This window comes from Xiphias gladius, chromosome 18 (genome assembly GCF_016859285.1).
Source record: "Xiphias gladius isolate SHS-SW01 ecotype Sanya breed wild chromosome 18, ASM1685928v1, whole genome shotgun sequence".
NCBI lineage: Eukaryota > Metazoa > Chordata > Actinopteri > Istiophoriformes > Xiphiidae > Xiphias > Xiphias gladius.
Genome location: NC_053417.1, coordinates 17844681 through 17988859, shown reverse-complemented (window position 1 = coordinate 17988859; position 144179 = coordinate 17844681). Strand labels below are relative to the sequence as shown.

At 39.1% G+C, this 144179-nt stretch overlaps 3 protein-coding genes and 1 long non-coding RNA gene across 5 annotated transcripts; 2 read left to right on the top strand and 2 right to left on the bottom strand.

The window, feature by feature from the left end:
- Positions 1 to 37626: 37626 nt before the first annotated feature.
- LOC120804203 lies at positions 37627 to 93779 on the bottom strand. Of its 2 annotated transcripts, none has more exons than XR_005709422.1 (4): positions 93718 to 93779; positions 54705 to 54911; positions 50923 to 51036; positions 37627 to 37697 (listed from the first exon to the last, which is right to left on the bottom strand). It is a non-coding gene; the product is annotated as an uncharacterized LOC120804203 (long non-coding RNA). The 2 variants fall into 2 exon arrangements; XR_005709421.1 differs by lacking the exon at positions 37627 to 37697 and adding an exon at positions 44886 to 45075.
- Positions 55757 to 68305, top strand: opn7b (opsin 7, group member b). The gene is made up of 5 exons (XM_040153482.1): positions 55757 to 55844; positions 55944 to 56106; positions 57665 to 57792; positions 67360 to 67694; positions 67805 to 68305. The coding sequence occupies exons 1-5, from the start codon at positions 55757 to 55759 to the stop codon at positions 68303 to 68305; spliced, it is 1215 nt and encodes a 404-aa protein (XP_040009416.1).
- A 15009-nt stretch (positions 93780 to 108788) lies between the features above and the next one.
- spata2 (spermatogenesis associated 2) lies at positions 108789 to 113581 on the bottom strand. The gene is made up of 3 exons (XM_040151705.1): positions 113503 to 113581; positions 111621 to 112446; positions 108789 to 110633 (listed from the first exon to the last, which is right to left on the bottom strand). The coding sequence occupies exons 2-3, from the start codon at positions 111969 to 111971 to the stop codon at positions 109278 to 109280; spliced, it is 1707 nt and encodes a 568-aa protein (XP_040007639.1). The 5' UTR covers positions 111972 to 112446; positions 113503 to 113581; the 3' UTR covers positions 108789 to 109277.
- A 2382-nt stretch (positions 113582 to 115963) lies between these two features.
- On the top strand, positions 115964 to 121375 carry rnf114 (ring finger protein 114). Its single transcript, XM_040153621.1, has 6 exons — positions 115964 to 116111; positions 117068 to 117218; positions 117500 to 117606; positions 118989 to 119103; positions 119222 to 119329; positions 119439 to 121375. Exons 1-6 carry the CDS (start codon positions 115975 to 115977, stop codon positions 119502 to 119504), a joined length of 684 nt encoding a protein of 227 aa, XP_040009555.1. The 5' UTR covers positions 115964 to 115974; the 3' UTR covers positions 119505 to 121375.
- The last annotated feature ends 22804 nt before the right edge of the window (positions 121376 to 144179 follow it).

Here is a 144179-nt window from a genome sequence, read left to right as displayed (position 1 = left end):
AAATTCTTCACCTTTTTACCTCAATGGCAGACTAGCAGAGTGGGTATCTAAACTTCATTTTTTATCATTTTGTTTCTGTAAAACTTGCCAACATCCTCCTAACTGCACGGAAGGACTGCAGCAGAGCAAAGCCTGTCACAATAACCCAATTTAAGCAGGACATTCCATTTTATTGCTATCTGAAAATATACTTACAGTCCATTATTTTGTCATTTGTAGCTAAATCTATGCATTGACCAGTAAACATATTGACCTTCATCACGACATGCTGCTCTATAATCCGGGACATTTGACTTGCAAGCTGGATCACTCTATAAAGAGCTCAGTATGTGCTGTTCTTTTGCAGTGCTAGTGCTGTACCTGCAGTTGCATTTACTGCTAAAGTTTCACTTCCGCTGGACCTTGCCAACCTACAGTACTGACAGAACTTTTAAGATGCTAAGGTGGACAAATATATGGTTACTGGAATGTATCAATTGTGCTGCAGGCTAAAAAAATTTGAATTCTATCATCTGTAAATTTCCCTCTTTGAAAATTGCTGTGGGGACTCATTGATAAACAGACGTATGGATACACGTTGCTTGTTGGAATAAAACTAAAGTTAGTAACTCTTTCCAGAGTAATTCAGAGGAACTGTGTTCCAAGGTAGCAGTTTATATGTTGGCCCATATCAAACAATGCCTGATATTGCTATAAAATTCCAGCTGGCAGCAGTGTGTGTATTCCCCCTACCTGAGTTTTATCTGCTCCTATTATTAAATCAGTAAATGATCATCAAAATTAAAACATGACATACAACTCTTCTCCAGTACTCCATGTTTAATTCACCTCACCAAACGTTTTTGGCTATCTTGCTTTCATCAGGGTGCCTTCAGCAAGTAACCCCTGTTTAATTTTTCTTTGTCACTCACCTTCTCTCATGTCTGTTTCGTTCTACACAATCAACTAGTGTAAATGTAAAAAAAAAAAAAAAAAGTAAAATATAATTTGGCAGCATTCGAAGAGGCTGCACTCTAGTCAATGTTTTCCTTTCTCTTTTTTTAATTAATGTTTTTAAAATTATTTTTAAGTTGTATATCATGTTTTGCAAATATGTCTGATAGTGGGCATTCTGCCTAATTCAGCCGACCAGCTTGTGCATTTTGAGGCCCTTCAGTGAGTCATGTTGTTTTTTTCTGCAAACCATCCATTTTCCTTGGAAAACCATGCCATTTTTGATTTCCTTAGATATTTATTGTACATACATCGGCTGATCGGTATACACAAAAGATTATGGAAGCTCCTGTATTTCACCATATGGATTAAGACAAGCTATGATGGAACTGGTAAAGCAATATCTAAACACTCTGGCACTCATTTAACAGCTATAACAGGCACAGGGTGTTAAGAATTTGCAATGGCAGGTCATTTTTAAAAAGTAAGGATTGAATGTTTGAGTGAACATAAGCATAAACTAAAGCAAGACCCAGGTTCTATGAACAAGTGACATGAGATGCTGCCATGAAAGGATGAGATCAGAGGCGTAAATTGTAGAGCAAGCGAGCAGCGGAGGACATAATGCAGTTTTCTCAGTCTGAAGGGCAATACAGGGCATGAAAAAATGTTCACATGTGCAGCAGGTGTGAAAAATGAAACATAGTCAATACAACATGAGAGAGGGTCAAATGAAATGTAATAAAAAACAATAAGAGAAGATTAAAGTTGGCTGTGATTTATCACCAACCAGGTTGCCTTCTGCCACACAGCCTGATACATAAACACAGTCGGAGCATGCACACATACAGTTATTAGTTCAAGATACACACACTTTCACAGAACATGTTTTGCACAAAACCAAAACATAAAACGTGAATCTCTTTATTATTCCATAGTCTGACTTTACCTTAGTTTGTTGTCTCTCTCTTCTGTTTTTATCCTGTTGTTTTGTAAAATTTCTGCTGTTGCGCTATTAAAGAAAATTGTTCATAAAGGCCTGAATAAGATTAAAAATAAATGCTTCTGGCTCACCCCTCCACAGGTTTTAAGGCCTCAGAGCTCAGACTTCACTCACTGTATAGGTAACACTTTGGCATATAGCAGGAAGACAAACCGCAACCATGTCATCAGAAGGTGATTTACAATACCCAAGCTTAAGACAACAGTAATTTATAGAAGTAATATGAAAAAAACAAAACTAAAGCAATAGATATAGAGTGCAGCTTAAACCTTTGTCAGTGTTGAAAGCTGTCAGACAATACAGCGAATATGCTTGATGTGTACAAACACATTAGGGCTCTGTGGCTTCCACGGTTGATGAAATTTATGTGTAAAGAGACAGCATTGCAAATTATTGGATTGTCTATCAGAGTAGTCAGTACAGTCAGTGGTTAAAGTGGGCTAGAACGATCCAGAATGGCGTTCAGGTTTATATGTGTATATGCGTATATATGTGTGTATACTTGTATATGCGTATATGTGTGTATGTATGTATACATGTATTTATATGTGTGTATGTGTATATTTGTTTGTGTTATATATGTGTATATATACATAGATATAGATCAATAGATAGATATAGATATAGATATAGATATATATAGATATGTGTCTGTGTTTTATATGTGTGTGTGTGTGTGTGTGTGTTTTAAAAAAAAAAAGTGAGCTAAACAGGAAGAGAACTGCTCGGTGGTAGTTGTGGTTCAGTTTCACGTATGTTCTTCCATGAATTAGCTTGTTAGTGAGTATACAAAATAATAGATAAATACAGAAGGCTTTTCTGTTACTGTACTGCTTGGTTAGAGCGGCTCAAAGTCACTTTATCGCTCTGTCAAGTTGCAAAACTCAATAGTCATTAATCACTCTGTTTCAGTTGGCTGAGCAGATAAGCTGCTTCTGTGGGATTTGACTCAAACTCAAACTCAAACTCATCAACTCAATGGCTCAAGTGTTTGGCAAATGGAAGGAATCAAGTCTTGATAGTGAGATGATGTGAAAGAACAAGAGCGTTATCATTACAGTAAATTCGAGTTTTCACAACCAGTTTGTAACATAATCTTTATTTCCTTTATGTCAATAGGGTTTGCTGCTTGTACTTTTAGCCTGTTACCTTCATGGAATCTGTTTGCTTGATGCCAACCTTTGTCTGCCTATTTCCTGCCTTCCTGCCTCAACTCCTCGGATCTGTTTTTTCCGGCCCATTGTGGATTGTAAGTCAGGTTTTAGGCGTGGAGGATGGATCTGTCTGTGGCAATGTCTGCAAGTCGTGTTTAGTCTTTTAGTCCATTAGTCCAGATCAACAACTCTCAACAACTCATGAAATGAGTTTTTTGTATTTTTGTTGAGACATCTAATATATAAACACCTAAAAAAAAAAAAAAATGAAAAAAAAAAAAAAAAAAATATGTACAAAATATGTACAAGTAAAAAAATAAAAACAAAAAAATTTATTTATGTTCAGTATACTGAATTCTTATTATACTGAATGACAAACACTTTTTCTATGTTAATTTAAAGCTTTTCTTTAATGTCAAGTATATTCAGTCGCCCAAAACCAAACCCAAGATGACTGATTTTTATTTAAAATTTTTTTATTTTTTATATATTCAGTTATCATCTCTTAAAGCTCTAAAATTTTTTTTTTTTTTTTAAGTAGTGTTGTTTGTTTTGTTAAATCAAACCTGTTCTGTTCTAGTAAATCTCTCACTATTGATTTATAAAGCCTCTGAATAATTTGTATATCCATTGTACTGTTATTTAAATAAATGCATTTTTTACAACCTTCCACCTAGTCTCTTAGAGCATTTTCTACTGTAAACTTTTCAAAACAAATAAGGTATAATGAAAAACACATTTCTTTTAACAACATACTGTAACTGTATTTTGTCAAAGAATAAATGAATATTAACACTGGACTACAAACCCCCCCTTCTATTGTACACTATGCCACGAAAAAAAAGAAAATGAAAATAAAAAAGAAAATGGCGTCACAGCCAAAAATCACCTGTCAACGTAACGAATGTATGTATGTATACACACACACGCATACAGTAAACATGAATTTTAGATTCATTCTATTTTATCAACTGCTTTGGTGAAGCTTTACGGGTACTGTTTTTTTTCCTGATCATGTAAACCTCAGATAGCACATGCAAGTGTTAATTCAAACATAGAAAATTTTGTTAATAGTTAAATAAAATGAATAAGGTTAAGGCATATGAATTATACTCACCACTACTATGGAGCCATCTATACAGTAACAAAATTTAACGTTATTTTGAGAAAAAAAAAACGTAATTAAAAAAAAAAGGTTGGCCTTTTTCCAATTGTTGAAATTGACTCAAACACAGTCTACATAACTACAATATTGGTTAATTAAGTGTATTTATTACTGTATTCAGATAAATGCAGCCAGTCCCTGTAATCTGTCAAGGTGATGCAGACAGACAGGCAGAATAGCTCTCTAAACAGAGTAACTCATCTTGTCTACATGGACTTACTGGAAATTAAGATAGGAATACATTTGAGGAATATCTATCTACTGTAAATAACCAGCACCATTTGACTTTCCTCTGCCAGTAATCAAAAATTCTGTTGCATAGCATCCCATTTAACTGAATGAGAAGTTTGCCGCTCACTATCTAAATTTAGAAAAACAGAGTTCACTTTCTAGACTTTGTAAAATGCTGCTCTAATTAAGAAGCTCGGGGCAAACGTACGATGTGATTGATCACTCACTGTCAGCGGCTGAGCTGAATCAGGCAGATCCTGAAGATCCTTATCTCATTATTAATTCAGTTATCAAGGCAGTCTAAACAGTTGTCTCACTCATTGAATATATGGCCTTGGCTGTGCAATACAGCGCTGCTTTTCTTTTCTCCTGAAAGTTGATTTTATATTTCATCATGACATCATAATTTTTTTTTTCCTGAGGATAATTTGGACAGCCTTCAGGCCGAGCTGGGCACCTCTGCTGTAATAAAGCTGCAGTGAACTTGAGTAGTAGCTTAACATAACCTAATTTAGTATTGGTCTTGGGTATTGGTTGATTACCAGCCAGGAGAGCTTGGCTGGTATTGTTTTCACCTTGTGAGTCTTTGTGTGTGTGTGTGTGTGTGTGTGTGTGTGTGTGTGTGTGTGTGTGTGTGTGTGTGTGTATCTGTGTGTGTGTGTGTGTGTGTGTGTGTGTGTGTTAGTGTGTGTGATCATGGCAACTACCACAGTGGCAGTTTTGAGTACTTTGGCAGATGTTTGTCTGTCTATCTGTCTATCTTTGAACAGATTTAGAGTCACAACCGTGCAAGATACAGTCAGGAAAGGTACAGGTGTGTATTTGAGATCTAAACGAAGGCCAAGTGTGAAGCTGTGCATGGTCCGACTAATGAGTACTCATGTAATAATGTAGTATCACTACTGACTGCTCAGGTCAGAACATCAACAGGTGATGGGCATTGCGGCTGTTGAGATCCCATCGCAAGATGGTCTCTAGTTTGAGTTTATTTTAGACAATTAATGTTAAATTTCAAGAAAGATGCTTACCTAAAGGCAACCTTGGGCAACCTTGAGTTTCCACATTCTGTGGCAGAAGACATGCCTCAGCAAGCCAATGTGGCAGTGTGGACTTACGTTCTAAAAATTTTCACACTATGAAAACACATGCTGTGAACACATTTCAAGAAATATTAACACACATAAAAGATATTCGCGGGCATTGGCATAGCTAACACTAGTGATTCTTCCAACAGGAGTGAAAAGATGGCAGCCCTGCTGAGGTTTTCCTTCCTGGAGCGTGTTCCCAGGAGATGAAGTTTTCAGACAAAACATAACTACATAACTACTACCTTCTTTATTAACATGACTGAGCTCATAGATTTTACACGCCTCAAGATTAAAATCATTTTGCAAGACTGACATTTATTCGGAAGAGAAACATTAATTAATTGTGTCTTATATACAAACTGCATATTTGTAAATTGAACAATCCCCCTTCTCCCCTTTTTTTCAGTGTAGTGATTTTGGTGATCTCCTGACTTTTGCTGTAGCACCACCAGCAGTTATCCAGTGAAATATCTCAACATGTATTTGATGGATTGACAATTTTCTACAGATTGTACCCAAACAATGTATCCTCACGATTTCGATAATCCTGTAACTTTTCCTATAGTGCCAAATGAGGTTGACATTTATGGCTTTGAGCGAAATGGCTCAACAACTATTGGATGGATATGCCGCCATGAGGATTAATTGATAATTCCTGAGGCTGTCTTTCCGTAAAAAAACAAGCCCACAGGTTGTCTGATGCAAGCAGCTAATTATGACCCATAGTTACGTATTATTGTTGGGCTACCTCTACCAATCAGAGTAATTATGCCAGGGAGCAATGGAGGTAGTCAGATGATGTAGTATATAGAGCGACAAAGTCCATGTCAGGAGGAGACTTGGGTGGATGAATGGGTCTACACTTTGACTTTGAGGACTTTGATACAGGAGACTGCTGTTCGTCCCCTGTGTGAAACCGATTAACCCTCAATGTTGTTTCTTTTGTCCATGACCCTTCCACAACCATAACCGTGTGTTTATTATTGTAACCATGACAATGAAGGTCCATTACCCTTAACATACCTTCAAAACTAGTGACATTCCCATTAGCTTCAGCTATAGTCAGTGTTTAGTGCTAATTAGCAAATGCTAGCATTCTAACACACAAAACTAAGATGGTGAATGTGGTAAACATACCTGTTAGCCATCCGCATGTTAGCATTGTCATTATGAGCATGTTAGTATTCTGACGTTAGCATTTAGCTGTAGACTCTGACTAAAACTGCCTGTTAAAGTTGCTTTAGAGCCCAGTCTCTTCTCGGTTGTGCAGTCAGTTAACACTCCTGATTAGAGGCAGTTTTCTGGAGAGGTTTACCCAAACGCTCATTCTGCCTTTGTCTCTTGGAGTTTTATGGTATTCTGCTTTTCTGCTTTTACCCATTAGCTTGTTACTTGCCTGAAATATGCCAACATGCATATAACCCTCTGCCTACATCTTCTTTCCTGCGTTGGGCCTTTGAATTTGCTTCTTTGGCTCTTGTCAGCTTTTCCTGTTTTTGTAACCATTGTTACAGTTGCTGCTGTCCGTCAGGGATGTAAGAGTGAATCAAAACATACTGCAGTGACTCCTACTGTATTCAGGTGCTACGAAAACACTAAAAGAATATAGTGAACCAGTTCATTGTGTAGCTTACACACGCCACTGAAAAAATTATTAAATCTTAGAAGAAAATACAAAAATACAAAAGTGCAATAACTTGAAAAGGAAGCAGTATCACTTTAGAATGACAGAAATGCAGTGCAGACTGCCATGAATAAAGTCTGTGTTGCATATCTTCTACTGTTTCTTCTTCAAGGTATTATACCTGATACACTGCCGAAATGTGGAAACAATGAGCCTTTTGAAAGTGATGTTCCTAAGTATATTCAGTTAATCACTTTACAGTCATGAAACAGTTCACTTGAAGTTGGACAAAAAACGTGGGCCAGCGCTAGCATTCCCTGCTCTAAGGACACAGCGGCTATAGCATGCCATATTTGGACAACAGAGAAGGGGAATCTACTGTATGTTTTAGCCCTGTGACTGGAGAACTAGAGCTAGCTGCAGTGTTCACGTTTACCTTTTCAGCTTGTTAAATCTTAAATAGCAACATCATTTATGTCAAATAGTCAGGGAGTGAGTGGTAACGGCATAAAATGAAATCAAAGAGCAAACACTTATCCACACCATACAAAAAAATCTGTGCTGGTTATTTGAATCATCCAGTATATACATGCATGACATTTTAACAAATAGCCACATTGGACGTTAATTTAAACAAGCTTTGATCTATCAAAATGTTCGCATATGCATTCAGTCTTGGTGTTCCCACATCCATCACTGGAATCTATCACCTTCTTGTGTCCCATTGAATCACTGCCGGACCAGCTTGATTGATTGATTAGTTACAGTACAGCGTGTACTGACATGTGATTTTAATCCTCGCTTTTCACCCAACAAAACAATTTTCACTCCCTCTATTCCTATTAGTCCTTTCTTTGTTTCCTCTTGAATTTCATAAAATAAAAACACAAAGTCCTGACTCACATATCAAAAGCCCTGCTTTTACTAACTCAAGAATAAGACAAAGAGAGAAAGAGAGTTAGGGAAAGATAGGGAGACAAAGAGAGAGACAAAGAATGAGGAATGTGATACATCCAGGAATGAGATGAAGAAGATGATGATGATGGTGGCGGTTGTGTATTGTAACTATAGATCTATGAATACCGACAGAGCTCTCTAATGGTACCCTGTAGGCTTTGGGGTTGACTTTGCCCCTTCATACACAAACATACAAGTCCTGGGCATAGTTATACTGTATATTATAGACTTAAAAAGCTCATGACATTATACAAACTGAAATAGTCAACTGTGTCATTCAGAACCTCGCAGTGTGAAGCCATTTGGCTGCCATATTGGTATAATATTGATACCCCCAGTGTAGAATAAGTGAGTCTCTATGGAACTAAACAAAGTAAATAAAATCATTAGATATGCTGTAAAGTGCAGAGTGTGGTGGTTTTGTGGACAGCAGCATTCATTTCAAAGAGCAACACTTAGGTTGGCATTAATTATGGGTGGGAAAATGATGTAGAAACTGGATTTAAAAAAAACAAACAATAAAGCCCCTTTCGGACATGCACCCCTTTACGTTAATGTGAAGTTTTGACAAATTTAAAATACTTTAAAAATCAGTGTTGCTAAAGAAAGAGATGCATTAAGCCCATTTGTTGGAGCTCCAGGATACACACAGTACATTTTGGTGCTCAACACTGAATGTACACATAACCGGTTTGTTTATGGGAAAACTACAAAGGGCCCCAATAATATGTTGGTATAATGTCTGAATCTTACTAGGTTGGACCTACCCACCTTACCCACAAGTCTGAATTGAATACTGTGGAATTAAAGGTGCAGCAGTATAAAGTTAGACATACAAAGAGAAACGGATTAAAGCTGTGTCTTGTAAAGGTACCGCCATCTAGGATTATGTAGTATACAAATTTTCTCAATCTTTACCTCTTATGCACAAATAAAACAAAATCGGTTTAATAAACAATGAAACACCGTGAAAGCTGGGGCAAAACAAAACAAAATGAAATAACCAAAACACCGTACAACCACAGTAATAATCTGGCCAACAGTCTCTCCTTATATTTTAAATTTTCATTCATACCAACTGCATGGTGGAATCAATAAATATCCAGCAAAACGCTTTACCTGAGCAAACTGTTGTTTTTGTTCACTGACAGACTTTATAAAACAGGAAGTAGAATTCGCTATCTAATAACATTACATTTTCATCAATTTCATAATTTATTAGCGGATTTACTATAAGAATAAGGGGCAAGGGTTCCTCAATCTCACCATGATGGTCATTAATTGAGGCTTCAACGGCAAAAGAAGTTTTAAAATCCATCAGTGATGGAGTCAGACATGTCATTCAGAAAAAGGTGCACATATGTCTGAATGACAAAAAGTCATTACTTTAACAGACAGATGAAGCCAGCAGTAATATGTATTCCTTGTCTGAAAAGGGCTGTATAAATACGGATCTGAATGTTAATTCTGACACTGATGAGGTCAAAAATACATATTTATAAGCATATGACCTGCCATAGTCTTATAATTTTGAGCCTGCTAAGTGTTGAAGGGATTGGGAGAAGGCAGCAAGAAATTGAGTAGTGTTGTACAAAACACCAATTAAGTTTCTTCACCTTCACCTTTCTTCACCTGCATAAAACTTCAGCTGCCTAAGTGTAAATTTATGGAGTCGTAGGAGTGCCATAAAAAAGAATAAATCTTAAATGTAGAAATATAAAGAGGAATAAATAAAAGAATGAATAACTAAAATCAAAAATGTGGAAATATAAAAGAGAAATAAAAGAATAAATAAATGTGAAAATATATAAAAACAAATAGCCAAATATAAAAGATGGGGTCATGACCCCTTAAAATAAAGACTACGTCAAATCCTTCTGTTGGCAGACAACGGAACAAGTATGAAATAATGACTGTGGAGGGAAAGCCCGACCTTGAGCTCACAGGGCTATACTGGTTACTCTCTTCTACTGAAAGTAGCTGAGATTGCTAGATTTGTTGCTAGGGGATTTTGTGAAGACAAGTCAGTAAAGATGTGTGAAAAGTCGGTAAATCTGGTGACAAAGGCTCCAAGTTGTCAACACTGCCTGTAGACACCGCCCTGTTGATGCAATAGAAACTGTTTTATTCCAATTCATTTTGAAAGACGGCGGCCAATGGAGAAACATCAATTCAGTCATCTGGCATTGGATGACCAATGGCATAACTTATCTCTAAGTCAGTCAGTCACAGATATTCGCATTTATAGGCCTGACCTTGCTGCTGCCAAAAAGCTAGAGACTTGCAACCTTTTCTTGGTCAACTTTGGGTTTCTGAAGAACATGTGGCATGAGTTTGGTTTTATTGTGTGTATTCCAAGACCCCCCACAATGGGGAACAAAGGTCAAAAGGTTGCCCTATTGTCACTGGTGTACATTTGGGAATCATTCTGGGGTCATAACCACTTCCAATAAGACTAAATGGCAAATGGACTACACTCACATAGCGTTTTTCTAGTCATATCGACCACTCAAAGTGCTTTACACTACATGTCACATTCATCCACTCACACACACATTCATACAGCACTTTTCTATACAAAGGGTGCTTTCTGTACACACACACATTCACATATCTATGATATATCGGGGGCCATTTGGGGTTCAGTATCTTGCCCACGGACACTTTGACATGCGGACTGGAAGATCCCACCTACCTTCTCGTTAGTGGACGATCCGCTCTACCTCCTGAACCACAGCTGCCCTATAGTTCCACATTTATTTATTCTTTTATATATTCCTCTTTATTTTTCCACATTTACTTTCTTTTTCTATTCTTTTACAGATCTATTTTTTTTTATGGCACTCCTATGAGTCCATATTAATTCAATAAGACACAGCCTAGAAGTTACTCTATATTATTTTCCAAAGTTTATTTCTCCTACTCATGCAATCCCCATCACTTTATCATACAAGTATGAAAGGTGGCTAGTCCATGATCTGAGTTTATGTTTCTGACATTTAGCATGTTTCCTGGGCCATCGTTCCTTCCACACAAAATCTACCCAGCGGTGCTAGAGCACTTTCCTGACAACCAGGAAAGATAAGGAATGTATACGGCATTCAGAATGCTGTACATGATCAACCCATGGTTCTGGTATTAAGATTAGAACCACAGATGGGATTGTTTTTTAATGTTTTTGTCATTTAAATAATACTTACAGAGGGATCAAAATATTTGGGTAACCCTGGTCATATTTCTGTTACTGTGAATAGTTAAGTGAGTAGAAGATGAACTGATCTCTAAAAGGCATAAAGTTAAAGATGAAATATTATTTTCAACATGCGCACGATTAGTGTTTTATTTTTGTTTTGTAGAAGTTTAGAGTGAAAAAAAGGAAAGGAGCACCATACAAAAGTTGGGCACCCCAAGAGATTTGAGCTCTCAGATAAGTTTTGCCAAGGTCTCAGACTTTAATTAGCTTTTTAGGGCTATGGCTTATTCACAGTCATTGTTAGGAAAGCAATGGGCTCCAGCCATGGGCTCCTCGAAGCAGCTACCTAGCATTATGGAATTTAAAATAGTTGATGCCCAAAAAGCAGGAGAAGGCTTTAAGAAGATAGCAAACCCCCAATTGAAACCCCTGTTTGACTGCAAAAGACCCTCAGGAAGATTTAGCAGACTCTGGAGTTGTGGTTCATCGTTCTACTGTGCAGCAACATTTGCACAAATATGACCTTCATGGAAGACTCGTGGGAAGAAAACCTTTCCTGCGTCCTTAACACAAAATTCAGCATTAGAAATTTGCAAAGTCAAAGTCATCACCAAGTCATCTCTAACTTTATGCCTTTCAGAAATCAGTTTATATTTTACTCGCTTAGCTGTTCACGCCGTCAGAAATTTTGACAGGGGATGATCAAACTATTTCATGCCACTGTATGTAATTCAGATATAAGTCAAAATAAAATAATGAGAAAATGAAACTGAGTGGTCAAAAGACAAAACAGGAAGTGAAAGTAATTTAAAAAAAAACAACAACTTTATTTTGTAGTCGTTTTAAAGGGATTAATGAATAGAGACTTTAATGAATTGTAGACTGTGACCTACAATTTGGGGCTGCATGAACGCAGTGTACTGGAGAGGAGTTCTCAGTTTATTTAGACAGAATTGCATGTTATTGCTCACCCTGGAATGCACAGCACTGTGTGTGCTTTGAAAGAGCAGCTACTAAATCAGTATATTAGACAATAGAGGTATTGCAAGCCAGTCCTGGGGTATTTTAAAGAGTTGAGAATTATGAGGGGCCGCTGGTTCTGGAAGTGTTTTTCCACATTCTGTGTTCCCATTGATGATGTAATGATCATAAAGATTTCTTTTATGGCCACCATGTTTAATTACTTCAACTTTTTTTCTGAGAAATCATATTTTCTCGGTAATTTTGGCATGGGAGACGGATCTAAATACTACAATACCCATTAGCCTCAGCCGCTGTTGCCGCGGATAAGAGGCCAGTCAGAGGCGCAAATCAGAGACATAGTGAATTCAAAAGCTTTGTCATTGCACGTAACAGAATTTTAAGTTTGATGATTGGGTGTTTCTTGACAAAATACACCTTTGGAGTACTTAACGTCTACCTTGAAGCATGTATACCGGCTTGTACCTCAGACGTTTTAGAAGAGAACCAGATATTTTCTTCTCAGGACTTTTAATGCTGAGGCCTTAGAAGTGCTCCGACTGTGAGTCAAGCAACATTTTCTATTGAAAAATGAAAGGCACATTTACTTCCATAACCAGGGGAGCCCAAAATAGCTCCTCCGACTTCCCAATTCTATTGATTATATCTTCTGAAATAAGGCCAACCAAAATGTGATCCTTTCTTTGCTGTACTGTACTGTGTTTCGTCTGCCTCAGCCTACTAATGTTGCAGCGGTGCTCTCCTTTAAGACAGAATGCTTCCACAGTGAAGCACTTTGCTCATATATCAGAATGTGATAAAAAAGGTGTGCTAAATTCAGTGGGTTACAGCTGTTATTTCATTGTCTCAGATATTAAATCCGCAGTATTGGATTGGACTCAGAATCGGATTGGGAAGATACCCTATGTTTAAGGACTTGTATAGGGATTGGGGCCAGAAAAACTTGATCAGGGCATCCATATTAAACAAATTAGCTGGCCCAAATCCATCTTTGTACATTCTACTAATAATACATGGCAAGAGTGTCTCTGATCACTTCATACACCTAAATCTATTGCCAATACATCATCTCATTAGTCTTTACACCTTTACATCTTTATGAAAGTTAAGGAAAGATAGAATTGCATATTGTTCTTTGATCACATCCTTTTTTTCTTGTTGAGTTGTCTTGTGCATACTTTTGTGTGAGATGCTGGAGCCAGGTGCTGGGCAGCTATCTGTCCATTCAGCAGGGTGGTTTACGTTACTGCGGTCCATGTTTTCTGCTGATTGAGGTAAACATTGACGTATCCTGCCCAAGACTGAGAAGATTGTACTGTGGAACAGAAAGAAGGAACACAAAGGCAGTGCAGAAAGAAAGAGAATGAGATCGTGAGCTTTACAAAATTCCTCCATAAACTTATTCTCCTTTGTCCATTGCATCAGTCACAATGCTGATTTATTTTTTATAAGTGTAACAGAATATGACAATATAGACTTTCCTAGTACATAATATTACTAAAATTTGTAAAAATGTAAAACAACCCATGCTGTACCTATTATCTGTATGAATATAGCTTTTCATGGTATTGATTTCATAGGCATCAAAGTGTGATCAAGATCAAACAGGATTATTTGAATGCTGATTGGCTGCTGCTTTGCTCCTACCCCCATTTATTCCGCTTACGTTGCTCTGCAATGAATGAAGGTATATTTCTGCTTTCAAATTTATACATGAATGGATGCAGTAGTACTACCATTTTCATAATACAACATATATGAATTGCATTCTTTAAGGTTACACATTCATCCATTTCCTTAGTCTGCAACCAAGTAATCAAAACTGATGCAAAGTCTTTTGTTTCTGTTCTCTTTATGAATAATGCTCCCAGTGGATCCTCTAGTGCATTGTGAAATTGCATTCGAACAGACTAGGGAGCAAGGATACACACACCAGCATCCCTTTGCTGGTGGCAACAAACTGCACTCACTAGCAAAGATTAACCATGACATTTTGCTTTCACTTGCACTTCAAAGCCAAACCCGTGCCCGAGTCTCAACCCCACCCTGCAGAACTCTGCACATTCAGATATCCATTTTGTGTCATTTCATTATCCCTTTGCCTCTTCAGTCTGTTATCTTTCTGTCTTGGTCTTTCCCTCTTTAGTTCCTCTATCTTTCTCCTGTATATTACACTGTATATACTCCAACATTTAAAATTAATGTTAGGGACCTACTGAGGATTGTACAGCGTGGTAAAATACTGTCAAGAGAGTGCATGAGTCGATGTCCAGGGGTTGAGGTGTAAATGTGAGAATAAAAGGACTCTGGTTTGTTAAACGAGCAATTGAAAGGTAAGTGTACTAATAAAAAAAAAAAAAAAAAACAGATTTAGATATTAAAACCCTTTGAAAGACATTCTGCACGTGGGAATTCCAACGATAGCATACTGTGTTTAGGATAATTATGTGTAACACATAAGGCTGAGACTGACAGAGGTGTCTGCATGTGTGTGTGAGAGAAGTGGGGGGGGGGTGCAGTGTGGAGAATGCATGTGTACAAGAAGGAGAGTGAGTAGAGAGGGAGAGCAGAGCGATAGAGAAGTGACTGGGGGAGAGAGTGGGAGCTGCACACTGAAAGAGAGGGAGAGGAGGAGAGAGCAGAGACCAGCAGCACAAAGCAGCAGCACGCCTGTGTCTATCTGTCCCCTCTTGGATCTCCCTGAGCTCAGCTGCTGGGCTGCTTCTGACTGCAAGTGGATCCTCTCGCTCAGTGACTGTGTGAGGGAGTGCCTGAGTGCGTAGTACACACTAGGGTTTCCCAGTGGCTACACACGAGTCTGTGTTCAACTGGTCTGTTTATAGTACTGCCACACATGGGTGAAGGTTTGACCATCTTTGCTCTGGACTTCACTCATGATCCTCAGCCAAATCTGGCATATCCTCTCAATAAGGTAAGCAGAAAGAGGTTTTTTTTTGACTGTATTCTGTGTTTTAGTGGGAGTTATAGTGTATATTTATCTTCTGTTTGTAGAAGATTATTTTAAAAATAAATCCAAAACCCAATGAGACTTTTATTACATAAGCATTAAATTTAGAAAAACAACATGAAACTGAATGTACAGCACAGTAGAACAAATTGCATTCGTCCCAGGCTCTAGTTTCACTGTTTATTTTGTCTGGTCTGCCCTGCTTTGTGCGTACAAACATCCTGATGGACTTGCCTATATCCAGAGATGACCCCTATGCTATCTCTTCCCGGCTCTTGTGTCCATGTAATTATTGCACATAACTTTATTACCCATTCTGTCTTTGCCAGCAGAAGGCAGTTGCTTGATTGTTTTCATACGGCTTTAACAGATTCTGATGATGAGTTTTCATTATTCTCTAAGCCTCGGCATTTGTTAAGCACACATGCCCTGAAGGTTAACTGAGTCAGGCCAGATTCTGTATGTCGTACAATACAGTTTATTGATTGAAAGTTACTTGGAATTTGTCATGTGAATTGCATTAGCTCTGACATAACAGTCCTCTCATGACGATATACACTAAAATACTAAATTTGAGTAGTTCATTGTACAGTAAGTTGTATATATGTTTAATACTACAGTGCAAACTATATAGATGTAGTGTGAATCATCATAGAAAGTGGATTACAAGCTATATAAACTTTGAAAAGTTAATTAACAGGCAACAAAGGGATTCCTGCCCCATGTGTGACTTGCTTTTGCCTGTTGCTCCTCCAGTAAGAAGAGGGGGGGCGTTGCAATGAATGCTGTGTTTGTAATTGAGACTCTCACAAAACACAAATAGGGATGAACCAAATTTCCCCCTTAGCAGCTTCCCTAAATATTTACGAATCCCTTTGAAATGTGAACCGTAATTATCCAAAGCGCTCTCTGCTATCGCATCTCTTAACTTCACATTCAGAAACATTATACTGTATGTGTCCTCTGACTGGATCTGCTTTTACGTGGTAGTTATTATGGACTGAAGTTACTACTTAAACAAGGATGCTTCACATAAGCATAGTGCTACGTCAGGAATATCTGCATGCTATTCAAAATGGAATTTAACTCAACAAGCTAATACGTGTTTAGCAGCTTTTGAGCAATTGAGTATATTTAGTATAATTATTATATTTTAGAAATCTATATAATTGATGGGCTAACTTGTTTGATGCCTGAACTGAACGGATGTTAGTTTGATTTGTGTAATTGATTCTGCTTAGAGTTAAATCTTCTAACTTGAACTGTTGCATAGCACAAAAGCATTTTTCCTCATTGCACAAATCACTGTTTCAAATTTTATTGCCTGTAACACTTTTTCTTCTCTAATCAACGCGGGAATAAATCTTTATACAGGGTACTTAGTGCTCAAGCTTTTATAAAAACAAATAAGTTCAGTTGTGTTATTGTAATTTTTAATAGGTGCAACATGAATGACAGGACTAGAGTTCCCTGACACCGCGCACACGAGGCCATGTGATTATTTGGAGAGGACATACCTATTAGGTATGATTTCTGGTTCTCAACCCTATTAGGCTGAGGACCAGACATCCAAACAGCTTAGCTGCTGATATTCTACACTGGCCCTGCCAGCCATAATAATAATTAAGCAGCCCACATCCAATATCCAGCATGGGAGACCATGTTTTGTCAAGCTCTGCTGCCAGCATTGCTAGAGGAAATCTATAATGCCCACGGCTCTCTGCCAAAATTATTCTTGATTCACATGATGTTCAGGACCACAAAAGTCTCAGTGAGAGCAAAGACTGCACTGAGCAAAGTGATACATCAGAGCAAAGGACAAGGTTGTGTATGAAAAATAAGGTACTGTACTGTAAATGCTTTGTGCGTGTCTTTTTTTACATATACTTTTTTCTGTATTCTGCCTTTATTAGATTGTAGAGAACATCAGGAAACATGAGAAAATAGATAGGGGATGACATGTAACACAGGTCCCTGCAGCTGCTTAACTGGTGATGTTACAGTCGTGTGATTTCTTACATTTCCAGCCCAGGATGTCCCATCACTGGGTTATACAGATATACATATTTTTAATAAGGTTAAACTAATGAATCAGTTAGTTGATGGACAAAAAGTTAATCACAAAACAATTTTTGATTACCTTTATCATGAAGTAAAAGTGCAAAGCATTTACTGGTACCAGCTTCTCAGGACTTCCTAGGGTTTTTTTTTTTTTTTTCTGTTTTAAATCATTGTAAATTGGCATGTTTGGGTTTTTAATCAGCAACTAATTTGATAATCAAATAGTTGTTTAAGTCATTTTACAAGCAGAAATGTCAAATGTCTTCTGATTCCATCTCCTCCGATGTGAAAATTGGTAACTTTACTCAGTTTTACATCATTGTAAATTAAATATCTTTGGGTTACGGACTTTTGATTTGACACAACAAGACATCTAAAGGCGTTACCTGTAACTCTGGGAAACTGCAATGGGTATTTTTTTTTTCTATTTTATGACATTTAATAGATCAAACAATTAATTGCTTTCTTGAAAAAATAATTGTCAGATTAATCGATAATGAAAATAATCATTGCTTGTAGCCATACATATTATGCAAGTATGTATCCATCTGTGCTGTGTATATGGTGAATGTGTAGGAATGCGTTTATGTGTCATTTGACTTTCGGTGTGTGATACAACCTAGTTAGTGCTACTGTGTGACAGTATGGAGGTGTTACTGTAAGCAGCAGTTTTCACACCAGTGTGGGAGGGGAGGCGTTTTGCAGTGATGTGCCGGTGGGGGGGGGGGGAGTTCAAAATTAATCAGGTTTATGGAGCAGATGAAGGAGAGCTGCTGTGAGGCTTTGAGTCAGGAAGGTGATGTTTTATAAGACCACTGTCCACTGGCTGTCTGTGTTCTTGCCCTGTGGTGGTTACATCTTGTTTGTGCGTTCCAGATAATACCCCTAATCTCCTCTCTTTGTTCCCGGCTAGTGTTTGTTGTCATGTGTACTTGTGTCATGTGTAGAACAATGGTAAAGGGTACATCATCGGTCATGGATAAGGAATGCTTGCATTCTTAAGCAAACACATGAACTCAAATGCCCATAAACACAAAACGCTTCTTTATCCTAATCTTTGTACCCAGATATGAATGGAAGAGGTCACATAGTGCGTAGGCGGGCTTAATGAATGATCATTCATTATAATTTCAGTGTGGGTAAGCACACATGCACTTGTTACCTCCGCAAACAACTTCTTTTATAACACCACACAGAGACGTCATTCATCTGTTAACTTATGAAACTAACCATCCCCCATAACCATGAGTGTGGATCTGGTTCAGTTTACTCTGATTCTTTGATTCTCACTGACATAATGTCCATCACCCGAGCTCCATCTTTTCTAACTCAGGACCCAAATAAATAAATTTGTCAGTCTGATGTTGTTAAGAGCTGGAAGAAGCAATAGGGGTAAGGAAAGAAATATAATGCAGATATAATCAGGCATTTATTTAATGTTTCAAAGACGGTGATTAGGTTTCACAGGTTTAGATATCAATTACAAAATAACACAATTAGAAAACTGAGGCAGGAAAACAAAGGCAAACGGCATGTACCTAGAGCCAAATCAATTAAACAAATATAACACCAAGTTGAATTCTCTTTAACTCAGGATCACAGCTACCTTGCTGGCAAAACTGAAACAAAACTGAAACTGCCTATTCTAAGCTAACCTGTTAAAACATAACACAGAAGAGGCAACCATCCCCGTGTTTGGTGTACTATATAAACAGTTCAAATTGTAATGGTCAAATGAATGTATAAAAGAAAATAATCTAAAAACCCTGCCCAGACCCAGAGCCACTAAACGAGTGTCTTAATGAGTTAAAAACGTTTGAAAACATTCATCCACATTTCCACATGGGCGTCTTCACTTTACCTCATGGACTGCAATTTAAATGCAAATTGAATAAACACTTATAGTTTGGCAGAAACCGAACTGAACTGAAGTGTTTAAATTGTTTTGTATGTCGCCTTGTGTTGTGCATGGGTGTGTGTGTGTGTGTGTGTGTGTGCTTCTGCATACATGTACTGTAATATTAGCTGCAAAGTTCAAGATTGTGTTGCACAGGTTAAAGGGCTGTTAGGGGTTCATCATTGGATATGATGAAACTGATCCTTTGAAGAGAGAAACACTGTTCTCCTTAAGTGAGACAGAACATTAAGTAAAGTCCTCTTTCAAGGACTGGGGTACTGGAACTCGTTGTCTTTATTCTGCCAAGTTGGATCCAAATACGCCCTGTCCCTCACAAAAACTCTGAGCTATAAAAGTATAATAAAATGCCAAATGGAATGTGATAACTAGTCCAGAATTGTAGAAATGTTTGGTTTCTTGACTGTTTCCTCCAGATACAGAAGATTTAGATCTACCAATGAACTGCTCCCTGAGGTACATCTGGATATAACATATCGTTTGGCTTTTATGCATACAGTAGATAATAGATTATATAGAATTTTCTGCACTACATGTGGTGTTTCGATCATGCACCTTGAGGAAAGTGTGCAAACACCATGCTACAGTTACTGAAGTAGGTCCAGTAAAGTGTTTGTTGTTGTTGTTTATTTTGAGGTGTGCTCGCTTGTAGGGGGATTTGAACCTTTAAATTCAATGTCAGGATTTGGCACTTGCATGAACATCTTTGCGGCAAAGCACCAGTTACCCAAGAGCTTGCAAAAACCTTGTTACCAATCCAATGTGTTTTTCCACTGTTTGGACTTTATGGGTATAATTTTTTTGCTCCTCGAGTTGTTGAACAGTTAGGTTGCTTTATGCAAGCCAAAATGTCTCAGAGTCACATGCAGTAAACACAGCCAAACACAACCACAACCATAAGGAGGTGAATTGTTTGGTGGTGAATAAAAGGAGGGTTTGAATCCCAGTGGTAACTGTAGAGAGGAGAAGGGGTTTGTTGGCTTGAGAATATGGGACTGATGGTTAGCACTGTCATTGGAACCACTGAATCTAGCAGTAACCCGGTTTGTATACAGGCTTCTGCTCCCACAGGGGTGTTTGGTCCTCGAGAGATCTGGTTTTACTAGCTCACTTCGTACTCTTCGTGAGATTGTTTCCTTTGACTTCTGAAATCATAAGTTAGGACTGATGAAGCCAGACATGTGCAGCAAGGTGATGCATATTTAGAATCAAGTCAAGTTAATAACAGACATTTACAATATGTTTTACTAAATAAGGTTACAGATCTCAGCTTGAAAGTAGGTGTTAGGAGTTTCAGAGCAAGTGTAAACCAAATAATTTCCCACAAAGAGGTTTTTTAGCTGAATTTTGATTTTGTATCTTGTAAAAAGCACAAGAACTTTGTCATTGAATTGGAGACAGTAAGTGCTCACACAATTAAACAGAGCAGTTAATGTGATTTCCTCTTTATCTGAAACATTTGTCTTTGACAGATGATGAGCAGGTTGGTACCTAAAATCTTCTCCCTCTTCTTCTTATTTACAGCTGAACAATAATATGTACCCTTCCATCCTTGGTTGTTTCTTTGAACAAAATACATCTACACTTAACAAGAGTTCTATACACAAAAAAAGCCTATAACAAAGAGCCTTTGAGCACCCCAACTGAGATACAGCACTGAATCTGCGTTTGACAAAGGAGTCTTTTCATTTGAAAACCAATTTTTCCCTCCATATGGAGAGGAAAAAGAACAATCCTTGTCATTCCTAATCTTCAGGTATGCCTTTTACGTACTACTGTCAAAACTCTCCTTGTATTTTGCTCTTGTGAAAGGGTAGTTTAGGGACATGAGGACAAACACACAAAGCAACCATCAAAGAATTGTTTTCCTGATCAATCATCAATCTGCTGTTGAAAAAGAATCAGGTGGTTGTTTTTCCCACCTTTCTTTTGTAATTTAACAAATCTTATTCTGTGACTTCAGGGTTTATATCCTCGGCTGTCGTCTTTTGGCTGTTTACGTAATGTTTACCCTTCTGCAGATACAGCACAAGACAATTTTTATTTCACCTTGTCTTTTCTGTAAATAACTTATTGACTTTGTAACAAGTGTAATGCAAAGCTGTGAATCTATATTGGAGTTCATGTTTGGAAATCACCTTTAACTAGGTTCGCAATAATGAATTGTCAATAAAGAGGCCATATATCCATGCCAAATTGCTTTTCTTAGTCTAGAAAACTTAAATAACGTATTTTTCTTTCAGATAATCATTTTGTTATCTTAACATGATTAAAGCAATTTCTTTATCTCTCACCTCTTCTGAAACATTTGCTTTTAGCCCTACCTTTATTTATTTATTTTTTTTAAATCCTAAATTATCAATTTGATGTTTTGCATAAGTATTGTTGTCATGTCTAGGTGTAGATTTTTTGACAAGATGTAAGCTGTGTGTGTTTTGTTTAAACATCAAATGAAAATCCTCGTATGAGTTGTCCTAGACGTTACTCCATAGATTTTAAGCCTATTTTTTTAATCAATTTTTTTGGAGATATTGTTTATGTATCATAAGGAGCTGACAAATCCTCTCTGCCGCTGTTGCATTAAGATGTAATGTTGGAAAACTAAATGCACTAAATGGAGTGATGTCTGGTTTTGCTCGCAGATTATTAAAAAATAATTGACGTAACCATCTTCTAGAATTAAAAATGTAGAATTTTTTAAATGTTTTTTTTCTGTTTGACTAAATGTTTGTATGCACAACTGTGATGTCTCCTGATTTTGCTTGCTCTCTCTCACTCTCTGTGTTGTGGCCGTGTGGGGTGTAATCCCAGCCAGCTGACACAGAGCTGAGATCACAATATCAACGGCTGTGACCATAGCCGTGGCCAGTACTAAATGGTCTATGAAAGAGGACAAAAAAGGAACGTTACATTATTTTCAGTTGGCTGGTTTCTCAACTGTAACTTTGGAGTGAAATGAACTACTTACTACGTAGTCCATTCATTTCAGCATAGCAACTCATAGCAGTAATTTGCATGCTTCCTAAATTTCCCACGTGTCACATGGTGATTGTGAGGATGCCATGGGCATAGGGACAAAAGATACCAACTTATTTGAATTATGACAATTGTAAATGACCATAATCACCCACTGCCTCTCGTACCCCAGTCTGAGCTTTTGTGGATGTGTGAGGCAGGAGTTGCTCAGTGAAATCCCCAGCCCAGCGAAAAATGGAGAGAAACAAAGAATCGCAAGTCACCTATGCTACAGAGGGCTCTTTTGAGGTGGAGGACTTTTCCCCTCCAGAATCTCCAGAAGTGGACATTAGTGTGGTGGAGGACCGTGGTGGTCCCAAGCCAAATCAAGCCATTGGCTCCAGCCACAGTAATGCTCAAAGCTGGAGGCTCGAGCATTACTGGAGTCTCTGAGTGTTGACAAAATGTTAGTTAGAAGGCTAATGTTAGTGAACGTTCAACTACGTTTTAAAGTTATATGGACTCTAGGTCAAGTCGAAACAGAATCAACATCTTTGCCAGTACAGTTTGAACCCAAACAAAACTCTCCCCACAACCCCCTCCCCACCCCTCTGGCAGCTCTCAAACCAAATATACACTCCTGTTGAGCGTGGTTACATAATTAAGACAAAGGCCTAGATGACTATACAAGCGAAGCATAAGGGAATCCACGAGAGATTAAACAACGTAAGTGACAGTTTTTATTAAACCCTATTAACGCTTTCTTGTGACAATTTACATAATTCACCTCGTTTGGTCTCCTCTCACTGAAGTGACACAAACAACCAGTTTAAAAATAAAAGTGTGATTCCAACAGTAAGCCCTGGCTGAGCAGCTGCTTTTTCCATGACTCTGTGGTAGTTTTATGTGAGCGTCTATACTATACCGTGTAAGTCTCTGCATATGAATGTCGTCATGCTACTCAGTATTCTACCTAATTTTAGTCAATACACTACTGTACTCAATCCATTTATATTCCAATATCCATGCCTGCCTCACTGAAGTATCATACCCAGATTAATTGGGAGATGCTTGACTTTAAATTAAAGAATTTAGCTGCATATAATAAATCTGTGAAACCTCTCTAAACCCATACTGCATATACAGTGTAAAGTGAATTGTCTAATATGTTACAGAATGGGAAGCTGAACAATTGTTTAATGATGTTACACAGAGATTGGGGGATTCGCCTCAAAGCTGAGTGGAGCCACAGCCTTTGACTCTGACAGGGACATCTGCCATTTACAGCACCCTGAAGAGAAATACGCTTTGGCGTTTGCACAGTGTGTGTGTGTGTGTGTGTGTGTGTGTATAAATACCCGCGTGTGATTATCTGCGAGCACGGTCATTCCCCTGGGTCAGATATATCCTGAATGACAAGCAACCAAATGTCAGCTATCCTTATCCTCCTGTACCCGAATGCATTATGTATAAGGCTGTCACTCTCATCTTAGACTGTAAGAACAACATGAACATGCTCTTACACACAGACACCACACAAGCTACTAAATGCATGAAAACACACAGACAAACATTAACACACTAAATTCCATTGACAAGGGTATGGCCACCAAATTAATAGGTTTTGTTCGCTGTTACCAAATGTCTACCTCCCTTCCTCTTTGAATAGTGGCTTCTTTGCCTCGGCAAAGGTCTCATGTTAAGGCTTTACAAACTGCCATGGAATGAGAATATTATTGTAAAAAGTGTCATGTAGCTGTAAATATGATTCCATATTAACGCTAAAATGTGCCTACACTCTCCACAGGTGCAACAAGTCAGTCACATAATAGTTTACAGATGGGTTGGATAAAACACTGCTGGATTTGGTACTGATAATCCCCAATTATCACATCTTAAACAGCCTGGACTGGTAGAGTCTTGTATGTGTGTACATTTTCTTGAACCTGTGAACTTGTGTTGTTATTAATTTCTCTTGTTCTCTCCTTTCTTGTGTACTTTCTGTCTGAGCTGTGTGTGAAACACTTTTGGTCAATAACACACATGCATACATTAATACACAACATTTTCTACAAGAAAGATATAATAAAAGTGCATCCCAAGTGGAGGTACTACATAGAGGTACACGGGTCATGCGTGTGATGGCGTGATTGGAAAAGAAAAAAATTAAAAAAGAGGAAGAGCTAGAGAAGAAGAGGAAAAGAATGGAAGAAACAACAGAAGAGACAACTAATATTAATATATGTGTGTGTTTATGTGTGTGTGTGTGAATGAATGTGTGTATATGGGCATAACCACCCTGACCCTTAGGAGGGGGCTGGTCTAGTGCAGGCCACACCTAACCCTTTCGCTATCAGACCATCATGGAGGAAGCCTGTCCACTGTGAATAATAGTATTTATGATATTACGTTACCATCCTTAGTCTGGCTGTGATGTCGCGCACCTGCAGTAAATTGGCAACTATTCTGATAAACATTAAGAGCACTTGTGATGTCATTTATCACTTTTTTCTGAATTTTTACAAACCAATCAAACAATCGATTGAGAAAATAATCAGCAGATTATTCCATAATGAAAATAATCATTAGTTGAGGTTGGATACAAAATAGTTCAAAAGAGTTCCAAGCCAAATAACTACAACAGTAAAATGCTGCTTTTACATAAATGCACGGGAATAATAATCTAATGGTATAATATATAATAGTATAAAAGTCACGGGGCCCATTTTTCTGCATTAAGTACATTGACTTTTGATACTTTAACGAGGTACTGCACACTTAAACATGTTTTTTGAGCTGTAAACTAAATGATCAGTGCTGGTGTTGATATTGACATATCTTTCCAAATGTTTAAAAATCTGCATTTCATGGGTTTAAAATGGCTCAAGACACTATCTACTCTTTTAAACCTTGCAAGGCCAATGCTGACTCAACCGCTTGGGACTTATTTGCGTCATGAAATGTATATATGAAAATTTAAAAAAATCAGAGGGGGGCGGCCCACCTCCCCCAGCACCCGTCCTTGAGTGGGAGTCTCTGAAACTGTGCTCATTTTCAAATATACAGTGTACTGATTGAGACTCATCATTCACCTTTACACTATTTTTTGCTAACCCTCTACTCAGTACTTTTCAGTTTTAGGGCAAGGGTTTGGACTTGCACCAAAGTGCTTTTGACAGCTGTAGAAGTGCCAGACTTTCTTTCCCTTCAGACCCTCATATGGCTGGGTAGTGGTTGCAGATGGCAGCAGATCCCTCGATAGCAAGCACACTGCTATGTACATTTGCAATCGGCCTCCATGCTGGAGAGAGCTCCAGCATCGTCCTCCACCACACGAATGTCTGCTTCAAGGGATTCTCGAGGGGAAAGATCTCCACTTCAAAAGAGCCCTCTAGCATAGATGCCTTGCAGTCACTGAGCAACTCCTGCCTCACACATCCCCCCTCTTCCCTTAAGGGTCATTGTAAATAATAATAATAATAATAATATTACAGCTGAAACCGCTTATAGTGATCACGGTTACTGTGATCATTCACTGATATGGATCAAAAAGTTTGGGACAGAATCATTCCTAAACTAATGCTGTTTAAATTATTTGCTTATAGTAATCAAGTAGTTCATTTACAGAGTTTATTTGGGGTTTTTCATCCATGACAAGATATAGAAAAAGAATTTAAAACTGTTTTAGCCTACTACTGCAAGCTGTCATATGCTTAGGCTTTCTTACTTATATGAGGTTTTTGGACTGCCACAGTGTATAATGACCCGCCTGCTCTCCCAACATAAGTTCACTGTGTGTGTGTATATGTGCGTGTGTGTGTGTGTGTGTGTGTGTGAATGTGGACTAGTGTGAGTGGAGTATGATGCTTTCACCCCGACCATGAAGAGTAAGCTTGAAGCAAGAGAGCGCAATGGCGCAGTTTATGTTATTCTAGCTTTAAATCAGTGAATAGCTAAGCTTTCAGCTTCATTACTTTATATTCATGTAACAAGTATACAGATATTATTAGATGGATATCTGCGTGAGATATAAAGGAAAAGAAAAGAATTTGATTATAATAATCATCTGCTTATAGTGCTCAATTTGACCTAAACAGACATGAGCACAATAAGCGGTTTACACTGTAATTGTGAAATACTGAATACTGTGAAACCGTGATGTTATCAGACTGTGATAATCTCATACTGTTGCAACCCTAGTCCACACTGGTCCCTACTCACAGCTGCAATAATCTGTAATAATACATTTTTAGTGAGGGATTAAATATGTGTGTCTAATGTGAAAGGTGTGTCACTTGTGTCCACACAAATCCACAGATAATTATCACCTGACTCTTCCCCTTAGTTCCTCGCAGGCCTACTGAGCTTTTTAGCATCTTTCAGGTCATTTTCATGTTATGGTCAGTAACTTTACTTTTCTGGTTGACTCTCACTACTCTCATCAACTTTGACTTCAAATGGAGCAGGCAGCTGTTTTCTGCAAAAAAAGCAGTTAAACCCATTTACACTACTTGCACAGCAGCAAACAGCAGACAGAAAGTTAGAGACCATTTCATGAACATAGTTAGGCGGAGGCCAAAACGGAGCTAAAAGGAGTGTGAATATTGATTTACATTTGTTTGGTGGCCAGTAACATGTGTCCAAATGAATGGTAATGTTTCTTGGTGTCTGCTGTATACGTGAATAGAAAACTGTTTGGCAAATTATAAGGAGATAATGTGTCAAATGTTTAGAGCTTGTCCCTTTGCCTCCAAGTGGACAACACAGCTATAAATGCATTTTAATGTATTTTGACCATCCATTGTTCAAAGCAATTTTTTACATATGAATTTTTATTTTGCTTACTTCCGCTTTCCTAGTTTGTTCTGTGTGATTGCTGCAGTCTTATGCTGCTGTGATGATTGTGTAACTGCGTCCCCATCAGCATTATGTCAGATACTTGGCCATCATCAAGGTACAGTAACTCTAATTCAAATCAGTCATTAAAGATGACAAAGTTGCTTCCATGGCAACAAAGCCATATATTTACCATCCGTTCTCCTTCACAATCCTCCTCCAATACATTCAAACATCACAGAGGACTACCTTTAATTGAAATCCATTTGCGAGATCAAATATACACAATCACGAATACCTTCACACATTCATACACCTTTAAATAAAGACTGCAGACTGCTTACTCCCACACCTGTCATTATGCACAAAAGGCCTCTGATCTCATTAACTCCAAAATGACCATTTAAGCATCTCTATGGATTTTGGTTTGAAATTAGAAAAGAAGACTACATCTCTTGCTGTCTCTTCTTCTCATCTCTTACACGACTTTCTTTGTCTTTTGAAAAGATTAAATCACAGCCTCCCTCTCTGTGTCACTCTCCCTCTGGCCCTCTCGCCTCGCAAGTCTGTCTTACACAGATCCTAAGCTACAGTACGGAGTATGGAGGACAGAAAAGAAGGAAGGAAGGAAAAACGGAAAAACAGAGGAAGAAGTGAAGGGGAAAAGGTGTTGTAGTTTTACAGAAGACTAAAAGGCTCATATATAATTGAAGACGAGTAAAGAGCCTAAATGGCATACTGTAGGGGTAAGATACAAGAGTGCTACTGGTACCAGCAGTACGGGGATGTCATTCATCATCAAGCAAGTTTTATGGTGTCTTGACAGTTCATTTGTGTGGTCAGGAAAAATTAATTTATAATACTGACGAAAATGTAGGTAATGTCATTACTGTAAAAGTTTATAAACTTAGAAGTTGCAGAAGTTTATAGAAACGAACACGAAAACCTGCATGGAGAGGTCGCATTCTCCCCTCAGCAAAATCCGTGTTCACCTCAACTCCAAATTTTAAAAGAGGAAAGAAATAGAGTGTTAATAAAGTATGTTGCAAGGCTATGCCGAAATAAACACAATATTATTGGGGGCAGCGTGATTGTTTACACAGTCTCTTTACCTTTGACTCCACTTGTGATTATTCGGGAAGATCTCTGTGACTGGATGGTTCATTCAGTACTACTGTGCTGCTCTGAATTAGCTGTTTATGAAAACTCGAAATATCAGATAGCCTGGGCCGCTTTCATTTCCATTCTTAAACACCACAGTCATGAAGAAAATGTACTGTTGAGGACTAGTAACGTCTTCACCAGTAGAATATAGGAAAAGTAGTAACAAAGTAATGGAATACTGATTTATTTTAGCCATGCTAATTTTTTTTAGCAATGCTGGACAATGGACTGACATGCAATTCAAACAACTTTGATAATCCCCTGACCTTTTACCTTGTGCCATCATCAATTTCATTTGACCAATATTTAGGTTTATGGCTAAATTCTTGCAAAAGTAACAATATTCCCATCAGCCTAAGCTGTCTGTCGTATTTATTGCTAATACATTAAACTAAGATGGTGGAAATTGTCAACATTGTGTGTGCTTAAAATTGACATGTAAGCTTTGTCATTTTGAGCCTGTTAGCATGTTGACATTATCACTTAGCTCAAATTGCCTTAGGGTCGACAGCCTTACAGAACTGCAAACACGGCTTTAGACACTTAGTCTTTTTTCAGTGTGTGTACAAACTGTATGTTTGGATAAAATGCTTTTTCCATTTTCTTCTCAATGCACTGTGTTTTTTGCATTGTTGTTCTTGTTGTTGGAAGTGTCCAAATAAATTAACAAAGATGGAAGGATATACAGGGCAATAAAATAAATTTTATAGGATACCTGTAAGTGAAGTTTATAATGGTATTATACATGATTATGAAAAATAATAATAGTGCTAACATTGATTTAAAAAAAGAAAAAGACTGTCAAAGGTGGAGGTGAAAGTTGCCGGGGCAGATATAGGAGGCCTCTGTTGATTAGCTGCAGATGATGAATGAAGCACTGAAGAGGTGCAGAGAGGGTTGACAGCACAATAATCAAAGTAGAGACAAAGGACAGAGCGTCCTTCAGCAAATTGCCTAGTGACTTAAGTGCCACAACCTCAATGAGTGACAGAAAACGCATTGGAACTGTGTAGATGAGAATGCAGACTGTTTCAGTTATGAAACATAATTACGTAAGCAACAGACTGAAGTAAAAAGTTGTGCTTAATAGGGTATAGCGTGATTATGTGAAGTAGGAAGTGGGTGTTAATGTACTGAATGGAATAATTGGGTTTCTTTCACTGAAAGGGTGTAGATAGTGCTCATTTACTTTCGGAGGAGGAGGAAAAACTGTTTCATAAAAAAGGAGGAGGGGGAGGGACTCAAATGTCATATCTCACATACACTGGTTTGTCAGTTATCATGTGAAAAGCTTGTAACTCCAGAGGCCGGTTTCATAAAGATATTTTAGACTGGCCTGCAGCGTTTAGCCAGTCTTAATTTTGCTAGTGTTGCAAAAGACAGGCAATGTCCACGTTAAGTATTTACGTCGGCTTCCAGCTCCGTCGCGGCTTTCCAGCTGGCGTGTGCCTGTCCCCTGGGTCCGTTAGCTGTGCGTCTCATGCCCGGCTCATTTTCCCCCTCTGCTATCTTTATGCACCAGGTCTATTTTTGATAGACCAGCTCTGTCTGAAGCATGAAATTCGCTTGTGAATGTACACTACACAAATAGCAGGATTCCATAACAATTGACTCAAAAGGAATTTTTAATGCTCCATTTAATTTGTTACTGACTTTGTCTTAACACATATACATATATTTATACTTTACATATATTTTTACATATATATACAAATATATTTTTTTTTCTTGTTTGTAATTAGTGAGGGAGAGACAGATAGAGAAGAAAAAACTGAGCGAGAGGCATCATTCATGCTTGCCCCGCTCTCTATGATCATCTATACTGCGTTTCCATGCAGCCTAATTCACGATATACTTGTTCTCCGTTACATGTTTTAGTATTTCTGTTGGTAGATGTCGGAACTAGTGTGAAAATACAATCATGGCTCATTAATAGGTAACCATGTTGACCAGCAGTCAATATCAAGGTGGTGTGCTGCAGAAAAAATAATTATATTACTATCATTACATACCATAGTTTCACAGATTGAACAAAAATGCCAGTTAATGACAGCAGCTGTGCTGTGAGTTTGGCTATACTGACATTTAAAATGAGCGATGACAGAGAAAATTAGAGGCACAAAGAGTTTTCATACTAAGTTACAGCCACCAAGCATCTAAAGAAGCTGAAAATGTGTATTTAGCGTTCCGTAAAACACGAAAAATATAAATACAACAACCCTGAATCATATTAGAAGTGTGGCTGCTGAAGAACAGACTCTATCGCCCCACGCCCAGGCTAACTCACAACTAAAACCCATGTTTCCATGGTAACAATCATTGACACCTGCTGACCAGTGGCAATGATAAATGACATAAAGGAGGAAAATACTGCTCATGGTTTGTGGTTAGCTGACAATGTGGAGGGAGTAATGAGAAAGGAAAGAGTTTGTAAAAAGCACAGTAATCCATTCATGACTTTGGCTTCTAAAATTCTCTTAAAAACCAGCTCTAATGCACAAAAAATCAATTATTACTTCGGCCCTTACACTTTGTTTAAGTTCTTTTTAGGTTTAAGTTTGTTTTTAATGACCTGCACGTAATGCATTTTGAATGTTTCTTGAATGGTTTTTAAAAACCATAGCTACTGGAGTGTAATAGAAGTTTGTTGAAGGTGTTTTATGATGGTAGACAGAAAAATCCCTTCCTGCACTCCTCTGACGTGGAAGCGCTTTGAAACTCTCCCTCAATAGGAAATAACAACCAGCACGCACATGAATGCCAAACAAGGTGAACAAATCAACTAAATGTCGTTTTTGTCCAACACTGAACTTGCTGGGGGATCTAATCTGTTTGCTGTGATCTAGTTCTGCAGGCTGGTATATGGGCTGCATGAGACAATTGTTAGATGATTGGAAAGACTGTGTCCTAATGTGATTATTCCTCAAAGACTGGGCCAACACTGCACAGTCTTGTTGTGTGAAATCTGAGCTAAGTATGTCTGCATGTGTAAGAAGGATGGGAGTTTGATCATCGTAGGTCATAAGACAGAAGGTTGTGGCGCTCCATTAAGCTTAAAGTTGCTACTGTATATGGAAGTTTTCTCTGCCACTGAATGTGGTTTATTGCCAGGAGTGGGTGGTAGTGGTGGTGGTGATAATGGTCACTTGCCAAGAGCTTCAGCCATTGTGCGTTTACAAGACAAGAGGTTAGAAAATGCCCTCTGGGCAGTGCTACTTCTTCATCCTCCCAACTTGGAGCTGTACATAACACAACAACCCTAGCCGGACCTGAAAGTCAGACTTTGTATAATAGTTGTATAATGGCTCAGGTCAGAGAGCAGAATTGTATGACAGTTTAAACTTCTTTGGGGGTTCTATAGGATTGTAAGCACTACCCTGGCAGCAATATTTTTTCTGATGCCTGGATACTTGCACAGTAAATAATGATAGAAGTTACATGTTACAACGTATTCTCCTGTACATTTACTTTGCTGCAGTGCCTTTGCCTGAATAGGCCTTAACATTGTGTTTGCTGCACCTTCTTGCCTAATCCGTCCAAGAAATAATTATATCATATTCTCTCTTCTAATCTCCTCCTCCCACCTTTTAAAAATGACTCCATTGCCTGTTTTCAGTTTCTTACACGATGTTGGTCCAGGATCTATCTGTCTGTCAGCCCCATTCTCAGTAAGGTCCAGCACAGAAAACAGTCTCCTTTTGACTCTCAGGCTGACATCTTGAATGTAGCCTGACTTGCAGAGTGATTGACACTGTAATTGTTGAGTAAAAACATTCTTTCCTCATCTGGACCAGCCTTCAGCTACACACAGCTACTGCAATCTGGAAAACAAAAGACCATAAATGGCTTGAAACTAAAGTAGGAGTGAGACATCTATGAAACATTTTGTTAGAGTTGTTTGACCTTGACTCTGCTTGGATGTAAATTAAGTTAGTGGACAAGCTTTATGAGTGACGGAGCACTGGCATCTTGCCAGCGCTTTGTGGAACCTCTCCTGGAGGCTTGTAGCATGCACATGTTTTTCCATCACTGTAGCACAATCCAACAGGCATCACAAATAACTGGGGTGTAGCCCCCTTGTGGAAATGTCTTTGCAACACAAGGATGATGTGACTCTCTCATTTCATTTTACTCCAGACCCGCCCTAGAATTGCACTGGCAAAACGATGATCTGCGCCGCTGTGAAAATGCATTCCAGTGGACAAACACAGTGTTGGTATTGGATGACCCTGCAAATTTGGGATTATGTTTAGTGACTACATTTTTGAATGTTCATGGCCAATGTTTTTCGGTTGATCTTTCCTGTAATATACATATACTTTAGCAGATACAGTATGGATTAGGTACAGTACGGTTAAGTTAAGACAATAAGGTAAACGTATCCCAATAGGGAATTTTGAATCCTCAGCTTAGGATATCTGCCAACAACACTTATTAATTCAATACCAAGCTGTCTTCTTTCCAAATTTAAAATCCGTATGCCACATTGAGTAGCATTCATTGGGAAGGTAACATCAGGCTAAATACTGCTATGAGACAACCAAACTAAGTTTACAGCCATATCTCTGTTTTCTGTCACTCAGTACAAAGCTGTTAACACAGAGTTTGTGTGTGAGAACGGACTGTATCACAGTGGAGTTGTTTTTCAGGTTTTTAGGGCTTGTTTCAATTCCAAGAGGAACTCCATGCTCTGCTTAACATATATCTCTGTTTTCCCTAGTCTCTTCTCTCTATATGTAGAGAGGAATGTAGGAATTTCTAGTAGGTGTCAGATCTGAAAACACTGCACATTTACAGGTGCAGAATCAGGATCAAGTAGGCTAATTACAAAATCTGAAATAAATCTTTAATAGGCACCAACAAGGCAGTATAATAGACATACCCGGGGCTTATGTTGCTCTAAATGTCCTCCATCATACTACAGCAAGTCAAAACTAAAACTAACCAAATGCAGGGTGTGTAAAGAGACAAAAAAACAATGGTATTGTAAGTAACAATATAGATTATTATCTGGTTGGCAATGCTTTTTTTGGGGTTTTTTTTTTTCCAGTCCAGGAAGTGCTACATTCTTGTACTGCACAAAAATCCTCCACTTTGGCAGGGTTAGATGGACAGTGGGTGCACAAAGTGCCAGATTTTGACAGTGGAGATCATGGTTGATGTCCTAGGTGTAAGCTACAAAAACACTTTGGTTAAGGTTGGGGTTAGGGAAAGGTTGTGGTTAAATAGTGATAACACAGGTAAACATTTAGTTAACACTTAGCCAAGACAAAAATCTTTCTCTAACCTTAATCAAGTGTTTTAAATTGACTGACAATTAACATAAAAAAGTTGTATATACTTTAGTTACCACAAGTGTGTTTCATAGGTTAAACAAATCAAATATGTTATCAGTGGACAATTTGGTGAATATTTTCCAGCTTTCCAGAAATGTTCATTTATAATATTTCATTATTGCGTTATCTTAAATGACGTAGGTGATTAACTGTTCAGTATATGAATGCAATTAGTAGGAGATGAGGCTGAATGGACCACTGTGTTTTTTAATACTTTAGTAAAACAGCATAAATAAGTTAACTTAAATTGTGTAGACAAAACTAGGCATTGTACCTAGTATCAATGTAAGACCTCTCATTACTTTTTTCTCTCAATGATTCTTTATACTATAACTTATTTGACATCGGGTAACACAAAGTCAATCCCTTAAAGGAATAGTTCAACATTTTTTTCAACATAAAACCACAACTTGTGATTTTACACTTTGGTTTCAAACTATTCCTTTTGTGAATCAATGAAATGTTTCACTGCAGTTTCTTGCTGCATCTAAGCCTTAGTAAGGTCTTATGTAACTGTTTAAAGCTTTACTAACAACATTGCAAGATTCAGTGTCAGTGTTTTATACTTCTACCGAAGTTTTAGAGCTTTATTAACTGTGAGTGAAACAATTTATTTATTATGGTCAGACAAAAGTCTTACACAAGGCACTGTGTACAGTGGGGACCAAAGGTCTGAGACTACATTGAAAATATTTTCACGTAAATGCAAAAATAATTACAAAGTTTGAGGATTAAGAAATATTTAAAAACACGAGGTTGTCTCATGTAGAAAGAAGAAGGAATCATTAAGATTCTGCACCATTTCTGGCACAACAATCAAAATTAAGCAAATTCCAGTTATTGACCAATTTAACTCCTTTGTAAAAAAATGGTTAGATCTCCTTGAGATGTATCCCTTCCATTGAGCATTTATTCAGATGACTCTCGGGTGGATTTGATCTACTCATCAGAGGCTCTTCAAGTAACTCAACTTGCAGCCAGTGTTCACCTGTTATAAATAAGGGTGTGCCTCAAGATTCCAGCAGGTCATTGCTTACTAAGAAGCATGTGATGCTGGGAAAAATGGCATTAAAAAAAAGTCTGATTGCTATTCTAAGCAAAGAGGTGCTTACTCAGCATCAAACATGGCTAGACTCAAGGCTTCTTAACGCTTTGCAGAAACGGGATCAGTTGTATCCAAAGTACAACCAGGCAGGCCAAAAGTGACTACACCATCGAAAGATCAATAAATCAAGCGTAGTTCCCTGAGAGATAAAAAAAGCAACTTCATCACAGATACAGAATTTTCCAAGTACTGTCAAAAGAAGGCTGTCTTGTAGATCTCGGAGGCCGCGTAGCATTTTCTAACTCACTTCTCAGGAGGGGTAACAAGGCAGAACACTTGGGGTAGGCTAAAAAACATCAGCATTTCACAGTCAACGACTGGGAAAAAATGTCACGATGAATCCACGTTGAGATTCATGGCAGTAACAGGAGGGTGTATGTAAGGAGATGAACAGGAGAGGAAATTTTATCACAGTGTATCAAACTGACAGTGAAACATTGTGGTGGGAATATTAGAGTCTGGGCATGTTTTGCCTAATCTGGAGTTGGACACCTGCACCGAATTGACTGACCTAGGAGAAGTACCGCTCCATTCTTCTGAGTGGAGAAGGATTAATATTGTAGCAGGATAATGACCCCAGACACAATTTTTAAGCTTTGCAAGAACTATTTAAAGACCAAAGAAGACTGAAAGGTCCTGATTGTCATGCACTTTCCTCCACAGTCACATGACCTCAACCCCATTGAACAATGGGAGCCCTTGAAGACTGAGAAAGCTAAGCATTCTGTGACACCACAAGGATCTTTGAAACATGATCAAATCATGCAGGGAAACCATGGGGAGTCCCTGCCAGCTCGACTGCACGCTGTTATTAAAGCAAAAGGGGGACAAACCAAATACTAATACATTTTTCAAAGATTAATCCTTCAACTAGAATTGTTCAACTGAAATCATCATTTGTAACGAAAAAATAGTATTATATTTGAAACAAATTCAAATAGAAGTATCTTGACAAGTGGTCTCAGACTTTTGTACCCCACTGTGTGTATAAAAGCATTTATTAGTTTTCTCATAGTTCAGCAGTTCACAGTTAAACAAGGAACAAAAGCTCCACTTTATAAAGTGTTTTTATTCCCTCTCTATGACATCCTTGTAAATAGTGGCAGACCAAATGCTTAATTCCTTGTGCACTCCACAAGATTAGAAGAATGCACTGATTTCTATCATCTAACCAGATGACAAGACCCCTGGCCCTGCCTGAGGTAGCAGTGAATTGTTTATGTTCTTTGTAAGATTAATTTAGTGTGTTGGCTTTTCCATTTTTGTTAATTTTCTGTTCATTCCTTTTAAACCAAAAATATCAAACTCAGTCACAGTCAGCGACATAGAGAAAATCAAGTCCACGGTTTCAATCTTTCAACACAATATGACTTAACAGTGGTATATATTATCCTAAATTGAACTGACATACAAATACTCCCGTTTTTATCATGCATAATAGAGCATAGTATAGATGGTAATAAGGAAATAGTTTGCCACGAGTTATGCTCCCCTGTTATATGTATTAAGTCATTTGCTTGACATACTGAAAAGTGCATAAGTACAAATTTCTTCTTACATTTGGCTCGCTTTGTAACTGTTCTTTTGGGAAGGCTTTGAGTAAATCATGTGTGACTGTGATCCTTTTCCTTATTTCTGTAGTTTCGCAAGTCATACAGAAAAGTGAGCGTAGAAAGCTATCTCTGATCCTCAGAGTGAAGGTGACGTTGTTTCCTCATTGCATTGGGAGAAAACTTGGCTGAGGCAGTACGTCTGCCACATGAAGAGACATACAGAAATTTGGTTACACCCTTGAAACTGTATACTTTCATCCTCAAGTCTCCCTATTTTCCTAATATCTCTCCATTTCACCAAACATCACACTTTCTGTATTTTTTACTTACTTTGACACTGGAAAGCAGAAGAAGGGGCATACAATTTGATAACCTGGAGCAAAAGCTCTGGAAGAATAAGGTTAGGTCCTTGACTATCGGTGGCATATGAAGACAACAACCTAGGTGTGATTGAATGGGTAAGAGAGGCATCAGCAGAGTGTGAGTAACAGTCCTCTCAGTGTGCCTCCTGGGGCTCATATCCTCTTTAATGCCAAGTTACTGATTGATGGACAGTTCATTGTTGTATGAAAGCAAGCTCAGAATTAGGCCGTTTATAGACTCCGGTCACATGCCTTGACTTTAATGAATGTGTTAGAATGTTCAGTATCCTGCTTCTTCGCAGGTCACTTTCCTTATCTGAAGTGTACTGATTAGGTGATATAAAGTGCTTTTATTTTTGTTAGTGTGATTTGAGGTCAAGAAATGCTGCTCTTTGTCTACTCATTGACAGGACTCAAAAGGATTTTTTGAATACAATGGTGTGCTCCTCTCATAGAGATATGTTCAGATGGATGGATTTTCCTCTGAGGCAGTGACCATAATAGCCTAAAGGTCTTGTAGCAAGGTGGTCATGCGTACCATGCATCAGCTGCACTGCAGAGAGTACATTTACCAGAAGCGAGCCAAACTTTTAATTTTAGGCACTACAGAAATAATGTTAGCTAGAGTCTGATCTGCCACCAGTGATGTCTGCCATTATAACCAGCAACAGTTTTCTAAAAATGAGAAGCTGCTACCTATGTTTTCCATTGCCTTCTTCTAATAAAAAGGGTGCGAAGAGAGAAAAGATTTGATAGGAAATTTGTCAGCCTTGGCAGCTTAACAAATCTGGGTATTCTGATGATCATGGACCAGCTATTGGAACCCATACCTAGGAATCATCCATCAGCAATTTATTCAACAGTATATTGAGTCATGAGGTTTTGAATTGATGGTGACCAGGAAGAATCTGTTCTCTGTGCTGACAGCAGGTGACAGACACGGGCACAAACACATATGCAGCCCAGAAAACCTGACCATCATGCATGGTTACAATGACATCTTGAACCCCTCTGTTATCCAATTTTATTTACAATTTCTTACCTTATTTCCTTTTCATTTATTAATCCTTCAAAACCATAATATTACGGCACAGACTGCAGGCTTTTTCCGGTCTGTATGGGAAGAAAAGAAGTAAAGGGAAAAACACAGGTAAGTTAAGCAAACCAACATTTGTTTTTCGCAGCATTAATGGTGAATATCCATTGCTTCACTCTTAAGGGCTATATCTAATCAACATATGACCTCAAAAGTATTCAAATGGCTTAAAGTGGAGCAAAAGCAAAATACAGCTTTTTTGTTCATGCTGCCTTGTCTTGATCCATCTTCCGCTTCCCACCACCAATGTGCTTACGCATGCACACACACAACTCCCACTCTTCTTCTCCCTCTGCTGCTCTCATGTTTCTTTGTGGTATGTTGTGCAAAAGAGTACTAGATTTGTAGTAATACAAGTGAATTAACTGAACAAGTTTTGACAGCAAGGACAAAAGTGCGGTTGTAATACAGTAGATGCTTTGAGTCTGCAAGGATTGTGTCATTTGAGCAACCAACTTTCCATTCCCACACTGTTCAGAACTACAAGGTCTCAATTTTTTGTAGTTTTTATCCCCTGTATACAAACTTCAAGTGAGGGCAAAGATGAATGGAAATTTGGATTAAACCTGAAATTGAATGATGAAATTCAGTTCCTTTGGGTGAAATTGGTTAAACAAACACTCTGTATGAGTATTCAAAGACAGTCTTTGGTTTATTCAGCCTCAGGTTTTAGAGCCTAGTGTAACTGGTGGTAGTCCTGAAAATGTAGACTGTAAGTGACAGGGCAGGGCTTTAATGTCTCACTTATGACATAATGAGTTATGACAGATGGCATTGAAGGAGCTGTGTCTTCGCAGTGGCTTCAAAACCTGCATGTGATTTTAAACACGTGCATCGGTGTTTTGGGATTTTAGCTGTGCTAGTGGCATGGCTCTAGCTATGGCAACGTTGGTCTTTCAGACGGTCCAACACTTTTGACCAGAGAGAAATATCTCAACAACACTTGAGTGAATTGCCGTGATTTTTGTGCAGACATTAATAGTCCCCAGAAGATGAATCATAATCTGATTGGTTAGAAAGGTGAGGCATGCCCAGAAACTTCAGAAGGGATTATCTCTGTACTGCTATCAGGCTGTTCAATGAGTCTGGGTCACATAAGCCTTTGCCAGCACCTCTCCACGTTAAGATACTGTCTGTTTTGGGGCATATTTCAAGAAAAAAATATTGGACAGAATTTACATAGTGTAGCTTCAAGATGTTAGCATGGTTACATCTGCTAATTAACAATGAACACAGAGTAAAACTGAGGCAGATGAGAATGTTATTAGTTTTGCAGGTATTTGTTCATAAACCAAAGTATTGAACAAAATCTGAATTTGACCTGATGATGGCGCTAGAGTAAAAGTGACGGGAATCACCAAATTTATTACAATTAATCTGCCATGCATTAGTTGTGGAGGTATTTCACTCTGAACTACAAATGTGAACCTCAGTGTGGCACTAGATGAAAAGTCAGGGGATTCCAAGATTCATCCTCTGGGCACCACTACTGTCTGTACCAAATTTCATGCCAATTCATCCATTAGTTTCGGTCCGGACCAAAATGGTGACTGACCAATGGACTGATACTATCATCCTTAGAGCCATGTCGCAAGGATGACTAAAAAAAAAGTTCAAAGTGGAATGTTTTTTTTTATTTTAATTTTTTCCCATGTGTGTCCCAAAAAGTGGAAGCATACACATATTTTTCTGGGATGTGTTGTTTCAGTTATCAAGATTGATTACAAGATATAATTAATTCATTGATTTCCTTCAGCAAAAACACTTTGTGTGACTGTTGTAAAAGATTATATACATAGGGCGAGGAACATAATCTTGGAATTAATGTTAAGTGAATGTAGTGCTTACAGTGGGTGTAATTAGAAACAGAGTAGCTGCAAGCGGAAAACAAAATTAACAGTGTTGTTGTAACATGGTATGCTGTAAATTACACAATCAAATTAAATTTGAAGTCTGAGTTTACTGTTAAGTGATATCAGCTACGCCTCCTGCTTCATCTTAGGTTGCCTCCACCAAGGAGGTTATGTAATCACCCTTGTCTGTGATTACGTGAATCACTTTGTGCTGAACTTGGTGGAGGGATGGGATTTTTTACTCTGAAGTCTGGTCTATGTTCTTTGACATCAGCCTTGGCAGAGGTTTGCACTTTACTGAGCACATTTTCTTTCACATTTTTAACTGTCAATGTCACAGAGTCACAGAGATATGACCCTTTTAAAATGTTAGTGTAGTGGATACGAGACATAAAGCACTTAAACAAATTGAGAGAGAAAGACTCTAAGAAGTATGTTTTACACAAAGAGATGAAATAGTCCCGTGTTACAATGTCAGCAGAGTGAAAGATCATTGTTTTATTATGGTTGTGATGGTCAGCCAAGTCTTTCGAGAGATTGTCAATGAATGACATGACATGACATTTAAGTCTATTGTTCCACCTTGAAAAAGTCCTCTCATCAGGTCCAATACAGCTTCAGTGCCTGGTTAATTAATGCATTTGTGTCTGTACCAGCGTGGGACTGTGTGTATTTATGGTTATATGCTCAAATATTGTTATGGCCACTTCCTAAAATTAAAAGTCAGAATTTCAAATATAATCTAGCACAGATTCAGTTTCACAAAGTCTACATCAAACCAACATAGACATATTCTTGTTACTTTTTTGTGACAAGAAATTGAGGATCAAGGTCAGGTCCATTGTCATTATACTATACAGCACTGCGTAATGAAATGCTGCTGTAGACCCCTACTAAATGCTACATATTATACACAACACAAAAAATAAGAGCGAGAAATGTGTATAACAGCAACAATAAGTAAATGGTATAAAAAAAATCTATAACAAATAATCAAACATAAATGTATTTGTTTCTACTGCCTGCAAGCTTCACAGTTGCCTTATGGGAAATAGTAGACCTGGAGTTCTCTATGCGAAGGTGTCAGCTGTATGACCTAGGGATTTTTATTGTCTTTCTCTTATGTAGGTGATGGAGCTACAGTATTTGGAACAAGCCATTAATCCCACTCTGACAAGGTGGATGTCATGGTCCCACAAGGATCAGGATAATAATCTTTAGAAGATTAATGAAATTTAATATACTTTCAGTATATATTTCATATTCATGTTAGTATAGTTTTCCATAGCTAATTTACCAGCAGCATATGGACGGTTCCAAGGAACCTGAACGTACCTTTGTGAAAGAAAGCAAGAAAACATGCATAATATGAAGCAACTGAGATATAAAATGGCTTGCTGTGGCTACTATATCATAGCAGCATATGAGCAAACAAGAACAGAAATCATCCAAGAACTGAAACTGAAAAAGTGTGTGGGGTCAGTCCCCACAAGGCCCTTCACCTGTCTCTCCTGGCTTGGCTCACTCTTGTTTAACTGTTGAACTTGCCAAGCTAATCTTGCCTTGGCAGGCCACTGCCAGGGAAGATTACTAGCCCATCCTGTCAGTAGTGGAACCCAGTTCCAGAAAACTATGTTTTCACTGCGATCTGAGCAAGCCAGCTAAGAGATAAGAGTCCTGGCTAGACTCCCATCGGCCACTTGCCAGAAAAAGGTGCACAGACAAGCTATCTTAACCCTCTTGTCTTTCTTACTGTCCCTCTTATCCTCTCTATGTGGGGCTGCTAAGAAGATCACCAATATCGACCTCAGTCATAGTTTTCACATGAGCTGCAGACATGCCTCATTTGAAATTCTCCACACCCACTCTATTTGGCGATTATCACTGCTCAAACAGCTGCTATTTGCTGGGTTTGTGGATACTGGTACATGTGTTTGTATGTTGTGGCCGTGTGCCGATGTAATTCGATTCTGACAAGTGAGGGATTAGTGAAGATAAAACAGTGAAACCCCAAACAAAGACTCAGGTTTGGCTTTGTGCCATTCCAGGTTGGTGTCTGGCACAAGGACCGTGCCAGTGATGCAGCCTTAAAGTCCATCAGAGATTTTGTGACTTTATTTCAGCTGTAAGAATGGTAGAATTGATCTGAAACCAGAGACTACATCAGAAAACAGCCAGTTTCACTGAGACAGTGGAGGCTCCTTTATTTCAGAATCAAATTGCCGCAGTCTCTACTCCCTTTTTCACATCAATTGCAGTGTCTTCATGAAAAAATTTGTGAGAGCAGTAACAAGTTTTTATTTGTTTAATAATTAACATATTTTTCAGACATAAACACACAAACAGATTTCTCAGTTTAGCAGAGTCTTTCTTTTTCTGAGACAGATTAATTTGTTTCTCATCTGTGTTCTCTGGGTGCACTTCTTTCAGTGTTTAATAAGATTCAGGTTTGAGGTTTGCTATTTATCAAAAACCTGCTTGTTGTTTGGGACACGCGCTGCTGTGGCGGCTGGTTGGATAATTGCCCATCAAAGTGAAATGTTTTCCTTCCTCCATATACCATGCAATTACCATATTTAAGTTACCATATTTAAATGTTTGTTTGTTTGTTGTCCTTTAGCCCCAAACTCTTTAGCAAACATGACAGAACTTGCAAGTCCTGAATGATGTTGCTTGAACCCCGGTTTTCAAAGTAAAAAATAAAAAAACTTTTTTCTGATTCCTTTGACGAATGAAGCCCAAGTACAACCGGTTTGTCTTGAAACTCACATAACTGCATCAGTCTGTTTGTCACAGACAAATCCCACTCTGAGATTCAGGAATGTCCGTGGCTTGAGTTTGCAGCAGGCAGCATCATGACTTGAGGTTAACAGATGGGAAAGTGAGGGATGAGTGATTGGAGTTGCTTGTGATATTAAAGACAAACTAAGAGCAACAAGACAGAATGTCAATGTTTGAGCATTGTGCTGCTTGAGAGGCGTTTGTTAGAGGCGAGGAGGTGAACAGATGGATGTATGTATGATGGAGAGACAAGAGATGCAAGAGACGACTACAACACATGTAATTGGCATGAATTTGGGTAAAAGTTTGGATTAAAAGGGGATGTTGGCTGAATGGAAGGATGACTGGAGGATGGAGAGCTGTGTATGGAGGACAGATAAATGAAAGGAAGATAGAAGGGAAGAGGAAGAGAAAACACAACCTTCCATCTGGCTGGTAGAAACTAAAAGTTGCATACAGTCAAATAGGGTTACATGCATAACTGTGCTGCCAAATGTCATTTGCTGGCATGCAATGCACCTTTGGGGCGGTAACGGTCACTTTATATGGCATGGGATACTTCTTCTCATGCCACCAAATTAGAGAGAGAGACAGACAATTTTTATTTTGAAAAAAATAGGATAAATTATGTTGCTGCAGATTAATTTAGAACTTCAAATGAAATGCACTTCAAGAAACTTTGCAAGCATTTCATGGCTCTGAAGATATATGCACAGCTTCCAGGATGTTATATAATCACTATCATCTCCCTTTACGTCGACTGAGAGGGAGCCGCAGTGACACCCTGCTTATGTCTTGAATAATTTAAGACACATTTTGTCTTGTAATTTTCTACCTGTTCAGCCTCCAAGGCAAGGCCTTGATTTTTTTCTACATTGGTATTCATGAAATTGACAGGCAGAATATAATATATATATATATATATATATATATATATATATATATATATATATATATATATATATATATATATATTTTCCACCATATATATATTTATATTTTCTTGAGGTGAATTACAGAAGGTGTGTCAATTGTAGCGACTGTTAAATGACCAAAAGAACTGGCGATTGTCAGGTCATCTTCCAGGGCTCATATGAGCGTTTAAGTCATTCTGAGAAAAGCTGATAGGTTGCAACTTGGGAAAAAGAAAACTTGGTCGTTCAAGAATTGATTCCTGTTTAATGTAGTTGAATATGCAAGAAAAAAAAGCTGTCATATACATATTACACTGACCCTGCAAAATTCTTCTTTGTTCAGAACTACTGAATTTCTACTATTGTTCACTTCAAAACTATGAACTTTTATTTTTTCTTCACCATAGTAAGCAATTCTAAATGTTATATGCTATATGGAAGATAAATAAAACTGCTCAATTTTCTCATTTCTAATATGTATTGCATATAGTTAAATGTGTTGCTGTTTAAAGTGTGTTGTTTAAGAAAGGTGAACACTTGGTTTTTCATTTGGGGTCTGTACCTAAATCAAAAAATACATATAGAGGCATTGACTGCCCAGAACAATATACAGACATTTTGTGACATTTGGAGATTATATCTGGGTAACATTTCTAGAAAAATAATTTTATAAAAAGGTTTTATTCAATAGAGTTGGCGTCATTCAGGGGAGAGAGATGATTTGTACAGAACTCTTCATGCACACACATACAGTAAAGTCAATCTGTGTACTAGACCAGTGAGATGAGGAGGGAGAAAAGCAAAGTTTGTAGAAAAAACAAGATTAAAATGTGTGTTTGTGTGTTTGAGTGTGTGTGTGTGTGTGTGTGTGTGTGTGTGTGTGTGTGTGTGTGTGTGTGTGTGTGTGTGTGTGTGTGTAGATGAACGAATACCCTAAGGGGGAACATGAGGATGAAAGATGAAGACATGAGACAGTGGAAGGAAAGAAGAGGGAAGAGGATGGACCTAAAAGCATATTCATTTTTCCTCCTTTCAGTCCCTCGCTCACCAAGCAGCGACTCGCAGGGAATGACAGGAGGAGCGGAGTTGAGGAATGAAGGGAGTGAGCCATAATGGAGGCCATTTGGGGCAGTTTATATTCCACTTTATCATTAAAAATGGACACGTTATTGATGAAGTGGGTCTGTCAGAAGTGATGTGGACCAAGGCCGAAAGCTGAATCGCAGCCAACGCTGAAAATACAAGTGTTTACGGTAACTGGCAACGTTACAAGTTAGAAACTGGCACTAACTGTGTTATTTGTTATTCTCACAGTTTTGAGTTCCTGGCTACCCTGCTGTGTTTTTCAAGTTTTTCCAGTGGTGTGCTGTCCAGAGTAAGCTCAAGTCACCTCTCAAAATTGTAATGAATTCCTGTGAAGGGTGAAGCTGTGTGTCCTACTGCAAAAGAGTCCTGAGAAGTGGCTACTCTTGCTGTCTATTCTACAAGTCAGCCAAAAACCTGCGTCAGCCTTTTCTTTTTATTGTTTATTGTCTTTGGAGTAAAAGGGTGAGTGAGCTTTGATCATAGAAGGCTAAGAGACACAACAGGAAGAGAAAAATGGAAAAGGGTAAGAGAGATCGTAGTAGAGGGGAGAAAGGATTCTTAAACTTCCATATCTTTCTCATCAGTAATATCTGGTGGAAACAAGATAATCACTCATGTCCTGTTTACATAATCACGCTTGTTTATTATAATTGGCTCCCACTGATTAATTTCTTTGAGGCCAGACTCTGCGCAGCTCTTGAAGATGCATCCCTCGCTGACTGTTTCCAGTTAGTTTTATGCTCGTCTTTCTTCCTAGCATTCTGAAAGAAAATTATTTGCCTAATTTCCACTCCCTCCTGTCACAGCGTACACAAGCTTACTGTATATAACACAGAAAAAGTCAGACTCAGTTGCACCTTTGAAAAGCTGTGGACTGGATGATTTAGAGGGTAATGTGTGGTCACCCCTCCAGAGGGCTGGATCCTATTTCATGCCCAGTGTCAGTCAGTGTAGACTCATTATTCAAGAGTCTAACTAGACTTGTTATTGTTCAGTAAGTGCCCAGCTCTGAGCAAATATAGCAACTCGCTCTCACACAGCTACATTTAAGCGCATGTGTGTGCACTTGTGTTTACAGTACAAAATTCTAGTTAATTGTCAACTGAGAAGTGTGCAGTCTTTTCTACCTCTTGTCAACCTTGAAAAGTGAATCAATGCCCTTATTTCATCGCAGGTGGAATTATTTAACACCTGTACTCAGGACTCAGTCAGGAAAGCATTCACCACCTCCTGACACTGATACAATATCCAGCTGCTGGGCCTTATCAAAATCCAATAATCATGATGATATTACTACTCACCTTGCCTTTGACACTTGGAATTGATTTGAAGATTTCACCCATAATCAGAGTCTCAGGGGTCAGGTTACAGTTTGGATTTGTTAGTTATTAATGAGCTTAGACAGCTTGTGGTTGCAGTAGTTGTTCCAAAAACACACATCATTAGCAAGGATAAACTTGGGTCTTGCAGCTCTGTTCTCCATATGTACCTCGTGATTTTGGGCTCAAAAAATGAATTACATCTTTTAAATAATTTCTTAAAATGACTAATGTTATATACAGTATGTTTGTGTTTTATATATTTTTTTTATCTCTACTTGTGGTACTTCTTGTTATTATTTTAGTGTACATATGTAGTAGATACTTATATACATCATGCTACAATAGAATATCTCGCTTTTCTTTCTGCCAACTCTACATAGGTCAAAACATACTATGTACTTATTGAGTGTTCTGTATGTTTCCAAGAACTCTGTTTCTTGAAGCTTCTTGACATCCTTATATAACCTTCGCTGGTTTCAGATGACACGTTTAGATGGCAGTAGAGATTTTATTCTAAAGATGTATGAGTAGTTAAAAGATAAGAGCAAACACTATTGGACACATAGGTGGACAGGATACTGTCTTTAAAGTTTGCCCCCCATACAATTCCATGTTAGAATGGAAACTTGATTTTTTGTTCCTCCTGACTGCACTCAGTCATTTGTTATTCATCTGGTAACTTTATTCTGCGTTCTCCCCACTGCATACTGAAGATAGTGCTTCTAATGAGTGACAGTAACGTATGAAAGGAAAGAGAAGCATGCAGTGATCAATTATGGGTTTGGACTGGAGAAGATATATGCCAGACGGGTGAGTGATGCCTTGTGGAAATGAATGTGATTATCAGCAATACAATATTTAATCACATACTCACAGTATCTTGGCATACAACACTAAAGAATAGTGCGGATGGATGAGAGGAAATAAATTAATTAAATGAGATTCTTTATCAGATTCATGCCAGTATGATGAAACGCCAGTTCTCTGATCGCTGTGGTTTTAAACCTGAAGTTGTTTAATTTAGGCCAATCAAGAGCAGGCTGTGTTCTGAACTCGGGTCGGCTCTATAGTTGGTTGGCATATAAATACATATGAGTAATGTTTTATTTTGAGCATGTCTGCAAACTCTTTACAGTCAACTGCACTGAAATTTTGAAAATAAACATTTTAAAAACAACAAATTTCGTTTGTTTCCCCTTCGATAAGTCCTCAAATCTGAAGCATTTTTAGGCATCTCAGAGCACTTGGTTGATATAAGGGAAAGAGTGTGGCCTTCAATAAATACTGAAAAGGTCTATGTTGACTTAAAGCGCAAGGCGGGATGTGTTGCCCTCTTCCATGTTTACCCTATAACCAGGTGTTTCTGTAGCTTAAACCCAGCGCATGGAATGCAAGTCAGAAAGCCTAGTCGCTAGCATTAAACCCTTGGGCTTTGTACTCAAGTTGGACAAAATGGGAAACTACTTACGTTGTTAGCAAACGTAATCCAGGCAGAATTTTTCCCCCAAAACATATTCAACAACCACATTAGTAGTACTGTATATAAATTTATTTTATTGTATTTAGCTTCAAACAGTGTTCAGGTATGTGATGCTAGAGATTGCATATACCAGAGGGATAGACTGAAAAAAAAGAAAAAACTCAGACAATGATCTGAGCTCTCGGGTTTGTGTTTGGATTCTACTTCGTTCAGGGCAGCTATGCTGGGCAGCTAATGCTAGCTAGTCAGCTGACTGCAGATATCAGGGCTGATGTCTACACAAACAGTGCAGATAAATTAGTGAGCAGACTCTCAGTTTCTGCAGCCCTCTGTAATCAAAGTGATCATTAAAGTTGATGTCTGTACTTAGTTGAAGCATCTGCTACTGACAGTCCACGCGTAGCTGCATGGGATTGCATTTATTTTTTAAAATATACATAATGATGACACCTTTGTAATTGGGGCATCATCATTATTTTTAGGTTTTTATTATTCTTGCTCAACTATTTTGCACATGCCAGCCTAAAAAATATAGAGGTATCATGCTTTAATGGTTTTGATCAGTGAAATTGGTGTCTAGTTGGAATCTGTAAGGGAAACACATCTACTGTAGTATTGAAGACTCAAGGGGTCACTGTATGAGTAAATATAACTACTGTTAAAATCTGTTTAACAAATGTATATAGTAGAAATATAACTCTCAGTTTTCTCCCACTCATTTAATCATTTTGAATTCCACAAGGGTATTCCACAAGATGTGTGTGTGTGCATGGTGGAGGTTTTCAGTATCACTGAATTTTTACATTGTCCCTTTGTCCCATTGGTGTTATGGTTAGTTTCCATCATTCTGCTTTCAATCCCGTGATTCTGACCGTTCCAGTTACAGGATTTCTCTTATCCCTCACTTGTCCTCATTTATTAGTTCCACCCATTCTTCTACAACAGCCTCAAACTCCCACACAATCCTTGACAATTTTGCCCTCTCTCTTTTTGTTTGTATTCTGTGCGTGTGTAGACTGTTATTTCCATGCTGTATGACAGCAAGGCTTAAGTTTTCACAAGCGTTTTCAACAATTATCAGCTCCAATTCCACCATTCAGCTACAGGCTGACAGTCATCTTATGACTTTTCCTCACTCCTTATCACACTTTTTTCCACCCTCTCAAACTGATGGGGGTGTACAAGGGTTCCTTGCTGTTACCCTGCTCCCCTCCTTCCTCCTGCCTCCTCTCAGACAGACTGTTAATCCAGACTTGCCCCTTGCACTCCTGACATTAATGAAAGTAGAGCAGACAGTAGAAAGGGGAATGGGCATAAATGTAAATAATCAGAAAGGCAGACAGACACAGAATCATCTAAAGGTGCTAAATGTTTCTGTTTTTGAAAGATGTTCCTCCTCAAAATGCTGTCATAGAGGAGGAATTCAAGAAACTTGCAGCAATATCTGCATGGAGATATATTTCCACATATTTGTGTCCAAAGACACAGTAGATTGGCATTGACTCATTTGTCAAAGTTTATAAAAAAACTTGCGGATAGTCCAACTGCTATGTGAAGTCTGTATAAAAATATTTAGTGATTAAGGTGTATAAAACCTTGATGGAATTTCAGCTTTGTTCCCAACTACATTCCACTTGCTCCAACACGCTGAACTGCACGTAAAGTCAAGTCTAAATGTCTGATTACACCACCAAGAGCATTATCAAACCAACAACATTTTCAATCTTTGTATATTTAGGAATTTGAATTTTGCTTTCAGGAACAGAAAAGGAAAAAATGAAAATATTTTAGCTTCGTTTTAAAATATATCAAATATCCCTGTGGTGCTACTGAGAAACATGACAAGGCAACAAACTTGTGTTAAGGTGAGTAAGAGGAGAAAGATAAGCAGAAGACATCAGCATCCCATGGTGTATCATAGGGAATGTGATTGTGTGATTAGGGATGGGGTTTGACAGCATTTTATCAATTCTGAAACCACTTCCAAAACTGCCTCTCAAATCTGAATTCTTTCGAATCCCTTTTTGAAATTTTTAAACAGTTTGTTCAACCCTTCTGCTATGCTGAAGGGTTGTAGGGCTTTCACCTCAGATTTTAGTACTGCTCTCTGACATTTATTAAACCCTGTTTTCACTTTTTTTTTTCTTTTACTGCATTTGCTCCTCACTGTGGGGCTGCTGCAGCTGCAGAAGCTGTAGAAGCTAATGATAAAGCAGATTACTAATTCTGCTTTATTTTCATTCATCATTCAGTGAGTATTAAATAAATCGCTGACTTTTCTGCATGCACAATGCAAATAATTTTTCCTGAGAGCAATATCATTGTTCAGTGCACTGTTACAGGTTAAAATATCGGACACCGGCAGGCTGAGCACGCATCTTTCACAAGTTATCAAAAAATCCAACAGACTTCTCACTAAATTTTGTACTTTAACATGTTGGACGGTAGCTAAATAGTTAAACAAAGGACTTGTCATTCCGCCTGCATCTTTAGGTTCTTTTGGTGACTTCGGAACAGTCAATCTGTGTTTGCTGTTAACAACACTATTAGTAAGTTATAACGCATTTGTATACGTCGTCAGTCTTTTTTCTTCTTTGCTGATGCCTGCAGTGTGAGAGAGAGAGAGGCCAAAGAGACTAACTAAGCAGAGAAAACGAATGAAAGATTATATAAGGGATTCGTTGGCCATGGAGTTTAATGAATCTGAGTATTTTACCAACTTGGAACCAAGATGGAACCAGTTATTGGAACTCATCCCAGTGTCTCTAAGTATAAGGAAAACTATGTTACTGTCATTTATGTCATGGAGTTGATCATTTATCGTAGTTTGTGTATTGTTCATTCTTAAAATATTAGTTATTATCTTAGCTTGACATTTATTGCAAACTTATGTAGATCAATTTAATTGGTGTATGTGTTTACATTTTTTTTTTTTTTTTTTTTTTTTTTTACACATGTGGCTGCCATCAGGAGGTCTAGCTGATTACAGCCAATGATTACAACTGAGTTTTCAGCCAATTTACATGTTATAAAAAAACAATACTCTACCTTGTGTATTCACCATTGTGGTAGTTGTTTCTATGATGTCAAGCAGTAAGAATATCATGAATTTCTTAGCATCCTCACAATAAATAGAACTTCATTGATGTGTCTCACTCCCTATCTAAATGAACTGTACTTAGTATAGCAATCCAGGACTAGGGAGTATAAAGTCCTGGAGATGTATTATATATGCTGTATACACACACACACACACACACATTGCCTATATTAATGTGTGTGTTTGTGTGTGTGTATATATACATATATATAAATGTTATTAAATCTCTCATCTGTATTTACTAATCTTATTTAATTAACTGGTAAACTAGTGTATTCTGTGTTATTTTTGTACATGATGTCTGCTTTCTTCATAATACTGATACTTTCATTTCTAGTTATACGTGTATAAACTATGTATTCTTTGTATAAAACAAGTGCATCCTTGATTCATTTGTAGAATTTATCTGTGCACTCATCTGCTGGTGTGACATCTGAAGCTCCCCTCAGGGCTTAATAAACTACCCTCATATCCCATCCGTTCTCTCTACAGTCACCAGACCTCAACCCCAAAGAAAGTCTGTGGTAACATCTGAAAGGGCAAAAGGCTAAACATATTGTAACATCATGACACAAGACACTGTCTGGGACATGCAAATGTATTAATGAGTGTAATGCTGTTTGACATCATTTGAGTAAAAATTAGCCGGGGCTGCATAAAAATTCTAAAAGAAAATCACAGAATAACATTAAAATAACTTCCTCACCTCTGGTTCTCTTTGAAGATAATCATCTGAGTGCTTGGTAATAGAGATTTATCCACAAGCAGCTCCACTCTTAACGCCAGTTGATTTAATGTGTCCATCTCCTTTGTTGGCTCCCTATAATTTGTAAGAAAAGTTGAGTCATTGAGTAAAAATACAGGGGCTATGAACACATTTTCATGTTTTCTCTACCTATAAATTTCTTTAAAGAGATTGCCTCAGCAACTCGTCTTGGCCACAGTGGATACTCTGTTGTTAGCACATCATTCTGTGAATGACAATAACCTGCCAGGTTTCCTAGATGAGACTGATTGTGAAGTTGAGGATGGTACAGAATTTGTTCATGAAACAGCCTCTTTCCTTATCTGCACTTGGATGAGACTGTAGTAGGTTCTAACTTATAATGACAGTAAATGTCCTGCATGGTTTGTTATGTCACCACTTACAGTAAATTGGGGAAAGGGCTAATCAGCAGGGTTCCCACATCATCATCAAAATCAATGACCTTTCAAATACTTTCCAGGCATAATTACCTCAAATTCGAGGGCCCAACACAACATAGTTTGATACATGGATCAGGGTTAATTACTGTTACAACACAAATAATTTTTAATATGAGAATTAGCAGGCCTTACAGAAGCTCACAGACAACAATTAAAAAGAGCGAGGCTTGAATGGGTGAACACTTCGTAATTTTGATGCTGTTACAGTGATAGCAGACTATGTGGCCTCTTGCCTTTTCTAAAACAGCACAGCAAAAAAAATATATTGTGTCAGTTGAATGATAGAGACAGATACTTATTTAAGAGTTGAAGAGCTAAGTAGCTCCTCCTTTATCATGTAAGGGTGCATATGTAGGCCAAGTGTGTATGCGTTTTCGTGTGAGAGTGCCTGCGAGTTTTGTATGTACAGTTTTATATTCTTCTCACTCTTATGTATTCCTTGTATATTTGTGCTCTGCTCAGGCAGTGTGCCTGAATTTCGTTTTATACACCAGTACGATAACAATAAAGAAATTCAATTCAATTCAATTCAATTCAATTCAATTACTGTATTAGTACCAGCTTAACAACACAAAACATGTCACAGAGCAAAAACATGACGTTTTTTTCATCAACATGACCACGGCCAAATGAATAGATATATAAACAAGAACACATGACCATAAATAAAATGTTTTGCGACAATAAAAGATTAGATGAAAATGAATTTAATCTAAATAAATAAACCATCTCCCCAACCATTGTGTTCTGGGTTTGTTGGCCTTTTTGGTTCATTTACTTTTTTTGTTTTTGTTTTTTTTGTTAAAATCACTTACACAATGAATAGTGTTTTGCCCTTTCTCAAACTTAAAACAGTACAATACTCTTGTTTTTTGTTGCTATGTCCCTTCATTTGCTTATCAGTTCATTCACTTTTTTGTTGAATAGGCTTTCATTTTCAGCTATTTGTCCTGTTTTATCTTTAGCACCCTTTCTCAGGCTACCGGACTTGGCAATAAGTGTGAGCTTGCCTGTAGAGTGCAAAATTGTCTGCTGCGGTCTCAAGAGCATTTATGTCATCTGTCCTTCTTCTTTTCTTCCCTTTAAGCTCATCTATCTTATCTATAAGGTCTTTACTCTTTTTTTTTTCTTTTTCTCATCCATTTTTCTCTGTTCATCTTGATGTGTCACATACTTCAGCCTTGCAGATGCCACTAACATCAGCAGCGGTCTGACAATGCTCACATTATGTATGCCACCCACAGCTCTTATGTGGTCAGCTATACATCACTGTGTTATGTATGAATCTGCCTTCAAGTTCTCAACTTCAATCTGCCGATTGATGGAGGATCCGCACTCTGCTGAGATTTGCCCGTGTGACACTAAGAGGAGTTGGCGGCAAAGTCTCCATGGATTACTGAGCTCTTTGTCCTTTCCCATATACTCATGTGAAAATGTGTCCATGCAGTCTTGGAAAGGATCAAAGTTTACAAACTCCAAGTGTTGGGCCTGCACAGCGGCATCAATAAAATATGAGTATTGTTGAAAAATGTCATCACAATCTTCTTTCTTCACCCAATGACTATTTACAAGGTCAGGGACTTCTTCAGTTTAGCTCTACACAGCATCTTTCCATTTGTGCCTGCCATTTCCCTTGGATCCAAGAGAAAAAGATACTAAACCAGAGACCACTCCAAGGGAGATCTCTCAATGAGCTTAACAGTTGTGAGCATTAACTTTTTTTTGAAGATTAAACATCAATTTATAGAGACTCTTTAGAGTATAAGCACAGTAGATTTTATATTTCTTATATATAGCAAAATTCATCATAGCATTAGTGATAATAACAACAACAGCAAACAACAGTAAAAGTAATAGTGTGTGTGTTTAGGGGATAAGTATCAGGAGTGTAGGGGAGTGATGTGTTGTGTATGTCATTCAGAAAGTAATGCACTGAGGACTGGCTCCCATGCTTTCTGGAAGTAATGTATTTTGTAGTTAATAGATGCAGTCAGTTTTTCCATTGTTATGCGATATATAAAAGGCATTCACTTCTTGCAAGCGATTTTGAAGTCCATCAATGTTTTCTGTCCTGTTTTCTTCCCTACGGACGAATCTCTCACAATTCTTTGAGTAACAAAGCCCAAGTCGACCTGTGAGGATTCGATGTGATTGGATGACTGGCTCACCTTGACGTCAATAAGTTTTTGACGGGTCTACGCTTCTCTCATGAGGTTGGGCTTAATGAATCTGCTCGTCAAGCTCTTAAGCATTTCTGAACGAGTCTGTAGAGAGAAATGGCACCATGGGCTCATCAGTCTGTTAGTGTGTGTGGAATGGTGTCACCTCTTTGCTCACTGACAAGATGAAATTCAGTTTTGCTGTTAGGAGAGGGTCCTTAACAGCCTCCTGAATCACCTCTGGATTTTGACATCTTTTCTCGTCAGCAGCCTTCACATACATTGCCATGTGGGGGAAAACCTCTAAAAATCTTTCCAGCAGGGGCACATGTCCAAACCACTGTCTCTTGCAAAACTTAAGTGGCACTGGGGGATCTGAGGATCCAGTGATATTAAAGTAGTCCTCCGTGCGAGCGGGAGAATTGGTATCATGCAGTACACTGTCGACGTTCCACACTGTTTCTTCCAGTCCCTCCTGAAATGCTGTATGTACATGGGGACTACAACTGCCAGTGCCAAATCTAGGAGGGACTACTCAACCTTTGAGTAAAATGACACATTTTCATTTGGTACATCCATGGAGATCTGAACTATGTTTTTCTTTGGTAGTGGTGCTCTTATCATAGACCGCTTTATGGTCCAATGCATTCACATGTCCCATTAATTTGGAATCGTACAATCTTGTCCCAATTTTGTCCCCATCCCATAAATAGACATGAAAGTCACACTGCTTTGACTTTTTTCTTTTTGTTAAGGCTCTCATCAGAGAGAAGTATATACTCCTCCTCCCCAGCAGACAGCTTTTTTAGATAAGAAGTGTTTGAGATGAGGAGCCAAGTCGTGTGTGTACACATGGCTGGACTTTGTTGCCCCTCGAACAAATTCTTGGCTACTGCACTGTCTGGGAGGTTGTCTGAGTACAGCTCATCTAAGAGTAAAAAAAAAAAAAAGACTGAAATCAAACACTTATTTCTGTATGTAGCATGTACATGTGTTTGTGTTTGTTTGCGCATGTGTGGGCGCGTGTGTCACAGAGAGACTATGATATATGAAGACAAATATAACGTGCTCCTAAAATGCAATTTCATGTAACAAGTGAGAGTTTATAAACCATGCCACTCACCTCTGCATTCACTAGCGTGGAAAGAGTTGTGAGATTAAATCAAATCCAGACACCACAATCTCTCAGCCCGCAGTGTGTCATGTTAGGGAACGCCAGTTATGAAGGACTGTCTTGAGGAAGTGGGGAATGTTGTAGAAGTTTTAGAAGATTGTCTAGGAGATGATGTAGAAAATGATGACTTTTCCACATAGTTCAATAGAGTGGGAGCTGTAAGAAAATAAGTGTCATAGTTACGCAATAAGGTAAGAGAAGCCATACTGTCAGCTACATAAAACACAGCCAGGGAGCGAGGACTTGAATGTATATAAATACTAGCCTGGAACACCCTCGGAGCCAATGAAAGTGCAGAACCCTCCAAACCCATTTTATGATACAATAACATAACAGCCGACAAAAAGACAGCCACTATGGGGGCAAGCTAAAACTGTCATAGTATGGGGTCGGAATAGGGTTCCCAGGTCTGCGGTTTTCCCGTGGAATTGGGCTATTTTTGCACTGTTGCTGCAGGTGGAATTTTCTGTCTGTTGGATGGGTAGACGTATTTTACATGCAAATTCCATGAATGATATCTATAAATAAAATCCATATTTTAAATGAAATAATTTATCTATACCCAAATCCCACCAATCTGACTACAGATCAGCACATACAAACACACCACCCACATACACAAACACACACACACACACACACAGGTCAATGCCACAGAGCTATATTTTTTAATGATAATATACTGTATCTAGTTACACAAGGCCAAATTAGGACCTAGGAGAAAGAACTTTTTAGGGAAAACTGCTTTTAATGTTGGCAAACTAAACATTTATGGTGTTACTTTGTACATATTACAATACATTTGGCAATGATAGCAATGCTGTTGGACTTATATATGGTTTTTGGGCTGGTTTTGATTGGCCATTGTTCTGGTTTTGTCACACAGACCTGGCAACCCTGGGTTGGAAGCCGAAAACATGACTGTACCAGATCCAAATAGAGATTTTTCTCACCTTCTCTTTCCCCTGCCTAGTTGTCTGTTTTTCCTTTTTTTTTTCTAGATGGGAAATGCCTCAGAAACATTTCTGCTCGTGTCCACATTATCGAAAGACAATGACTTCCTCATGGGAACTCTCTACACCATTTTTGGTGAGTTTTTTTTTTTTTTTCCCTTAGGTAAGCACCTTTTAACTGTATGAATGTGCCCTCACATCTTTATACTGTATATTCTGTCACTGTGTCTCACAGGTGTGCTGTCAGTGCTGGGGAATGGGATCCTGCTGTTCGTCGCCTATAGAAAGAAGTCCTCCCTGAAGCCAGCGGAGTTCTTTGTGGTTAACCTGGCCATCAGTGACCTGAGCATGACCATGACCCTGTTCCCACTGGCTATCCCCTCAGCCTACACTCACATGTGAGTGACCATTCAGGTTTCCACCATTCTGTCTCTTTTCATCTATTTTGTCGCTATGTCATCTTTGCACTCAGTTTATTACTGAAGGAAAGGAATAGAAGGCAAAGAGAGTAACTACAATTATAATTACACACAAGAGTGAAATTAACACTGGGGGATAGTCTGACAAATCCCCCTCATTTTCAAAATCAAACAGCTGCCTGCTATGGCCGAAAATGACACTATGACAGGGCTGAGAATGAACCAAAACAGTGAAACAGCTAAACAATGAACTGAAACTCACTATAAAGCTCTGTAAAACTAAGGGGAGCTGCATATTCAGGTGATAATTCTCTGTAGGTTCATCACTACTCTGACCCTGTCACATTGTCATTTGATTCATTGCTATCAGAAGAATAGCAGTTATAGCTGCTTTAAGCTTCACAAGCAGCTGCAAGTGGTTTTTGGACTTTCTAGGGCTCTCAACAAATATTATAAATTCAATTATATAATAGAATTGTAAAAAAACAAAAACAAAAAAAAACCCCATACTTTCAGTAGTTAAAATTAATATTCAATTTAGGGGGGTAAAAAAAAAGGCAGTACTTCTACAGTCGTCTGTCTCCCAAGTTCTCACATGGGCCTGGGCTGCTGCACTGAATGCACTGCATGACCGACAGGAGTCACACGATGTCACTTTCATCGATTGAAAATGAAATGCAGGTTAAGCTGAAACGAGTGATTAATTCAACAACCGCATGGATATGATGGCAGAGAGTTCACAACCCAACTTAGCCAAAGATTGCGATTTCCACAGTCTAAGAAGCCCGTTTGGAAAATATTCATTCCATTTTATTTTTTTTATTATACTACCGTTATTAATGGAAGGACAAAAACCACTCATCATTTTTTATTTGCTTGCTTGATATAAATGTTTATAATCTGAGGAAAAAGCATTAACTTTGCTTTTTTGGAAGAACCTTTGACTTCAGAGTTCATTCCTCTTTTGACACCAAACCTACACCCTTGATTACTGAATGATTTTTTTTTTTCTTTAATTGCGAGAAAATAAAAATCTGAAACTTTTTCACAAACTTTTAGTGGTGCATAGCCCAGAAATTCCTTTGAAGTAGTGCTGATGTGTTTGGAAATAAGGACCAACATTTCAGTGTTTCTAAAATCCTGGCTATGGGCCTTAGAGAAGCTTAACGTCTCAGTCGCATATAAAAAAAATGCAGACAAAAAATAGCATTAAATATGATTAATAAAATGTTGCAATTCATGGCACTTTTCCCCTTATATGTCTCCTGCTTCATCCCCTGGCTTTCCCTGCTTGCTTCTCTGAACTGCTGAGCATGTGCGGCCGATAACTGTCATATGTGCCGTAACTGGGTCAAAATACATCACTGCTTGTTGCAGTGAGCGATGACCCAAGCGAAGCCCAGAAAATGTAGTACCTGTTTCATCGACTGGGTACAAATTGTGTAATTCACCAGAAGGATTTTGCAGAGAAATCTAGGCATTATATCAGGAAGACAATCACTAACAAATGTTCTCTCCCGCTTCTCTCTCTGTTCAGGTGGCTGTTTAATAAGACAACCTGCACTGTCTACGCCTTCTGTGGCGTTTTGTTTGGTCTGTGCAGCCTGACCAACCTCACGGTGCTCTCCTGCGTCTGCTGGCTCAAGGTCTGCTGCCCAAACTATGGTAAGACAAACGGTTTGTACACTTTACTTCAGTATATATAAAACTGCCATCATCACAGTAATACAGCACATTATTCTAAGCAAAAGAATTTACTGAAAGTGTTGCAAATATTCATTTATTGATACTGATTACCTAGAAGGTGGGTTTACCTGTACTGATCACCATATTTTTGAGATTTTCATTCTTGCCCTCCAAGCCAAAAACCTTGAATTTGAAGAGAGAAACATTAAAGCAGAGGCCAACAACTCAAGGGTTTGTACAAAGTAAAGTTGACCATGCTGCAATAATGTTAAATGCGATGTTTACAAGGCCTTTTAATGTACTCTACCTTTTTTTAATGTATTCCTCTGCAGGGTCTTAGTTTGAAAAGCTCACAAACCATCCAATTATTGGAAATGCACGATTCCCTGGGTGCATGTTCTGGCTCCATCCATACTATCGGGGTTTAGTAATGAATTTCAATTTGTGTTGTTCATTTTACAGAAGGCCAGAGTGAAAGAGCATTGAATACATAAAACAGTCAGTTTCTTTAAGCCACTTTCATGAGAACCATGAATAACCCCATATTTAGCATCTATAAGCAGCATTCAAACATTCAATAAATGGTTTATAACACACTATAATGCGGTTTTAAGCACATATAATAATATATGTGTTTATTGATGTAAAGTACTGTCAACTATTATATCTTCTATGAAGACAATTTATTTTATTACAACCGTCTTTTACCATGTTTTCATTAATTATCTGTTTGTACGCCACCCTCCACTTATGGTTGTCCACAGGAAGAGCTATAATTGTTGATAAATACAATAATAAAAACTTAAATCTCCAAACAACTACATTATAGTGGCTTATAAACTATTTATTGAATGTTCAAGTGAATGTGGTTGACATTCCTTTTAACGACAGTCTGTGTGAATTTAACAGGACTGACAGATGTATTTAGATGGTGCTTACAACATGTATCATTTTTCCTTACATGCTAAATCAAATGAAGTCATTGACAACCTGCAAAGATAATGATGTGGATTGACTCAAGGTTTACAGTTGACATTCAGATGTCAAGTACAATTGAGGTAACCTTACAATTCAAAATCTTTTTCAAAGCATTAAATAGCAGCTGTTTGCATAGGTTACAGTGATGTCAAGGTGAAAGAGTTCTGTTTTCATTATAACCCAGTGGATCTTAAGGTAAGGTCTTGCCAGTTTACAAATCCATCATCAGAGCTCAGGAGAAGAATAAAGGACATAAGTATATGTCAAAGTTTGCTCTGACCCCATTTACACTTGTCATTTCAATTGTCTCGTAGCCAGATCAAATTTATTTAAGATTTAATACACTTTCATTTACACTTTTTACTCCATATTCATCTTTACTGGTCAGCTCAAAAGTGTAATTGCAATATGTCTTGGTTTTCTTGGGCTACATGCAAATCAGGGTCAGACCCACTCAAGTCCAGAGGGTGGGGAAAATGCAGCAGAAGCTGCCAAAAAACACCAGAGGAATAATAACTTGCGCACTCAAGCAGTTAATTACAATAATTACATCATCCCTAGCAAACTAACAGCTACCCATAAACTGACACAAACCAAATGTTTTATCATCTTCTCCTCTCTCATTAATGCCACTTTCTCACCCTCACAGATCATTGGGTGATTGAACTGATCAGGGATCAGATAAATGCTACAACAGCTCAAAGCATCTTTTGTACGACTGTTGCGGCTGAACTCACTGGGACCTTGTCACTTTAATAAGGCAAGGAGAACAACCGCTATTATCTCTGCCTTTATCATAGAGGACAGACCCTTCCACAGACTGCTTACTAGCATAGTAAAACACGGGCGGAGTAGAGTTTTAGTATGTTTCTTGGAGAGAGAGAGATGCAGTCTCAACATCTGTCTAAAAAAGCAATTAGAGCAATCCGATTTCAGTCCATCTGAAATGCTTTTTGGATGCATTTACATTTGATTAAAAATGATAAAAGGTTGTAGGACAAAACAATCCCAATCACTGTCCATGTTCTAGTCTGCTTACTAGTTTTTTCCTGAGCTTTCAACTGTCACAGGGTCTGGTCTTTTGACATGCAAGGCCAGACTGATTGTGCTTTATTTATAAGCCAACATGACAACTGAGCAACCTCCATCCACTGATGAAAACCATGTAATACAGATTAAAGCCCTCGAAAAAAGCTAATAAGTGGACGCTGAGTTAGCATTGTCTCAAAGTTAGGTTAATTTGTTTGTCTCCAATCAGGCCAATCAAATGTGCCCCATGCAAATGGACTTGTTCAAAAAAATGGAGAGAAACAGGAACAGTCTCAAAAACCAACAAATTATTTCCAACACATACAAACAGCCACAACAAAGACAAACAGAGGTCACAAATTGAAACTAACCAACAGGGATTGTGTTATCTAGTCTAGATAACATATCTAGTTATGTTATCTACAAACATCAACACCAACCCTGTAGATATTAATGGTTTTGTGGACTTTGTGGTTAAGTTTTGTTATGCAAATGCCTTCTGATGTTGTTCATGGGCATTAATAGGGTCAGCTAATTATTGAGTTTGGATTACTCTCTGTTTTAGATTAAATTAACGTAATGCTCTCTTTCATCCTGGGATTTAGCTCTCTCTCTCTCTCTCTCTCTACAAATATTACTCCCAGAAAATTCCAAACTGATGGTATTCCTGCCTCTTGAAAACATGGTAACAAAGTGTTTTATTGGACAGCACAAGGAGCTAGGACATATCCATCCTAAGATCAGAAACAGTTATGCATATAAGTAAGTTTATGACCACACCGTAACTGCAGTGGAAGTCTGTGACACCTCAGTTATCAGGCAGTTTCACTTACAATTTTGATGCTTGTGCTTGTCAGCTCCTTTCACTTTGCTATTACTGCAAACTGTTCAAGCAGCAAATTTCTAATCAGCATAATTAATCTTTTTGTCACTGAGGATTTATTTACATTACATTAGATTGTATTGATCTGATGAACAACGAACATCGCTTGCATGTACATGTCACGATTGAACTTATTCAGGCTTTGTCTATATCCAGCTTTGAAAAATTAGTGCACCAGCTAGCAACTTCTGAATAGAATTATAAGCCTATTCCAGACTCCAGCAGGTTCAACGATTGCTTCTAACAGGCACACTCAAACTGAAGTCAAGGCTGTGTTTGAAAAGGCTTTTCTGTTTTCCAGGGGAACACAGTCTATAATGCAGAGTGTAAAACCCCAGAGATTACAAGCCTCACAAATAAAAATGTTTGAAATGCAAATGAGCAGAGATAATTATGCCTTTATGAGACTTCCCTGCAAGGAACCTTGTACAAATAGTAAGACAAAATCTTACTGACACACTATTAAACCAAGCTGCCCTCTAACAGTTAACTCCCCCGCTCTACCACACAGACACAAAAATCGAAATCAGACCCAAGAAATAATTGCAGACCTGCACAACCAGCAGTTTCAGATCAGCTTGCTCTACCTACTGGTGTGAAATTAACACCATCAGCATTATGTTACGGCTTGTCGACACTGGAGGTGTTTCAGCCACGTGTTTCTGTTGTCCACCACTTCTGACAGAACAGATCATTTCTGTTTTAATCAATATGCTGCATAAAGGGTCACTTTTACGCGCTTTACTTGTGTGTCTGTGACCTTAAGCAAAATTTTAGGCTTCAAGTCCATCCGCTTCCATTTTACACACTACAGTGATTGTGTGTTGGACTCTGATGTCCAAACACCGGTGACCGACGCATCCTGTGTAGACACTGATGGAAACCTGAAGCTCCTGAAACTACTGAGCTGCTGCTTTCTACTTTTTTCTGCGAGGCTTGTTCGTACGAGTGTTACAAATCAGATTCACCAAACTCTCTTTAAATGCACAAACTTGTTTCTACTGGTTCATTTCAGGCTGACGAGTACCACCTGCTCACGAGGAGGTGTGCGTTCGTGAGTTTTGATCATTAGCGTGAACAGTGCCCCTAAAATTGGTGGGTAACGCTTCTTGTTCTTCTTCATTTGTGGCATTCATGGTTTCATTCAAAATGTCATACGAGAGTAAAATTTCACACTGTGGAGCTTCAAGTTTACTGTCTGCAAAAAAAAACATTAAAAAATTTAGCAGAGTCAGTCCACATATTAGAGGACGCAGAAGAATTAGAAAATAATGATGGTATACCTTGCACTGACATGTCATCAGAGCAGCGCTGTACTGTGACAGAAAAAATAAGGTAATAGTTAAGGGCTACATAAAAACAAAAACAGAATATTAATTTTGCATTAAGTAATTTATATATATATTTTGTAATTTAATCAATTTTGGTATCATATTTAAACTCGAATTTCATTTAGATTAAGCCACTATAATTCAAACGAGTGGGTTTTGCCCCTGTGAAGAAAAAGGCAGTATGTCTGTTCATGACTCGTCGACAGGTCTGGACCATGAATTTTGTTCGTACCTTCCGAGAAAATTCAAATTACAAGAAAATTGGTGAATGCCACAGATTCTATTAAGTCGTTCAGACATGCCACTTAAGAATGAAATGACTTGTTTTTGCATGGGGCCCACTGTGTTAGATCTGATGCAGACATGCTTATGTGTGTCATCTACAGGTAAGGAAAGTAACAGCCTGTGCAAGTTTGACACTTGTGAGTTTTGTCAACCGGAGCAAATTTCTTGCTGGATATTGGAACTCTAATCTGGTTTGACTGTCACTGTGTGTCCTCTGTCATCCAACACTGCTTTCCTGGGTACTCTAGACAGGTAAGGAGGGGTACTTAAAAAAAGTGGAGTGGGATACAGAGGCCAAAACAAAAACAACTCTTCAAGGTAGTGTGTGCACTTCAGTGTTAAAACTGCAGCAGCTATTCCTTTCTTTGCCTGTAGAGGGGAACATCAAAACGTCCCACACCGGAGGCCAAATTGGTACTGCTGCTACTACTTTACTTTTTCTGTAAGGGGAGTTCATTGTCATGTGAATAAGAAGACTGGCAATGACCAAACGATTTCCCCATTAGAAGAATCTACAGTCTGCCAAATGTGAATGAGTGGAATGGGTTTATGAAGAAGTTACAAGCCATTAAACAAGCAATGAACCTGTGTTTATGGAATAACGGCAAAAATGTCAGAGGATTGGGTTTCTGGGGTATATACAGAGAAAAGTGATAACACTTATGGGCTGAGTCTACACGAATGTCTTAATAGAACTGATGAAACAGCAAATAATTTCTACAAAGATTTGTATTCCAAGTTAATAAACTGCATTGCCTTCTCCCAGGATTTGTCCATGCGATTGAGTCTGAATATTAAAACTATAAAACGAGAACAGAAAAGCAAGGTCTGTTTTAAATCTACCAGACTGATTTCCTTGCTGATGAGCAGTCTGAGGTTTTAGTTTATGGTTCAGGGACAGGTGTGTCTGTACAGGTAAAAATGCTTCTCTCTGTACACTCAAACATGTTGACAGTAAACGCATGCAGATTTAAAAACCATTCCTACAGACTTTGTGAAAAACATTCCTAAACCATTTTGTAGAGGATGTCAGTGTGGGCTCATTGTTACTACTCATGTAAATTAAACTATGTCATGTTCTTGTTGAAATGTCCATGAATGAGGCACTAAAGAACATGCTCCTAGGCCCAACTGATGAAACACACTGGTAACAGAAGAGATGGAGCATTAGGCAGATGGGTGACCATGATGTGGAGTGCTTCTTCCTTTCTTTCTTTTATTAGCTTTTTGTCATAGCTGGGGTAGCTCACAAGGAGCTATTGCTATTCTTAATAGACCCCTGCTGGCAAATTATCCCGTACTTGGTGATCAAACAGCAGTGCATGGATGTTGGCTTAATATACAGCCACCCAGGAGCGCTGATGAACCCGTGAACGCGGGATCAAAGTCCATCAAACACAAGACCGAGGGTGGATGAGTCAGGCGCATTCTCGATAAGAGGACTCATCCCACCCTCTGTGGTTCACTAAATAAGAGGGTCTAATGACAAGAGGGAGGTGGGGCATGAATAGCAGAGAATGAAAAGGGGAGCTGGGGAATTGCTTTACAGTTAAAGAGGAATGACATATAGTTAACTGACGACAGAATCAATGTGGGATATCTGTCCTGATGTCAAGTGGTATTGGCTGTGATAATTGAGGCCTTTCAGGCACAAGTGAGCTTAAATAGGTTTCAGTCCCAGTCACAGCCAACATCACTAAATAATATATGGCAGTCTATGAAATGGTATATACAGTGAGCTGTTATCAGCATTTCCATTCAGTATAAGTTCATGTACTGACTCATCTCTCTCTGCACAGTCGGAACCAAATTTATCACTAGATACTCAATACAGCCTAGACCATGTGCAGTCAACTCCTGAGGGAAATATCTGGCTTTTTTAGGTGCAAAACACTCCACTGTGTTCACCAGCTAGTCACCAGCTAGTCGCTAACCGTGTCTGTCTGCTTTTTGGTGTTGAGCAGATATTGTGCATCGGGTTTTTGGTTTTTCCACTGAAAACAATACTGTGACAGTGAACTAAAACAGTTAAGTTGCAGGCTGGACAGCTGAACAATAAGATGAAAGATGTCACAAAGCACCGTAAAGCCAAGGAGAGCTGCAGATTTGGGGGCTAATTCTCTGCAGATATGATCGTTGACTATGAATGATCCACCTTTTCATGTCACATTGTCATTTGATACATTTTTATTATAAAACTATGCATTATAGCCACTTTAAGAATTCAGTCCTTATGGATTTGGTGATATCCAAGGTCTCCGTGGTAGCAGGAAGTGTGGTTTAATGCTACAGCAAGCACTTGTTGAGCAGCTGCTGCGTCAGAAATATAACGGAAGAGCAGCTGGTGTATCATTTCACAGTGCAGCCAAACAAGCTCACGTTGTTTTAATAAACAAGTTGGTCAGAAGTGATATCAAAAGTGATCAGATTTCATGCTGTGCAGGGAGCAGGCAGTTTTCCACCCATTAAAGTTGAAGATGTGCAGCATGTTGTCTGCAGCTCTTCATCTAACAGCTAACTGTGGCTACTTCTTCCTGTTCCATTACTGCCTTGCAAAAGTAAAAAACTATCTGCTGACAAAAAACGATTGCTGTCTTGGACAAACGTTGGATGAAGTACTGTGGTCAGCGTGAGCCACAATGATCAATAGATTGCATTTCTTGTGGCTTCTTCACATTAAAAGCCACCCTATGTTCTGCCAGATGAACGCTTTTAATGTGCAGCAGTAGGATGTTCTGTCTGCATTAGCAGTAACTTAATACAGCTCTGATATGAGGTAAAGAGAGCCAATAGTAAACACTAAAACTGATATCAGTGAGATAAAATGGCACTGGATTACATGCATGCATCCTTTCCTGCGAACCCTTTGCGCATGTGCAAGCAATCTGAACCCAGCACAGGAATGGTGGACCCTTAGAAATGAAAACTGCTAAACAGAGATGTAATTACTGTGTGTAAATACATTGAATGAATATTGCAGTACAAAACGTCCACTATAAGTATTATCATATATAGGGTTTGTTTTCATGAAAAGGTTAAGGATTATTATCTAAGCAGATTGTGTATTAGCCAAGATTTGAAAGATCTGTAGTAATTAGTTCCTTTGTCAATGTCACTTTCAAAATTGAATAATTTCCAATATCAGCTACATTTATTCTATCCGGGTGAGCCCTGGACTGAGTTTTTTCATGCCACAGCAATCCCTCATGTTACCTCACATGAAAATTATTCTGGAGTGTCCTCATGGCCGAATGGTCAAGGAGCATACCACATAACCGCAGCCACCACGGTTCAACTCTTGGCCGGAGAGCCCCTGTTGCATGTCACACCCCTTTCTCTCTCTCTCTCTCCCCACATTTCCTGTCGCTTTCTGCACTGAATGTCCAAGTAAAGGCAAAATGCCAAAAAATGATCTTTCCAGAAAGAAAAAAAAATTCCAATGAGCTCCATTCGCTGCAGTAAACAGATTTTAAATTTTGGAGGGAAAAAAAAGAGCTGGTAACAGATGAGTAGTCAATATTGGCAGATACCATGAGTTGAGGTATCTGAATCAGCATCAAAAGAAAAAAGTTTAGTGCATCCCAATTTAAAATTTAACAGCACATGTTTGAGGGCTTTCGTTAGAAATTGAGTTCAGCTCTCCGTCATGTGCCACTCAGATAGCTGGAGAGTTTGATCGGTGAAGGGACGCTTCATATCAGATAAAAGCTTTCTGGAACAGCTAACCAGCCCCCTTCCCCAGCACCACACAGTTCAGCGAGTTCCACAGGCCTCTATCACCACCAACCCCCAGCCTCAGCTTGAACCGTACGAGGGGATGACATCCAGCTGTAGGGGCTGTGTGGTACTGTAGATAAGGCTCCCTGTGTTCTCCTCCTCACTGAATCCACACTAAAGAAGCTCTTGTGTAAATCAATTACAGTAGACCGTTAGTGGCTGTTTGATTTGTTTCCCACAGATTCCCTTTTTCATACACGTGAGTATAATGACAAGTGAGTGCTCCACCAGTCATTATTCTAATATTTATAGAAATGCATCATAACTCAAATTTAATAGGTCATAATATGAATAAAATACAAAAATTAAACGGTAAAACTATTAGATTTGTTATTGCAGTTATTTGTTATTATTAAAGTATAGAATAATACATTTTTCACTGTTTACATGTACCTAGTTTTTTTGATCAAACTATAAATCTGTGAACAGCTCCAACAACCAAAGAGCTAGCAAGCCACTCCCGTTGCAAGACATTGCTGGTCTCTCACACCTACTGATTAGTACACAGATGGCTACTTTTGCAAAGGATGAACACTATGTTGTGGCACAGGGGTTCACAGTTCTCTTGACCAGATATACAAGTGCAGTCCTGGTGCAAATACAATGTGAGCTGGAAAAAATATTATCATTGAGTAAGTGAATGTCTAACCCAACACTGACAAATAGTGGTGACTGTTTCCTTATATGAGGTCTTGTGTGCACAGTGCTCAGGCTGTGGAGTGTGCAGGAAATTGGTTGTCTAGCTTCACAATTGTTTGTTTTTTTCCCCACATACTTTGGCCTCTTAATAAACATGCCATGCAGCTACTCCCCTAACACACAGAATAGTGTTTACATTTGGGTCCCTGGCATTTCGAGGATTACTAACTTCACGTGCATTCCTGTGGGCCAAGTGACCTCTTATCCGAACACTGGCCCGAATAAAAGACAAAATGAATTTATCATAATTAGAGTTGTCTGTAGAATGCACTTCATTCTCCTTGTCAAATCTACCTGTCCATCCGAGGGAAATTTCCCATCAAGTTGTTCATCACTTATTGGACAATATCTCTCCAATTCCTCCTCCTGTCTTCCTCTCTCTCCTCCTCACTCATTGCTCGTTATCAGCATCGGGTAACCAGACTCAATATGCTTCAGTAGCATATTGTGCTATTGCTATGCTGTTGTTTCTGTATCCTTCCTCTTTTACCTCATCTGTCAGTAATCATTCCGCCAACTCTCCTTCCTCTGCCTCTGTCTCTGTCCACTCACACTCTTCCTCAGGTAACAAGTTTTCATTTTGCCACGCCTGCCTCCTGGTAGCTGGGGTCTGGTGCTACGCTGGAGTCTTTGCTGTAGGTCCCCTGTCGGGCTGGGGAGAGTATGGGGCCGAGCCTTACGGTACAGCATGCTGCATCAACTGGCATGCGCCCAGCCAAAACTCTGCAGCTATGAGCTACATCATCTGCCTCTTCTTCTTCTGCTACATTGTGCCCTGCACTATCATCTTCCTGTCCTACACATTTATCCTGGTGACTGTCCGGGGCTCGCGCCAGGCTGTGCAGCAGCATATGTCCCCACAGAACAAGATCACCAATGCACATGCACTTATCGTTAAGGTAAATGCATACTGTAGGCTCACGTTCCAAGATTACGATGCAATATATTCTGAAGTAAATATGTGTTTCCATAACAAATATTTTTTGCATGTTGTCGTGTCTCTTTTCAGCTTTCCGTGGCAGTCTGCATTGGATTCCTGACAGCATGGAGTCCATACGCTATTGTGTCCATGTGGGCAGCATTTGGTAACCCAGCAACTGTACCACCCATGGCTTTTGCTCTGGCAGCTATCTTTGCCAAGTCCTCCACCCTTTACAACCCTATTGTCTATCTGGTCTTCAAGCCCAATTTCCGCAAGTCCCTGTGTCGGGATGTTGCCCAGTGCAGAAGGACACTCTGTGGATGTCTGTGTCAGCACAGTTCTGCACAGAAGGGAACGTGCAGGCAGTCTCATCACAAAGAAGAGTGCAACTCTACAAGGATGTCCAATGGACTACCAGAGAACCACAGGACCTGCAGACACTGTCCTTGCCCTGAAAGACTCACTGGTACCAGAGAAAACCTTACAGATTACAGCCCGCAGCAGACTGCCAGGATACTTAAAGGATCTCTGCACAGTGAAGTGGCTATTAGTCAGCTCTCCAATGAATTGCAGAGCGACTTCCTCTAGAGAAACAAACACAACCAGACAGTGAGAAGGTGAAAAAAAAATGAGAGGAGAAGAAGCCAGCAAAAATGAAGGTTGAAAGACACTTTGCACCTAGGGAAAAGGGAAAATGTAATTAAAAACAAAAACATCGAGAATGATTGAAGGAAAACATGTTATAACTCTAAAGGTCAAAGTTTAAGAACTTGTTTCATGCCTGAAATATGTGATACTGCCAAAAACAAATGACTACAAAGTTGGAAGCCAATACAGAAGGATAAATGAGCCAAACAGCCAACATGCAACCACAAATGTGGACATCAGTATTTCATCAGGTCAAATTACCTTGCGTCAATAACTACCTGATCACTTTGACCGATCAGCATTAGGCAAAGGAAACTGAGAATCGATGCAAATCAGTTCAAGCTGGATTTAGAGGGAGGCGGTGATATTGAAACTTCTTACTTCCTAAACTACCTTATATGTATTTATTACAAGTACTGTATTTGATGATGTATTTGATGTTACAAGTATTTATTCATGCATGCCTCAAACTGAAGGACCACCAAATGATAAAAGGTTTAAATCAAGCCCCAATTACTTTAACTACAGTGTGTCAGCCTCTACATTTATCTTCATAAAATAGGCCTTTAATGAGTATAAGAACAAATCGCTGAGGTAAAGATTTGACTTTGTGAGCCCTCTGTTACATGTGTAAAAATTAACATGACCCCAGGGTTGTTGTATTGATCCATCTGCAGAGGAGAGGAGGAGGTGCCAATTGTGACTCATCAGCTGTGTCCAGGACAAAAGGCATGACTGAATTATAGAGGCAGAAGACTTTCTGTTATCAAATCTGTAACACTCAGTAAGCTCTATTCTCTTCCAATATACTTTATTTGGAGCCCTCAAGACAAAAATGTTCCAGATAGTGACAGAAAAGTAGTTTGAGCATCTAACATCTAAAGTTTCTGAGGACCACAGTGTGATATAAGCGACAAATTGCAAATTGTACAAAACATTTGTACCATTGGGGCAGATAATATTTAAATGTCAGTTTTTTTAAAATCTATTTTTATAATTTTTTTTAATACTCTAACAGTAATAATCGGATGTTAATCAGGTCAGGTTAATTTTGATCCAACAGAAACAGCAACTTTATCTAGAACAACAAGGTTGTAGTTATGTGGCTTACTTTGGCCATGCTATAAAATCTCGAAGTGTTTATAAAACTGAGGTGGACAAGGAAGATGAAAGGAAGAGAGTCGTGTTCACATATTGGCATAATTTATTTTCAGTAGGCTGACAAGGATTCAATCAGGTAACTATGACATCTTAAAAAAAAAACAAAAAAACACTGCAGCTGTCAGACATAGAAGGATAATTCTGTATTTTTTTTTTACAACTTTGGTTATTATTATTATTATTATTATTATTATTATTATTATTATTATTATTATTATTATTATTATTATTATTATTATTATTATTTTCCTGTTTTTTTGGTTATGATTAAATTTATGCAAAGTAATTGCTGAGATTTGGGAACAGCGAAATGGCTACATGGCAAGAAATGGATAGTTAGATGATAAACAAGTTGTAAACAAGCCAATATTAGCCAGATTACTGTATCTAAACCGTTTTATTTTAAACCCAAAGTGCATGTGCAAAGCAGATAACAATCCTTAATTGAAGAGGAACATTGTGTGCATGCAATTAAGGCAAATTCGATAGGTTAAAGTTGCCAGAAGGTCTTTCTGTAAAGATGTTTAGAAAGGACAGTTGGGGAAATAAATTTTGCCTTTATTTTTCTCTTTCAAATAAATTTGGCTATCCTGAGGCTTTTGCCGAAAACCTGTATGAGGTCAAACTTGCATCTGTCATCAGATTACTTTCAAGCTATGTTCCCCGATTTCAGCAATTAACTTGGTTAGTACGTGAAATATTACTGAGAGCAGTGAGGGTCAAACCTATGAAAATAAGACCCAAATTGTAATAAACTAGGATTATATTTTGAAATGCTAAGATAACCTTTAGTGAAGCTTGAAGTTAGAGAAAGAAAAATTGTGTGGTTTATTTATGTATGTGTGTGTATTTTTCTAATGTGCCTCTGTGAGCATGTGCTTTCATTGGCAGAAGTACAACAGTGAATCAGCAAATTCTTTTTGGTATGAGGCACAAAAAAAAACAAAAAACAAAAAAAAAAAACACTGAGGTAGACATATTAATTATGTTGCTCAAGCCATTATAACAAAAGAGGAGAAATTAACTTCATGATTTGTAACATGAGACACACAAGGCTTTGCCTCAGTACCTGATCAAATTATTCCAATAGAAATGCCTAGCGAGTATAGTTGAGCTTAACCACAGTTTTTCCAACAAGAAGTTTTGTATGTTTCCCCTGGCAGCATAGGTCATCAAGTTAATTTACAAAAAGACCTGCCATGGAAACACTTAATTCAATCTCCTCGAGCGCATGTCGTAGTTTACTAGCATGACTTTCATGTCATGTCATGATTCCTTTATTTACCAGGGTGAGAGGAAAGATTGCAGTTCTTTGCAGTTTCCACATAATACCTAACTATATAAACTATAAGTTTTTCACAAAATAATTTGCTTTAACACATTAAAAACAGCTCTGTCAGCACAAGTGATGTATTCCGCTGCTTGGCTTCACTCCTTCAATTACTGCTCTGACACTGATAGTAACTGCTTCTTGAGAAATTGGTAACAAACCACCACTGCCATCTGACAGCACGGGGTCTGACAACACCCCACTTAGGCTTTTCACAGAACACTTACTGCTGAGGTAAGACCTCTGTTAGGTCAGGGCTTACTGATCTGTTAGCTGTGGGCTTATGCCGTGTTCAGACTGATATTAGCGTTGCATGCGCTGCACTGGCCAATCAAATACTGTGTGTGCAAGTGAACATTCCTGTTAACATGAATGAGTAATTACTCCTGTTTACATTCCAACATTGAGACAGAGGATAAAAGGATTGTCGCAATGATAACTTTCCAGAGTTGTAAAATCCTGTCTCATAGTAATATAAATCACTATGCAGGGTTTTGGTGTCGGATAAGCCTTCAAATTCATGGGTCTATTACTTAACAACCCATCTCCACAACATTACTTTGTGCCCCAATACGTAAAATGCTCACTACCTCCTGCATTGTCACTGGACATAAATCATGAGGTCCAGATTTGTCCAATATGATACTGGCTTTCTTCATCTCACCAGTGCCTGAAGCAACACACCATCATCAATGCGCACTAGTATTTTAAATTTTTTCATGTAAAAGCAACATTTGTTGTCAAATCAAATCAAACAAGTCATGCGCTGTGTGTGTTCTGATAACATTAACCCAAAGCTGTGATGTTCAAGTATGATTCCTTAACCTGGGGCTAAGAAGTGAAATAAGGTGAAGGAAGCCTTAGGCTTTCCGTAGCCCGAGTTAGTTTCAGCCCAGTGCTCATTAATCTACATGTGAGAAACCTTACTGCTGTAAAAAGAAGCACTGGTTGCAAAGGAAAACAGGCTTTTCCACAGATATAGACAGTCAATGATTCTTATCAGGATAACATCTTTATCTTTTTTCTTGATCTGTGTAATTAACAACTATTGTATACAACTACATAGATGTACAGGATAGCAGCTCATTACTGTTTCTTGCTCTATAACCTCCGAGGTGAACTGAAAGGTGATAAGTGGCATACTAACTGTATTTGGTACAAGTGTTTCTCTGGACAAAAGTTGCACGATTGTACTTACTACTCTGGTATCTCGAGAATGATGCGGGTTTCATGTTGGCTATAAGATTTGAGTAAAAGCTGAAGGATCAGTGAAATGCAAGAGGAGTTGTTTGCTCGTCATGCTGGAACCAAAGGTTCCAGTCACCTTTACACTATCTGTCAAAGCCAATATGATTTTTCTACCAATATGCAGGTTACCATGAGAAGAACATGCATATCAAAGACTTGGCTTCCAAGTCCTGTGCTGGTCAGCCTTTGTTCTTGGGCAAAGGTGGACATACAGACCAGGAAACAACTGTGAAAATCTGATTCTGATGTCTTTTTTTTACTATTCTGTTCTACTCAAGGAACAAATACTGCAGGTACCTGGGTGCATATTCTGTATCACTAGCCATTCCCACCTGGCTCATCTCCACTGGCTTTACTTATTCAAACAATGTACATATATATATCAGATGTCAGGGATTTCATGTAGACATTGGTTTGCATGTATGTAGATATTATGTGTATGTACAGATGCCAAATTTAATTCAAATATTATGATCAGTATCAGCCGAAATTAATTAATAGGGGATGGAGAAACCCCTTGCAGTGTCTTGAAATGGGGGTGATGGATTTTATTTTTGTTATTTCAGCCTCTGACTGGTGGCTTTGAAAGTGTTTCAATGTTTTTCTTGATATAAAAGATTTTAGTCCAAAACAATTTCCAGATTTGTGGCTTCCCTCACTGCAGCTGGAATCTATTTTTCTTTATCCGTTTTAATAGCTGTGTGAGAGAAGGATAGATAGAGCTCAACTTATTTCTTAATACTGATAACAGTAGTATTACACAACCATACTATAATGGCCATTACTTTTGAGTATTATTACTTAAGATCCATTTCCCCTCTGTGGTGTTGTAGGGTTCCACAGAGACACAATAATCCAAGTGGGAAATTTAATCTATTATGAGGTTATTGTATATGCAGCTTCTATGAAGGTGACTGTTTCTACCTCCCAATTAATCATGGACTGTATTTGTGGCTCTTTTTGAATTGGAGATATACAACATTTAATATTACGGAATCCAAGCGGCAGAAGTGTCTGATGTGATTACAGCCGCTTGGATGAGCTGTTTACTGGAAGCGATCTTAATTACAGAAGAACTGAAGAGTTGATAAGTCGGATGTGGGCATGAAACTGCTCAAGCCCTTGCGTCAAGAAAACCTCTGTTGTCACCAGTACAGTGTAAGGCATCATACTAACACTTCTGTTCAAGATGCGTATCTTGGCTCTCTTTACTTCCCGAACCTTACCTGTCAAGGGAAATATGACAAAGACTCAGTTGAACCCATTTGAGACATGAGACTGAATCAGCAGAAATTCCTTATGCAGTATTTATAATGGCTTATAACTCACTTACTGAGCTCTAAGCTTACGCTGGGTCTGAATGATGTGATAAATCCTATACGCACTGCTCTATATGTCTGTGCTAATCTGCTGTAAATAAAGTTAAATGCGATCAGAAGGATGCAACTAGAATCTGAATCTTCTGACTGCAGCTGGAAAACAGAGTCTTTGTATGAATCCCTATTTTCCTTTTGTCTTCGGAAAAGCAAACACTCTGTCCTCAGGAGATTTGCAAATTTAGACTGCACTGTATTACACTGGCATATGTAAATACAAATACACACACACACACACATGTGAGAAGTTTTTTAGCCCCTCTCCCCCTGTTTCTAAGACACAAACAAGGCTGAATGTAATGTGTTGTACATATAATTATGTTTGTATACTGGAAAAAGTCTGTCTATCTATATAGGATTTAAAATATTATTATTATATTATAATTATTGAAATAATTATCATTGTTGTTAGTGAAGTTTCAGATGCACTGTGAAAAATGTTTACATCTTTTGTTTTTTGGTTAAAAAAATATCGAGGATTGTATGAAAAGTGTTAAATACACCTATCCAAGGACATATCATTTGTTCTGGGGTAAAATGGAATGATAAATAAATATAAATCAGGATTCCATGAATGAGAATATCACTACTTTTATGTTCCCTTTCTTTAACTGTTTTTAATAGTTGCAGTAGAGCATGAAGATACAGTATGCACTCATTCAGCTAGAAGAGCTGACAGATCAACCATGCTAGCTGCTCTTTCAGGCTGTAATGCTCTTGGTAAAGAAATACAATCTGTTAGATAAACCAAAATATTGAACAAACTGAATTTTGATCTTATGAGGTCAAGGGATCACCAAAGTTACACTGATTTATAGACGAAAGGGGATAACGGGGCCCGGTTGCACCTGCGATGTAGGTTTTAATTCATAGTTCAGCGTCAGATTTCATCACTTGACAGCACAATCGAAACTTCAGATGTATGTATCATACATGATCGGACCATATTGTCATTTATTTATACTCCCTGCAGTTACTATGACAGAGAGCAGATATTGGTAAGCAGAAGGGCTACAGTGGAGATGTGCTAGTATGCGTCACTGAAAAGGAGAAGACTCTTTTTTTAGCTTGGTTTATATAGTCTTCCCTCTGAAGAATCTACAGGTGTGGGAAACTTGTAGGAGAAAACAAAAGCAGAAAAGACTGACCAATCAGTTCTTGCAGTCCCCATGTGTTATCTCCATCTGCTGCTGTAGCCGCAATGTGTACCTACATTTTTGAGGAGGCACCAAAGAGATACAGCATAGCCTACAATACAGCTTCAGACCCTATGCAAGTCCATGCGAACATTGTTGAGATGTGGTGCGAAGTGATGCACAAAAAGACGGACCGATACTGCAATCCCATAAATGCTAAAAATGAATAAATAAATAAATAAAACAAAAAAAATAAGGCCACAAAGCAAACATTCGATGTCCATAATAAGCAAGACTGAACAAAGTGGCAACCGCCACAGCTGAGTGCTGAAGTCAATAAAGAAAAAATGAAAGGACTGGTTCATTCTTAGTTAAAATGCATTCATTGCAAAACTGAAACTTATCATTTAAGCTACAGCTATACTCCATGAATATATTGGCTTGTTGAAATAACCGGAAACAACTTAAACTTTGCTCTTGAAACATCCATACATGTCAACACATTCGACAGCGTGTTTGGGTCTCAATGGTTGGTTTATTTCTGCTCATTTGTGTCTTGGTTGAAATTCGGAGGATATTTTTTTCCATTTCCGAGATGTTTTGGCCTAAAGAAAGATATGTATTGAGATAGGGGTCAGCCTAACATAGTCAGCTGCTGTGGTTGCTCTTTGCTAGTCTCACCAAACCAGCCCACACGCTTTCTCCCCTGTGCCTATCCATGTTTTTCTGCATTATGTACTGGATGGGTAGACACACTCACTCACACACACCCGCAGACACAGTGTCTGTGTGGGATCTCTTAGCAGACTGGCATGGATTTTTAGCTCTAATTGGTTTTGTCACAGTGTTCTGCATCTCCAAAACAAGACTATTGATTGAGAATCATGAGTACTTCCTGTTGTCGCAGAAAGCTGAGTATTACTAACCACACTTCACTCAACAAAGCCGATTTTGCCCCCTAATGTTCATGCATGTGTGAGCATACGGTGTGGAAATAAGTAACAAATTAGAAATACAAATGAAAAATAAAAATTCCCTTTATTTTTCATTATTTCACTCAGTCGTGGAATCAGTAATCCCCCATGAGAAGCTAAAACATTAGCATTACAAACAAAAATGACTTAAATGTTTTAATCTCAATCTTTAATCACCATTTCAGCAACATCTCTGACCTTGAAAAAACTTGTTTTCCCACTTCATTCGTTTAACACATATTGAAAAAAAGTACCTGCTGCTGCTTCTGTTTCTGTTCCTGCTCTACACCTTTTCCCCTTGCTTTGTCCTTGCACACCTGGCCTATTGCAATTACCCCGCAGATTTAGGCGTAGTCGAGCGCAGTTGCAGTATGTGCAGGCAGATGGACCTGATCTGGTTTCCACACCTTAACAAGATGCCCCTGCTGAACAACCATCTGCCGGAACATCCACACTCTGCCAGGTCCGCTTTAGAGCAGGATTTCAGGATGGGGGGTTATGTGTGACTGTGAGCTGGACTGCAGCAGCCAAGCATAAGTTTATGTCAGTCATGAATTTGTGTGACGGACATACGAGCTTACTGGTGTTTCAGATGATATGTAGTGGCGGTTTTTGTAGGAAAATAAACTGCAAAACCTGTGTAAACTTACATTTGTAAGCACAAAATGTGCCTAGACTGTGGACGGTCCAGTTTTCCATGACATGTTATTAATAAAATATACATTATATCACATACATGGACATGTTCAAATTGTCACCATAGAAACAGCTACTGTAACACAAAGTAAGCTATTGCAGCTAGTCGTAAGCTAGTTACCGCCAAGGATAACTTTGCACCAAATATCGACTTTAATACGATTTCTGGGGTGTATGTAGTAGTGTCGGGGCATAAAACATCCCTGTGGAGGTGTGTTCCCAACTTTGAGAATTTTATAGTAGGATCTGTGACCGATCAGAACTACTTTACTATTTACTATAGCCAGCAATAGCAAGCGGAAGTTAACAGAGAAAAACGGAAATGTGACAAACAAAAAAATGGGCTGGTCACACAAAGGTAATATTCTGTGTTGATGACCTTCCGTCCTTCTAATTAAGCAACAAAGTACATTGTTTGTAGTTGCCCTATAGAATGACACATATAAATGTTTTCTGATCTGACGCTGTTATTGGCAGGACGACATTATTTGTGGTTAGGGAAAGATTTTAGTTTCTGTTAAAAGAATACTTTTATAAGGATATAGGACCTTCATCATTATGGTTAGCATAAAAATGACTTGGTTAAGATTAACAAGCAATCGTGGTCATGGTTAGGTGAAACCGAAAGGTGACCCGACCCATGTATCCACTCGAACCTACTCCCCATGCCGACTTTAAACATGTAAACATGTTGTTTTTGGGTATCTGAGAATATAATTTTAAGAAAAAACTTAATTTCAGCAACCAGTCTCCACCACAAACTGATAAGGAATAACAATTCAAGGGTAGAGTTTATTTTCAGATGGTATTAATAAGCACAGAACATGAATGCCAGCACTGCAACAGCTGGAGAAGGACAGTATGAGGCCGATAATAGCTGACATTGCTGTGTTGAAACAGCTTTTCATATGTACATTTGATAAATACCAGCTTCTTTGTGTACACAGTAGGTTAAGATCATGAAAAAAATGTATTCAAGTGACTAGTTACTAAGAATGTTTTGCATTTCCATGAAAAAATTAAGGAAATAGAGTTAAAAAGGTTTCGATAGAAGTGATAGCAGTTATTCTAATACACGTTCCTTCCCAAATTCACTAACAAGTCACTGCTTGCAGTATTTTTCCCAGTTTCAGGGATTTTTCTTCATTTTTTTCTTATGCTTAGTTTAATATTTTATCTTACTTGTTTATGATGTCCCCTGCATTTTGTTTTTTCCTGGTGCTACTTCCATTTCTCATAATGTGAAAAATGTGTCTGTCGGAAGCCAGGCATTCATTGCCCGTAGGCAGTCTACCAACTATTCATTTAGAACGACTGTCCTTGTCTTTGTTCCAACAGTCACTATGGTAAACTGAAGCAAATCGCACTACATTGCCAGTATAAATAATTTCATTTTTGAACATTAAGAGTCAATCTCCCATACATGAATGTGCCATCTACTAACATAGGAGAGTCTGATTTTTATTCTCTGCCTGGCAGAGTATTGAATTAGATTAGACAAAATTCAATAAGCAAACAATATCACAACATCACACAATGAGATTCCAGATACACAGTGTGCAGTCAAAGTAAAAGTCTGCCACTGCTGAAGCTCCAATGAAAAATCAAAGAGAATATAATTTTATCATTTTATGTTCCTCATTCAGTCCTCTATACATGATCCAAGACCAAGGGATCTCTTCATATAACACTTGTCAGAATAGTTAGCTCCTTTTAAAAATCCCATGCCATGCTGACTCTGATATGAAACCAAAACAAAAAGCTTGTTGCGCCCTGAGAATTTTCTTTTCATCAAATTTAGATTTAAGCTGTATTGGACTCTCCATACTCTCTGACCTTTAAATTTTTACATACTGGCAGGAAACAGCAAAACTAAAATGGAATTTTAATCATTTTTTTTAGTTCTGGATTTAAGAAAACTTTACACAATGTTCCCACAAACTGTCAGTGCCTTGAGAATAAGTGTTGATATTAACCATCATTCGAAATTCACCGATCTCATCATTGTGAGTGTTTAATCCTTGCCTCAGAGGTGCATTAATGGATTTGTTTCTTGTGCCTGAGACACAGTGAGATACAGTAAGCTTTGAGGTGATACAAGGCGATGTATGTTCCCCCACCAGACAATGACTGCACCACACTTCAAATCAATCCACACTCTCAATAGCTTGACCTAAGAAAAAAGGTAATGTAATTACTACTACTAACGATATATAATTACTGTGATGGATGAACTATCAAGAGCTATCACAGTTCAGTTCATTTCAAAACTATGGAATGGTCTCGAAAATGGCCAGTACTAATTTAAGTATGTTTGATTTATATTGTAGTAAATGGGCTAAAATATGTTAAAAAAAAAAAAAAAAACCCCAGCATGATCCTTGAAATTTCAGAATGCAATAGTGTAGTACAGTTAAGCAAACCAATCTAGAGCTACAGCTGTCATAACAACCCAGGGCCTAATGCAGTGAAGTAAAACTGTGAAGTGAACAGTGTCAAAAGCTGAATTATTGTCTGACAGAACTGCAGTCTCCAACTCTTAAAAGAATATCATTACTGATTTTAGGATTAGTAATGAATTATAGGCCTTATATTTACTCTTCACTGTGGCTTCCAAGTCAGATTTTAAAGAGGAGGTTTAACTAAACCATGCTAACTACAGGGTAAAGTTAAAAAGCTTAAAGAGATGTTCATAGATGAAACAAGATGGCATTATGGATGGGTGCCTTGGTTCTTAGCTCTCTCATGCTTTCACTGTTTTTTTTTTAATGTTCCACCATTTGCAACTCAAACACAATTACTTTCACTAGAGTAGAAATATTGACCATTCGACAGTCCACTCAACACAGTTTTTTCACCCATCTTAATGCAGAAGGTTTCATGGAGATTTTTGTCTGAGGAACATCAGCTTTCTTTGGGGCTTGAAGGAGACACGGGCAGGGAAAGCATACCGGTGCGCTGGTGAAGTTAAGCCTGTATGGATTTCTAACAGCACTCCCATCCATTCATCCATCCATCTCCATTTTCTAGCCAACAAGATGGATGAGCTGCTTCTCATCAATAGGACAGACCCAGACTTTTCACGCTCCGCTGCCTTGTGCTTAACTGACACCTGGCTTGGCGAGTCCATCCCAGACAGCTCATTACAGCTGCCTGGTTTTAATCACCATTGTGCAGATCGCATAACAGAGCATTCTGGGGAAAACAAGGGGAGTTTTCCCTCTTTTATTCTGGTCGGCATTTACATCCCACCTCAGGCCTGTCTTAGTGAGGCTGACCAGATAACCAGCATGGAACATAAATATCCAGACTTCTTCCCGATTATTTTAGGTGACTTTAACAGAGCAAACGTCAGCCAAGAACTGTCAAAATACAGACAACAATATCAAATGTCCCACCAGGGATAAAAACACACTGGTCCACTGCTATTCTATATTAAACAATGCCTATCAGTCTGTTCGTTGTGCAGTTTTGGGACTCTGATTATTGTTTGGTTTATTTTCTCCCTATTCACAGGCAAAAACTAAAAAACTGAAGTCTGTGGTCAAGACTGTGAGGAGATGGAGGCTGCAACTACAGACCTGGATGAACGCAGTGACACCATGACATCATACATCTGTTTTTGTGAGGATATGTGTATGACTACTAAGGCCTTCTCAACTTCCAACAACAAGAAGCCCTGGTTTACAGCTAAACGTAAGCAGGTCTTTCAAGCCAAGGAGAAGGCCGTCAGAAGAGGGAACAGGATACTGCAAATCCAGGCCAGAAACACACCGAGTAAGGAGATCAGAGAGAAGCTACACTGAAGAGGTGAAAAACAGGTTCTCATCTAATGACCCTGGATCAGTAGGTATGTTTACATGGAGCCTAATATTCCAGTTATAATCAGTTTAAAAGCCCAAACAGAATGAAAATGTTCCATATAAACAACTCAGTCAGAATAAAGAGAGGAATAGTATAAACCTTTTCATAAACCGATTAAAGAAAAATTTTACCATGTAAATGATTAAACCTGATTACTTTCTGTCTGCATTCTAACTGCACGTCTTGATGTAAATGCATGAGGAAGTACCTTTCTCCAATTCACGTGATCAAATATGTGCCGAAGAGATAAGACAGCCGTGGAGGAAGAGGAATGCATGACACATTCATCAGTTTTGCGCATGTCACACAGCTGTTCTGATTAAATGCGTCAGCACATGTAAACACCGGACCATATTAACTCACATCACATGGAAACAGCTGACCCGAAATCTTCAATTGGTATAATTTCAATCAGAATGAAAAAATACGCATGTAATTGCAGCTAGTATGAAGAGTTCCGCAGGACATCACCAGCTACAGGAAACCATCCCCCAACACTGTGGAGAACCATCAACTGGCTGATGGCCTGAATGTGTTTTACTGTGGGTTTTATTAACCCACCTTCACACCCCTCACCCGCTCCATTTCAGACATCACACAACAAACTCCACCTCCCAATCATCTCCCCTCCCCACTGACTTCCCAGCTCGCAGCTGAATCTGCGGAGAGGATGCGTGCCGGCTCTTTCAGAGACAGAAGATAATGGAGGGACAAGGCCCAGACGGTGCACCACCCTCCTGTCAGATCTTCAAAAGATCGCTGGAGCTGTTTCAAACACTCCACGATCATCCCGTTCCCAAATAAACCCTCCATCACAGGACTCAATGACTATAGGTTGCCCTAACATCTGTGGTTATGAAATCCTTTAAGAGACTGGAGTTGACCCACCATCCCCAGGGATGTGAGCTCTCCCCACTGCTCTTACTGCAATAATTCAGTCTGGTCTCTGTAGATCTCTGTGGTTTGGTTTTTTGGACAGTCAGGACTGCAGAAAAGATCATTGGTGCCGATCTACCCATCATCATATAAACTATTAAGTTAATTATTTTTGTTGTATTTTAATGTATATTAAGCATTATTTTCTGTTCTAACTGTATTGTCTTACAATTCTTTCATCAGAATCTGTTGTGAATTTCCTTTTTTCCCCAACCCTTGAATCAGCTCAACCCAGTTACAATTCATAATGAAAATGACACTGATATACCATGTGATTCCATGATTCAAGGAAAACAAGACTGTCGTAAGTCTGACCATATGACCAGGATATTACGTAGGGAAAAGACTCTCCTTTGTTTTAATTTTTTGCCGTCATTGAGCCAAATTTAGTATATTTGGGCCATGAAAAAATTGGCTTTTCATCTGAGCACTAGGTGACCAAAAACAATTTTATCCATTAAGTTTGAGAAGTGCAGTGAATCACATTAGAAAGGGATGTTAGAAAAAACTTAAATCTATTTGATGAATATGCGCAGAATATAGGGTTATCCGAGTTTGAGGAGCAATTGTTTGTTTCTCTAATATCAAAGCTAATAGGGACATTCTTCTAGATGGTTATTGTCTTATAACTTTGCTTGATTTAGATTAAAAATTGTTAGTCAATATGATTACTGCAAAATAAATTATTCTAAATACTAGCAGAGGCTTTACTACATGAAGGATTACTGTTCTTGAAACAATATTTGTCTCAGATTTGATTTATGATAATGACAATGAATCACTATTGATCACAGAACACTAGCAAGTAAGAAAAAGAGTCTACAAGCTTCCGACTTTGTGAAGCCACTGAGATACTTCATACAAAACTACAAATGTCAACCTCATGGTGGCCGTAGACAATAAAATCAAGGGATCACCAAAGTCATTAGGATTCCTTTTCTGACAACCATGAACATCTGTACCAAGTTCCATGGCGATCCGTCCAGTAGCTGTTGAGACATTTCAGTCTGAACCAAAGTGGTGTACTGATTGACACTGTCATCCCTACAGCCCAGTGGCTGGCATGGCTAAAAAAAGTTTAACACTGTTATATTATCAGTGTTTTTGGTTGTAATAGAATTAATACATTTAAGAAAGTTTCCCAGAATTTTTTCCCAATCTAGTACAAGCAAATTTTTCTTCAGTTTATGGTGAGAACTTCCATGTCAAAGTTGACTCTGGCTGAGGGTGATTTGTACCTGGTGTTTCTGTCGCTTGCTATTATATCAAAACCTATGCACCTACTGACTCATTCTTTTTTTCAAATATACAGTAAAGGGGAAAAAATCACAAAGAAGACAATTATTATTAGATATTCAGAGGTGTGGATTTAATGCCCTGAACATGTTTTTTTTTGGTGCTCCTAGGATTCATGATGCTAGATTAGTGGGTTCATATTTTAGAGGTTGAGCTGTTGTAAAACACCTCAGTGTGAGATGTCCAAAAAGACCACTGCACAAATTGTGATTAAAGAAACAAGAAAAGCTTTCCTCTGTGCCTTCTCGAGGCCAAACCAGCCTTTGTCAGTGCAGCAGTTCAAAACAACGCAAGGTCATCTTGAAACGGTTAACGAGACTCGGCTTTTGATGCAACGCAACATCTTAAGGCTAGGAAGGTGCTCTGTTGGCCAATCAAGTACATGCAATCGCAAGTTCCTGGTAGATTACTCTGTAACCTGAAAGATGTATCTCTAACGTACCTTGTCGAAATCTGCTGTGATGAAAGATAAAATAGCTGCTGATGTGATAAATTCCCAAAGTTGTAAAATCCTGTCTGTGAGTATTACAAATTGTTGAGCAATGTTTTGGAATCTGATAAGCCATTTAATACATTAATCTGTTACTTCAACTGGACTTCCTGAAACTCATTTCATGTCATAACGCAGCCAACTGTGCTGCTTTAAAGTTGGGCTGTTTTCAATCTGAATCCCCGCCAAGGTCATAGAAATTTCTTCTTCTTCTTTCATGTTTCACTAGTTGGATCAAAGGAGAGCAAACATCTCTATTTTTTAATCCATCAAATGTTGTTTTCCAGTGTGCATTGAACCGTTACAGCCCTGAAGCCACTTGTGTAAACCAAGTTAGCAAAGACTTTTGTTAAAACTAGGTGTAACAGAGGGACAATAGAAGAAACTGGAGACACAAGGTAGTTCTTTGTTTTTTTTGACTTGAGGCAAAAGTAAGACAGAAAGCCTGTGACTCCGTCACTGAACAATCACTTTTTATATTTTGCTGACCTTGTACACTCAGCTGACATTCCTCATGGTGGATTTAATAATCTGAAAAGTACAACTTTAACTGGATTAAATATTTAAACCTCAGGAACATCTCAAAATAGAAACCCTTGAACACGAACAGACGTGTTTGTGTGTGTGTGTGTGTGTGTGTGTGTGTGTGTGTGTGTGTATGTGAACGGTCTTAAGAGGTAAGAGTATGATTTAGGACAGACCTATAGCTTGTAAACAGTGAAAAGTGATTGAACTGTCTGTAGGTTATGTAAATGTTGGTTGAGATTTCAGATTTGGATGTCTCTCTCTTGCCCTTATGAGTATTTTCTTATTCTCAATCAATCTTGTATCATATTTTCACTTGCCCCATATAGTTTATTTTATTTCATCTTTCTCTCCATAGAGTAGCATACAGAACTTCCCGCCTTCAGTAAAGCAAAATCTGCTTTACATCTTGCTTGCATCTACATCCTTTTCGTTAAACCTGTATCCTTCAAGAAGTCAAACCAAATCCTACATTCCCTTCAATATTCTGCTAATTCCATCAGTTGCCATTATAATTTGCATTTCTTCTCTCTCCTAATTATACTTCAAAGACTTTTGATCTGTTTCTTTTAGTATTCACTTCCCCATAATAAAATTAAGTGTTTTTTTAAGATTTTGTTATGATTACCTAATCTAGTTCTAAGCACCTGTACTCTGTTTCTGCCAAATGTCCTCAGTGCCTTTACTTCTCCCGAATTTACGGTGTTCCAGTACAGTACATACTGATACATACGTACTGATTTTGATATAGTGCAATGACTCTCAATGAACTTTTTCAATGACTGTATTGTGTGTATCCTTTAATGTTCATGACCGATACACTGTGAGAGGGCATAAAATCCTTCATCTTCTAAAACTGCCTTGGCCATTACACGGTTTTTAGTCCAGCTACATATCCTATCATAGAAAAGCTTACTTTATTCCATAACAACAATGAACAGCCACATAAACCCGTACCACCCCTAGCCTTCTCACGTCCCCTGTAGATACAGTGTTGTACACCATGAGGAGGCCTCCTTCACAACATACACAGTAACATACAGGCTATAAGCCCTCACTCTTTTTACAGGCCAAATGATCAACTAAGCCTATGGCAGCAAATCTGTCTCACTAGATTTTGAAATTTAAAAGCCTTTGAATTTCTAGCACCAAAGTTTTTTTTTCTGAATTTTTTTGGTAAGTAGTATAATGCAATTTTGAAATATTATATTGTGTTACTTATTACTACAGATCATTTGAAGCAATATATTAGAATAGGTACCCGGTAGTTGTGTGAACTGTTTTGGTATACCATTAATATACAAAACTACAAAATACAAAAAATTGTACGGTAAATTGGGAAGAATTACATCATACATTGCAACCATAATCTAAAGTGTTACTAATTGATTTTTATGCTATTATTTTGACCTTTGATTTACACTGTGGTAAATCAATATCTACAGACCTTTGGGGGGAAATGTAATGCCACCCAGATGATGTTTTTATCATGATAATGAAAAAAATGCCTGAATGTACCAGTAAAATGTTCACTCACAACATATTTTATTTGTTTTCCAATAATATCCACCCGTTGCAACTAATGAATTATTCAGCTGTTTTATGATTTTGTTTAGGCTCTTAGCACTTGGTTAAGGTTAGACATTAAATTGGTACTGACTGAGAATATATTATTAAAAAGGGTGCAAGTAAAAGCAGAAGAAAGTTCAGGGCATATTATGAACTAAACCTTGAAAAAACTGTCTATCATACTGTTGTAGGTAATTTGAAAATTACATTTACATCCCTATCATCACAGAGGCTGCACATTTAACTAGGAGGATGGAGTTGTACGACACCTGAATGTTTATGCTTGTGTGGCATTGGCGTGCATAATGAATGACATACGTTCATCTCAAACTCACAAACCAACTGCTCCAAACCAAATTCCTATCAACTATGTTGAAATGGTAATAAATTGTTGATTCCTAATGATCTTAAGGTGCAGACAAAAAACCTTGATTAATTTGCATACTTGCCTAAAAGTGTGTCCCTATTGTTAAGCAATTTCATTTGTGTGCTTACAGAATTGTATATGAAATTTTTTTAACCTTGATGATCACCTGAAGTTGTATCTTGTGTGTTTTGTATCATCATTTCAGTCTGTACTACACATATTTTACTGATACACAGGCTGCATCCCGCTATGCAATGGAATTGGACCACTGCTCTCCCTTAGGCCCTGATCATCCAGATGGATTTTAAAGGATGGCAAATCAAAGCAAACCAGCCTGCAGAATTTATCCACTTATTTTTCCAGGTTTACATAAAGTCAGATGACGATCAGCTGTCAGTCACTGAGTTGTTGCCGCTTGTGCTTGTTTTAATGCAATTTAGCTAATTTGACAGAATAGGCCCTGTTTGCCTGCCAGAGCAGACCACAAGGCACAGAATTATGATTTTGAAATTGCATGTTCTTGAGGCTCAGACAGTTTTCTTTTTTTTTTTTTTGTTTGTTTATTTTTTTTAAGAGGATCAGCTTGCATTATCCCAGCCGTACGCAGGACTTGCCTAACTGCCCATAAAACCCACTAGTTTCAAGACACTGTAGGTGGGACATCCTCTTCGCATCAGACAATTTGCTGCAGAGGATGTCTTCCAGAGACTCATGCCAGTTTCTCAAAACAGGGTATTTAACTTCCAGCAGCTCCTCAGTGCTCAGAATGCCACCTGTGCAGCCAACGAGGACTCCCCAAAAGAAAAACTTTTTCATGCGAGTGAATATCCACAGTTTTCCATGCCACCGGTAAAATGCATTTTGCCTCCTGGTGACTTCCTCCAGAGTCGCAGACAAAGTGAGGTCAAAAGCAACAAATGTATTATAAAATGAAATACATGTTTGGCAGCCGACAGTAACGCCGCGCCTGAAGTGGAGTCGGAGTGCTGGCTTTGAAGCCTCCTGCTGTGCTGTGACATTGACTCACTTGATTCAAACACTCCTTCACTTCTTCCTGAGTGAGCTGACCTCATGTCTGGTTGTTGATCATCAAGCTTGTGATGAATTTTTGACCACGAGATGTTTTGGACAAGGATTTCTCTGTGTACACATTCCAGGTCAATCTAAGCTACTGCATTTTTGAGAAATATGCAATAGCTCACCTGTAGAGTGAGTGAATTAAAAACCCTCCAAATTTAAAGGGATGCCTAACATTTTTGACGTAATGCAGTATGACTTACTCCCTGGTAGTTATACCAGTGCATGTACATTAGCTGAGGTAACAGATCATGTTGTCAGATGTTCCAGCGTCTCCGGAGCCATTTTCAGCCTCAGTCCTTTTGCAAGAATCACACTTGTATATTATCTGATCTGACAGGTCATGAGACTACTCGTGGTTCAGTTTGGGTCAAGTATGCTCCAGAAAGTCTACACCACATGTTACGTCGTGGCAACATGAAAAGTGAAATTCCAGGCTACCTTCTGGGCTTGTAATTTGTTTATGTCATTGGTAGGTAACTGCAACATTGTGGGTACATTGTCTATTGGTGACCACACGGTCATTTAAGGGTAAATTTGTCCAACCAATTTAACAGATTAATTTTAGCAGGTTAAACACATCTGACATACTAATGTCAGCAAGTTAACCGAGGACCTCTTTGATTTAAGTGTACCATTTAGAAACACTAACACCTAAAGCTAAGGGATTCTTGATCAACTTAATGAGATTATTTAAGTAGCTGTGGCTGTATTTTACCTGCTGATATCTGTCTCTTAATTGGTCAGAGAAATTGCCTTGCTGCAACATTGCATTTGCCATTGTTATTATTTTAACTGGGTGGACCTGAACTCTATAGCAGCACCAACCCTTTATGGTCCATTTGCAGCCAGTGCACATAACTGATTATCAATTATAAATATACAATGACCTTTCTCAGTGTAGCCTTAAAAAAATTACCCAGAAAATGGGGCGAACCTCAGACAATGAAACAAAAATGACCACTAACAAATAAAAAGAGCTATGGACATTGTGGTAGGTGCGACAAGTAATATTAGGTATACAAATTAAATAAACTTATACTTAAACAGCAGAATAAAGCACCACCAAGGCATCCAACACAGAGATGTATAAATATAAACATATAATATAATTCAACAACTGCTACGGTTTCCAAACACATATTAAAGCAAAGAGAGAGCCTGCACATATTTTACGCACTGGGTTTGTTGTTGTGCTCTTCCGTCTGAACATCATTCTGATATTCTTGTGCACTGCGGTGTCCTAATCAATCTGCTCCAACTTTTTGCTTGTTCATTCTCAGTGCCCGATAATCCAAGCTGTCTACTCAACCTCTCCTGTCCAACCACGCCCCTCAAAGGTTTCAAATGTTTTGAGCTAACAGCGTGCCCGGCAGTCACGACCGCAACAGAGAATAACAGGCCTCAAACACCTCACTGACGGTAAATGCAGAAGTCCCCTGCTGAGGGATGAGCATTTTAGCCCGAACCAGAATGCACTTGTTGGTTATGCAACACTGTAGGTGCGTTTGATCCGGGTTGCTCAGCATGCTCGCAGGGCTGTACATTAAATCAGTGATTTATTACAGAAATGCAGTTCTTTTTTTTTCTTTACCAGTGCCTAGGTAGTGCTTTCCTTAACCGTAACCCATAATTATGTCATCGCTAGTTTAATTTCATTATTGTGTATTTTTGTGTTGCTCACAAACTACCACCTCTCTGGACAGGCTGCCCTTGCTGGTTTGTGTCCCTCTATTTTGCTCGATTCTCACATGGTTTATAATGACTTTTTTGGGTGACCTTTGTTCTTATTCTGTAACGGATGCAACCTGAAATGTATTGAGGTACAATGCTTGAGATAAAAAAAAAAGGAAAAAAATTACTGGTTTTTAAAACTTTAAAGTACACAAAAATCAATTTTCTTACGAAAACAAGGACGTTTATTCGTGATGGACATGGGAGATAATGATATCCTTGGAAAGGGTAAGTCGCACTGAATCTAAAAATATGTGTATCATGTCTGTGTATGATTCAGAGAAAGAGTACGTTCTTGAAGCAAATTACCATAACTGCATTAACTAACCTCCTGTTGCTTTTCGAACACTGCACGCTTTCACCCCAGGCAGCGTCTTTGCCTCACTGCGCTCCCTCCACGTCTCCTGACGAGCTGCGCCTGGCGATCAAACTCCGGTCGAAATCTAGACCAGAGGTTTTCAAACTCAAATGTCAAACCAACAAGTTCAAAACCAGAAGTCAGTGCACAGAGACATGCACATGTTGCTACGTCTTTTGATTTTTCTGGTATGTTTTTTTGTAATTGCAACCTTCTAATGAGAGATTTGATGCTGGATGAGCTCAACATATAACTATAAATATATATTGTATTTATTTACATTTATCTGTCCTACATGTACACCAGCTATAAGAAGCTCCAACGTTAATTTACACATTTGAATGGGCATATCATACAAGACAAAAAGCATCCTGCCAAATTGTGCTCCAATAAGTGAGCTAATCCCAATCAGTGGGACCATGTTTTGTACTTTATGAATGCATCAAATTTAAATAATTGAATGTGTATGCACGCTTTTATTATTCTCTCATGTGTGTATGGAGGCCATTGCTGACCCTGCATATTTCCTTACATCCGCCTGTTACAGCACCTCCATGTCCCGTTTGTTACCGTGACAGCACCATATGTCTCTTTCTCTTTCCCTCCCTTTTAATCCCCATTCAATTTCACTCCACATTCCCAACGCCGATAATGACTCATAATCCCTAACTAAATTTCTAGTCAGGAAAATTTAAACAACATACTTTCACTGTGACGCTTACATGCATCCGAGTATCCCCGTTATGAGTCACATCCTGTTTTTGATCATATTTGGGATATGATGTTTTCAGTACATGGAGCATCGAGTAAATTGATTATCATGTTCCTGTGTATGTGATTACAGCATTATCCAGGTTTGGGATCAGTGTCTTTGACATCTCCAACGACCTCTGTGACTTCTGTACCAACTGAGCTATCTCAAAAGTTGAGAATGGACCTTATTTGGTTTATGGATGCCTTAACACTGCTGCATTTCATCATTCTCCATTAATCGCAGGGTTGGCAGTTTGATCACCAGCTCCTTCTGTCCACATGTCAAGATGTCCTTGAGCATGACACTGAAGCCCAGGTGCTCTTCATGGTAGGCCAGTGCCTTGAAAAATTGTTTGTGAATGTTTTTGCAACATCTTGATGACATTGTACTAATCAGTGAAATCACAAAAAAAGTAGTGCTTTATTTTAGTCTTTGGGTGCCATCATTTTTAGGACATCTTCTCTATTCAGCATATGTAGATGAGAACTCAAAACAACATATACGCTTGCTTGGCTATTCAAATCTTCATGTTTTGTGATATCCTCATCTCCATTCCTCACCACATCCTTCTTTCATCTGCATTCCTACTTGCTGAGGTACTGTACATCAAGTAAAATTAGGTAAAGTGGTATGAATAAAAGACACACTTGTGTTCAAGATAAGACAAACAGGCAGATGATTCTCTAAAACATAATGCATGCCATCTGCCTTCCTTCTTATAGTCCTGAGAAACTATCCCCTCATTATGCAATAGTGAGCAGATAAGGCTTCCAGCTGTCGTGTGGACTACAGTTTATCTCCCCTATAGGGATATAGTTTCTACCCCAGATTCTCCCTACTTACTCATCTACCCACAGCTTATCTTGGCATTTCCTTACTTTTCACTGGACACGTCCATCCTCACATTCATCTGAGTTCCTCACCCACACAGGAGACATGAATTACATGTGAAGGAGAGGGAAGGGCATGGATAACAGAAACTTGTAGAGCAAGAGGCAATTTATTGGAATGCGCATAGTGGGTGAAGCATTATAATGGCATAATTAACATTTTTCAGCATTTTAATGGCTAATAATCAGTTCATCTCTTGTGTCATTATGCTTATAGCACTTTTTTCACAAAGGACATAGAACAGCTGTATTGTCTTCCCTAAAGGTTATAGAACAGCCATCATCATGGTTAAAAGAAACAAGCTTGACTATTGACGTGCAAAGCAAAACAAAAAGCGGCCTCCCATGTGAAAGTCCAATGTTTTGTTGAGCAATCCATCCAACCCAATCTCCTCCATACCTTGACTTTCTCCTTTGTTACAGTCATAATAAGTGCTGCCACTAGAGGGCTTTGTCATTTGAACGTAAATATACATAATTTTGGGGCATTTGCTGAAAAGTACGATGGTGTGTCAAATGAATGCTATATGTCGCTTAACAATAAAACAAATCTATGGGTCAGAATAAGCTACTTGCATAAACAACCTATGGGGTCGTTTTTATGGGAGGACTGTCTCTCTTGGGGGCTTGTAAAATGTCATCAGTCCTGGCCAAAACTCTGCCCAACTTCTGTTTTTGACCACTAGTTGTATGGAGGGATGTTTATCTGAGTGGATTCCCATTTTTTTTGTATTGTGCATGTGCATGAGAACGCATGAGCCCACATGTGAGCACATGGGACACATGAAACTCGTACTGCCGGCTTAATGCTATTCCTCTGATTGACAGTTAGTGGCAGGAATGCGCGAAGATGAGTAGCGATGTGCCAACAAATGCAAGGAAGAAGAAGACAAGCAAACATGTTAACATTGCACAATATAAGTGAGTGAAATCCATTTGCTTTGCAAAATGTTTTATGAGTAAAAAATGCATTCAACATGTTTGATAGACCCCAAGTATAAACATAATGCCTTTGGGTGAGTAGCACTGAGTGTAAACATAACCTTTAACATAAAAACAATCTTATTTCAGCACTTTCGTAATTTACAAGTTGCACTGATGTTACAGATCTTGCCACACTTCTAATTATTAAATATATGTAAATGAAAAACAAGCAATGATGAAGTTTATTATAGGATACTATAGTTCATTTTACTGGATATACATGACAGTGAGGATAACAGGTATATACGGTCATGTTGCAGTGTGGCCTGTAATAGGCCTTTTCCATGGAAGACATTTTGACATGTCACAGTAGGAAAAGCGCAGGTGTAAATATTACAATTAATAACTGCTTAATACAATTTAGCGGCTTCTATTTCAGGGTTCTGGTATTGTTCACTGTCACACTGTCATGGCTTATTGGGCAACAAGTCCTCCGAAGTAAATGTCAAAACAAGTCTTTTGTAATTGCCCTTTAGGCTGTCAGATGCCACTGCCAGCAGCAAAACATAATTTATCGTTTTTTTCCAAAATCCTTACAAGTTGCTGATGACAAAAAAACTGTATTTTTGATGTGACAACATTATGGTTAAGATTTGGTTACGTTTAGGCAGAAACTGAACTTGGTTTGGGTTAATATAACTACTTCATTAAGGTTAGTTTGTCATCATGGTTGCAATAATAACCACTTGGTTATGGTTAGGGAACGATCGTAGTCGTGCCTAAAAAAACAGCAATGACTGTCGTTTGGAAACTGGAAATGAACAGCTGTTTTGTTGACATCTCTGCTTTTCCTACAATGGCATGTTAAAATGTCAGCTGAGGAAAAAGTCTATTATACTCTCTTATCTATATCTCTATCTCTATCTCTCTAGATACACACACACACACACACACACACACACACACACACACACACACACACACAAAGTACTATACTCTGTATTGAAAAAAGCTTTTGCTGCTTCCTAATCCCCTGTAAGCTACACCATTAAACCAGATTCACCTGCGGTGTTCTTGCTGACCGTGAACAGCAGTCACACTAGACTGCTTCCATACTGAAGGGTCAGTAATGATGCTGAGGTGAGTCTCTCTAACTTTTCAGTGAATGAATACAGTTCTGTTCCAGCAAGCACCATGGCTACTCATTGAAAGCCACAAGGCATCACTGCCGCTGTAATCAAGTTAAGCTGCTCCACTGAGACTGTTCCGCTTAACGCATTCTTTTACTCCACTAAATCATGTGCAGAGACAAAAAGAGAACGCATGAGTAGTGAGCAATGATTAAAAAAAAATAGAATAACCTTTTCATTAATAAATCTAAATTTTTGAGATGTACAATCAGAGAAGAGTAAATTCTATTTATCCAATTTGTTTCTCAGTTAAGGCACTTGTTTGGCAGCGTTACAGAGGACCTAAACAGCCTGTCAACTGAAACGAGTGAGACTGAAAACAAAACTTCAAACAGACAGGCTTACTCATTTCTACAGAACAATAACAATAAAAACTGTAATAATTATAATAAATCACGTATGGATCAGGACATACATCTCACAATGTCCCTGCAGCTATGGCTGTCAGAGCCAGAGACAGGCTAGCATGGCTGTTCTTGACTGATTGCGTGTTTGCGGACTGCTTATCTTTGCTTTTCCTGCCTGTGCCAAAGTCAGAACAGCCATGTCTGATTTATTGATAATGTTCTTCTCCTGTAAGTATTTCAAAAGCAAACAGTATGCCGTGTATGTGTCTAGATGTATGCTTCTGAATGCAGTTTCATGTTAGCTCAAGATTGCCAACTCTCGGCTACAGAGCGAGTTTGTTTAATAAAACAAAACTTTGAGTGTTATAAAACTACCACAACCAACAAGGGAGTGTTAACAAAAAAAGAGTTAAAAAATGAACAAAGCAGGATGTGAGCAGCGCTGTTTGCTCAGTCCCAGCTGCATTTATGAAAAGGTTTTATCAGAATGAAATGTAAAAGATTAATGTGCTGTTTCACAGGAAGTTCATTAAGGTTTGTTATTTAAAAAAGTGTTATTATTACTGTTAAGTCACTGTTTCAGAAAGGTCTATACAGATGAGTAACCAGTTAAAGTAAAAAAACAACAAAAAAAACCAAGTAAAACAAAGCCATGTACCGCCAGAACAGCTTCAGTGCCCCTTGGCATTGATTCTACAAGTCTGTGGAACTCTGCTGGAGGGATGAACATCATTCTGTCAAAAGATATTCCTTCATTTTGTGTTTTGATGAGGGTCTTACATTTTGCTCTCCCAAAGGTGGTGTGGTTAATTGGATTTAATTTATTTGCCATAAAACTATACAAAATAAACTTATTATCTACTGAGGGAACACATGGAGTCCCTACTCCTCAGATATGACTCATATGAGCGTACCAGTTGCCGTCATACCAGACCTTTGTCCTGACAAGAATAATTAACATGAAGTTAAGGCTGTGGAAGGGTCATGGCTTGGTTTAGGCACGAAAACTATTTGGTGTCACCGCACAGGCAGGGAGGACCCAAACGCAAACGCACATGGAGACAGGTGAATGCAGTGAAGATACTTTAATAGTAAGTGAAATAGGCTTACAGTCAGTCGGGTGAACAAGATGGCAGACAGGAATCCAGGAACATGGCTAACAGGAAAAGGAGACAAGGACAGACAAGGAGTAGAGGGAACACAGAGACTCAAATACACAAGAGAGGCAGGGGTGATTGGGAACAGGTGAAACACATCAGGGCAGGGCGGACAATCGCAGAAGCGGGAAAAAAACAAAGACCAGAAGTAAAACAACCCACCTACACACAAGGGAGAAACTCAAAGTAAAACAGGAAATAATATGAGTCCCAAGAATCACTCAGAGGGCAGATCGTGACACTTGGTTAGGTTTAGGAAAAGATCACGGTTTTGGTTAAATAAGTGTTTCCATAAGGTTAGAGGACCTTCGTTGTCAGGGTTACCATAATAAACATGAGGTTAAGGTTGTGGAACCATCACAATACTGACTATCGGTTTCACATGGAAAACAAACAGGGGCCTCCCGTGTCAAAGTCCCAAAGACCCATCCATCTGCCCCAAACTCCTCCTAACACTTTATCGCTCTATGTGCTTCGTCAACTAATGTCCTCTTCTGCTCCTGTAATAATTACTACAGCCGCCTGAACATAAAATATGATTATGGGTCATAATGAGCACCTTACACAGACAACCTATGGGGTCATTTTTTACAAGACAGTCTCTCCCACTGTCATAGGGTAACCCTAATGGCAGTGTGGAAAGATCCAGATTATAGTTTATCTGTTTTCATGCTCCATGACTGAGCTGGAAGTCCCACTGGAGTCACAACCATCAGTTCTACCTCTCCTCCTTCTCCTCCCTCTTTGCTTCGCTCACAGCCCCACCCTATTTCTTGCCTACTCTAGATCTCTCAGTCAGTCTACCATCTCGTCCTCTCACTTTCTCGGCCTCTTCCGCTGCCAGCCCCCCTCTCACTCTCTGTTGACATATCTGTGGCTAAGTCCATTTCTGTGGATCACTCAGCCATTTCAGCTCTTCTGCTGACTGCTTCCATTGATCTTCACCTCCTCGGTGTTCCCCGTCTCTCAGTTCCTTCTCATTTTCCAGCATTTTCCTCTAATTCCATTTCCTCTCTGTTGCATCACTGCACTTCATCCGTTTCATCATTTCTCATCACTTCATTTTATCAGCAAGTGTCTCCCACTGGCACCCCACCCAACAAGCAAACCGAAACCCAACACTCTCTCTCCGGTTCATAAACATGTATACACAGGCACACATAAACACACACTCGCTCTTATGTTCACACACACAGAGATCCTTTAGCACTTTAATGCTTTCCACTCTGATGTCTCCTCTGAGGGGAGCACTAACATATAGCATGTATGCTCTCCCTTAGCACTTACATAATGCACATCTTATATAACCAATTACAAAACCTTCCTCTTTTTTCCTCAGTTTATCTGTTATCATCATCACTGTAGTGATCAAAATTGCTTTTCTTCCCTGTGCCACTGTGTAAAATTAAGAGAAAGCTCAATTAAACGGGGCATATGTGTGTGTGAATGCAACTGTGATTGTATATGCTCAGTCATTTTTCCCGCCATAGCTTCATGGCAGCCTGCATGGCACGGCATGCTGTGTATGCCCCATGACTCCTTCATTATGTATGATACATGGATGCAAATTCCCTTAATAAGCTCAGGATAAAGGTAACAAGATTTATGGAGACATAAAACTTCCTGTCTTGCTCCACTAGATACACAACACATACTGTATATTCTCACACATGTGCAGACACTTTGCCAGGGAAAAATGTTTAATTATACCAGCGCCACGTCTTTTTCTTCTCTACATCTAAAAATCAAACCAGCTTCAACTCCTGTAACCAAACCATCCAGTGTACTTTCATGCTGCCTTTTCTCTTTCTGAAGATAAGTGCTTTAGAGGTTGGTAGAGAGCTGTATGGTGCTGAAGTAAATGAACAGGGATGAGCTGATCACACATCCTATCAAACAGACGGAAAGATCAATGTGCTAGCAAGAATGATGAAGAAAACAAGGCTGAGGCTGCCTGAGAGCTTGTTTTTGTTTGCGGGTGTGCATGTTTTTCTGTCTTTACAGCAGAAATGACTTTTTTTTTTTGTGTTGTGTAGAACAGATTGTTTTTCACTAAAAAGCTGCTTTAAAGCATCAGTTTTCACTCAGGTTTTCTGTCCCCATGACCCAAGTGGTTATGTTTCTTTCTACAAAAGGACACTGATCACTGCACAGAAAACAAGGATTATGTTGATTATGAACAAGAGTCCCCATAAGTAAAATCAAATTTTCATCTGTTTTGTTCTGATTTTAATGAATTTGATCTTGTTTTTGTGTTTAATATAATAAAAGATATATTTATCTTTTTAAAAACAGATATATTAGTTGTTTTTGTTTTCTTTGTTATTCACTTCATTCATATTCAGATTTGTAAGTCAGTGTTTCCTACAGACATGGACTTTGACTGTGTTGGTGAAACAAAGTATAAATAAGTATGGGAATGAACAAATTAATATGTAATGGAAATGAACCTTATAAAAAAAACTAACCTTCTATCTGTAATTATTTTTACAAAAGGTGATTTGAAGTGTATCGAGGCAAAAGAAGTGAATGTTTATCTGTTGTTGCACAAGCGAAAAAGATGTATAATCATTAACACAAATCATATGTGCACAAATACATGCTAGAACTGTTCTATGATAATGTGTTGAGTGATTATGACTAAAGATTTGTATAGTTTTATAGGTGCCTGTGTCATTTTTTCATGCATTTTGAGTTTCTGGCAGCTTTATACTTTGTTAAATTTACAAATCAGACTTGTAGTTGAGTTTGTGCTGAAAACAGATACCATGCATGTGGGGTAAGGGCAGTTTAAAAGGATCTAAACAAAGACAAAGATGAATGCACGTAAACTCGGCCGAAATATTAAACACAAGGACACTAGAGTCAAGTGAAAAACATTTATTATCATAAACCCTTTAGATGTAACCAATTAACACTCTCTGAAGAGCCTAGGAAACATTCTGAAGAGTTTTTAGTTAATTTCAACATTCGCTGCTTTGTTAAAATCTTTGTTTCTCTGACAAACACTCGGAAAAATGCAGCTTTTAAAGAGCCTATTACATCTGATTTCAATCTACTATTAAATTCTATCTTTCAGTATATAGTCTTTGATGTGGTAGGGGCTGCTCTTGTGAGTGACAGACATGTTTGATAGTTATTCTGCCCATTCAGGCATACGATAAATAATCTCTTCACTGTAAATGATTTTAAAAATATTTCTCTGGCAACATCACCAATCCATTTTCTATTCCAGTCTATGGAGTGATGGTAAGCAGAGTCCAGCTAAATTAGAAATTAGGCCAACCAGGCTTGAAGTCCCAGGGGGATTATTTTCTCATTCTGCCCAAGACCATGGGTTAGTGTGCATTTGAAAATGAATCAAAGTGTGAGTCTGACTATGCATTAGAGTGAGTCTACAGTAATTCTAGGTTTGAATCAAACTCACATGCTGTATTTTATTGGGGGCGAATGTGGAGCATTTTCATTGTGCACACGCAGGTTTATCTTTAACCTGCACACAAGTACTTTTGTGCCGCGTACTGAACCTGACTGTAACCAAGTGGGAGGAGAGGGAGAGTGTTTTACCTGCAAGAAGCAGTTTATTCTTTGACCTTCTGTCACCAAGTATTGCCCTCATTAACATATTTTTTAACTATTCTGTTCTTCTTATATTAGAGTAGGAAGATGGTGACACAGGAAACATTGAATAGATTGAGCACAAGCTGTACTGCCACATTAAATCATAAAGCAAGCAGTCACAGAGTCTGAAATGAGGGTTTGGGACCACAGCCAGCATAGGGATGCTGTATTTCAGACTAGAAATGACTACATAGTGAAGAAGGTGAGTTCCGGATAAAGCAAGACATTATGTGAGTAGTGTTATTAAGTGAAAACCCGGAGGATAAATTTGAGGATGTGATGCTGGTTTTGCAGGGTTTGTCTTCTTTTAGTGTTGTCCATTGCATCACACATTTGATTATAAAATCACAGAAAAGCATATTAAGTAAGTACTATATACATAAAATATAATAAAAACATAAAAAAAAATACAGCAGAGAATATACTGTAAATATTAACATATTTACAGATGAGCACTCTTCCGTAAACACTACAATAAAGTAATAAAGAGGCACTGCTCTTTATTACATACAGTATTTACTAAGACACAATGAACAACAGGTACGTATGGAAAGAAAAAAAAAAAAGGTTAAATACTTGGCAGACAGACACGTATACACAGGCCTAGATAGACAATCACAGTTACACGGCACAAACACACAAACTCACCAGGGGCACTGCCTCCTCTGATGTCCCTGGAATTTTCTGTAAATCCTCCATTCCACAACTACGCCAACAAATACACACAAAAAAATACCTACAATGTACATTCCTGATTAACTGCAAACACACTTCCTACCATTTTGGATCTTTACACGCTGTTTCATTGATGTGCGAAAACTAATGATACTGTAAATCCAAGTCTGGGCAAAAAGGCACGTATAAGTAATACAAGGTACAGTGAGTACTGTCTTTTTATTTTTATTTTTAATCGTCTCCATCCTCAATAGAATTATTACAAAATGGCTTTGTAGCAACATCATAATTCAAAATTAGCAAGGTCGTATATTATAGTGTTGTCTTGCATTGTTGAAGGTATTGTTGAGTGTATGAGTAATGAGTGTACTGCATTAATTTTTATGTGTCTTAAACGTTTTTTAGATGTGTGTGAATTCGTGTGTGTATTGTGGGCCACCTCTACAAATGAGATTCCTAACAAGGAATAGAATAGAAAGTTCTTGAAACTGTATTAAAGAACAGGTTTGTCTTTTTTATGTTTTTCCTCTTATGTTCACCAGATATTTCGATGTTGTTGGTACTTCAGTACTACTCATGTAGTAAAAGTTCATTCTCATAAGTTTGTCGTGACAGCAGTGACAACAGTTATAGTATAACATCCAATGCAGTTTCAATTTGAATTTAATTTGCTACTCCACAATATAATAATACTGTATATTATTTGACAACGTGAAGCGTTTTCAATAGAAACATACATTATGTATTTACGTTTTTTGGTTTGTGCTGCAGGCAGCTGAAATGGCTCATCAGAATACAAATACAAACACACACAATTTATAAAGTTAAATGAATGTTTCATTCACAAGGATCTTTTGTCCATGAGACTCTCTGTACTCTGGTACAACATTGAGAGATAGAAATAGCTATTTATGTAAACTCTTTTTTTGACTCTTTGTGGCGGGAGAGAGACTCCTTTCACTGTCAAAAGTAGGAAATTGCTCGGAGAATAAGCTGTCATTTTTACATTTGTGTATGTTTTATATTAATGTGTATATATGTATGGGACATGAGTGAGAAGAGGGAAGTGGTGTCAGTGAAAAGTATATCCATGCTGTTTGCTATGGGCACGGCATTGCATCTTACTCATCACAACTCATTACCACTGACCATGTCACAACAAAAATTGTGTCTGCACTATGAAACAAGTGATGTGCTACACCTTTTTATAGTAACAACGGCCCATGGTTGTTTTCATCATTGTCAGGGTATGAAAGAAATGAGAAGCTGGAGTGGTGGAGGATGCCGATGAGAAGAGTGTCAGGGCTGAGTGGCTGACACAGTCAAACCTAATTCCAATTTCCTTAGGACTTCAGGACAAGGCCAGTGTACTGTGATGAAAAAGGAGAGTGATGGCAGAAAATACTGAGATAATTCATATGCACACTAACACTTCAGTTACCAGAAGTAAATAACAAAAGGCTTTTTTGGGATTAAGCCTTGGATTATAATGTCTGCGTGATTCAAAGTAACTTTATTTCCCCTAATATCAAAGTTAACATGGATTCATTCAATAAAGAATTGACTTCAAGAATCACCTTTCTGAGAACTTCTCCTCCCTCTTGTATCTGATTACCTTTAGGATATGCACAGTTTGAAAAACAAATGAAGTTAAAGTCATCACATTCACTGCAACTACAAGTAAAAAATAATTTAAGGGCACTTGAGGATTTTGCATCTGTTAAGGTACAACAGCTGAGGAAAGCAAAAAGCTCTGTGCTGAAACATCATAATAAGGCAATGGAAAGGGTACTGGAAGAGACTTAGAATAATCATAACTCAGGTGCATTGCATCTCAAGAAGCAGCTTGAGGATCTACTGTGTAATATAGGACTAAATAATTGCTTTGCAATCATCGTTCTTGAAGACAGACAAAACAAGCCACAGTGACGGTTAACAGTGTTTGAATGTTCAAAAAACCCAGTCAGGCTGCTACTTTTGGATGAGACTGAATCTAGAGGGGACAATTTGAGCAAATATTTGCTCAAAAAATATGTCTCCTATGACATGCATGTCTTTTTTTTAATTTGTTTGCTTAACTTTAATGTAAAGTCCACTCAGTTTTATCTTGTGTATTAAATGTGACAGATATTATAAACAAGTGTTAGAAACATTATGTTCACTCTGGTTAAGACCTTCCTCTAATCAAGACCGTGAGATGTAAGCAGGAGTGTCAAGGGTTGTGTGTGGGTGGCATGAAGACAATGAAATGTCAGCACGCCTCACAGTTACAAATAAAGCCTGGCAGGAGCTACCAGTTGTTCTAACTTGAGTTTTTTTACTTGATCCCATAATAATTAATTTGTCATTTACTTATCCCTCTCTTTACCAAGCTTATTTCTGTAAAAGAATTTTTGGCCTGCTCCCCTGCCATTCATATTGATTGTCATTTTCCTCTTAGATCTAAGGTTGATTCATTTATTAAACTGCGACTCAAGTCCTCAATAAGCGGAACATGTGGGGGGAATTGTACATACAGCCACATGTATCGCATTCAGTGCCGGCCCTGAGAGCTAGAATGCACTGCAAGTAAAGAAAACGCACACAAATAGACAAAACACAAGCAAACTAAGAAAACAGCCTCACCAATTTGACAAAAAATGTTGCAAAGTCAGGAAACACAACCAGGTACTGAAACAAAGCTGCGAATACAGAAAATACAACCAAGCACTGAACCAAACACAGAAATGCTGCCAGATTATCAGCAGATACCTGGAATAATATCTGACCGATGCAATCAGAACATTTGAAGCAAGGAACAAAAGAAAAATACATTTTAGCCTATTGTCCAACAGCACTGATTGATTAAACTACATCATTAATTTCATGAGTCACCATGACAACAATAGGTGTGTCTCAGCTGTGTCCCCTGAGCACATTTCTGATGTGGTGTGAGCTACTTGCAGTGTTACTGCATTTCATTGTGTTTTCCTTTTTTGTTTGTGATTCCTCACTTTGCAGCAATGTTTTTTTCCAAATGTTGCGCCTGTATTGTCAAATTGATGAAGATGCTTTCTTAGTTTGTTTCTGTTTGTTCTATCTGCATTTTCTTTAGTTGCAATGCGTCAAGCTCTCAAGACCACCGTAGCTATCACTATATTCTTACTACATGCTCTTTAATGATTGTCAGTAGGTGCTGTTTTTTTTCCACAAAATACCTGAAAAAAATAAACATTAAAAAAAAAAAACCTTACCAGTGATGAATTGAGGCATTGTAGTGGCAAGGACATCATCAGGATGAAGTTTCAAAGTTAAAGGGAGGGGGAAGTAATGACACCTTTAATAATAAATCAAAAAACACACATTTGCTTAAGGCAATTATGTAGTGCGTACTAGAATATTTATGACACTGGGCAAAAACCTCTAGTAGTATTTGCCTTGAGAAGATAATGGGTAATGGTTAAGTGCTTGCCTCTGCATATATAAAATGCATGTGTGTACACTCGTATTAAACACACTCCAACTCTGGTACAGAGCACAAGGCACGAGATGAAATGCTTTTTTCATTAAAGAGTGGCATTTAATGTAATCAATTACTGAGAGTGAAATGCTGAGTGTGAATTTAATGAACGTATGTGTTACTCAACCCTCACGATAAAAAAAAAATCTTACAGAGCAAGAAAAGAGGAAAGGAAGAGAGAGTGATAGGGAAGTCTTTCAAGTGACTCAGAAGGAGACTAGTCATCCCAATCGTCCCCTGACATGTAAGTAACCAGTAACAAAAGTCTTACACAGGTCAAAATCTCATCTCTAACACAATTGGTTCCCGGCACTGCTCATCTCATTCTTGTCACAAATGCATGTACTGTGTGTATGCGCAGGCGTGTATGCATCAGTGTGTGAATTATACTGGGCATAGGTGCAGTGTTCGGTAAGACTGTTATCATATGTGGGTGGAACACACACAAATCCGTAACACACAGTGCAGTGTGTCTGTTATCGCCCTGATTAGGAGTGACATGCTTTCAGATCGTAAATGTAGTCCATTAACAACTTTGCTCGGCTAATGATCAGCTGCGATGTGAGCTGCCAACTGTGGAAATTTCTGCTGCCGGAATCTCAAGATGAACATTTTTTGAAATCAATTCTCATTTTCTTCAACAATTATGGTTAAATGTCACTATGGAGACGGTTGAATACATCGAGGAAATAAAAGTAAAATGTTGGCAATTATGGGAAAAAGTTGACCTAATGCGTTAAAAAAATACAATACATGCAAGATACATTTTTTAATGAATTTTTTTACTGTGAGAATATGCATACAAACACTCCACGTCTTGCATTATCAGTTATCTAAATGCCTGTGCTGTAATTCTCATCTAGTCTCTCTTCAATGAGACCATTAACCAAGATGGCATTAATGCTGCTGCATGTGGTGGATTTATTCAAAGGCTAAGCAGTGTGCCATCAGTAATTATCTTTCTCTCCTGCTGAACACCAATGTTCTTTACTCAGTATGTCTTAGGTTCCCTCAAGGCTGGTAAACGCTGTTAGTCAGCACAGTTCTGACATGTCCCAGAGGAGAGGATGACGCCGGGTGCAGGAACTGGCACTCACTCCGCATTTCAGTCACTGCAGAGGTTCTGCTGATGTCCATCTCTGCTTTTCTTTTTTTGTGGATAATCTCAGCTAAAGCTATCCGATATCTAACATTACTTTGTCAGAAGCAGGAGCTGATCCAGGAACTGATCCAATGATCATAACCCATATGGAAGCTTACTTAGACTAGTGGTGTGCGCCAGACTCCAGTTCTCTTTTGTTAAAGGACTGTGAGCCAAAACAAATATCTGCAAGCTTATCCTAAGCAGGAGTCCATTCCAAAACGATCTTCTTGTAGTTGATGATGTATACCATGTGGATCTGAGGTACTGGCTAAATGAAGTTTAGCCTGAGCCTGAGCTTCTATTGGTTCAAATGAGGAATCCTATTCTAAATTTGGGAACTCTACTGCCTGCCAGTCATACTGAGACATGGCAAGCCACAGATTTAAGAATAGACAAAAGCCAAAGATTATACATAACCAAAACTATCACTTATTATAATCTCATGAATTATCTGCACAGTTATTGTTTAAGTAATTAGTCATTCCCCAACAAATAACCTAGCACATGAACGTTCGTTCTTTCTCCTCTTTGTAACTGCATAAGTCATCCTGTTTTATTGCAGTGAAATGTGATGTCTAGACATCTTGTACTTCCTTCATAGAAGTAAAAGAAAAAAAAAATCAGGCATAATGAGTGACTAATTCTAACTTGACTACAGAACAGTACATTTTTTTTGCATTTGTTCTTTTCTATCCTCATCTCTGACCTCTCTTGCCTTGTTGAACATACAAAAGGTTTGCTCTGACATGCTATTTTATAACTAATATATTAGCTATTATTTTATAACTATTTTGGTACACTATGTCATACAACAGCCAGGGTAGAAAACAGGAGCGTAACATGCAGAGAAACTGCTGGTTCTACTCTGTGGTTGAATTTCTCTAATGAAAAAAAGCAGTGGCAAAACATAGTGAAATATTAGACTACTTTTGATGTGTGTATACAGTATTCATTCAAACCTGTTTTACAGCATATAAGGAATTAAATGCAATAAAGTCTCACTTTGAGTCATTTACATTAAATGAAAAAGTAATTTGTTCGCAACAGGATTGGTGTATTTTATGCAGCTTCAGTCACTATATGTGTGGGTATTTATCACCATCTACTGGTCATATAGGGAAAAACAAAGCCATGCAGAACTGGGCAACCTGCAAACTCAACAAAAGCTACTACAGAGGTCCTGAGTGAGTGACTTAGAGTGGTGATACAAAATGAGGGAAGTCATGGGGAGTGGGTTTGTTATATTTTAAATACTGAGCTGACAGGAAGTGAGAAAAACAATTTTATTTTCAGGGACACAACGATTTTGAGCCTTCAATGGAGATGCTAGATGGCCAGCAGAACTAAATTGTCCTAATGTCTTTGCATGTACAAAACTCTCACCTTTACTTGAGTAAGGCTACATACCACGTTTCAATCATCCACAAACTGAATGGAGAAAACACGTTTTTTTTTAGAATTTTATTCTTTAAATTATTTTATAAAATCTCATTTACGTTTCAATATATATACATATATGTATACATATATATCTTTATATATACACATATATACATATACATATATATACAAATACATATATATACAAATACACATACATATACATACACACATATATACACATATACGTGTGTGTGTACACACACACACACACACACACACATATACAATATATATATATATATATGTACACACACACATATATTTATACATATATGTACATATACATATATACATACATACACATACATTCGTATATACATACATACATACACATACTCATACATATATACATATATATATACACATATATATACACATATATACATAAATACATATATATATACACATATATACATACATATATGTACACATATATACACACATACATACATATATACATACATATACATACATATACATATATGTATATACGTATATGTATACACATACACGTATATACACATGTATACATATATACACATATGTACACACACGTATATATATATATACACACACATATATATACACACACACATATATACACACATATATATGTATATACACACACACACACACACACACACACACACACACACACACAATCACACACGTGTGTATATATACATATACAAATACATATATATATACACGTATACATATATACACATATTCATATATACACATATATATGTATATTTACACATATACATATACACATATACACATATATGCATATACATATACACATATACACACATAATATATATATATATATATATATATTATATACACACACATACATACGTATACATATATACATACGTATATACATATATACATACATACATATACATGCACACACACGTATACACACATATACATACATACATACACGTATACGTATATACATACGTATGCATATACGTATACACATACGTGCATATACGTATACACATACGTACATACGTATACACATACGTACATACGTACATACATATATACATATACATACATACATATGTATATACATATACATACATATATACGTATATACATGTACATACATATATACATACATGTACATACATATATATATACATACATATACATACATACATACGTATATACATATACATACATATATACATACATACATGTACATACATATATACATACATACATGTATATACGTATATACATACATACGTATACGTATATACGTATATACATACATATATACATACATACACACGTATACATACACACATATACATACACATATATGTATATACATACACACATATATCTATATATATTATATATGTATATACACATACACACATATATATGTATATATATATATATATATTAATTCACCAATTAACACTTTTGGCAATTTTCCCTTTCCACCCCCATGTATGTCCATATATTGATCATTAAGTCCATACCCCTTCACATAGACATTGTGCAATGATCCTCAGTGCCAAGGTGGAAGGGGGGAGAAGAGAAGGGAGACAATGGGTGAGGGTACATGTAAGGTTGAGGGAGAAGAGTTATGGGGCTGGGCCTTGTACAGAGCATGCCAAGAAAGGGTTTGGGAAACAGGGAATGGTAAACGTGCTGCCTAACTACACCACCACTGTTAATATCAGTAAGATAACCACACAAAGAGGTAAAAGAGAGTATTGACTTCCACAATGACTTGAGTGTGCCTGGTGTGGGTTAAACCAACTAGTTCAAATGGCTCAATGCATTCCATGACACAAAATAAAAATAGCTCTTTTGTTGTTCTAACATCAGTAATTCATTCCCACTGATGAATGTAAAGTAAGCTCCACATTAGATATTTACCTATGACAAGTCCGTTGTTCACTAAAAGATTAAAACAGTGCCCACAAACTTAGCAGCAGCCCTGAAGACTGTTTAGCCCTTTGTAGTGACCTATACAAATTATCAGTCCACTGATCCAAGTCAAATCCAAATCCCATGGTGTGTGGGTAGATATCTATGTTTATTATTCTCTTTCTAGGCTTCTTAAAAAGGCCAACATCTACAGACACAAGGCTAAACTTTAGCAAAACCACAGATTTATGTTACATTAACTTTACATCCAGGCAAGCCACAGGATTCTGTTTTCTACTCCAATGAGATATTTGTTCTTCATTTGGCAATATGATCACTCTTGCAACATGGCTCAATACTTCTGAAAGTCATCTTTGTTGCTGGTATGATTTGTAATGAACAGAGTCGAGCAACTGAAAGATATCTTGATAAATATTCAAACTATTTAAAAAGGCTTCATTAGATGAAAACAAAACAATTGCACACCTCCCCTTGGGTCACTCAAGACTTTTGTGATTACCCAAGTTAGCTAATGTTGACCCAATCAAAGAACCCTTAAACTATATCAGAATGGTATCAAAACATCCCTTCTTTATGTTGTTTAACATGATTAAGACACAAAACACAAAAACTTGGTTTTAAAGGGAAGGAATGAACAGACGTATCAGACACCACCCCCTGTAACCAAATGTGTGTTTGGTAATATCTGCAAGATAAGATATATATCAAATTTGACTTCAAAAAAAAAAAAAGGTTATTATTACAGACACTAACCCCTGTAAGCTTATAGTATATATATTGGTCTACAATGTCTGAATTACTGCATAATTTTGGTAATATGCATGCTTTAATATGCTATGTCTTAGAAACCCTGTGTGGTGATTAATCCATACTAGTGCGTATTTTTGAGCTACTCTGAATTCTTTCCTTAGCTGTCACAGAAAAGGCTACGTATTTAGTTCATGTAGCCTGGCAAAACCATGTTAATGTTTAACCTACAGGCTGGTAAAACACAGAGCAATGTAAAAGACAACACCGAAAACTTAAAATACTGTAGGACAACACAGCAGAATGAGCTTAAGGCATTTAGAAGTTATTCCTGACAGATCATAAAGGCTACGGTAGCCTTAACAGTCTGTCAAAATAATCCCGACCCAGACTTTTTTTCTTTTTTTTTTGTAAATGAAATGTGATTTAAAATTAGCCCTTAGTGGCTATCAACTGCAACATACTTCAGCAATTCTCCTGTTACATGGAGAATCAAAGCCTAATCACTAGAAGTACCCTCTAAATTTTTGACACTCAACTTTAAATATTAGCAGTGTTTGTTTACCTATGATGACCCAACCCTTTGAACTATACCAGTAAATTAGTTAAATGAAATTCCCGCAGCAAATGGCAGTGACTTGCTTCAGGAAACTCATGCTAACAGAAGCTACACCAAATCAGTCCCCAAACACATTTGATATCACTGTGCAGTACAGGTGGGTGGATGCAAAAAAATGAATCCCTGTAAAATATAGTGCAGTAGCCATTTGATGAATACTATCTTTGTGAAGCTAAAATGTTTAAAGTTTTTAACCCTGTGGCAAAGAGGCGTCAATTCAGCATCGATGAATTTTCATTTTTGATCCCATACTCTTGTTGTACTAAACAGCAAGATATTGTAAGCTGTTGCTGTCATTTTGTCTGTAGAATGTGTAAACAATTTACAGTACTATGCAATCAAGTACACCAAAATACAGGCTCAGAAATTTCGATTAAAAAAAACAGAACCTTTCTTATGTCATTTTATTTTCTAATATTTCTTAGGCTTTTACGGCTAGTTTGAAACCATAATTTTGAAGTTGGTGTATAAGCTGAAGCCATTTGAGGTAGACAGAAACCGTGTCAGAGTATACACTTTCATACTGTCTAAAACCAATAAAAAGGCTCACACACTATCAAAGAACTGCAATCACTTGATTTGTGGACCAGCGTGAGACCTCCTGTGACCCCACTTGAGACTGACAGGGAACCACTGATCGGGTAAGGGGGCACTATATCATTATGGACCATGGAGGCTTGAGGAGTGTAATGAAAGGGGGTAGGGGGCTTGGAATTGACACAACTCAACAGGCTATATGCAAGAAAGAGGTCAACACCACACATCTTCAATGTCTCAAGTCAACAGCAGCATTTAAACCTAAGTCATATAACGAGAAACAATTGAAAGTTAATTTACAAGGCATAATCTTTTAAATAGAATATATGGCATCTGACCATTGTCTCAATGTGTCCCTTTGAGATATTTCCCACCCCACACCCACATACATAAATTTATACCCACAAAATCATAATGCCAGACCTCATGCCCATTTAACAGTCTCACATTGTTCTAGAGAATAGGGATTAAAAATATATACTATTGACTTATTGACTTCCAGTGTAAGTTTTCTCTGTTTTTTCCTACTATTTTTCAAGTTTAAAAAGATCTCCTTTGTCACAATGCAAGCTCAGAGGTCTTTTCGTACGTACACACACACACACACACACACATTTATATAAATATACAGTATATATATATATATATATATATATATATATATATACAGTATATATATATACAGTATATATATATATATATATATATATATATATATATATATATATGTATACATATATATACTGTATATATATATATATATATATATATATATATATATATATATATATATATATACACATATATATATATATATATTTATTTATTTATATTTATATATTAGAGGAATTTTTAGCTGAGAAGTTAGGCAAAGTATATATGTTCATTTGGACGGAATTCATTCAAGATGCGAAGAAATTAAACACTTTTCTCTAGTTTCCCTTTTAAGCAGGACAAAATATGAGGAATTTGGGAAGCGCTACAACATCACAAGACTACTCAAGAGCTGGTAGCAAGGTAAAAGGAAGAAGAAAGAGATAAAAGGCCTGAACTTGTACAAGGCAGAGAGATGGGCGCACGATATGGCTCTCTGTGGCATGTGCATTCCAGGGTCCTACTGACAGTAACAGAAAATGTACAAAGTTCAAGTTCACTGTTAGAGAGAGCGAAAAGGAAATCAGATAAAAGGGAAGATTGTGAATGAGTTGTTTAAGTGGGAACAGAACTAAAGCAATAGCGCAAGACTACGCCACGGATTAATGGGGGGGGCGACAAGGGAGAAACAAAATATTCTGTCTGCCTGATTCATCGGTACACCAGGTGAGATATGGTGCCAGATTTAAAGTTGAGCTGATGGTTGGGCACAAAGCTGTGTTGGGGATTCTTTCGCGTGCACATATCCTTTGCATACAAGCCCATGCACGAGTCACATGACACCTTAGAGCAGTTCACACAGGTATGTGATGCACCTGGCTTGTTGCAAAACCCGCACCGCGATCCCCCCATGCTTATTCTCTCACTGCTGCCTCCCTTTGATGTTGTCAAGGCAACAGACTTGCTTGGAAACAGCTTAGTGGACACAAGCGGTTTTTCCACCATCTGGGGGTGAGGATGGGGGTGAGAGTGAGAGTGAGTCAGTGTGAGGGGGTGCGGGTGTAGATGGGAGTGGGAGTGAGTATTAGAGTAGACAGAGAGCTTTTCCTTGACAGGGATGTATCCATCAAGGGGTCGCGGGGATTTGGGGTGGTAGTCCTGGAAGCCACAGCAAGGGGAGGGATCCACATCATGACAAGCAGAACAGAGGATCATGTCACACCTCTGGCAGGAAGCCATAGTTGAGCAGCCAAGTCCACAACCCTGACACTTCACACTACCATGAGCTTTGAGCAGCCACCCATCCCTTGCCTCCCGAGGCTCTCTGGATGGCGGTCGAGAGGGAGTTTGCCTTCCTCCCGTCCCAGCGCCACCCCTCTCTGTGTACAAGTCAATCTCATCCAAAGATGACAGGTGGTAGGATGTGTAAGCATCAGCTGGGGGAGGTGACTGAATTGGGAAGAAATCCGCAACAGGGCTATAGGAAGGTGGAGCTACCACAGAGAAGAGAGATGCTGATGTGCTGGGTCTGATGATCTCATCCTTCATATCCTCCTCTGCATCCACAAATAGAGGCTCCTTCCTCAGACTCAATGAGGCCTTCAAGACAGGCTTGCTAACTGCTGCGTGCCAGTGACCAGCCCCATCTGTAACATCCACAGACTTAGATGGTCGGCTACCTCGCCTCAGGTGGTGGGCATGAGGCCTCTCTATATCCAACGGCCGCACAGACAGCCGAGCCATATCTGCCCCAAGGCTGTCACGTCTGCGGAGCGCCTCAGCACAGCCAGCTGCATCATCTCTGCAACCTCTACGGAGTTCCAGGGCCTCCAACTCTGAGGCTGAACCACGGGCCAGAGCCACTACCTCTCCCAGAAGACGACACTCTGCCTGGGCTAGGAAGAGCTCAAACGCCAAATGGCGGAGATGATTTGCGCCTCCTGGGTGCTCCTGCAAATGGAACTGCGAATCATGGTCACAGGCATAGCCAATGGTGTGCATTAGAGATCGCAGTTCAGTATCTGGAATGGCAGACTGCAGATGGTACACGTATGGGCCAGTGAAGGTCTAAAAGAGAAATTAGTTAATCAGCATTAATGTCAGTCAATTAAAACAGCTTGAGAAAATAAAGCTAAAAGCTACCCTAAAATAGACCTCACATGCTATTCCTCTGATATCATGTAATTCAAGGTATAAGTTTATTTTTCTGCAGTGTTAACGTTACAGATGTAAAAATTTTAACAGCATTATAACATATTAACTCACATACAGATGTTGTCTAAAGATGAAGCATTTAAAAAAAAAACTGGAACAGGCAATTATGGAGAGATAGCAGGCTCCTTGGTGATGCAACCCTTTTGTTTACATATAAGACACTGTATGCTGTTATGATTAGAAAATAAATGTTCTAACAAACTAAATATTAAATTAAACAAGAATTATAAGGAGGATTTGTAGATGTTAATTATATTATAGGATGAATATGTCATTGTTAATACGTCAGATGCTAATGTCAGGTGGCCTTATGGTACTGTATTCTCCTAAGTTATTAGGTACTATGAAGTCTTCAACTATGAAGACAAAGGGCTGATGTTATATTTAAATGAAAAAGTTAAATTGCCGCCTACATATCATCACTGTTGATCTGTAAATATTCTGTACTGCCTCTGTACATTATCAGTGCACAAAGATCATTGCAGATTTTGTGACCAGTGGCACAGCTACTACAGTGGAGGCTGTAAACTAAGTGAAGACATGGAGAGAAGAACGGTCATTTCCGCCTTGAGGTTGTGAAAGATCATATAAAATTAAAACGTAAAAATTATACTTTTTTCTTTGCAAGTCGCTTTATTTTTCAGATGTTCATTTTGTAATTTTGACTGTTCATACAGACATTGGGAAATGTATGTATTTACATATGATCAATTCACACTCCTGGAGAAGGCAATAATGGAAGCTGATGGTGTTTCAATAACCAAATATTGGTTGATGTCAGATTTAAACACAGCTTTAAGTAAAGCTAAAATGACAACTGTGTGTATAAACTAAACTTACCTTTATACACCTGAACTCCTTCTTCCAAGGGAAGAGCAAGATGTTGGTGCAGATGGTTTCCAGGGTGTGGAAGGCTCTCTCCAGGCTCTTGAGGTTAGCCCCTCTCTGGTAGCGGAGTGAGTTCTCAACCACCTCATAGAAATGCACCATGCGGAAACGTTGTGCCGGATCTGGCTGGTAGGCCCCTAGCAGAGCTGTGGCTGTGGAGAGTAGGGCCTCACTGTCCTTGTGTCTTCTTTTGTCCCCCTCTGGGGCAGTTCCAATCCCTGTGTATTCCCCTCCCTCCTCCAGACGCCTCTCCAGTGCTGTCACATACCTCCGAAACAGGTCCTCTTTTAACTTAGCATCCATTATCGGCAGCAGACTATCAGTCAGCTGTTATACTTTTCTGAGAGAGCCTCGCCCCTTTTAGCACACCCTGCACCAGGATGCTACATTCAAGCACCATTTTTCGAGACCATTATTCACTTCACACGCTGGTACAAACTCAACGTTAACAACGTTTTGTAGAGGTGGTAGAGGAATGAGATGTTGCGTCCAATCAGCAGCACATACTCTAAACAAGAGACGCAGTTGTGCTTTCAGTTGGCGTAGCTAGGCTGCAGCCTGTAGGGATGCCTTCTTATGGGCATCTCTGGAATTGGCTCATAGCCTGACTTGTTTCCAGACAAACAGGCCTATGTCGTTTAAGATGAGGTCAGGAGTAGCTTTCGCTTCACGCTCTGTTAGTGCAGAGTTGTATGTATTCCATTCCTTGGTTTCAGCACGCGCAGAGATCAAGGTCACTCATCATGAAGACACATGCATGATTGTGTCCGTCTTCTAGCTGCAATGACACAGGACAGCATTAAAAAAATGGAAATGTTTCAGTCTAATACATCCAAAGACAAAAGGAAACTTGAGCCAAATTTCCTTCTACTCATTCAGTCAGTGTTAATTCAGCCCATAGGAAAATACCTTTTTAAGAGTGTTTTTAAAAATTCTAAGGGTTCAGGGAAAAGGGATATTGTATAGGCAACAGTATTTTGAGAAACTGTCTCCGTGCTCTTAAGTTGGATGATGTGAGGATGCATCTTGTGTGCTATTTTATATCCGTCATGCAATAGGCTGGACTGACTGAGATTATTATCATGGTATACGCAACCAAGAAAAAAAGACTAGGGGAAATGCGGTGTAACCGGGATCAGGGCTTACTGTTGACAGACGTCTTTTGTCTTGCGTTCTTGTTTGCGCCAATGAATGTGAGCCTTTACTACGTTACATGCGTATAAACCATGGTTGCCTGCACTTAGCGTTACTTAGGTTAAATTACGAACGTAAAATCAGACGTATGGAGGCGTGTAAGCTTAAAACCTGCTATGTGGTTTGAGCACAGTAGAAGACAGATTGTGCTTCCCGTTCCCAGTCGAGCTGTACTGCTGGACCAGTTACCTCACATATCAACATCAACAAGCATCCGTTTAGCGAGCTAGCAAGCCTTAGCTAACAACATCAGCATTTCTAACTATTTCGCGTCAAATGCAACAGAACCAGTCCGCTACGACCAACGTTGATAATAGGAGAGACTGTCTGAGAACAGCGTGTACGTTAATTCTTCATTACTCTAAAGCCCGTGAAACCCCGATGCAGTAACTGGCATGGGCCCCCAGCTGAGTATAAGCTAAGCAGTGAACGCCCATTTCTGCGCAGCTGGCTAGCTAACAATTGCTTTAGCTAGCAGGGCGGTACGTCGCCAGATATAAATCTTTGGCAATTTTAGAGTCAGTTATCTAAACGTAAACCGTAACTGTGGCGTGATTCTTGTGCGACCAAGTCTAATTCTGTTTCAGCTGAGAGATCGCACCGTTTCGTAAACAGAAACACCATCACCCGCACATCTTACCTTTAGCAAGAGCTAGCCGTGGCTAGCTACGCCTCCTCAACTATTGGAAATTCCCACATTACAACGCGCATGCGCTCGGTTCTGACAGTTCATCTGCATCAGGGGCCCACGTGCTGAGGAGGAAGGGCTGCAGAGCCCACCAACCGCATTACAACCAGTATCAATCTGCGTAAATTGCATGAATACAGTATTTTTGGGGGGAGACAAAAATATGTCACGCGTGCAGTTTGTCACTAATTCAGCAATACGTTCGTGCGCATAGATATTTTTCTTTAGCACTGTGAAAAAGATTTAGGCGCTAAAAGTAAATTGAAGATAATTTCAAAAATAATTAATGGTTTTTATTTATCAGGTAACTTCGTGCAAAACACAGAAAACAGAACAAAATTGATCAAATCAATTTTGGGCCTTTAAAACAGCATTAATTCTCCATCTTGGTTTTCGAAGTACTTGGCAGGTATGTTGTTCCAAGCATCTCGGAGAACTTGCCTCAGTTCTGTGGCTTTAGTCTGTGTCAGAGTCTTCTGTCTCTTCACGTGATCCCAGTCTGACTCAGTGATGTTGAGATCAGGTCTCTGTGGGGGGCCAGACCATCTGCTGCAAGACTCCTTGTTCTTCTTGTCTCTGAGGATAGTTCTTTGACCCTGGCTGTTTGTTTGGGGACGTCGTCTAATGCTGCTGACTGAATTTGGCAACAGCCAAATGCCTCCTCCATGGTATTGCATGATCGATAAGAATCTTAATATCTAAAATCCTTAAAACTTTTGCACAGTACTCCAACAAAAATAATGTCCAGTAAGTAACCACTTTTAAGAAACTATTTTGGCTTCACTTTATCTGCCTTTTTGATTTTGAAATTGTTTACCTCCCTTCCAATCTATCTCTAGTCCGACTTCATACAATACTTTCAGCAAACAATCGTTTAATATAAATCGTACAAATGGCCACTATTCTGAGAATTGGTAAAGATTAAATCGTTAAAACAATAATGTGAAACATTCTCCAGTTCCAGCTTTTCCAGTGTGCTGATTTGCTGCTTTTCTATGTTGCCCAAAAAGGTCAAGTTATCCACTGTTTTACAAATAAAGGAAGAATTAGAGAAAAAGGAATCTTTCTTCTTTCCTTTCCCATTAATCATCTCACGACACCTCAGATTTATCTCAGGACCCTTTGGAGGGACTCGACTCCCAAGTTGGGAACCACTGGACTGATAAATAAAGTACTTAAAACACTCTCCATCTTTAGCAGCTACCATACATATTTACATACTACAATACACTGATAAATATTTATGCATCAGTATTAACAGTCTATTATGTATCACAGTACATAATAATATCCCAGTCATGGGGCACTTTCTGTACAATAAATACTTTTGATACTTTGTGATGATACTTTTGTACTTTTCCCTAAGTAGGTCAAGGGTGTGTGTTGTCTAGGTATTTGATTCTGTGTCTGCTTGCGGGTAATACATTAACAAGTGGGCCCAGAGTTGATTAAACTATACGTTTTTTGCAGTCCCTAATCAAAAGCTTGTGCTCAAACTTTAGACTCTAGTGGTCCTGGTGTGACTGTGTGCGTACTCAGTCAGTACTGGGTTACACACAGAGAATGGGTGGCGATGCAAGACAAGGCGAGGGGAAAAATCAAAAGACCCGGAAACCAATCAACACAGATGTTAGAGAGAACATTCCAGTTTCTTCACAGTAAAGAAAACAGGGCAAGCAGAGAGTGGAGAATATTTATGCATCCTCCTTGTCTGTATGCATATACGTGTGTGTGTGTGTGTGTGTGAGTGGGTGGGTGGGTTTTCATGTTAGAACAAGACAAATCTGGGCTTGTGAATTCGAGAACATAAGCAAAAGGTTGCTGTTTAATTCTAAGGCGCAGGAGCAGATTCTGAAGGAGGTGAAGTCTGTTTCCCTGTCGATATGCGTTTCCCCTTACCTTAGCCTGAGCCTAACCTTATCTCTACCCCCAGCCAGTTGTGTCTTATGATGCATGACCTGGCCCAAACCTTACCCTAACCAGTTACATCTGCCTGTTTCCAAGCTTTGGAATTTAATGTTTACCACAAGCAAAAGAGAACCAAATGTCATACACGTACATACAGTATAAAGAAGCTAGTGTTGTTAATATATCTTTCAGTTATTCCATGTTAACTCTTCGCAATATGTAGCCGTACAGTTCCTCCCCGGCAGCTGACATTAGGAATCATAGTAAAATACAACACAGGTGCATGCTACAGGGCACAGATTTAAAGGCTGTGTTATTTCCCTGAATCCACTACTTCAGTAAAGGGCCTGAATACTTCTCCCGACCCTGGGTTTTATAGAATAACGTGGAGCCGTTATCATGCGTTGTCCTGTGGGCCATAACTCCGCCCTCGCGCTTGAAAAACACAGAGCCGGGACCCGGTGACGTCGTTACGGGGACGGTCGGTGGGGGGGGCTGTCTCGGTGAAGAAAAGAAATGGCGATGCTCGGAGGGTTTAGCGCAGCACAGCACAAGAAAAACGTCTCTGACGGGAGCAGCGACGTGTCAGAATTCGTCTGTCCAGTCTGTCTCGAAATTTTCGAAAGTCCTGTAAAAACACAATGCGGGCATACGTGAGTATTGTGCCTTTTTTCCACGATTGTCCTCCCCTCAACCCGCGTCTACCACCAGCGATGCAGTGGTACGAGGTAAAAATAATGGGGGACAAGGCTGGTTTTTAAACATGTCGTGTCGCCAGTCCCGCAAAACATCCACCACGCGTGCATCGGCTTTTGTCGTGATCCTGTAATTATATTCCCACCAACTGAATATTTAGTAAAACCAATACCAGTTTGTTAAATCAGTTTCAGTTTTGTTTACATCAAAGAGCAGGCCTCACCTGGGAGTTGTAGTTCAGATCGCCACTGCTTGAACTCGTCAAATCACTCAAAAGGACTACAAGTCCCTGCGCCCCCTTCAGGTGGGGACTTTCCATCTGGATTTACAGGAAGCTCTCGTCAGGAGCTTTACAGGGATTTTCCAGCGAATGACAGTATCCAGTTTTTCATGTCAGACAGTGTGTTTTAACGTCAGCCTATAAGTAATATGAATACCTGAAGCTTTGTCCTTCAGGTCACCAGAGATCAAATTAAAGCTGGTTAAGTTAAACCAGGATACTGCTGGAGAATCCTTGTTATGATCAGGTTTTTGGAGTATCCCGGTTACATGCTGTGTATGTAAACAACTCCTTTTGGGTTCAGAAACCTGGATATGCTACCTGAAGTACTCCAATAGAAACCAGGATACTGTGGCTTGTAAACACCTTATCCAGGATTTCTGAACATTATTTTTTTGGGAACAGAACATAGTGACATAGATGTTGAGCACTCAAGACACATCTGCACACATATTACAGAAACCCAGATATTTGTATACAGGGAGATAAATAACCTGGTTCCTCATGTTCCATGTAAACGTCTTATCACAAATATGATCAAAACCAGGATACTAGTGTACATGTAAACACACTCACTGGCTTTTTTCCCCTCACCTTGTTCATCGTCACATTCCTTCTCCCATCTCTTGTCAGGTTTTGCCAGAGTTGTCTGCAGGAGTGTTTGCGTCCACAGAAGCCTGTTTGTGCTGTATGTAGGGCTGTCCTGGGTCACTGGACTAAAGCTGCTGACCTAGAAGCCCTCATTCAATCATCTGTGGCGGCTTGCAAGGGATGTGGAGCTCAGGTATGACCGTGCAAAAGCACCTGGCACCTGAATGACCTTTGTTGGTTTGCTGTGAATTGGACTTGCGAGGGGTTCAGCAAGGGATCACTACCATGCAGAAGGCAACCATTGAGGCTGAAGATATCATAACTACATATGCACAGACTTCATCGTATATTGAGCCTGAACTTCAGTCTTTATCTTCAGAAAGTAGCAGAGATCAAATTGCAAACATGAGACAGCAATTATATGATGTTGGTCGTGCAGTGGTAGTTGCTGAAATGTGTTTCCTCATTTTTCAGATTGGCCTTTCTCAGATGAGAAGCCACACAGCTACCTGTTCAAAATACCAGGACTACATTGAGGAGGGAGTGAGGACCACTGCCCAGAGCCAGCCTGCCATCATCAGGTGAAGTAGAGGTCAATTAGAAAAAACATGACAGTCAGTCACTATCGACTATTGGTCAGTCAAATAGGTGCAAGCACACATTGCAGGTAGATTACTTTGCAACAAGAATGCTGTATTTCTGCTGTTTACCTTGCCATCATTGCAACAGAACGTAAAGTAATGTCTCTGTTATAATTCTCAAAAGTTCCTGTCTAGACTTCTTGGACTGTATTTCATTTCTCACTGATCACTTAAATTACACGCCTTCATCAATGCGGTCACTTGCATTTTTTTTAAAATCAGTTCTGTTTTCAGTCTAAATGCCTACTACTGCCATCTATCAAAAATGAAGCAATGCATTGTGGGCTTTTTTTGGGGGGGGGGGGGGGTGTAGAGGTGGATTTTGGAAGCCACTATATACTGTGTATATAGTGCATACTGTAAAATTTTATACATAAATGAAATAAAAAGCAAATGGCTCAGCACTTCACTGTTGGCATAGTTTTACATTCCATTTAGGGTGAGCCCAAAAAAAATTACAAGTATGACAGATACCGTAAAGGAAATTTTGAGTATATTACAACATAGGTCTAACTGTCATAGTTTTTTCTAGAATCTGTATAGGACAGCATAATGTTACATCATCACCGTAGTCTCCACTGGAAACTCCTTTACAATCCCGTCTGATGTATTCAAGGACGCATAAGCCTTAAACCGTTTTTTTTTTTTTTTCAAAACAACTATTTCGGATGCCCAATAAACTATCTTCCTGACTTGTCCTTAGGTTTGACTTCCCAGTTATTTAACCATATCCCTCATCCCTTTGTAATAAAAAAAAAAATCAACCTGCAGGTTGAATCCATGAGTAAGTGCAGTAGCTCTGCAGTGCAAAAGACAGTAGTAATGGCTTACTGGGGTAAAAACAGTTGCCTTCATTTCAACCCAAAAAATAAACTTTTGGAGTTGTGTAAGATTGGCCTGTGCTCTGTCCAAAGCATGTGTTTCCTTACCATGATAAGTGGACTAAATTGCCATTTAATTGCCAAACAAGAAAACTTTGAGAAACAGTCATTTGTAACGTGCACACAAGGAGTAATCAGATTGTGGCCTTTATAGTTTATTTCACCCCGTTAGTTGGATTAATTCAGAAAATGGCATCATTTTGAAACCAGACAAAGACAACTGTTATTTAAGCTGAAATCTAGGATGCAGTCTTCTCTCGTATCATGATATCAATGTAATATTGATATTAATCAATATAAGGCTTATTATTATTACATCCAAAGCACAGCATTCCTATATTTAAGAAACAAATCTCTTTGTAGAAAAAAATGTTCAAATACAGAATCAGTAGCATGACATATTTTATTATTTATTATTTTTAATTGGTTTCTTTCCCACAGTCCAGTGCCAAATCGCTACACATTCACCTGCCCATACTGCAACTGCCAGAACCTCGATCAGGACGGCCTGGTTGAACATTGCACTTCCCAGCATGCTCGAGATGCACGCCAAGTTGTAAGACCTCCACAATACATTGTGATTCCATCCGTTTTTCTAAGGTTCCAACCAGTTTTTGGATTTAACCATGGCTACTCATTTGTTCATCGATGTTTTTATTACCCTCACTGTTTAGGTGTGCCCCATCTGTGCCTCAATGCCTTGGGGGGACCCTAACTATAGGAGTGCTGACTTTTTCCAGCACCTGAAGATCAGGCACACCTTCTCCTATGATACCTTTGTTGTAAGTGAAGACCCTAAACACTAAACGGAGTGCCTTTTTATTAACATTTATTCATCAGTTAACTTATTTCGTGTCTGTTTTTATTTTCCGCACACCCGTGTATTTGCAGGACTACTCCACAGATGAGCACACAATGATCCAGGAGGCTCTACAGCGCTCCCTTTTGGACAACTGAAGTGTGAGGAACAATCCACCAGATGAGAGATCCAGTGAAGTGAAGGGGAGATGGTGATGTGAAGTCTTGAAAAGACAGAACAACACACTTTATCATCATTTATCTATCATGAGGATGGTGGTACCGAGTTACTATGGGTAATCAGTTTCACAGGGAATTGGTATTGTAACTATGAATCTATAGGTTTATTATTCAGATAATAAATCCCACAATATGGTTAAAACAAGCATATTGTACTGTCTGATTTAGGAGTGATACTGTGTTTCTGGTGTGATGATCTCTTATCTTCCCCCAGTTGAGTCTGTAGATTTGATAGTTTCTTGAATATCTACTAAACTATGTTTATTAAGCTGTTCGTTCATTGATGACATGGTGTCATATAGCCAAAAACTTCCAAAGTTCCAATTAAAATTCCCTGTTTTGTCAATACTTGATGTTATAAAAGGGGTTGACCACTAGGTGGCTAACTATTGCCAGCAAACAACAAACTTCACTCAGTGAAGTCATCAGTCAAATAATGTTAATGATAATATATAATAATCCCCTCAAGAGTGACAGTGCATGTTTAATCTCAAAAGAGAAGGGGGGGGGGTTGTTTGTTTTAGTTCTTGAGTTTATTAGCAGATGGAAGCTCCGTCTTTTTTTTAATGCTGTTTCTGGGTGGAGTGTGTGTGTGAGAGAGTATGTGTTCATTCTTTTTTCAGAGATCTACTGGAAAGAATAAATAATACAAGGGTCAAACAAAGCCAGAGATGGCTGTTTGCTTTATTGTAATGTTTCTCCCTTATGTCTCTGTGCCTGCTGGTAGATCTTGTTACTGACTTCCAAAACTCATAGGGCTACTACTTCATCCATTGAATCAAAAGATACAAAGTAGGAGACCATCAGTGTGTCCCAATTGGTCAGTTCTGTGATTTCACATCTGGCGTTAATGTCTTTCGGGTTTATGGCCATGGGAGGGCAGTAGAGTTCCACGTTTCTCTGGCCATCCCTGCCAGACGCTGAAACTCACCAGCCCCCTGGCTCTGTTGCAAGGCATAATTCAACACAGATTTCATCCTATAAATGTTCTTTAGTCAGTGTGTTGTTCTCAGTTTACTTTTGTACCTGGGTTTTGTTCAAATGCAGAATACAAAAATGTCACTGGTCTTTACAGGCTGGGGTTTTGCTGGGGTTATTTGTTATAGTTTTAACAGAATAATCATAACTTCACTTTTAAGACAATTGATGACGTGATGTGACTTTTAACTGTAACTTACTGTAGTGTGTTTTTTTTTCATGTCCAGTGTCTTGGATGCTTCTTCACAAAAAAAAAACTCCAGTTTGTGTTTGCTGGTTTTCATAGTTCTGAACATCATTGCTAACAGTTATGAAAAAAAATATCAACATAGTTATTATTTGTATGCTCCCAAATACTGGCAGCAAATAGTAACACAAAATTTGTTTGACTTTGCTTGACTTTTGCTGGATGTTTTTATTTTAATTCTTAAAATGTGAATTGTGTCCATCTATTATTTCACATCCATGTTGTTTTCCAATGACTTGTAATTGTCACAGATCAACCATATACAATAGTACAAATCTTCACACACAGTTGCATTGCATTTGTCTTCTACCAACAGGTGAAACTGCATACACCCAGACCAAGTAGCTCTAGAGCAGAACCTTAATGCCTTTTCACGTAGTCTTTGTTGCCACTAAGGCCTAGATGTTCGTTTTTCTCTCCAGTAAAATGTGTTATAATTTTGTATGCGTTTCTCATGTATAATGACCATTTTTTTCTTTCTCAATATATCTCTCATTCTCTTTTGTCAGCCCTACTGTCAGGGGGTGCTAAATCCTGATAAATTAAAGCTCTTTAATTATTTAAACCCTGGCCCCAGAAATCAGGCGCAGTGATTTATACCTGTGTGTATGAGACTTGTGGGGGAAGAAACAACACTCGCTGCTTTGATGGATGACCACTCTGTCTGTGTGTGTGCGTGTGTGTGTGTGTGTACGCGTAAGAGAGCAGTTAAAAGGAAGGTAATGTACAGGGTGCATCAGGATTTGCTCAGCTGTCAAAATCAGGCAAAGGACAAAAAGTGTGTCTTCGTGAAAAGAACTCATTGTGGAGTATATTAAATAAGGCAACCTTTCTACAAACCTTTGTTCATTTATTAGAAATCAGGGCAGTGCTATGTTACACCAACAATCATCTTGCAATATGTTTTTGCATGTACTTGAATCTGTGCTAAGTTTATGATGAAACTTAGGCCCTTCGGTGTACATTGTCCACGGGGAGAGAAAAGCCTCTCATCTCTGTTCTTTCCTTTGTGTGCTTCTTGTAGCTGTAATTACTGTAGCTAAATGATATTACGGTTTCTCACCTAGCTCTACAGAGAATCTCACCCACCAAACTTCTTGATGTAGTCGCCCCTTTCTTCTCTTATCTTTATTCCCCCCAATCAGGTTTTTGCTCCTGGCAGGAGAGATGTTAGCTGTGAGAGAACTAACGAGATACTAGAGTGCTCCTGGGCAGGAAGGAAGTCGAGCCGAAAAACATGGCAGAGAGAAGTCTTTCTTGTCTGTTTGGTGGCGGAGCTAAAAAAGGGAGAGGGGGGCCAAGGTGGGGAATAGGAATAGGAAGAAAGAGAGGGAAAAGGGGAAGAGAAGTGAACACATTGAATAAAAATTTCATAAAGTTCAGCGTGTGGTTTCTTTGATGCGAGCAATAGATAGTGTGTGCAGTCTGCAGGCTCTGTGGAGGCAGCAATTAATGCTACATGCACCCAAAGGCACACTGCGAGAGGTGTGAGGACGGTGGCTTGTTTTAGAAGTGTGTCGCACCATCACTCTACCCTAGACACCCCTTCACCAGCCTTTTGTTTTCTTTTAATGTATTGTAAACCTCCTCTTCAGCCTAAGTCTCCTGTGATGAAGGCACTATAATTGAAATCCAGCATCCCTGTACTTGTAAGTTCATACCTCTCAGAAGCTGTGTAAACTGATTATTGCCAAGACATTTTAACAGTGACAGATGAAAGTAACATAATATTTTTTTTGTAATATTGTTGAAATTGCACACTTCTGAGTCATGAGTAAGAGCCCAGCGCCACCTACACACAGCAGCACCCACACTCCGACTCCTCTCTGTCTGTCCGTCTGCTTGATTTTTGGCAGCAGTCTTAAGATATCTGCTTTTGGACCAGGTCCAGAAAGATGGTCTTTTTCCTGGTTCAGGCTATTTCACACTGCGGTAAGTAAGGCAGGAAGTACAACAACTGACTCGTATGCATTACTTGCTGCTTTCAGCGGAATAATATGTAACATAAAAGGCGTGATCGTGTATCTGTGGTATTAAAATAGTTTTGTAACACCCTGTGTGGTACACAAAAGGGGTGACAAGAGATAGGAACTCCTCAAATGCCTGGAAAGTTCGCTCTCTTTTGGTTTATCTCTCTCTAGTTTTGCTGAGGCAGGTATCTGTGATGAGGTGTGGGGCGTGTGAGAAGAGCACTGGGAGTTTGTTCACCGTAAAATTCCTCAAAGTCAGGAGAAACAGGAAGAGCGGGAATCCTGCCACCCGGGCGCTGCTGCTCGGCAGGCCAGTGCTCTCAAATGTTTGAACAGAAAGTGCCAAAGGGGTTCCCCGACATCAATACTGGTTCTACACCAACTCCTCTTCCGCTTTTAAACTCTTAACAGCCGACCCCCTACCCCAACCAGACACACACACTTCTTGTGTTGCTAGCCTAAGAGCAACGAGTCTTAACTTTGATTTTATAATGCCTGCAACCAACTTGGCCCTGTATCAGCTGAAGTGAAACTTGCACATTTTGTGTGTATGTGCATCTGTTTTTGTGCCCTCTAAAATCTGACTCCTGCCAATATTATGCCAGAGGTACTCAGAACTACAAGGCTAACACCGTTTATATCTACTCTTCTCTTTAAAAGCATCCTAGCTGCTTTATTATTCTAAATCGAATGCAATATATTGGAGGAGAAGAATCATTATTTGATCTGTTTTGTGTAAATCCAAGCAAGGGACTTTGAATTCCTCTTGAAGCTACTGTGTGTGAGTTGCTGCAAATAATCTGGAAATTAAACTCCTCACACCAGTTTAAGGAGCCTTTCTAAAAGCTTGGAAAGTTCTTAAAATCACTGTTTCTGCAGAAATATTCTCCTGGAAGTGAAAATGAATATGAAACACATTGATATAACTATCAGGAGAATTGCTAATCATTGCGTCCTCATTTATTTATTTATTTATTTGAAATCCGCACAGCCACTGTACTAATATTTGAAAGTTAAGCCCTCTAAGGTGGGTGGGAGGGGTTGAAGTCCCTGGTGTATGTGTGTATGTACACTCGTGCACTGGTGTGTGTGCCTGTGTCACAATGGAATAGCAGGCCAAGTGAGGCGAATGGATCTCAATCCCCCCCGTCCCCCTGTAGACCAACTAAGATGTGTGTGTGGAAGAGAGCGAGGCCCAAGGCTATTATTCTCCCATTAATTTTTCCATTTGAAATCAAACCTCGGTGGGCGCGCATGAGGGAATCAGAGGAGGGGGAGAGGATTAGAGTGTGCATAACCTATCAGGGTGGGTGGATAAATGTTGCTTGTAGCAGCGTTAATGTCCAATAGGGGAGGCAATTTCACTTTCAAAGGAATCCTCATTATTTGTCAGACTGTCTCCCTGCTCCTTCCTGAGTCTTCCTTGTCCAGCAAGCCCTGGGGGAAAACTGCACATTATTAAGATACTGTTTGATTTTTAGTTTTTTAGCTGCACAGTTATGAGAATGGTTGAGGACAGAGTCAAACATTTTCTGCTTTGACTGGCTAGAGAAAAAATGTCATCCTGATGTTTTAATCTTCCCATACAGCTTTCACTGTCACACAGATACATAAACAGTAGACTTACATCTGTACAGTCCTGCAAATGTTCTCCTTTTACCTGTCCGTTTCACTTTCCACCGACTTTCAGTTTCAGTTCATGCAGGAAAAATTACATCTTTATATTCCTCAGCACACGTACATTAGAGAAGACTTGTTAACCTCCATTCTCCACCCTACCTGCCCACACAAACACACACCTCTTTTACCTCACACTTCCTTTTCAAGTCTCCTTCAATTCCAATCACTACTCTCCACCCTGTTTTCCCCTGTCTTTCTTTGAAAAAGCGGCAGTGCTTGCTAATCTGTCAATCAGATGTTGTCCTGTTGTGGCGATGATGGGGGTCCGCGTTGGTGGGCCATACACCAGCAGCTCGCAGCTCGGAGTGGCTCGATGATTAACCAGACAGGTAGTGAGTCAAACTGCTGACAGCAGGAACACACTGACAGCTGATTTGGAAGACAATGGTCCCGCTCCCTCTACTTAACTTGTCATGGCAGTCAAAGCACCTTCTCTATTAACTTATGACGTATCTGGAAAGATGGAGGGAAATACTCACTCACTGCATTGCACTCATAGCTATCCGGACATGTTAACAAAAGTACAAACACATATAATACTTGAAAGATTTGTAAAGATCTTTTTTCTTGTGCAAAAATTATAATCTTATCTGTAAGTCATTAGCCATAAAAACATATACTAAAGAATAAAGACCTGATGAATTGTGTATTAACATGAAAAAAAGGCAGCAAAAAGGTAAAAACGGGATTGATTAGTAACCTGAGAAAGCTTTTTCTCAATAGAGTTCCATCAGAGCTTCTTGAAAGTGAATAACAGGGTAATAGCCATTATTCAAGTACTGTAATTCGTTGGTGTGGTTGCGATATTACTGTGAATGGCTTATGGGAAACGTGATGAGATCCTTCAACTGTATATCCGAAAGTGAAGGCTGTACAGTACAGTGTCAGAGCTACAACAGCGCACAAAAACAACCCATCACCGCCTTGTCTCTCAGATTAATAGTCCAACACTTCCCAATTATTAACCGCCCCTGCAGTGTACCATTCATATTCAAAGCCATTTACCTCCCTCCACTTCCTGTGCTTTGTGTCTTGTATCTTAACAGGAGGGAATGGACGACGCAGGCAGAGCTGCCAGTCAAAACAGCAGCCCCCAACCACCACTGGTTGCCCATAGACAGCCGTCCATACACCTCCACCGGCTCTGGTCCCTCCTCAGCTCAATGAGTAACTAACCTGCAGGTACTGAATCAAACTGCTGACAAGCATGTGGAGGGGACTGGACGGGTGGGGTGATTGGGGGCTGTGTAGGTGGATAGATAGAAAGATAAAAAAAAAAAAGGAGGGGAGAATGGAGATGACAATGTCATAATTTTATGACCCACCTTGGTGATGTAACCTTTAACTTTGCAAAAAAAAAAAAAAAAAAAAAAAAAGACGGGTTCCTTTCCGGTCCGTCCAGCCTCAGCCTCACATTTTCCTTTTTCTCCTCTCATTTCTCCCTCTCACTCTCTAAGTGGCATCCTTTGATGGGCTGTCCCTCTCTCCCATCTTGTCTTCTGAGACAGATGAGGGCTGTCAGTGCTGCCATCACTGCCCAGCTAAACATTAATGACTCTCTTGCCTGACAAGTGTTGGCGGGGCAGAGGAGAGGTGAAAGGGGGATGCCTCTGGACAAAACCAGGGATGAAAAGGAGAAGTGATGGCTTTATCTGCTTGACAGATTCTCTTTTGTCTCTCTGAACTTGCGTATATGTATGTGTGCCATCAGCAGATTCTTGGCTCGACATGACAGTTTTATTGCCCTGTTTTTCCTCCCCTCAGTGGAGATGGACCTCTTTGTATTCCCATTGCCCCTCATCCTTCCTACTGGCATTGCTGACATTCCTTCAAGTATCTGTGCATGTGTGAGTGTGTGTGTATGCAGGCGAGTGCGTTTATCTCTGCTGCTACTTATTTGTAGGTTTCACGTGTGTTTCCTTCATATCATAATGTGCGTTTCTTGGAAAGAACATCCTGGACTTTGATGTTGGCAACGGTGATGGTGGTGACGGCAGGTCACAGGAAGGAGTCATCCCAGAGGGACAGGTAGTGAGAGGAGAAGAGGATGGCGAGAGGAGGAAGCTGAATAGAAGGAAAGGCCTCTTCTCTGGATGAGTCAGTGTAGTCTGTGGTTCAGTTTAGAAGTTGGGAAAAACACACATCTACAATGTAACATTGAGTTTTCTCCAAAGTGATATAGTTGCGCTCTGCAATATTTCTTACTTCTTATTATCCTTCCACGGTTATGCTGCATTCCTTCCTCCCACTGCAGCCACTTTTTCCGTACTTTCACTGGTCTCTGTCTCTTTCTCGCTCCCCGTGTTGTCACTCAGGCCTATGGCCTCTTTTCCCTTCTCTCTTTTGAATTATTAACTCCCCAGCTCAGGGGATTGAATGGGTACTGCTGAGTAGACACAGCACAGATCCGGCATCACATTGCCCACATTTTGGAAGTCCATCCATTGAAGGGATTACATTGCTGGTCCCATCAGCCCCTACCCCTACCACATACACACTCACACACAGATCCAGATGCATGCCTATAAACCTGTCAGAACCTTTTGTTTTATGAACAGCTGATAGTTGGACAGTGAAATGAACAGACAAGTGGTTATATCTTCCTACCAGCATTCCTTTACTGTAGAGCTGCAGGAGGCCTCCTGTGGTGCAGCCGCCCACTCTCCTGGCTTACTTCTCCCCAGGCAGCCTCTATCTCCTCTGGATTCCCAGAGCAATGATTAACCCTGGTTCTGATCAATGCTTCTGCTGACTCTGATACATCACTGGAGCCTTGCAGCTGCCATGTAAAGGAAGCGTCAACTCTGTGCTGCTCATGACAGAGCATACCCACTCCATCACTTACATCAGGGCGTTCACGCAGACACACACAAGAACACAATAACAGGCACACCTGACAATACCACGGAATTCAGTATAATAGTCCTGCTATAAATACTACTGCTGTGAAGTTTATAATTGTCAGTTTTAGTTGAAATATTAGAGAGGTGTTTATTAATTTCCCATGTGGGGTTGTACTGGACTTTATTATATATTGAGGGGCTCTTAATTTGTCAACCCCCTGAATATGTGTAATATATTTTAGAGCATGGATGATGGCTTTTGAAAAAACAGTTAAAAGGCTAAAATCAAATTTTAAAAAAAATTAGGTGTTTAAATATGCTCTCAGTTACTGTACAGAATCTGGGATTCTGGACACATAATGAATAATTTACTATAATACATTTTTTTGTGTGTCAGCAGTTTTTGGGGAGGGACATACGGAGAGGTAAAGAGAATGAGATAAACATAGAAACAGAAGAACAAAATGAAAGGAGGAATGAAGAGAAAGATTGGCATCAGTCCTCACCGAGTGGTGCTTTACCTCGACAGCAGGGGGAAGCCCTGATTTCCTGAAGATGACAGGAAGCACAATAGCAGAGTGTTCTGTCAGCACATCCTACTCACAGAGCCAGGTTAATGATTCTGTAGCCACAGCTGAGATGGAGAGAGGGATGAGCAGAGGGAGGAACAGAGAGGGAAAAAAGGTGGAGGGGGGCTGGCATTCAGCTACACTTAGGCCGTCATTACATCTGCATTAGGAATGATGGTGTGTTTTTGTCATTTTAATTACCTTTAATCTGATCTCTTCATACTCGGGCCGTTCGTTGATGAGGCAGAACAAAAACTACATGTCACACATGTTTAGCATGCATCCACGTTATCAGTCATACAGCTAACATGGCACGGTAGTTACAGTGAGAAACGCCCTCGACCTGAATAAGGTAGGAGTATAAGGAGTTCTGCATCTCAGCAGAAAATTATAAAATAACTTGATGAGGAACAAGAACTACAATGGTTTAAAGCACACCAATCCATCAGTGTGCTTTAAACACACACACACACACACACACACACACACACATCTTTCTTGTACAGAAGCTGAATCCAAAACTGTAATTGTGATTTTTGCCTCATGAGGACTTGCGACACTGTTGAACGCTCCCTTTATAATTTCTGTTTTATTACATTAGAAAAAGTACAACTTTTCAATCTTTCAATCTTTGATACCTCTGTACCTGACAAAGAGCCAATTTGGCCTCAAAATATTTCACTTTTTCTTATGTAATAAAATAGAAAGTACCTAGGAAGCAACAACCCACAGCCACAAGCAAGGCAATTAGATTTGATATAAAGATTTAGTACCAATATTATGATGAGGCAAAAAAATAATATAAATCTGCAAAACGGTTTCAGATATTTACCCGTCTTCGTCTTTCAATCTTGTAAATAGCAAGTGGCAGCCAAATAGCATGCCCAATGTTTAGCCCTAATTCCTCATGATACTCTATATTATTGTATTTGATAAAAGTAACCATGTTTATATTTTACAGCTCACTACTATATGTATTTACAGTGCTTTTACAATAATATATAAATACACTGATACACCTACCTGATTTATTGTCTTTCTTTCGTATAAAATTTTGTAATGGTATATTTAGTACCATTACGATTACTACCTGGTTGTTGATTTGGTCCCTGATTCGAGTTGTGACTGTACTTTCGTTGTCAGAGATGATGACAACAGGAACAGGAAATTCTAGAAATATCAGGCCAAACTACTGTAAGAGTAGAGTGGGGGCGCGGGGCTGGAAGTACCTCCATACAAGGACTTGGTTAAAGTATAAACCAACTGCTGCTTAACAATATTGCTGACTGGTGTGTGGAAACAGGAGGGATCAAAGTTATCATGTAGAAGAGAAAGGCGCCTTTCACTGGGCCCATACAGCCTGTCCACTCCATCTTACCAGCCCTTTCAGGGCAGCTACACAGAGCACCACTCGAGACACTCCCATCCTCCCATTCCTCACCTCCCTCATCCTACTCTCATTTTCTATTCCTCATCCTTTATTTTAACACTTCCTCTTCCTACTTTTCCACACTCATCATTCCCTCACGTACATAATATTAAATAATTATTTATTTCCACCAGAAAAGCATCTGCATTTCCCCCCTTTGCAGTCCATCCCGTCCTTCACGACTGTCCATACATCTCTCCATCTGTCATCTGCTGGAGTAATCACATCCACATTTGATAAGGCTGGTTAGGTGGGTCATAAAAAGTTTATGCTTGTGATGCCTGAGTCTCATTTATTATCCCTGCTAATGTAGCAGTTGGGAGTGGCAGGAGGGGGGAAGACAGAAAGAGTGCGAGAGGTTGAGAGAGAGAGGCCACCACATTAAGGGATCATTACTCCTCTATAGGATCTGTCCCTAGCTTTCAAGTCCTCTTTATGCTTTATGGCCTTGATGAAGCCAGTGCTCTCTGTATTTAAGTGTTCCATAGCCACTAAGAGTTGAAGATGCTTATGGCACAGGAGGTAGTTACTGTTCTCTAACCACAGACCTATTGGCTAGAGCCCTAATGCCTGTATCTATTTCCCCTACATTTGTTTCACTGGTAAATTTGAAAATTACAGTTTTTAACTGACATTGTTTAGCGCTGTATGGACCAAAACTTAACTAATCTTAAATCTGAATCAAATACTTAGAGAAAAATTGCATTTAAAAATTGCCACATGAGTGGTTAATCACTGACTCTACACAGTGGACAGCACTGTTGTGTGCCGACCAGCTGTTAACTTCATAGCAAACTGGATAATCTCTTTATTCCTAAAGAGGAGTTGGAAAAAAACAAACACATTTCTAGGCAAGTTTCAATTTATCCTGCTATATTACACTGTAAAACCATCTCTATTTCCTACATGGCATGGAGAGTGTTAAAGGATATGTGTACTGATATTTAATATTTTTCATATTGTCATTGTCAGTCCCATGGAAATGCCAAAAACCAGCAATAAACCGATCTGACTAACAAAGCCCGATATACTGTAGCTTATTCCTCTGTGCCCAGCTAATTTAGGAAATTATTTCACCATTTCCTGGAATGAAAATATATATTTTGTGAGCAGTTTTTAAATAATAATGTTTTCAGTACGAACAACTGGGCTTGGGTCTGAGCGGGAAGTCAGAAAGTATTTGGAGACGGATTACCACAATGTTGCTCTTGGTCTTGTCATGGGATGTGTTGACAATAAGAAAAGACAAGTAAACTTGCTCTGATGTTTAAATATTGATTCTACCTCTCATAGATAGTCTTTCCAAACGTACTCCAGCATTCAAACAATAGATTTAAAAAAAATTTTTTTTTAAAAAGACCCTGATGGGAACGTGCAGATGGGATGGCGAGGGAGTATGGGCTTGTATGAGTGTGTTAGTGTTGGGGGGAGGCTACCCAGAGGCATAGATAGTGATAGATTGGCCTGGGAGAACCGTGATGCAGATCCACTCATCAAGATTGATGTTCTGCCATTCTGCTTTAAGTGCAATTAAATTGGCCCCTGTGTTAAAAAGCCCAGCCGATAACGTGGCTGAAACTGAGATTACACTACATTTCCCTTGCGCTTTCCTCCACCTGCATCCCTGCCACGGCCATCAGAGATTTACTTTACATTCTCGGCTTCTGTTGGACAGGAAGTTTCCCGGCATCCTGACCTGTTCATCGTCCCTGATTTACTACTTTATGTACAGCTCATGTTTTTTCCACATATGCCGCAAAGTAGTTTTTCAATCAATGCAACCTAAAAGTTTTTAATCACTTTCTGGTTGTTGTCTTACCACAAAATTGATCACTTGTACATTAGTGCATGTTTAATGTGTAATAATGCACAGTGATTACTAAGAGGAAGGAAGTTTAATGTCTTCATGAACAATTCTAATATAACTCACCTCTTGCGGCCAGGTTGACGAGTTTTTCTATCTAGTCCTGAAGCGATACTCTGAAATAAGGACAAGGTCGAGAGGAAATACATCGCAGCTTGTTTTCACTTTTGCTGCATTGAACAGTCACTAGAAATTGAGCCTATTTGTGTGCGAAGAGTTTTGATCAAACCATTTCCATGTAAATCACTCTCACTTGTCGGGCACCTTGTATACTTCATAATGTACTCAATTTTCTGCTAAAAGGAAATATTTGCAATAATTCAAATTGAATGTCGATCACAGTCCAATCCATCTCTCTCTCTGTCTCACTCTCCATTCTACCTCGGGCCGCGCCCACCTCTGTCAGTGTCAAGTTGTTAACCCCGTGTCAACAGTGGAGCAGGGCGTATTTGGACCCGGTTGATGGATGGGTCTTGGTGGACTTGTCCCACGCAAACATATTCTCAGAGTCAGCTGAGAGAGGTGCAGCGCGTGTATGTGTCAACCCCTCCACCCACACACATGCACATACACACATCACCGTCCGTGATCAAGTCCCCAGGCTCGGGCAGTATGGTGCCCCTCTCTGTCACTCTCCTCCAGTTTAGACCCAGATGGGTGGAGCGCTGACCCCACTGTCACAAAACGAAGAAAAACAGATTCAAGATTTTTTTTTCCTGCAAATGGTAATCTTGACCCATGTCCTTCGCATCATTACATTTCCTTGTGAGAGCTTGACATCCTGTTCCCTTAACAAACTAGTAAAATTAACTTTGCCAGCTCACCCCAAGGGAAACATGTAATAATCAAGGGGAGGACCATTGCAAATTAACAAGATTTTTTCTTTTGTCATCATCTGAGCAATCTTTAATTGACATTTCCCTCTTTAGATGTTCAAGCCTTTATTTGTTTTTCATTTGACTGTCTTGAAAGTTAGAATTTTACTTAAAACGTCAGAGCATCTTTTGATCACTTTGAGATTAAATTTTGTGTTTAGATGGAGAATTTTTGCCACTTTATTTGATGTTTTACATCAAAGATCTCTTCTGAGTTGAGAGCTTTATCAGACCCTGCAAAATTGAAAAAGTTGTTTAAATGTCATCACACTGTCAAAAAAAATTGACATTACAACATTAGTTGTATGACTGATTGTATATATTGTGTAACCTGAATGTATACATAAGCCACAATACTTGCTTACTGCCATCTTAAATTGAAAAGTTTTACTTGCAAATGTTTATTTGTTTTTTAACATGAAATCATTTGAGGGCCTTCTATCAGGTTGATGTATCTTTTTCTTACAACCAAGACATTTCAACATTACAACACCCTGCACTAGTGAACACATGGTTTCGGGCAGAGATTGCATCAGCATATGAATGATCGCTCGTCAATATCACGAGTTCATCCAGCACCATTAGTCATCTGCACTGCGCCCTGTCACTCCACACAGCTGCTCGCCGTCTCTCTCCTCCACCTCTCATTTTTCTCTTTCTGCCCAACTTTCTCTGTTCTTTTTATACTCCTTACCAAACGCGCCCAGCTTCTAAAGGATTCCTGGCATGGTTTATGAGGGCTGGGGATGAAAATAGGCCAAATAAAAGGAAAAGAGGAGAGTGCTGCGGCTCATATGTAGGCGGGTGAGGTTAGTTACATGCCATGTGTTCTCTTTTTGCTTTTTGGAGGTGGGGGGTTGTCATAATGTGTTGCGTTGTACACTCTGGCTCAGAGGGTCAGATTAACAAGGAGTCCGGGTCCCTCTTTGCAGTGGTCCCCTTGCAGGGAACAATGACAGGAGCGATCCATCACTTCTGTCCCTAACAGGGTGGGGGTCACAGGGGGTGGAGGCTGTGGGGCTGGGCCTAGCTCTGGCTGGCTGATGGAGGGTTGCAGACAACAGGATGGGGCTGGTTAAACTTTAACCAGCTCTCTTCCTACACACTGAAGACCACATTCAGCCACCATTCTCTGCTGTGGGAGATTCTGATGTTTCATCAAACCCAAGATCCATGACCCGCCGCCCACTGGGACCCCCTCTCACCCACTCATGGCCCTGGGCCCACCTGCTTCCATATGGATCACCACAGCAAAGAGCCAAACTTTTGGCTGTAGCGTGGGAAGAAAGTAACTCTGAGGTCTCCTCTCCATCTGCACATAGAGCAAGTGGCTGTATTAACTCAGCCCTCTGCACGCGCCATACAGCCCTCTGATATACTAACCATGACTGCATATACATAATATATATATATATATATATATATATATAAATACATATTATGTATATATATATATATATATATAAATATATATTATGTGTATATGTATATATATATATATATATATATATAAGACTATATATTTTAGTCTTCTTTGTGATTGTAGAGAGGTTAGTCTTGGGGCACATCATGGTTATGGCATGAAAAATGATGGCTGGCCTTTTGATAGTCATTTAATACACAGTTGCACACTTTGATAGAATTTGGCAAAGCCTATCCCCGGTGAGTTAACAATTCCTATTGAAAATCATATTTCCATTGCGGCCTGTTCAATCTTATCCCCCTGTTCCAGGAAAAACTGCAGTGACAAATGGGATGTGAGCACACTATGGGTGGCTGTGGGTCACGTCAGGTGCAGAGCAGGTTGGAGGTGTTAACCCAATGTGTTCCTGTTCACTGGTCCAATCATCTTCATTGATTGAGCCAATGATTGAGAGGGCCCTACCTTTCTTTATGATGCCAGGTTGAAGTGAGGGGATGAACCATAATGGAAAATGGCAAATGAAGAAAAAAAAAACAACAACTCAGCAATAGACGGCTGTTTATGTACATTTTTTACAAATATAATGTACCACAATGATCATTAACAGTCAGGTTATTGTTTAAGTTATATAATTATATAAAGGGAGGGCAGAAAAAGGTTTTCCTAATTCTCAGTCATTCCATGACTCCATATCTGTGCATCATGTCCATATGAGTGGGAGTCATGTGACAGCTTGATTTAATTAGATTTGATGAGATGACTCCGGCCTGCACACACACTTAATAATGCAGTAATTTCTGCCCATTTGACATGGGGAGAGTGAGGGAGTGACACTCTAAGGGGAAAGGGTGAGGGCAAGGAGGGTGTGGGGGGGTCGGTTGAAAAAAAGAGTATGAAGAGAGAGGAGTAAGGTGCCGCTGGGTGGAGGAGAAAAGAGGTGAGAGGTTTGAAGCGAGAAGGAGGGGAGCTGTCCATTTGTACAAACCTAAGAATCTGTCATGTGTCGGGTCCTGTTTTCTTCGCTGCACTGTTGAGGTGGTTTTGACAGCCAGGACTTTCTCTCCTTCATCCATGCCGCAAATGACATTACGAGATTGTGTTTGTGACGTTGCCTAGGCCAGGGACTCCTGGGAAACTGGCAGGGTCATGGGGTCAGGTAGAAAGAGAGAAAGAGTGGGGACACAGAGAGAGAGAGTGGGACTCAATTTTAAGCCTCAGAAAACTTAGCTGCAACATAATAAACCTGGAAAATAGCAAACTGCTTAAAATAATAATAATAACGCGCATTATTCAGATTAAACGAACACATGACAGTACTTACTAAAATAATAATTTGGCACAATGCTGGATGTAATTTGCTTCAACATCAACAGACCTCACCTGGGCCAGGATGTGCGGGGTTTACTCCTTCCAGCATACACACAGGGGTTGTGTCTAAGATTTGCTACTTCTAGTCTCTTAGGCCACGCTCAGACTCCTAAATATTTCAGCAGTAGAAATGAACTGCTCTCTCAGGGGGGCAATCCTGTGCCTGATTGCCCTGGCCTGACGTTTACAGCCTGGGTAGGTCCAGGTAGACCTGGGCCAGGCCATGGTCTCCACCATGCAGGTCTATACATCCCTAACCTTCACTAACAAGGAACAGGGGATCAGCAGGACCTCCTCCATAAAGTATTATTACAAGCTAAAGGAAGGATTTTGCGCTCTTATGTGTGTGATTTCCCCTTTTACAGCTCACAATCAATCTTTAATGAGCCACTGAATATTAACTGGATTTGTTGGAACTGAGTGTCAAATCCCATGAGTGTAAGCTGGAGGCCCATGGTTTAGCAGACAGTGAAGATGGAGGAAAGAGGGGGCACGTGGAGCCTTTGCAAGGTGGGGGTGGAGTGTTTTACATGGGGTTTATATGCAAAAAGTGGTTATAGTCAATTACAATTACAATCATTCACCATGGGAAGGACAACCAGGGTAATTGTAGTCTCAAGACCCCCCTCGAAGCTACTACAGTAACTGCATTACAATGGGGCAAACACTGGTGCAAGAAGGATGAGGACAAAGTAATACAGTCACAGATCTTAGAGATGTTAGAAGTCTGATAAATCAGTAAAATCAGTCACAACAATTGTTGATTAATAACATCGACCACAACAGAGCCCCTTGTCTGGTCCCTCATGCAGACCTTCGCAGGCCTGGAGCACGGCCTGGGCCCTCCAGCAGGACTGGGGCAGGTCCCTGGACTCTAACCCCCTGCCAGGCAATCTCTTTGTCACTGTGCTGCCTGCTACTGATTAATGGACATACTCTTGTGATCAGAAGGCTCGGATGTGGCTGAGGTCCTGCTCTCTCTGTGTCCGAGAGCTACACATGGGTCTAGCAGACTGAGATAGATTAGGCCTTGATGCTGACCCCTACTGAGAGACCTCTGGGGTGGAGGAGCAGGCCAGGGGGCCCGGGGATAATGGGACCCCGCTCACCCCTTTTAAAAGAGAACATGTTTATGGCTACTTAGAGGAAATTGATTTGATTGTGCCAGAAACGCATGTGTGAACACCCCTGGCACTTTTATTGGCTATTTGTCTTTTAAGTCACAGCTAGAGAAATTTATGCCCACGTTGGGGTTTGGGAGAGTAGGTGCTTGGCTGTTTGTGTTTGTGTGTTTAAGGGAGTAAATATTAATATGTGTGTGTGTGCGTACAGGCATGTGTGCATGTGTGTCAGGTGTACGAGAGCGGGTCATGATAAGCGATGCACTGTAGGTGCACTTTAACTGGGTGTCAATCATTAAGTATCAGCCCTAATGACTAAAAGCGCATAATGGAGGCACTGGCGGAAATAAAACAACAAGATTTGTTAGGACACATTAATTCTCTGAATTGATGTCAACAGGCAGCTACTTTCCCCCGCTCGTGTTTTCTTGCTCATGCATCTTGACTCTATTAAATGACAAATGTTTGAACATGAATTTCAGCTCATGATTTAATTGGACCAAAAAACAGAGTACTTCCTTTCTGCCTTAGGGAATTTGTTTTTTTTATTTGTTAATCATTTTCAGTGTGTAGGGTACAAATGTGAGAGAGTGAGGGATTAGGAATCTAGACTGCTGATTGATAACTTCATGCAGCTCTGTAGCTGCATACAGTTACTTGTCATAATAGACAAACATAGAATCAGTGAAGTTAGTTTTTGGCTATTTTCAAACCATACAGGTATACGTAATATTGAAAACTCCTGCTTTCATCTCGCTCTATCTGTACTGTTTTTTATGTATACTAATTTCTCCCCCTCGCTCTTTTCCTTATTTCTCTTAGCTTCTCTCGCTCATGATCACTATGGAGCAGTGTTTTTGAGTTGTTTCGAGTTGTAACCCTTTTAAGCGAAGCAACGTTAACTCCTGATCCCTTGCCACAGACTGCATATGTCTATGAGATGGGAGCAGTTCGACCACAGGGTGGTGTTCCCTTCTTTGATGATAAAAATAAGTTTCAGAGGCCAGAAGAGTTAAAGCTATTCAATATTCCAAAATAACAAAACAGAGATTTGAAAAAAGCAAGAAAACATGTAATTTTGTTATGCCAATTTTTTTTCCCTCTTTCTTATCTTGAATATCTTCTCATATCCCCTGAGATTTATCTTATGACCCATGGAGAGGTCCCAACCCCCAGGTTAGCATCCACTGCTTTACAGTCATGGGAATATTGCCAAGGAACTATTTGTTTATTGAGCCCATTCGCTTACTGTAATTTTGATAATCTAGTAATTAAAGTTGTTTAACTTTTGTTCCCACTGTAAATCAGTCTGGAAAAGAGCATTTGCTAAAGGCCAGCAGATGCATGTTCATCTTAACTCAGTGTAGAACAATGTAATAGACTGATGCGGATCACTGTCCCCAAAGAACATTGTATTCTTTTGTAAGCAATGTCAGATCAAAGTCGGGGAGCTTGTGTGGTGAGATGGAGGGATGATGGACTGAAAGGGTGAAGGTGAAGAGCATTCACGCTCTGTTTGAAAGAGAAACAACTAGAGGGAGGGGGAGAGCCTTATACTGCACAAAGCAGTCTGATTTATGCAAATTGAAGAATCTTATCGATTGGTAATTGATTTACCTTGATACATGCATTCACGGCTGTAGTAGTAATGCACTGATGTAGGCACCCGCCACCTCACAGTTCGTCTGCATTAAGACAAATTAAATTCATCTGTCCATCCTTTCTCTCTCGGCTGCCATCCATCAGCCTCATCGCATCTCCGCTGACAAAACCAGCATGTGTTTGTGCTGCTGGCTGCATGTTCTTGTGAGTGCATGTGTGGATTTAATGTGTGCAAATTTGACCTGATCATACAGTATGCAACCTTCACTCATCTCTGCATAGGGCACAGGTACTGTATCTAAAAAGCATGATGGATACAGACAGAGAGCAACACATGAGCACAAATAACCTCAGACAGTGTAACAAACAGACAAAACAAAAGCACAGATGGAAAGTTTATTCACTAAGTCTTTGTGATGTAATGTCTTCCAGCAACTTTATTATGGATCTATTTAGTTGCCATTTATTTACATGCAGTATTGATTCTATTATCCTGCTGGTAAAAGGGGTTCATAGAAGCCTGTGTTCATCTTAATGATGGAGTGTGTTTGTGTGTGTCTGTGTACGTCTACGCACTGACACTCAAATCTATTTAGGCCATAGAGTGTATGTTAATGTGTGTGTGTGTGTGTGTGTGTGTGTGTGTGTGTGTGTGTGTGTGTGTGTGTGTGTGTGTGTTTCTCTGTGCAAGAGAGTTATTTGGCCATCCCCAGGGGGACAGGGCTTCTGCTCCTCTCTCTTAGGTAATGGAAGCAATGTGTCCATAATCCCAGTGAATGACTAATAAAAGAGAGTAGCGCCTTGGGCCTGTTCCCTCAGCAATATTATGGCTGGGCATTAAACTGAGTGCCTGTGTAATACTGTCAAGTCACTGTTTTCTCAAACACGATTCACATGCACTTTATTTATTCGTTTTTTCTTGCATATATCCGTATTCGCAAATGAAATCGAAGGTGCTCTTTATGAGAGGAGATTGTTCTCATCGGTGTAAAAGCTGTTTATAAAGTCCTGGGTACGTGAATCATCGCATCCCCGTTGTTGGATCCATCGAGACACCTGAGGCGCTCATGAACGCTGCCTTAATGGAAACCAAACGCTGCTTGAATACTAATAAGCCATGACACCATAACCCACAGCCCTCCACCCGATACCCCTGTACTCTCTTTAAATGCTCTTTAATGGCCATGTTAGTGTTATACAAGACGCTCATTAGACACTTTAATTGGTTTGGCCAGTGTTGACAGCAGTGTTGATTGGCCAAGCCAGACTATGGAGTTAGCGTGGTGGTTTGTGGGGGTCAGTGGTAGGGTGCTGTTGGTGACTAATGTGGTCATAGTGGACACAGTGTCCAGGCTGAGGTGCTGATTAGGACGGCTAGCAGGCGGGGGGTCTCCCTGTGGCAACATGAGGTCATATTGTCCTGCTCCTAACTAGTGAGGTCTATGAAAATCAAGGCCAGGAGGGGTGGTTCAGTACGTGTTAATTAGAGGACAGCTGAGTTTCAAAATGATCAGTTTCCTGTTTTGTATTGATTACGCCAGTTTTGTGGGGATGATGTCACTTTGCCTGGCTCTGTAGTCATGGCTGATATTGGTGATTGGAGAGGTACATCAGTGCAATCTGTTTTAGACCGAAGTTAAAAGGGGAACTCTACAGATTTTACACATTGAAGTCTGTTTACAGGTGTTGGAGAGGGCTACTGTGTATGTGAAAAACAGTTGTGTAAAGTCTTTTATGGCTCCATAGCAAGCTGTGTGAAATGAATCAAGTGATGTCACTTGAGTCAGAGTTGGTTCGAGCTGAAGTTTGAAAATGAAAAAAATCTTGGGATGTGAAGTAAGAAAGAAGTGAGCTAACTAGACCTCACTCTGCCTGAACCTCATCTCTGCTTGAGGCTAGCAGCTTGAAGCAAATGAGCCACTATTAGCGCAAGTGCATGAATCTCTGACCAAACTTTCGGCAGTTTGAGTTGTATTTTGGGTAATAGAGGCATCAGTTTTTGACAAAAGAGATGAATGCATAGATTAAAAAAAAAAAAAAACAGTATCCCTGATTCCGCTCCATCAACTTTGATCCTTCTTTTAGAAACATGTCCATTGTGAGTCAGACAATGTTATAAAAGTGCAATGCTAAATTGGTGGAGTACCTTTTAGAAGGAACAGACTGGTATTTGTCAACCTCGGTGTTATTCTGGTACCTTTTGTCAATTATGGCTATTGGTCAAACATTTCACTCATCACTTCCTTTGTAAAGATTTGGGAAACATGTGGACGCCAGCAAGAACAATGTCAGTCGGGGCAACGAGCATGAACCTCCTAACAGAAACCATCTCAAACATTTGTCTTTTCCAAAAAGTTATAAAGTCATGAAACCACATTAAACAGAACTGCACCAAAGAATGAGGCTTGTATACAGGAGATCATCAACTTCTTATCTGACATTTTGACATCACAGTAGGAAAAGCACAGGTGTAAATGAGAAAATCAATGATGACTGAATTCCAACGATGACATTTCAAAATGTCTGCTGTGAAAAATGCCTACGACCCTCTGTATTTCCCTTCATTCGGCGTTTGATACGCAATCCTCTTTTTACGATTCATCTCTGATCAAACTATAAAAGGAGTGAATGGAGGAGTGGAGTCCAGTCATCCCTCTGTCCACTCACCAGCCTGGCCGTGTAATTATGATTGATTTGGGTCTGGGACATATATATTGCTTGGCGGGCCTGTTCTGACTGTACTTCATCACCGGGCACAGCTAAATGGTTTAAAAGCATTGATTTGCCTGAATTACAACATGGCATCAGACCTCTCACCTGTCTGTGGGAGGTTGTGTGTGTGAATATGTGTGAGAGAGAGTAAAGACAGATCTTACCTCCACATATCATAACACTCGGCTCTCCTCTCCCTTTATCCCCGTCATCCACCACCCCTCCCATCGATTTGCCCCATAAAAGGTGTTTAATTAAATCAAGAGGAAAGCAAGTGCCGGTTTTTCTGGGTCCCTGTCGATAGCGGTATAATCAGTTAGAGTGGGCCTTCTAGACCTCCCTCCCTCTCTCTATCTCACACACTTTTACACTAGCTCAGTTTATAAAAACTCTGTCCACTGTCTCCTTCTGCTCTGTCCTACGACTTCCTACCACACATCAACATGTTTAACAACTCTCGCTGGTATATTAATTCAACTCACCATTTCAAGTCAGAAGACTTCAAGTCAGGTGAACTCACGAGTAGAAGTTCTGAAGTGGTCTGAAAATTGAAAACTAGAAATTGAAATGTTGAATTAATGTCAAATTAATTGATATATTTACATTAAGTTAATGACATATCTGTTGATTCCACTAAATCCCTGTATGCTTTAGAGTGTACTTTATTTGTCATAGGCCGTGCTCCTTTGAGCAAGGCATCTCTTCCAGTGCCTCTACTCTGAGCTTCCATGGATCTAATACTGCAACACTGCATGTTGTACTTCAATTCACATGGGTACCAACAGAGCGCTCAGCACACTCGAGCACACAAACATACGACACCTAACCACTAGACAATAAAGGGAATGAAGAAATAAAAGGTCCGATACATCAAAATCACAAAAAACTCTACCACCCAGTAAATTAAACAATATTTCATAATCACTCTGACAATGAGACAAGACACAGCAATTTGGGCTGAGAGCTTCTTTTCAGCGGAGGAGCGCACACAAATACACACACACACGGACACACATAATTATCAGAGCGGACATGCTCTGGAGGCCCCAGACACTCCCCTAGTACCTGCCCAATCAACTGTCCAACAACAGACTCCCATCCAGCCTTCATTTATCTTGTCTTTGAGTGTCTGTGTGTGTGTGTGTGTGTGTGTGTGTGTGTGTGTGTGTGTGTGTGTATCAAGCTAATTACCACCACGAACCATCCCACACACAGACCTAACCCAGACATTGTGGCGCTGTCCAGGGACATGGGAGGTGGGTAATTAGCCTTCCATTATTACAACACACAAACACAAACACACACACACACATACAAAGACGCACACACACACACACAGACACACACTAACACACATAACACACACATACACACCTAACAGTCAGTGGAGCGGCAGTAGGAGGACTTGGAGGTTGTGTTTCAGGACTCGATTTTGGGTCCAAGGACACTGTAGGAGGTCAAAGTTAACAATTTGTGTATTGGTTGCTATTTAACACAGCACGTGATTTGGTCATTTTTCTTCACCCTAGTTCAACAGACAACAGCTGGGCCAGCGTTGGGATGGACTTTTTGAGACTTTTTGACTGAAATTATTAGGATTTTTTTTTAATTTCACCTTTCACCCACATGGCTCTCTTTCTTGAAACAGTAATACTGGCTACTTAAGTATCTGATGAATATTTACCCATGTGCTTGTTTGCATATTTTTTTTAATTACTTTTTGTATTGTATTTGTATTTTAGTCTGATTTCAGTTACTGGGCCATAGGTTTCACCATCCATTCACTTTATTTCTGTTTCAAATGTTTTCTTACCTGTGCAATAAGGTCCATGTACTTCATTGTTGAATAAAGACCAAAAAAAAAGGAGTCATGACCACTATTCATTTCACAGTTTATTTCATTATCATGTTTCTCAGGTTAGATTTCAAATATCTCACTCTATGAGGAACTGAACATCAGAAATTGTCTTTCCTGAAATCTCGTTTTCGTATCACATTCAGAAGAAAAGTCTTTGCAAAATGGATCATTCAGTATATCATTAAATCATTGGTACACATACTCAATAATTTTCTGCATGTCAAATATTGTTAGCTCTGGGTTGGTTTAGGCAATAAGTGTTTATGCTATAATTGTCATAATTGTGTCCAATTACACTGTTATTGTTCATCTGTCTGAATGGAGAGCAGAGAGAGGAGGATGTCAAGAATGAGACAGTAGTCATTTCTAATAAAGCAGCCAAAAACAACACAAACACAGCTCTACTCTGCTCTCCAAGAATTATACACTTTGCCAAAGCTGACTCCACCTTGTAGTGTGCAGATGAAAGGTGCAGGTGGGTTGAAGATGTAAAAAATCTCATAACTCCAAGCTGGACCAAAAAAGTACCCATCCCACCACTGGCCCAGCTGTTATCTGGGGGTGTGTAATTGTGTCAAAACCTTCCATTCCCCTCCAAGAGCACCCCCCTAAAGCAGTTAGACGCTTCCCCCCGCATGGTCCTGGGCATCATCATTTTCCAGCAACCATCCATCTTCGGCCTGCGATTAATTCTCTTCATTTCCGAGCACAGGCCATAAATCCTGGCACACTTAATTAATTTCACGGCCAACACGGGGCTCCCGTAAAGCGGGGATTGTTCTCGCAAAAGCCCATATTAATTATGCTATTTTACAGCCATCTCATTGAAGGCTGTGTTTCATCTTTCATAATTACATTTTCAACAACAACGGGGGCAACAAAAGGAGTCTAATTATAGATTTGGCTGCATGTTCCTTTGTAATAAGTCAAAGTTAGCGTTGAGCCCACGATGTGGTGCGTTACGACATACAGCGCAGAGTAGCGCTGCAGAATCAATGTAAGCCTCCATGTTTTATTATTGTAATAGTAACTATGATTTTAGCTGAGAGGACAATCATGATGCAGAACATATTGAAAGCATTTGGTGGCCTGCTGGCATAAATTGTGTTGATGAAGTTAGTGGAGATTATTGTCACATTGAGGCTCTGGTGATCATTACTCTTGTGATGGAGCTCATTTGGTCTCTGTAGTGGAGCTCATCAGCTGCTCTCCTGATGTTCACGCAGCAGCGCCCCCCCTTTCAATGCCTCAACCCATCATGCAACACACATATTTCTTTCATGTGTCCAACGTGCTTATTTACCACACAGACACACTACGGATTGAACAGATTGCACAGAGCTAAAATACAGTGGGAGCTCCATTTGTTTATAACACTGTGTTCACCTTTTAAGCCTGAAAAAGATCAGCAGAGTGATTTTCATCCCTTGGCCTTGCGTCACATTGCCCCTCTGTTGCACTCTCCCGCTGGTGTATGCCACAGGTCACCACCCAGTCATGATGGGTGACGGAGCCTGTGTTAACAGCCACCTACACACTTTGTCTGGCATCCAGCCTTGCACCCACACACTCCTGGAAGTGAGCGGTAATAATATACTCAAACACCCGCTCAACAGTAGACCTGTCATAAGTATGCTGTGATGCATGGGCTGTCATGGCTGCCTGGTTGGTGGTAAAGTTGAGGCAAGGGGCCTGTGTTCGTTAAGTCATTGATGACAGGGCGTCAACTTTGACTGGTTTTTACTTTTGAGCCGTTACATAGCCTAGTGCTGAAACAATTAGTCTGTTGATTTTTTAGTTGACTCACATAGATCTACAATTTTCATAATCAATTAATCATTTATTGAGAAAAAAAGTCAAAACATTCACTGGTTACAGTTTCTCCAAAGCTTCTTGACAAAACAAGCAATCTGAAAGCATTACCTTAAAGGATATGGTCATAATTTTTCAGGTCTGTCTTAAAAGAATAGTCAGGTGCTCATTTAAATGTTGGAACAGGTTTTCCTGCAGGAATCAGTCCTCCTCTTTACCCTGGCCATTAAAATATCCTTCCTA

Excerpts from the sequence above, each read along its gene's own strand:
- opn7b (XM_040153482.1), top strand. The coding sequence starts at position 55,757 with ATGGGAAATGCCTCAGAAACATTTCTGCTCGTGTCCACATTATCGAAA. Across the intron at positions 55,845-55,943 it reads AACTCTCTACACCATTTTTG|GTGTGCTGTCAGTGCTGGGG; the intron begins GTGAGTTTTTTT and ends TGTGTCTCACAG. Across the intron at positions 67,695-67,804 it reads CACATGCACTTATCGTTAAG|CTTTCCGTGGCAGTCTGCAT; the intron begins GTAAATGCATAC and ends GTCTCTTTTCAG.
- spata2 (XM_040151705.1), bottom strand. The coding sequence starts at position 111,971 with ATGGATGCTAAGTTAAAAGAGGACCTGTTTCGGAGGTATGTGACAGCA. Across the intron at positions 110,634-111,620 it reads AGGAGTTCAGGTGTATAAAG|ACCTTCACTGGCCCATACGT; the intron begins GTAAGTTTAGTT and ends TTTCTCTTTTAG.
- rnf114 (XM_040153621.1), top strand. The coding sequence starts at position 115,975 with ATGGCGATGCTCGGAGGGTTTAGCGCAGCACAGCACAAGAAAAACGTC. Across the intron at positions 117,219-117,499 it reads GCAAGGGATGTGGAGCTCAG|ATTGGCCTTTCTCAGATGAG; the intron begins GTATGACCGTGC and ends CTCATTTTTCAG. Across the intron at positions 119,330-119,438 it reads TCTCCTATGATACCTTTGTT|GACTACTCCACAGATGAGCA; the intron begins GTAAGTGAAGAC and ends GTGTATTTGCAG.